Source organism: Lygodium microphyllum, chromosome 12 (assembly GCF_053477565.2).
Source record: "Lygodium microphyllum isolate KBCC chromosome 12, Lygodium_microphyllum_v1.1.10, whole genome shotgun sequence".
NCBI classification, from domain to species: Eukaryota; Viridiplantae; Streptophyta; class Polypodiopsida; order Schizaeales; family Lygodiaceae; genus Lygodium; species Lygodium microphyllum.
In genome coordinates, this window is record NC_141146.1 from 69,835,874 (window position 1) to 69,980,052 (window position 144,179).

At 43.1% G+C, this 144,179-nt stretch overlaps 1 protein-coding gene across 4 annotated transcripts; it reads right to left on the minus strand.

Annotated features, from left to right (window-relative positions):
• Positions 1 to 8,878: 8,878 nt before the first annotated feature.
• Positions 8,879 to 103,989, minus strand: PWD (chloroplastidic phosphoglucan, water dikinase (ATGWD3)). Of its 4 annotated transcripts, XM_087689599.1 has the most exons (21): positions 103,844 to 103,989; positions 103,555 to 103,761; positions 102,932 to 103,425; positions 101,947 to 102,580; positions 101,736 to 101,822; positions 101,508 to 101,639; positions 61,493 to 61,618; positions 61,180 to 61,358; positions 58,156 to 58,240; positions 57,752 to 57,922; positions 57,396 to 57,448; positions 56,475 to 56,683; positions 53,950 to 54,068; positions 53,377 to 53,447; positions 36,977 to 37,094; positions 36,795 to 36,881; positions 36,618 to 36,704; positions 11,010 to 11,086; positions 10,643 to 10,802; positions 10,403 to 10,520; positions 8,880 to 10,275 (listed from the first exon to the last, which is right to left on the minus strand). In XM_087689599.1, exons 3-21 carry the CDS (start codon positions 103,174 to 103,176, stop codon positions 9,380 to 9,382), a joined length of 3,654 nt encoding a protein of 1,217 aa, XP_087545725.1. In that variant the 5' UTR covers positions 103,177 to 103,425; positions 103,555 to 103,761; positions 103,844 to 103,989; the 3' UTR covers positions 8,880 to 9,379. The 4 variants fall into 4 exon arrangements, with proteins under 4 accessions (XP_087545726.1, XP_087545725.1, XP_087545724.1 ...); XM_087689600.1 differs by having other exon boundaries at positions 8,879 to 10,275; positions 53,950 to 54,059; positions 103,555 to 103,976; XM_087689598.1 differs by having other exon boundaries at positions 103,555 to 103,975.
• Between the last annotated feature and the right edge of the window lie 40,190 nt (positions 103,990 to 144,179).

Genomic DNA, 144,179 nt, shown 5'->3' on the forward strand with positions numbered 1-144,179 from the left:
TTGGCCATGTTGCAAATGTTGCACCATCTTTGGTTCAGGTGCCTCATTTCACTTGAATGTGCTTGGGATTGTTGCACTATGTGCACCATAGGTTTTTGACCTCATTCTTCTTGGTGTTTTCAACTGTCTTCTTTCCTTTGTCCTTCTTCTTACCCTATATGCCTTTTTTCCTTCCTCCTCTTCAAAATTAGATTTTGTACAGCTGGATTCTGCTTCCAAATCAAATTGGAAGTTGATTCACTACTATCATCATTTTGATGTTTGGCTGGATTTCTTCCCTTTTCTTGACTTCTCTTTTGATAGGAACTTCTTTGACCTAAGAGCTTTTTTATAAAAAGGATCAATGTTGTTACCCGATAAATCATTAAAAACAAATGATTCTTGATAGGTTTGTTGAAACCTTGAACATAAAAGGTATCCAACATTTCATCTTTTGGTTGGGGGCATTAGGATCAATTCAACTATTCAGGATTGTGAACTTGGCGGTGTATGCTTGGACTGATTTGTCACCTTGCTTTAGGTGCGGGAGACTTTCAAGTTTCTACACATTCATTCCATCAAGCTGAAATCGGATACAGAAGGCATTTAGTGCTTCATTCCATTATGGCCAGCCATGTTTTGCCACTAGCTAAGTTGTAGCCTTTTTTTTCTTCAAGGATTATAATATAACAACCTTGTGGGCTTCATTGACCTGATTAGGGTAATTATTTGTGTATGCCACATCAAACTCTTTGATAAAAGCACCCGGATCCTCATTGGAAGGTCCAGAGAACTTGGGAAGGGATATGCTAGGTTGGTGTGCCATTGGAATCAGAAGTACATGAGGAGTTGTGACTATTGATGGAACATGTACCAAGTTGAGTGAAGCTAGAAAATGACTTGTTAGGTTTAATGGCATAATGAGCGAAAAGACAAAAAGGTCAAGTTTTCTCCCAATCAAAGGAGTAGGATGCAAATTATGCTTTTGGAATTTTGGAGTAGTTTTTTGCACTTCAAATACAGCCTCATTGAGGAACGAAACAACCTCAAAAGGTGGTATCATTTGGTGCTATCTAGATCAGGACCACGGTGTGTAGCCTAACAATAGACTACCTCAGACAAACTATGCAAACACGTATGCATTCAACCTAGCAAAAGAGGAACAATAATCGTGGCCGCCATGTGAAATTAGTGTCCAAGCACAACCACCACAGGAATGATGATGAGTGTACTCAGAAGCAACATAAATGACATTGGCATCACTTTCGACATCCAATGCTCGGGTTATAGAGCTATAGATATTCACAACATAGAGATCAAACACCAAATATACTCAATACTTAATCCAAAATGTATTACTAAAGTAAGAATCAATACAACAGTTATAGGTGAAACAGTCGCAACACTGATCTTTGAGAACAAAAGGGTAATAAACAATTGCAGGAATACAAGACCAAGGCAATACTACTTTTGAATGCAATGACTGGGGATAGTACAATGTTAGCTCTAATGTTAGAGAGCACTCTAGATGCCATTCGAAGGAGACTAACAGAAAACACTTGGGAAGGATATGGCATGGAGCAAGAGGACCCTTTGTTGCTTGACCTCTAGGGCTATTGTATGCTCGAACAACAACAACAATGATTCACTCCCTTCCTTTATAGAGGCCACTACTTGCAGTGGGACATTCTCTCCGCCCATGTGCCATACTCGGTAGTCTTTACTGCTTCTGCACCCGTTGGCTATTTAATGCGCCGCTAGCAGGTCCTGGTTTTAAAAGCTGCTAAAACTATCGGGGCCTTTAACAAGGAACATAGTGAAGGTGAACCACTAACACTCTTAACAAAACAAGATGTCAAGAATATCAAGGAGCATAGTGAAGGTGAACCACTAACAAACTCAACAAAATAAGCTCTCAAGAATCTGAAACATAAGTGAGTGAAATGGGAGTAGCTTAAACCATGAAGACGGTGTTATGGAAGAGTGAGGAAAGACCTTTGTGGCTAGGTGAAGCAAGTTCTACAAAAACAAACAAAGACCCAAGAACTGTGAAAAGGTCAAATTCTATAACATAATGGTATTGAATAGGTAGGCTAATCAAGAGCCATCAACAAGTGCATGCACTTACATAGTAGATTGGAGATCCAAACTTCAAAGGGGTGTAGGAATCCTAGCCCCTATTTCACCTTAGAAGATCTAGAGATTGAAAACACTCCCATTCCTCTATTAATCAATAAGGTCGTCAGACTCCTAGACTAAGAGACCAATATATGTGTGAACCTCACATGATGGAAGGAGAAGATATATGGGAAAAATCCCTCAAGATCTACACAAACCCCTAGACAAATTCCATGCTACAATGGATTTTGACCGAAGTAGAATGACATAGAAGGCCTTAGGACAAAGACTCCAAATCTAAAAAGACCAAAGTAAACTCAACAAACTCATCGATGTAACCATATTCATGCAACAAGAGAGGCTTGAGATATAAAAAGAGATGTATAACATCAAGAGACTCATCTTGCATATAGGGCTAATAGGATCTTCCAATGATTCCATGTCAAACCTACTCTAGAAAAATTTTCTCGATAACTCAAGCATGTTGTAGGCAATATCACAAATAGCCAACATGTTGCTTAGAGGACTAGGTATTGTACTTGGAACCAAGGAGCAACCCAAGATCCCTCTAATCACCAAATAGTTAGAAAAATATAGAATAGGGGAGGAACCCTATAGATTCATAGAGAAAATTGAGCAAGTATGTGAGGGTAAAGAGCTCTCTTTGAACTCAAAAAAAGCATAAGCTTTTTGGATTTTGATAAGCCAAGAACAAAAGAATATGGTTCATGGGCATAGATGTCTCAAGAAATTTTTATTCTTCTTTCAAATAAGCTCAATATAGGGATAACCTCATTGTAAGGTGGATGAATATGGAACAACAAGATAAAAAGAATATGCAAGACTACATCTCTAAGGTGAGGAGTTTGTATAAGAGAACTCTGACACTAGAAAGACTAAATGCTAAGGTAGTAACCAAGGATTTCATCAAGAGCATGCACGATACGAGAATTTATGAGGCCACCAATATCGTGTTAGATGAAGCAATTAGTATTGATGATCTCCATAGGGAAAGGAGCAAAGACACTAAAGGTGGGAGGATTCAAGAACCCACACATAGCAAAAGTAGCATAGAGCTTGCTAACTCAAGATATCTTGGTTACCTTCATGAAAAAATGGCTTTAGCTCTTAAAACTCATGGAAACCATAAAGAAACAAAGTGCTCATTGACAAAATATACAATGTGTAGACCAAAGAGAGAATCACCTAGAATTGGAGTGTCCTAGACCTAGTGGTGTATGCAGATACCATGGACACTTTGGCTATGAAGCAACTTACTAGGCTTCCTTATCTTGCTCCATATGCAAGTGTTGGATTTAGTAAAACACAATCAAGGTCCTTTCTACAAATGCCCCAACAATTGGCCTTGATAGCCCCACTTAACCAAAGATTAATGCCTCAAAGAGCAAAAATCAACCCCTCTAAGATACCTAGACCTCCACATCCAATCATTACTCACAATGCTAGCAATGCTCTTTTTATTTCATTGAGGAAATACTTTAGAAGATGATTATATGGATCCTTACATCATATATTATGAAGAAGGTATAGTCCTCATGGACTACTACCCACCAATTTGAATCGTGATGTAGGATGTGGTAGAGGGAGAGGACATGATCAAAACCAATGAGAGAGTTTTGAGTTGGAATTGCAATCATCTAGTGCACATTGAATGCCCATAGAAATGCGGACAACAAAGTGGACCAATGATGTGCCAAATTTCACTTAACAAACTATCTTGAGTTATGTTTGACTTGTGTCACTTGTTTACGATGGATGTGGTCTTTCTAGTTCTATCACATTTTTCACCTCTTTGCCTAATTCCTAGTGCTTCACATAAGAGGGTGATGTTGTAGGTCATTCTTATGTTTGACGTATGTCACTTGTTTGTGATGGATGTGGTCTTTCTAGTTCTATCATATTTTTCTCCTCTTTGCCCAATTCCTAGTGCTTCAAGTAAGGGGGTGATGTGGCAGGTCATTTTTCGCTGTCGATTTGGATCTTGATGGTTTCAATCCTTTATCAAGTTGTATGTTTGGAAGAAATCTTGACATGGAATATTAAAAAATGGCCCACACATCACTTTTGCATAAAGCTTCACGCCACATTGCTCCACCAGTCTCTTTTTTGAGGCATTGCTCTCTATGAACCTATCAGTATTGCTCATATTTTTGAGCTTGAGATCTTTGTAGCACTAGAGTTGCATCTTGCTTGTTTTGTCTTACACGACATTTCCCTTGTTTGATTGATGAAATGTTCTCTTGTTTGATTGTCTTACATGACATTTCCCTTGTTTGATTGATGAAATGTTCTCTTATTTATGCAAATTATTACCATGAGTAGTTGCAGGAGCTTGGTCTTTTCCTTTTGATGTTCAATATATGGATAATGTGTTGTGAACTTGCAACATTCATCTTGTTAGCTACATCACTTGTGAGGTCTATAAATTTTCTTCGCATAGATGTGGTTGATGTAGTAGCATTCCTTCATGATGATGTCTCATGGGTAGTATGGTCACTCTGAATAGTTTTGAATGTTCCAAGACTCAAAGCTAATCTTTAGTCTATATCAACAATTGAATTCAATCATCATAGCATGAAACTTTTGAGGTCATTAATAGAGCCTTATAAGAAACTAAGTCTTGTTTTCTCTTTTAGGAGAAAATTCCAAAAGTCACCTTTTGTGAACGTGCACATAACCGAAAACCATCACAAGTTGCAAAAACTGGATTTATAGCCAACCTAGCAATAGACATGTACTACTGTGATTAGCCCTACATGCCACTTGAGGATAATTAGGCCTATGTGCCACTTGATAACAATGTATGAATGTAACATTTCATTGATCAAGCTATGGCTGAACATATGAGCAAAGTAAAATTTTAAATGATAAAAAAAACATTGTTCCTTCGCTTGTCACTTATCTATGCAACAAGATACAAGTTGGGTGTATAAACTCAAAATAGATGACTTGATCACTATAAAGGATGGCTTGAGGGTATAAGGATATGCTCAACAACATGGCGTTGGTTTTGAGGAAACATTTCCACCACCCTCACATATAGTAGCTGCTAGATGTGTACTTGCTATTATAGCCCACTGTAATTGGCAAAACATCATTTGGATGCATTCTTGGATAGAAGTTTGTATAGAGTTTATGTGCTATAGTCACCTAGCTCTCAAATGGCATGAGCACAAAGTTTATTGTTTATGAAAAGAAATTTGTCATTAAAAAAGTATATTGTGCTTGGTATAAGAAGATACATATAGATTCTATTTACATTGGTTTCACAAATTAGCCCAATTCAGAGTCCTCTCCATATGTGAAAGTGCAATATGATTTCTTACTCTTGATTACTTATGTGGAATGACATGCTTATTACTAAACCCTGTGAGTTGAAACTTGCAACATTTGAGTACAAATTATAAGAAGATTTTGACATCATACATATTGGTTATTTGCATGATTGCTTGACCATTTACTTTGTGCTTTTTTTTTTGGGGGGGGGGGGGGGGGGGGTTTGGGTTTCTTTTTCAAGAGGGGAGGGGATGGGATTTTTCACAACAATACAAGTACATTAGCTAACTTTTGCGAAGTTTTTAGATGTGTCATGTACCCACCTCTAATGTAGTAGCTCCAGGCTTTAAGTTTCTATTGGCAATGCAAGGAAACCATCTAGCGTTGATCTACATCAACAAGCTATGGGATCCAATATCTACTGCAGCAATTGAGCATATCAATGTGTAGCCCTAACCAAAACATTGGCAGGAAGTCAAATGTGTCTTCCACTATCTCAAAGGTACTAGAGGAGAGAATTTATAGAGAAGAGGGAAGGACGATTGAGAGAGAAACTAGAAAGGTTTTATTCTCATTTGTGTAATGCACAAAGAAATCCACACATTTCCAAAAACAAACAAAAAGCATAAAAGCTTGTATGTAATGCATTTTTGGACCATGCATCAAAAGATAGAAGATCATGTTTGAAATTAACAACACATTATGAAAATATTATCATTAGATACTAAAATTTTAGCACCATGAACTTATACTTTATAACTACCTTGACATAAGGTTTTCTTAAAAAGAGTGCTTTAATGAGGAGATATAAGAAGCTCCACCATGAATAATAGAAAACAAATTGTCTCTACTTTTTCTTGCTTTTAGGAATAGGGAATGGACCTCCATAAGACTTCATTTCCCCCCTAATGATTGAAGTCATGTTTGTATTTTGAAAATCTTCCTTCAGATATGTACACAGATACTACAATAACTTAGATGATAAGAAATTATGTGGTTTGTATTTGAGGACCTTCCCAAGGATTAGAGGAAGTCAACTACACATTAATTTTTCACCACATTAGAGCCACAAACTTGGAAGAGGCTTCAATGTTAGGCTTGCAACAACCATTATCCAAGCTTGGATATTGGTTTTCCCTTGTTTACAATTGTTTCAGCAATGAGATAGGTAGAATGTGATCTATTTTAGATAATCAGTGTGGATTAAAAAACAAGATATAAATTTAAGGTACAAAAAGATCACCACCTAAGGAGCAATCACACATGCGAAAATCCTTTCTAGCAAGAGGATAAGAAGTCCCCATGTGCTAGAGCACATTCACACTAATGATTTGCAAGAACTTAAGAAGACCAAGTTGATCTTACTAGCACAAATCCTTCCCTTGACATAAGGAGAATGAAATTTAAAGTGCTTTATGTGAATTTAAAAAAAATTAACTTCTCATAACTACCTTAATGTTGGCTCCAGTCGTACATTGTCTAATAGGTGCATGATTCATATACATTTTGAAGTAGTTGTAAATTTTCATGTATTCCACCTCACAACTAGAAGTGCCCATTAATGTTTTGCTTCTTGGCCCCAAAAAGCTTAAGCTACAACATATGTAGTCTCATAGCTAAAAGTGGCCATTGATGTTTTTGCTTCTTGTTAAGCTAAGAATTGCATGAATCCCCAAGCATGAATTTTTTTTTGTTGGTGACATCTAACTTGGTTAGTAACCACCTTTTGTGATTTAAAAATAGAGAATGCCATTCATTGTTGCTATTGAGCAACTTAATGATGATAAAGATGAAATATTCAAGAACTAAGAGTCCAAGGAGTGATAATATTAGATTAATATGGTTCTTTCATTCTTAAGAAGAAAGCGAGGAAAAATGCGTGAGAAACAACAAAGGCTCAAAACCATGATCCACATGAACAATAGCTTGAACTAGAAAGGATGCTTTATTGTGTGATGCTTAGGTTTCAAATATCTAGTTTAATGCTCTATTAGTAACTTAATCATTGAGTTTACAATTATAAAATACTATGAAATTGATAACCAAATTGGCATACCAAGTAGTCAAATTTTTATAAAGATTTTTGTGGCCTTCACTAGTAGGACTCTTGTTGGGCTTCAAGTTGTGTATATAATACTCCAATTAGTTTCATACATGTGACTAGCCATGAATGAATGGTATAATAAAAGTGACATAGAAAGTTGTTTGCCAAGTCCCTTTATAAACAAAACCATTTAAGAAACACAATGCATTATAAACAAATTCAAATCCATTGGTAATATCAACTACATCCATAACTAGTACAACAATTTCTTCCATTTGAGTAAAGGCACCTATATACGTTGGCTTTATAGAGATTTCAAATTTCATTACATGGAGGTAATAATGGCTCAACAATAAACTAAAAAATTGGTCCAAAACAAAAATGTGTTTGTACTTCATGATATTAATCCATAGAAGAAAGAATGCGTGTTGCAAAGGATCTACACATTCAAGCAAATGCTAAATGTGCATCCTCACTAAAGAGAACACTATTTGCCATGCTGAAAAATACAAGCACACTAGATTTGCAAGGATCCAAATGAATATTTTGGATACAATCGGTGTCAAAGTGACGAGGGTTTAACCTAGCTACCAAAATGCAATTAGAGTTTTGACAAGACCATTCTTACAAGATACCAATATTCAACAATTATCGAGTGATTTGTCACAACATTATATCAAAATGACGTTGATCCTCAATTTCAAAATATCTTTATCACTTCAATAGATTCAGTTTTATACATGATTCAGAACTTTTAGTCTAATTAGTGTAACATAGGGTGGCTTGTAGCATTTGAAGTTCCACAAGAAAGGTGTTAGGGGTTCAAACTACCTTCAGACATACAACCATGTCAAAACTTACCACCACTCAAGGAATGGAGAATGCATTCAATTGCACATGTTGTCCAAGAATGGATGTTGAACCATGGTAATGGACTGCATGGCCGTAATTGAAAGCATCCATTACTATCTTAGTAATGTAGGAAAATGATGGATGATGAAGCTCAACTATCTTAGTTAAGGGCAAATGATGATTGAAATGAATTGGTTGCCACAAAAACCCAATCATGTTGCACCTGAAAACGAGCATGATGCATCTAATGGTAAACAAACTCATGCAAGGTGATTGGGAGCAAGAGCTAGGGAATGAAGCAAATGCATTAAAAGGGAGCTCAGAGAAATCAACTAGTAAAGTGTGAGCGCACTTTAGGCCTTGACTTGCAAATAAACAAGCCTTAAATACAAATTCCTTCTGAGCATTTATCTTCAACTTAGTGCAATTGCATTACTTCTACTTTATATGGCACAACGGCTAGAACGAGAAAGGAGCAAGAATGATTTCAAGCAAGGCACCACATCATGTTCTTCTAAATGGAGTAGGTCAATGGCTATAGGGGCATTATACTAGGAACAACACAAGCATATGGATGCTAACTTCTTATGGATGGTGAAGGAAAGAGAACTCATTAACAAAGTTTTATATATCATGAAAGAGTTCCACCAAGGGGGAACACTTGCTTACATGGAAGTATCCTCTTCAAGAATTACGATGGTTTAATTTGCATGTTTTTGAAGGGTACAAAGGTGCCCCACACAAGAAGGGCATTTCACTATGGATAGTCCCTAGGCTCGAGGCTTGTCTGCCTTGATAGCAAACCCTACATAGCAAATAAAATTGAAAACTTTCCAAATGCAATAATATTTTGATAAGATGCCAAGGGGCCCCCCTTGCCTTGATAGCCAACCCTACATATGCTTGGTAAATAAAATTGAAAGAATTTTAAATGCAATAAGTGTTGATAAAGATGCAAAGGTCCCCCCATGCAAGTGAGGCAACTCTACGCTGGGTTGTCTATGGGAGAGAACCCAGCCCTTCACGCGCGCGCACAGCTATCGTACAAGCTCGCGCTAAACAAAAAATCGGACAAGGTTAGTTTAAACTTTAGGGCTGAGGACGTGCCTGGACAATGTAGATGTCCTGCCCTACAATGCAACCCTCCACATCCTGGGGGACCCCAAAGTTCTGCTCTAGGAAGAACCCAATGGTCGCCAGTCGCTGGCCCACCTTCTCACGGAAGCTGGGGTCTCGAGAGAGGGGCTTGGTGCTGTAATCCACCGTCCTGCGCTTCACAGCCCCATCGGCTCCTCCCGAGACCACCATCTCCTCACTGAAGTTTGCAAAGGCCTTCGTCTCAACGCTCCCATCAAACTTGTTGCTTGCTAACCGCCAGGGGCTCCCCCTCGTCCCAGAAGCAAGTGTCTCGCCCAACCCAGGCGCTATCTCTGCCTCCACCAGCTTCTCATCCCTGTCCACTGGGCTCACTGTGTGCAGCACAAACGACAGATCAGGGGCCAGCAGCTCCTGCACCAGTACTGCCATCGCTGCTTCTCCCTGACGCACGCCTGCGACTCTCCGGCTCAGAATCGCTCTCCTCGTGTATAGCGAAGCCCACACTTGAGCCACTGCCTTGCCGAAACTCTCCGGTGCGGATGCTCGTACGTTCGGTATTGATTCATACAGACCAGCCCCTGACATGCCTTGTAGATCTTCCACATTGGCACTTGACCTGACAATGAGCCGGGCATTCCTCGGCATGGCCTTTGAAATCTGGTCGATTACAGAATCTGGCAGCTTCTGTGCTGCCACCAGGTTGTGTAGCTCAAGGCACACAGCATCCAGCTCACCATGCTCAATCTGTGCAGTCTCTGCTTTATTGAGCAGCTCACAGAATTGCCCATGATTCCCACTATCATGCAGAGCAGCCTCCATTGCTCCAAACGGTATCACCATCCCAGCAGGAACATTGAAGGCAGCAGGCACGCCTTGATCATTATAAACTGTACTGTGCAACAAGGGAAGCAGTTTAAAAACCAAAATTTGAACTGTGCTCTCCAATTCCTTTACAATCTGAACGTGTACATAGAGGTTTAATGTGAATCAAGCTATAACGAACAAATAATGCACCGGTTTTAGCATGATGAGCGAGCTTTGCTAGCTGTCCACATGATGAAGCCTTCGCTCCAGCTGTCTGAACATCCACACTTGCTAGCTCCAAAACACTTCCAGGTGGACTTGAAAGAACCTGGAATGTGTCATACTTAAGGCATTAATACAGGAACTGATGTGATTTGAGAGAGACCAAGTCTTTTAGCTGAAGAGACTAGTAGAAATGATTGTTTTGGAACCCATGTGTTTAGAGAAAACCTTGCTTCCACGAGGAGCACTTGGAACATCCGAGTGGGTGGTAATGTCAGCATCCTTTTCAGGCAGGTGGCCACGATGTCCTGCAACTGCAAGCTCTTTCTGTTTCACCAGTGCTCCCTCATGCACTGAGATGTTGACAGCATTTGCACTTGCTTCTAACCTGTGCAAAGACCATGCTCTCATCAGCACAAAGACAGAAACTACCTTGCCTTGCTTCTTTAATCTGCAATTGGTAACTTCAGACAGTCTTCTGCAGTTTTCTTTAATTTGCAATTGGTAACTTCAGACAGTCTTCTGCAATTTTCTTCCTGCTGGTTGTGCTTCTCACATTATATAACACAATCTGGACTTAAGATGGAGATCTTACTTCACTCTGGAACCGACCAGACTCCGAATGCTTGCTTGTTTGTCAGGATCCTCACAAGTGACAAAGACAACTTTTTCCTGCATCCAACAGGAACTTATAAGCAGACTTTGTACAATTGTTTCTGTTACTGTGGAAAACATGTCCATATACTTGCCTGTGCAGGTGCATACTAGCCTGGAGAGTGTAATAGCAATGGTACTTTGTGGAAATCAATAATCACTCAAGGGAATAATAGCAGAAAAATTTCTAGACTTTGATCAACATCAAGTGACCAAACAACCAAATAACTGGTCCAGAAGATCTCCAAGAGTTTACAGAATCTCGAGGGTAGAGGTAGAGAGAATGCTTTCTTAGTATAAGAACAGCCTGACCATTATGATATGCTGATGGGTCTAGATTGTCAAATGAAACTTTGAAAATGTCGACCTTGCTTCCTTGGAGATTTCACATAGGCATGTGATGTGCTTTTCCTTGTCCTACTAGTTTACAGCTGACTGGAAACAGGTATTCTAGTATTTCATAATCTGAGACGGTCAATCTCTGATTCAGACCAAACTAGCAATGGCAGGAAAAAAATCTGATGTATGTCACCAAGATGGATTGCACTATTCTACACCTCACATGTGGTAGCCAAAATGATAACTCCAATATTCTAATTTGGCATGAATTTTAATAATTCCAGCCCAAATTATCCACAAATGATAAGTAACAATCTCATACAGCTTAGTACTAAGAGGACATCCTTGTCAAAGCCAATGACCATGAATCAAACCTATCGAAACACATCTGACTGAATGATCTTAATATAGCCAATATATCACAATTTGTATTCCTTGCTGTAAGTCCCTTTTTTACACAACAAAGATCCAGCCAGCCCGTAAGTCTGAATCCCTCCTCCATGGGAGGCTGTAGAAGGCCATCCCTTACTGCTCACTACCAACACAGGCCTACAAGAAACCAAGATAGATGAAGCTTATTGAGAAAAAGAGCAAGTGCAGACAGAAAAAGATAAGAGTACTGACATAGGCACGAAGATTGGAGAAGAAAAGATAAAGACTTAGAGAGAGACGCTAATGGAGGAGAGGACATAAAGATGGACTTAAGCAAGGAAGGCTGAGAGGAAAAGAGTAAGAAAGAGAGCATGGAGAGAGAGAGAAGACTAAGGCAAAAAAATGTTCCAGGAAACAGAGGCAAGAGCAAGAAATGTTTAAAGAAGAGACAGAGAATGCCTCCACGACCCAAGTTACAGTCATGGCTAAGATGAACCAAAAGAAGAGCTAAATCCAGGGCCACACCCAACTGAGTCCGTAAAAGGTGCACTTCAGCAATGAAGTCACGATCTACTCCTTTAAGCCCAAAGATGTCTCATGGAACAGAGTGTTGCTAGTTGATCGATGGATAACTCTTCAACCCACTCTTAAGGTGAAAGCCTTTGGACTTGGGATCCAAGGGAACTCAAGTTGCAAGTACGATCTCAACTCTAAGGCTGAAAGGGGTGCAAGGTAATATCATCTCAATCAAATGGATCCATGACACTCCAAGCACCCAAAATATGGGTGTCATGCCAAGTATCTAAATGACACCAGTATTTCCAATGCCAAAAATCCAGGCTAGCTGTGACAGCTTGCCAGCAAAGAGGCAAGCCTAGGCACTTGGCAATGAGAGCAAAAGACATGACAACCACACCCTGAAGAAGGTATAAGAGGGAATTGGAGCAGCCCGATGGACTACCTCCCCCAAGGCATGGCCCAAAGTGGTAAAGTCCCCACTGCACTTTCACAACTTGGGACTACACCTTCAAAGCTTAGCATGCAACCAACTTCAACCCAAGCAATATGGAAGGACATTGAAACCTCCACTCCTCACAAACAATAGAGTTGAGGGTGGACTGGACAAACGAATAATAAGAGTCTAGACAAGTAGACACTGACTAGCTTGATAGGATACGTTGTGTTTAGGATTCCAAGTCATAGCAAGCAGACATTCTTCAGCTTCATGGTGTAAGCTATGTTAAGACCCCTAAATGAGTCTACATCAAAAGCAACAAGCCTCAGAGGGGCATGGCTAAGTGTAAGCCTATTTTATGTCTCATGGACCCTGAGTCCAAGTTGGTGACTACCAAAGATACCCTTCCAAATGCTATTCAATACAGGTACTTTGTTGGCTCCTTGATCTTGCTTATTCATACTAGGCCAAACATTTCTTTTGTGGTGGCTTTACTGTCTTCTTTCATGAAGACTCCTACTCGAGCTCACTGGAGAGCCACCTTGCACGTGTTACACTATCTATAGGGGACTCAATCCCGCGGGATCATGTATGGAGAGGGGGCCACTCTTGCTAGATGAAGTGACTCAGATTGGGTAGGTGATGTGGAGTCTAGATGCTCCACTACATGTTTTGCTTTCTCCCTTGGATTGAGAGCTATCCCATGGAACAGTAAGAAACAACCTACCATGGCCTTGACTTCTGTGGAGGCAGAGTACTAAGCACTTTGTTCTACTGCTCAAAGGCAGTTTGGCTCCGTTGGTTGTTGGTGAAGATTGGCTTTCCATAGACAAGATCCAATCAGTAGTGTATGGATAATAGGAGTATCCTAGCTCTGGCAAAGAACCCAGTGTCTTATACTCACACGAAGCACATCAAGGTTCAATACCATTTTGTTCGCCAATAGATCATGAATTCTGACTTAGTGGTGGCGTACTATCTCAAAGAGAACAATACAGTGAACCTCTTTATGAAGCCATTTGTTGGGATGAAGGGCAATGCCTGTGTCTACCCGTAGGGGCCAGGTTGTACATAGTACATATACCTATCTAAAACATTATTGAGGTACACTCTTTAGTACCACGAATCGTGTGTCTTTATCTCTTCTCTCTCTCAACCTGCATCTCCACACAGAAGCTCCATTGTAGCCAACTCAACAAAGTGGTATTAGAGCTTGGTTCAGGCAATTAGGAGCTTGGCATTTCTTCAGGTGCAGGAGCTTGAAGTTGAAGAAGAGTTCACTGTGAAGAGTCTGCAGGCAGGGCAGCAAGGTTTGAAGCTTCTTCTTGAAGCTTGAAGCTTCCCTCTTCATTTGAGCTTATTGACAACCATCATTGGCCACTTGGGGACCCTCCCCATCATCTCCAACACTTGGACCAGCCTTCCAATCTCTTCAGGGTTGAAGGCGCCATCAATGTAGGTATGCAGATCTGGTTTTCAGCATGGTCAGGACCTACAACAGCTGCTCCTCTTCATTTTGCATCATGGTTGTGTTCCAGGCTTTGCATCTAATGCTTAGCATTGAGCATTGAAGTGTAGTATTACACTTGGGGCTGATATACATTCAGCTTCAGGTCTGAAATACACAGTATTCAAATCTATAATAAACAGGGCAGCACTTGCTCTCTTGAGATTGATGCTCATATGATAGCTATTTGGATGTATCTTGATGCTGGATGCTTTAGGAACCATGTGGCATTGTCTTGAGGCCATTTTGAGCTAACCTTGGCAAGGATTTGGCTCATTTTGCAAACATATTTGTGGCTGGAAACAGGGCAGCAACTATTTCTTAAGTGAATAATGCTTATGATTCACTTATATGATGACTATCTGATGCCCATTTGGTGTTACATGACTTGAAGATGTTAGGTCCATGATTAGAGATCATTTTGGTGTGATTAGAGTCATCATTTTGCTTGGTTTTGACAGAGATTTGGCTACTGGAATAACAGGGCTGAATGACATTTTGACTACATATGCATTATGTCTTGCTTCTAGACTTGGTCTCGGGCATTCTATACCATGTATTCATGCTTATGGTTGATGTTACATGCTTGGATTTGATTTTGCAATGCATTTGAGCAGTGATTAAAGCTCATTTTTGGATTAGCTTTACCTACAGGTCTATTGCTGTACATTCACGACAGTTTCCTGCATATTCAGGATAGCATACCTCACTATCAAACAATTTGATACGTTTCTATGCAAGAACATTATGGTGATGTTTTGGGCAGCTTTGCATGATCTTTAGAGCTCAATCTTAGTCAGTCTAATAGGTTATTTCAGTTCTGAATTTGCAGAACAGATTTTTCTTGAATGTCATGACTGCACTCTTGAATTGCAGGACAGCCACTTGTATTGTCAAGAATTTCAGGACTGCACTCCTGAATTGCAAGATAGCCACCTATATTGTCAGGAATTTCAGGACTGCACTCTGTTTTTGTCAAGAAATTGGTATGTTTACTGGCATTGAATGCTTTTGAGGCATTTTGGGCAATGAACTGATGTATGTTCTTGCTGCTACATACTTGGGGATATTCCTCACATACTACTGAGTGGATTTTGGAGCTTCTATTGCTTGGCATTAGCTGTCATTTACTGTCATACAGTTATTTGGATGTGAATCATGGCTAGTAATAGTGACAATCATCCTATGCATATCAAGAAGCTTGAAGGAGCACACAACTTTGTAGTCTGGCAAAAGTAGTGCTATAATATCTTGTTGCAGAAGAAGCAAGCAAAGCTGATTAAAGTAAAGGGAACAAAACCAGCTAATGTAGAGTAGGATGACTGGAATGAGCTGAATGAGCTTGCACGCTCGACCATTGAGCTATCGATTTCGGATGCCTTGCTGTTTAACATTGAAAGGTTGGATTCTGCTTATGACATTTGGAAGTGAGTGGAAGAATTGTATGCCTAGAAGAGTGCTGCAAGCAAAGTCTATTGGCTGAAGAAACTCATGGATTTGTGTATGAAGAGGGTACTACAATATCTACTCACCTTAGTAAGTTTAACTACATTTTCAGCTAGCTTGCCGCTTTGAAGTTCAATATTGATGATGAGTTCAAAGCTACGTTCTTGCTTTGTACTCTACCAAAGAGCTAGGATACCTTCACGATTGCTATGAGCAATTCTAATGCTATGCTTTTGTATGCTGATGTAGAGAGTGCTCTACTCATGGAAGAAATGAATCGGCAAATTAGTGCATCCAATAAGTCTTCCAATGCTTTGCATACTAGAGGGGAATTACCGCAGCTTAAGAAGAGCTTGATTAGTACTGGTCAGCTAGATGATGATGGTTTTCATACCACCTTTGGTGATGGAAAATGGAATATCTACAGAGGATCTAGGGTTATTGCCAGAGGCTCAAAGAGCGATACTTTGTATCCACTTCATGTATCTAGTGTGCATGACCATGTTATTGCCGTGATCGAGCAACCAAGTGTTTCCTTGTGGCATGGCCGGTTGGGACACATGAGTCAAACAGGAATGAAAGTATTTTCTCGTTTGGGTTACTTGCCTTGCCTTCGTTATGCTGATTTTGAGCACTATGATCATTGTGTTTATGGTAAGCATGCACAGACATCTCATAAAAAGTCTCTTTCACTGAAATCTTTGCCTCTAGAGTTAGTACATTCCTATGTATGTCAAATGCCAAGGTTATTGCTAGGAGGAAAAAAATACTTTGTCACATTTGTCGATGCTGCTACTCGGAAGGTATGGGTTTACCTTATTCATAGCAAGGACAAAGTGCTTGACACGTTTCAAAAATTCTTGGCATTGGTTGAGAACCAGACTGATAAGACACTTAAGTGTCTTCACTCTGAAAACGGTGGGAAGTATATGTTAAAAGTCTTTTAGGCATTTTGTGACAGCAAGGGGAGCTCATTGCCCCTCATAATCCACCCCAAAATGGAGTTTCAAAGCGCATGAATTGGACCATACAGGATAAGGTCCGTACGATGTTGTCTCATACTGCATTACCCCATGGCTTTTGGGCAGAGGCTATTATGATAGCCATTCATCTGATTAATAGGTCACCGAACATGTCTTTGGAGGGAGAGTCCCTCAAGAAGAGTGGTCGGGCAAGCCACCTTCTTATGCTCATTTGTGAGTGTTTGGCTGCGAGGCTTTTGTGCACATATAGAAAGAAGAACGTAGCAAACTGGAACCAAAGTCGTGTAAATGCATATTCCTAGGATACGGTGATGAGGGTGAGATGGGGTACAGACTATGGGATCCCAAGAAAAGAAAGATAGTACGCAACAATGACATCATCTTCCGTGAAGATTGCATGTATAAGTAACCTTAGAAGACTGAGGAAGTCAAGAAGGTTGTTTTCAAGGAGGATGTACGTTTTAGACAGCCATTTGTGACCAGTGGACAACAGCGTATACTTGATGTAAATGACCCTCAAAATGCGGGAAATGGTGCTGGAAATGACTAGCAAGGTATTGCCCATGATACACCACAATTTCAGCCTGAAAACATGCAGTTAGAACAGCCTAAACTGTCATGATAGCATGCTGGAATTTCAGGACAGCACCCTGTACATGCAAAATTACAGGCTCGTATTTCAGGATGAAAACCTGTACATGCAGAATTGCAAACCCGTATTTCAGGACAACAACCTGTAAATGCAGATTTGCAGGCCCAGCAGCCAGCAAACGCAGAACCTTTGTTGTGTAGGTCAACCCGACCTTCAAGGCAGCCAAATAGGTTTATTCCTGGTGTGCAGTATGCGGTAGATTATGTCACTGTTACTGACTGCGGTGAGCCATCATGCTTCAAGGAAGCAATGACTAGACTGGACAGCAAGAAGTGGTTCAAGGCTATGCTGTCGGAAATGGAATCACTTCATAAAAATGGTACTTGGGACTTTGTACAGTTGCCTAAAGGGCAGAAAACTCTTCCATGCAAGTGGGTTTACAAGATGGTCACTTCTGGCTTTTCGCCAAAGTACAAAGCACGGTTAGTTGCAAAGGGGTACAAGCAGGAATATGGAATTGACTTTGACGAGATCTTCTTTGCTGTAGTCAAGATGACTACTCTAAGAATCATTTTGGGCTTGGTTGCAGCTGAACATACGGAGCTCATACAAATGGATGTAAAGATTGCATTCTTACATGGCGATATGCATGAGGATATATATATGCAACAGCTTGAACATTTTGTTGCTAAAGGCAAAGAGACGATGGTCTGTAAACTGAAACGGAGTTTGTATGGGCTGAAACAAACACCGAGGGAATGGTATCATAAGTTCGATACTTTCATGCAGTCTCAGGGCTTCAAAGAAGTCAAGTTGATCACTGCTTGTACACCAAGAAGGCAACAGATGGCAGCCTGATTATCTTGGTTCTGTATGTTGATGACAGGTTGATTGCTGGCAGGGATACTCATGCCTTGGATTCATTGAAGCAAAGTCTTCATGGCAGCTTTGACATGAAGGATCTTGGTGATGCCAATCACATTCTTGGGATGTGGATACTCAAAGATAGATCGAAGGGGTTACTCTATCTATCTCAGCAGGAGTATGTATCCAAGATTTTGCAGCATTTCAATATACAAGGGGGGAAAGCAATCGGAGTTCCATTGCCTCCATATGTGAAACTCAATGCAAAGGACAACCCTACATTTGATGATGAGAAGGTTGAAATGGCCAAGATTCTGAATGCTTCAGCTATTGGCAGTTTGATGCATGCTATGGTTGCTACACGTCCTGACATTGCCTTTGTAGTGGGAGTGGTTAGCACATACATGGCAAACCCTGGCAAGAAGCATTAGGAAACAATGAAAGGTATTATGAGATACCTCAAGGGCACAAAGGATTTGTGCATCTGCTTTGGTAAGTAGAAGACATCTATCGTTGGCTTTACAGATGCAAACTATGCTAGACATGCGGATTGCAAAAAGTCCACTACAGGGTATGTGTTTAACTTCACAGGGGGATCTGTCTCTTGGATATCCAAGCTGCAAAAGTATGTTGCACTGTCTACTACGGAGGCAGAGTATGTGGCTGCTACTAAGGTATGCAAAGAGGCCTTATGGCTGTCACGTTTGGTCGCTGAGCTTGGGATTACTGAGGTTCTTGTCCTTCACTATGATAGTCAGAGCGCTATCATGTTAGCACGGAAACCTGTCTTTCATGCAAAGACAAAACACATACAGGTGAAGTATCATTTCATCAAAGAGGTACTTGACAGCAAGAGCATTGAGCTGGTCAAGGTGCACATTGATGATAACCCTGCAGACCTTCTCACGAAGGGTTTTCCAACAGAGAGGTTTGCCCATTGCCGGAAAATGATGGGTATTGGATAGGTATAGTCTCTTCAACTTTGTACATACTTAGGCTTAGCTGATTCTTTTCATCTACCTTTGGGCACATTGCCTTTAAGGCGGAGGTTGTTAGGATAAAGGGCAGTGCCCGTATCCGCCCGTAAGGGCCAGGTTGTACATAGTGCATATACCTATCTAAAACATTATTGAGGTACACTCTTCAGTACCACGAATTGTGTGTCTGTGTCTGTTCTCTCTCTCAACCTGCATCTCTACGCAGAAGCTCCATTGTAGCTAACTCAACACCATTGTCTCAGGCTTCTATGCTTTAGCTTTATCACATGGGGTCTTTGAGTATTTAGACACTCCCAAGATCTGAAAGGGGGTGTTAACTTGTATTCTCTTAATCAGTCATCTCCTGATTGTGAGCTTCATCAAAGTTTGATGGAGACATGGGAGTTTCAGCCCATATTTGTTGTGTGCATTTATTTTTTTACTGACTTTAGGGTGTGTTTGTTGGGTATCTCACACGCCTTACTTACGCCTACGCTCATATGGGAGTGTGCGGGTGATCACTAGGACACTGGGGCACTTTTTACTCTCGGTAGGAGAGGTTTTTTCCCCCAGATTATGTGTACTATTTTGTATGTACTTGTGGTGCACACTTACGGGCACTTACTGTGTTCGGGTGTGAACAGCCCTTATAACCCTAAGGTATAAGGGTTATCATTTGTACTTTCAGCTAACACTCTATTCAGTACTATTGCATTGGGTATCGTGCTCAACTCTGTCTCTCACTCTCACACTGTCTACTACACTTCAGCTGCACCTCGATCCTCTCCCATCTGACATTTGGTATCAGAGCTGGTCAGCAGCTCTGCACAACTCCCGAGGATTCTGCACAGCTCCCGAGGACTCAGCTGCCGTCGCTAGTCAGCTCAGGTTTGGGCCTGCATCTGTCTGCCCTGTGCAGACTCGTCAGTCAGCCCATCTCCTTCCTGTAGCAGCGCCGCCAGGAGCCCCGCCAGATTGGCGCCTCTGTGCCCTAGCGCCAGCTCGTCAGACAGCGCCACCAGCTGCCTGCGCCGCCTGGACCTGGAGCTGAAGCCGCCTTGTCTGTCACGAGCCCTGCTCCTGCGTGTGCCAGTTCGTGACCAGCGCCGCCCTGTCTGCGAGAAGCTCCACCTGACGCGCCTCCTGTACTTGCAGACGCCGTCGCCACCTAACGCGCCACCTGACACCGCCTCCTGACGCCGCCCTGTCACGTCCTTGCCAGCTGACGCCCTGTCCCGCCATCTGACGCCCTGTCCCGCCACTGGTACCCTGTCCCGCCACCTGTCTCCTAACACGCCACCAGTGCCCTGACGTGCCGCCTGTGTCCTGACGCACCATCCTGTACCCTGTACCTGTGCGTCAGTCCGACTATACCCAGCAGTCATTACCTCGGGAATCGTGCCCGTCGTCAACACGCAGAGGTAACATTCTGCACTTTTCTTTTACACAGGAGTTCGTGCAACAGGTTCAGGTTCAGCATTGGGAAACGTGCTGTGTCAGTCTGTGACACATTGAATGCACATTTTGGGGCTTTTGTAACAGACATTTGTGACAGAAATTTTGGGCATAAAATTTTGGGGCTTTTGATGTTTTAGTGCTGCTGAGCACTAATTGCACCTTGGGAAGCGTGTATCAGTGACAGTTTTTTTTTGACAGAGTACCCTTTGCACATTAATTGCAGACTTGTGTTTGCTGCAATTTCTGGAAATTTGCAGATTTCCAGCCCGTACTGCATTGACATTGCTCTATTGCCTTTTGGGAAATAATGGCAAATCAGGGAGGAGATGTATTCACCTATGTGTCCAAGGAAGACCGATTGGATGGGAACAATTATTCCCTTTGGTCTTTCATGATGAAGAATGTATTAGTGGCCAAAAATTTGTGGGATTATGTCAGTGGAGAGGAAGCACGACCGGGAGTTGTGGCTCCCGCTACTCCTCCTCCAGGAGGACGTGCAAGAGGGCAACCTCAGCCCCCTCCACCTCAGCCCGCTCAGCCACTTCCCCCAAGAACTGCAGCTCAGAAAACTTGGGATACACGGGATGCACAGGCTATGTTGCTGATTGCATTGGCAGTTCAGCGTTCTATCATTCCTCATATTCGTTCAGCAGCTTCTTCACAAGAAGCTTGGTTGACATTGGAGCAGATGTTTGCAGGAAAGAATGAGACTCGCATCTCTTTCTTGAAGAAAGAGCTAGAGACTCTAAAGATGAATGAGGGTGATTCTATGCAGGATCATCTCAACAAAATTCAGGACTTGCGGGAGCAACTCATGAATGTGGATGAGTACTACTCAGATGCGCAGCTGATTTCTACGACATTGAATTCACTGCCTCCCTCTTACTTGGCTTTTCATACTGCCTTGAACCTCACTATGAGGATTTCGAAAGAGCCCATCACTTTCATTCAGCTTGTCAGTTTGCTTCTAGAGGAGGAGCAAACTAGACGGAACAGTGGTGTGGATGGTATAGCCTCTGAGCAGGCTTTTATGTCAAGGCAGAAGGGTAAAAACAGCCAAGGGAAAAATGCTTCGCAGAGTTCTGGTAGTAGTAGCACTTCACAGACAAGTCAGAAACAGGGGGGCACGCAAGCCAAGAAAGGAAAATGCCATTACTGCAAGAAGCCTGGCCACTATATCACTGAGTGCAGGAAACGCATCGCCAAAGAGAAGAAGAAGGAGTCAGGGATGTCTGTTTCTGCAGCTCCTTCCACTGCTAGCGAGTCCGCGTCCTTTGTTGCAGCCAGGGACTATTGTTTTTACACTTGCAGTTATGATGTCTCTTGGGCTGATAGAGCATTTAGCTCTACAGAGGATGCTGACACTTGGTTCTTTGACAGTGGTGCTTCACGGCATATCACATCTCGTAGAGATTTGTTTGCTTCTCTTGGTGCACCTCCCGTTGGGAAGTCTGTTCAGTGTGCTAATAATGCATCATACCCTGTTCGTGGTATTGGGGAGATTCAGCTTACAGCCATTGATGGCTCTATTCTCCGCCTACAGGATGCTTTGTATGTGCCTGGCATTAAGAAGAATCTGCTTTCCATTTCTTCTATGGCACGTTGTGGTTTGCAGGTCACCTTTGATGATGACCGTTGCATGGTCCGTGACAAGGAACACATGACATTGGTCTTGACAGGTTCTCTGTGTCATGGTTTATATGAGTTGGATGCTCTTTCGGTAGATCAGTCTGCATATTTGACATCCAATCTTACTCCTGCTATGTTAGAGGCAGAGTTATGGCATGCTCGTTTGGGGCATGTAAACTATGGCAGCTTGATGCTATTACAGCGTACTCAGATGTTGGATGGATTACCTCTCTTGGAGAGACCTCCTGAGCATTTATGCGAGAGTTGCATTTTGGGGAAAATGCATCGTTTCTCTTTTCCCCGTGATGTTGTTTTTAGAGCAACAGCCAGATTGCAGCTTGTGCATTCGGATGTTTGTGGGCCCATGCAGACACAGTCATTGGGTGGTTGTTACTATTTTGTAACATTTATTGATGACTTTACACGTTTTTGCTGGGTCTACTGCTTGAAAAAGAAGTCAGAAGTGTACGATGCATTTTTGGCTTTCAGTGCACTTGTGGAAACTCAGTCTGGTTGCAAGATTAAGACTCTCCGTTCGGACCGAGGGGGGGAATACATGTCCTCTATGCTGAATTCTTATTTGCAGCAGAAGGGCATTATCCATCAGTACACTACTGCATATACTCCACAGCAGAATGGGGTAGCAGAGAGGAAAAATCGGTCACTCATGGAGATGGCCAGATGTATGCTGAAGGCAAAGAGTTTGCCTCATAGTTTTTGGATGGAAGCCGTCATGTGCGCTTGCCACATTTTGAACAGATGCCCTACCAAGGCCTTGAAAACCGTCACACCTTTTGAGGCTTGGCACAGCCGCAAACCTTCTGTTGGCCACTTCCGTACTTTTGGGTGTCTTGCATATGCCCATATTCCACAGGTACTTCGAAAGAAGTTGGACAACAAGGCTGTAAAATGCATCTTTATGGGATATAGCAGCGAAAGCAAAGGCTACAGACTCTATGATCCCGTGACCAAGAAGGTTTTTGTCAGCAGGGATGTTGTATTTGATGAAAAATCAGAATTATCCTTGGCTGGTTTTGATACATATCAGGCTGCCCGTGATGTCTTTGAAGGGCTGCTGCCCATCACATTTGGTGATTCAGCTGGTACTTCAGCAAATGAACCTAATGTTCAGCCAGCTGCTCCTATGGAACATGCAGTAAATCAGCACATTGCTGAAACTGAAATTCAGCAGGAACTTGTACACAGTCAGGAAGCAAGACAGGTGCCTAGATGGTACACGCAGACTATGAGAGATAGTCATTTGGAAACACCCTTGGCTGGTCGTACTCGAAGGCAAACTCGACTGCATGATTCAGCACATTCCATGGAGTTTGTTATGGCAGCATGTACTCATGATAATGAGGAGCCTGAATGTTTTGAGGATGCACGACATAGTGTGCATTGGATGGCAGCCATGCAAGCTGAATTGGATTCTATTCATAAGAATCATACTTGGGATTTGGTGTCTTTGCCAGTTGGCAAGCGTGCCATTGGTACGAAATGGGTCTACAAATTGAAAAGGAATGCAGATGGATCCATAGATAAGTACAAGGCACGGCTGGTAGCTAAAGGCTACGCACAGAAAAAGGGCATTGACTATGAGGAGACCTTTGCTCCTACCTCCCGTATGACGACCATTCGGTCTATGATTGCCTTGGCTGCACATTTTGGTTGGAAAGTGCATCAGCTGGATATAAAGACTGCATTCTTACATGGGGAACTTCAGGAAGAAGTGTATGTACAGCAGCCCATTGGTTTTGCAGTTGAAGGCTCAGAAAATTTAGTATGCAAGCTGAAAAAGCTCTATATGGTTTGAAACAAGCTCCACGAGCTTGGTACGCAAAGATAGATGCTTTCTTGCTTAGTCAGGGGTTTGTAAACAGCCCATCTGAGTCTACCCTTTATGTACATAAAGAGGGGGGATCCATGCTGATTTTGTGTCTATATGTAGATGACCTTTTGCTCACTGGAACACATGCTGATCAGATTTCAGCATTCAAAAATAATTTACAGCAAACTTTTGACATGTCTGACTTGGGTATTTTGCACTATTACTTGGGCATCCAGTTCGTACATGATGCTAGAGGCATTGGATTATGTCAGTCAAGGTACATTGGGCAACTTCTTGAGAAGTTTGGCTTACAGGATTGCAAGCCAGTTTGTACACCCATGGAACCTGGGCTCAAACTGTCATTACATGATGACAGTGATTTGTTTGATATCCATACTTATGCTCCAGCAGTGGGATGTCTCATCTATCTATGCCACACTCGGCCAGACATACAGTTTGCCGTTTCAGTTTTGAGCAGGTACATGCATCAGCCTCGTATGTCGCATTGGCAAGCTGTGAAGCGTGTGTTTCGTTACTTGCAGGGTACTAGAGCTCTTGGATTGCTTTATGCCAAGGGGGGACCACTGCAGTTACATGCTTACAGTGACTCTGATTGGGCTGGTGATTTTGATACTCGTCACTCCACTAGTGGCAATTGTTTCTTTCTTGGCTCGTCATGCATTTCTTGGCTTAGCAAGAAACAATCCACTGTTGCCACGTCGTCATGTGAAGCTGAGTACAAGGTAGCCTTCACTACTGCAGTTGAGTGCGCATGGCTTAGACGCTTACTTGCTGATTTGGATGTATCTGTTACGGAGCCTACTCCTTTATATACTGACAGTCAGAGTGCCATTGCAGTGGCACGGAACCCTGTGTTTCATGCTCGCACGAAACACATAGAGATTCACTACCACTTTGTCAGAGAGAGGCTACATGCAGGTGATATCAGCCTTGTCTACTGTCCTACCACCAGCAATTGGGCAGACATCTTCACCAAAGCTCTTCCACGAGACAAATTTGAAGCATTTCGCGATGCTTTGAATTTGACGCCCTTTGGTGGCGGATGATCCTTGTACACTTGATCACTCTTCACTCCAGGGGGGTTTGTTGGGTATCTCACACGCCTTACTTACGCCTACGCTCATATGGGAGTGTGCGGGTGATCACTAGGACACTGGGGCACTTTTTACTCTCGGTAGGAGAGGTTTTTTCCCCCAGATTATGTGTACTATTTTGTATGTGCTTGTGGTGCACACTTACGGGCACTTACTGTGTTCGGGTGTGAACAGCCCCTTATAACCCTAAGGTATAAGGGTTATCATTTGTACTTTCAGCTAACACTCTATTCAGTACTATTGCATTGGGTATCGTGCTCAACTCTGTCTCTCACTCTCACACTGTCTACTGCACTTCAGCTGCACCTCGATCCTCTCCCATCTGACAGTGTTCACACTAGTTCTAGGCCTTCTGCATTTCTCGGGCAGACAATAGTGGCCAGAGTGGAGGTGGCTTGTTTATTATCTGTGCCAGCTGTTTTCGAATTTATGACAGCTGCTGGCCAGTATTTGATTAGCCGACTAAAGATTTGGCCTGCCTGATCAGGTCGGCCAGTTTTGGGCCTAGTTGGCTATGTATAGCCCCTTCCCCACTTCTAGCAGATTATCTTTTTGCTTGTAGGTTTAGCGCACACTGTATTCAGCCCTCCTCCATCTTAGGTGCTGTAGTTGTCATCAGCCTGATCAGGTGCCCTCACTGACACCTTGGGCTGCGTGCAAGGACTGATCAGTCCACCATCGTACTCAGCATGCCATTTGGATTCAGTACAGATTACAAATCATTCTCTTCTTTTCTTTCTGCCTCTCTCTTCTCTTTCCTCTCCAAGTTCATGATCCTCTTCCGTTGCACCTTTGACCTGCCTACCACTTGCACCGCAGTGCCCTACCCAACCAAGGCCCCACTGCATAAACTCATGGTGAGGAGGGGTAAGCCACTCCTAGGGGATTGCTCATTAGTCTCCAACTATCTAGCCCCTACTTCCCTCTTGCTGCTCAATGCTTGCTCAAAAGCCTCCAAGTCTATGCCATTGTAAATCTCTCTCTAAACCCTGATAAAGTAGGTAAATCCGGGCTCCCAAACAGCCCACTAAATGTTCTATGCTCCCCAAGTTACTTCCTCTCTCAAACCCAAATTTACAGATTCCAAATGATTGGTTGTCTATCAATCTCCTCTTGACAACATGGAGGCCTTTGCTCTAATACCTTCCGTAGGCTTTGGAAAAGACTTCTAGCAAACTGCAAAGGAAAGATCAACTTGGGAGGGTGGTTGGCACCATAGAGAAGATCCACCTCAAATATGGTCTTCAATGTCCTCTAGAATGGGGGTGACACTCCTAGAAGCCCTCTTGAAGAAGAAGCTTCCAAGTCTACCCATAAAGTGTGAGCCCTCAGACCACTAGGAGTTTGGTCCACTAGGGAAAGACGACTTGTGCTCCAATAAGTCATTAGCTTCCACCAGATCAAGTCTAACATTGGCACATAATGTATTTGATTGTTTACTGCCCATATACCATCCAAAGCCCAAGTGAACTCCCCAATCACTACATGAGTTAGGATTTGTAAAAAAACTGACTGACTTATGCCAGTTGATTTTTGCACATGTCTCTCTCCAACATTGACTCAATCCAAGAGTCCCTCTCACGCAAGACAACCACCACCTCTATCCAAAATGCAGCCAACTATTTGACACATATTGATGTGTAGATGTTGGGGATTTGAATGCAAATACTTCTAATATTTATCCAAACCCACAAAACCTACTCTACAACAATGGCCTTGTGATCTCTCACACAAGATAGCGTAGTAAAGACAATTAAGGTGAAAACTCTGGATATTGATGAAGTAATCCTAGTAAGTGAATGAGCCTCGTGGAAGCACCTTGCTAACTCTACTAGCCTAAGAGCAAGAGAGCTTGTGCTCCTAAAGTCACAAAGTGGCCATGTGTCCAACAAGGGCTAGCTACACCTATTGCCAAACAATCAGCTTCCTTGAACTGCATGATCCATTAAATTGAAGGCTATTCACGTTTCAGGGCGCCAGATGTAAGCTCATGGGAAAACTCTAGAGTTTATTAATTAAAAATTTTGTTCAACATGGTAGAAGACAAGAAACATGGGAAACTCAATGCCATGCACTAATGCTTTGGCAACTACTTTAAAAGGCGAGCTCCGATCCCCCTACTAGCTTCTACATGTAGTAGAGGTGTCATGTTTCCTCCTCAAACCGCAGTGTTCCTCCATCAATTGAGGTGTTAGTCGAGCCTTTGTCAACATGTTCAATTTGGGCTAGTAGATCCTCAATCACGTCCAAGCGAGGAATCACCACTACTCTGGGGTGCATAAAAGAATGATGAGGTGAGAAAACTTTGTTCTAGACCTCTAGTTGCGATGGACCACTACTCCGAAAGCCATACAAGCATCAAGCACCTTCACCACTCACAAAAACACATACTCAGTTGTAAATGATGACCATCAACTTCGTCTCAAACTACTCATTAAAGTATGCAGTTCGTGAAAAGTAGTAGTTTGGCTCATCTAAAGGCGCCAACAGGTGCTGCAAATCATGCCAACTCCCACTTCAAGTGGAAGTAGGAACTCCCCATAACCCACGTCTCTATGTACAACTAATGCCCATAACAATAGAACTCTTCTGAAAGGACCTAGGCATGACAAAGTTATAATCAAGTTGCTAAGATGTAGTCTTCCGACAGACAAGAGGGGTCACTCTATTGATGACACGGGGAAATGTAAAGAAACACTCATCTACAAATAACAAACACATTGTACGACAAAGCACAAACTAATTAAAGAACTCGGTATGGTTAGGGCAACTCATAGACGATGAATGCTAAAGATGAATGAAGAAATCAATACAATCCTCAATGTAGCAAACACACTATGCAAGGTGAATATTGAACACTGAACCTCGAACTCCCATATCTCTAGGATCGAGGTAGAGAGAGTGAGCTGGAGAGTGTGTCGTCCTCTGTACGGATTCTAAAATGCAACAGACAACCTCTGAATGTGCATAGCAACAACAAATGTGCATCTAGAGTGTTTGAATCGGTGCCAAACAAGACTAGGACAGCTTAAACAGTAGGAAGCAGCTGAAAAGTGACTTAATGAGGTAGGTGATAGCTGGCAGCTACAAAACAAAACAGTATGTTGCCTTTGTGGATGATGACATCCATAGTTTTTTCATACGCAAATCAAAAGTCAAATGCAAATGCGTATGAAAGTATGATTCAAACCTTGGACCTAAATTGTACGTGACCCTAATTTTATTAACATATTTTAACATCATTAGTATTAGATGAAGACATTGGGCTGTAAAAGCTTGCTATCTTTTAATTACAACAAAACGCCAATTTCCAAATTCAAAATTTTAGCTTTCAAGCTTCAGCTTTTATATATATATATATATATATATATATATATATATATATATATATATATATATATATATATATATATATATATATATATATATATATATAGAGAGAGAGAGAGAGAGAGAGATATATATATATAGAGAGAGAGAGAGGTGTGTTCTCTTCTCTCGTAGCAAAATTTTTCATAGAAAAGACTGGCATCTCTCATGGTAGCACAATCATTCAAGTTTCTTGGTGGCATGTGCTTAACTCTACAAGGCCTATTAAGGTCTCCTTGTCTTTTCTCCTTTTTCATTTGATTGCATCATGGCAGGAGATGTTACGTTTTGCAGTTTGGCACTCTCCTGATCTTCGTAAGGAGGAGAATTCCCTGCAAGGAGAAGTGTTGGCTACTTCCCAGTTGTTGGATTGGCCTGATATAATATTCAAACTTTAGAGTTAAGACTTCAGCTTTCAGACTTTAGGCTGTGAACAATGAAAACGCAGGCTGAATATACTGCACTGCTCAAAGGCTGAGAGAGAGATCTTCCCCAGTGGTCAAAAAGTTTGGGGCAGCAGTGTTTCCAAGCAGGCAGCTGTGTTGCTCACAGTTTGCAGACTTTGCAAGGGATTTTGAGTTGCTTTCAGTCACAGAATGTGATTTCCAGGCTGTGGGCACTCAGGACCAGTAAGTAGGCAAAACCAACCTGAAATCAATGCTTTTTTTTTAAATTCCAAAATTTTTATCCAAAAAAAAAAATGTCAAATCTGAAATGTGTTTTTCAGATGACTACAATTGTCTGAAATTTTTTTCAGGTGTGCCTGAAAACAACTATGATGACATCAATACCAATGCAGCAAACGCAGGCAGTAAACCACTTAGTAATAGCGAATGCAAAGTGCAGCAGCTCCTCTGACACATGGTGATGGCTGGAAACAGCCACCAGCAGACTGTACACTGTTGCCAAGCAGCAAATGCAGGATTTAGAGGGCTGCGAGCTGATCATCAGTAGATGGAGAAGGCTGGATGCAGGCATCAGCTGATGTACAGTAACCTCAGACTAAGATATCGGCCAGGAAGGGGTGTGGACAATAGAGAACAAGCGACAATAATCTGCAAAACAAGGATAGGCTGAGTGATGGGCAGCCTGTCTATTAAAAGATGAGTGCATCCTCCCAAATCAGGGTTTGGCCTATGGGACACATATACTCTCTAGGACCGCACATTGTTTAATGGAACTTTGGTTAATAATAAAGAGCTGATCAGTTTATGATGCTTTTTTTAGCTCAATAGTGGGTCCTTGAAGTATGGAACTCATCACCTCTTGGAGGGAGGGAAAGAAGAAAAATGGGGATTGAGGGGGCCTTTTGTCCTCTTTTTTGAAAGGGAGGGAGCTATTTGGCCCTTACAACAGTGACATTGCACTTTAGTGAACTTGTCATCATCCACAACAAGATGGGATCTCCTGTTGGGAATAAAGGGTCACCGTGCCTTTTATTGTGTTCGGGTGTGAACGCACCCTTACACTTTGTACTTTATATATATTCAAAACCTAAAATGTGGTACATTGTCATTGTACCGAATACTCATTGTGTTGTGCTCACTCTCTCTCTCACTCTAATGCTCTCAACTCCCTTCTGCAAGTGCAAGAGAGGCAGTTGACAGGTGATAGGCCTCAGCACGACCTGCACACGACCTGTGCAAACGTAACTAGGTTGGCATGCAGACAGACTCCCCGACTAGACTGCAGACGATGTGTTGTAGGCTCAGCATGACGCGACCAAGCCTAAGCGACACGCAACCACGTCAGCGGGCAAACACGGCGACAGGGCTGCAATTGGACGAGACGGGCTTCACTGGGCGCTCCGACAGGACAAGTGGTGACCTATACGACAAGTCACCCATGAGAGTTGTGACCACGCGGGTCATCACAAACCATACTTGACGGTCAACGCTGTCTTTTTTTTAAAAATTCATTTCAATTTTATCCCTCTCCACAACTCAGTGTTCGCGCGTACAGGCACAAAATACAAATCTGTGCACATTTGCTCTTGGAAAATTGGGGCTTTTCCCCAATTTGGGCACTTTAATGCAAAAGTGGACAATCTAACTTAGAAATTGCGAAATTGGTGCACAATTGCCCGTGAAATTTTGGATTTTTTACATTTCGGTGAAATTTCTTCAATTTCAGTGAAATTTGTGCACACCGGACTTGAAAAATTCGGGGCTTTTGCAAAATTTCATCAATTTGTGCAATAATTGCTTGGTATATGCACTTGGGCACTTGAATTGATGCAATTTTGAATAGATTGTCCTCTTAAAATTTGAGGCATTTGACTCAAATTGTCAAATTTGTGCTCCGTAATGCTTTTGGAGTAGAAATTGCAGTGAAATTTTAGGGATTTCACATGTAACTTTTGGCTTGGTCTCTAATTGTGTCAGAAATTGCTTGAGTGCAGCAAACAACATTTTTTAATTCTGAAAATTCATTTGCAGATCTTTTTTTTTTTGGCAATCTTGGGATTTTCATTGCTGGTTGGTACTCTTGTGCATTGTGTTCACTTGTGTCATATTTGGGCTTGCCTTTGGTGACTGGTTAGTCAATTTGAGACTGCAAATCATGGCTGGAAACAGTGACAACAATAATCTTTTGCACATTAAGAAGCTTGAGGGTGTCCATAATTTTGCAATCTGGCAAAAACAATGCTATAATGTCTTGGTGTAGAAGAAACATGTAAAGCCCATCAAAACAAAGGAAATCAAACCAGCAGACATGGAACAAGACAAGTGGGATGACTTGGACGAGCTTGCTCGCTCTACCATTGAGCTCTTAGTGTCAGACAACTTGCTCTTCAACATTGAGAAGCTGAATTCAACATATGCAATGTGGTAAAGGCTTGAAGAATTGTATGCTCAAAAAAATGCAGCCAGCAAGATTTATTGGCTAAAAAAACTGATGGACTTTCGCATGAAAGAGGGCACAGCCATGTCTATACATTTGAATAAGTTTTTCAGTCAGCTAATTGCTTTGGATTTTCATATTGATCAAGAGTTCGAAGCTATCTTCTTGCTATGCACTCTACCTGAAAGTTGGGATACCTTCAGGACAACTTTGAGTAATTCGAATGCTCAACTGCTATACTCTGATGTGGAAAGTTCTTTGCTGATGGAATAACTCAATAGGCAATGGCCGTTCCACTTACGGTTGTTAGTAAAAGCTAATAACTTACTAAGAAATCATCATCGACCTGCCTCATATGGCAGAAATTCACTAAAAATTTGGGCTTGATCCTGGCCCAGAATGAACGCTAGCCATATGCTTAACACATGTAAGTTGGATGTCATTTCTGTTCTAGTTTTATGGAATAATTGAAAAGAACAACTCAGCAAACAAGTCTTCAAATGCATTATACACTAGAGGCAGATTTCAGCATAAGAGCAGTCTTGAAAACAAAGCACGTAGCAAATCTCGTGGAAAGAATATGGAGTGCCATCATTGTGGCAAAAAGGGGCACTACAAAAGGGATTGTTTCAGCTAAAGAAAGAGAAGGGAAAAAACAAAAACAATGGAGCCAATAAGGCTAAAAACAAGGACAGCCAACATGCTAAAAAGAGCAATGTGAAAATAGAAGAGGTTAATGTAGTTACTCATGATAATGACAGTGATAGTGATGTACTTCTAGCTTCTTCTTTGGATGCACATGCATTGATTGCAGGTTTTGAGGATGATATTCACACTTGGATACTTGATTCAGGTGTGTCCTTTCATATCACACCACATCATGAGTGGTTCTTTGACTACAATGGTGCAATACGTAGTGTTGTCCACTTGGGGGATAACTATGCATGTAAAATTGCAGGCATTGGCAGTGTGAAATTGGAATTTCAGCATGGCTCCGTGTTTGTTTTGCATAATGTGAGACATGTACCTCAGCTCAAGAAGAGCTTGATTAGCACAGGGCAGCTCGATGATGAAGGCTATCACACCATCTTTGGGGATAGCAAATGGAAAATATGTAAGGGCTACAAGGTGTCAAAAAGTGATACTCTTTATCCTTTGCATGTATCTAGTGTGCCTGACCATATTGTCGCCATAACTAAGCAGCCAAGTGTTTCTTTGTGGCATAGCCGGTTGGGACACATGAGTCAATCTGAAATGTAAGGGCTCTCTCGTTTGGGTTATTTACCATGTTTGAGATATGTTGATTTTGAACGTGTGATCATTGCATTTATGGTAAACATGCTCAAACGTCACACAAAAAATCTCTTTCTCTAAAGTCTTCACCCTTAGAGTTAGTACATTCAGATGTATGTCAAATGCCAGGGTTATCTTTAGGGGAGAAGAAGTATTTTATTACCTTTGTTGATGATGCCACACACAAAGTTTGGGTTTATCCAATCCGTCGCAAAGACGAGACCTTGGATAAATTTAAAAAATTCCTGACACTTGTTGAAAATCAGACTAGCAAGACATTAAAATGTCTTTGCTTTGACAATGGTGGGGAATATGTGTCCAAAGCCTTTCAAGACTTTTGTGACAGCAAAGGGATTAAGAGGGAGCTTACTGCTCCTCATAATCCGATCCAAAATGGTGTTGCAGAGCGTATAAATTGGACCATTCAAGACAAGGTCCATACAATCCTGTCACATGCTGCTTTACCCCATGGTTTTTGGACAGAGGCTGTTATGACAGTCGTACACTTCATTAATCAGTCACCAAACAGGTTTTTGGCCCGGGGGGGAGTGGAGTTCCCCAAGAAGTGTGGTCCAGCAAGCCACCTACGTATGCATACTTGAAAGTGTTTGGCTGTGAGGCATTTGTGCACATACGCAAGGAAGAACGCAGCAAACTTGAGCCAAAGTCCTGTAAATGTATTTTTACTAGGATATGGTGATGAAGGTGAAATGGGGTATAGATTATGGGATCTTGAGAAAATAAAAGTAGTATGCAGCAATGATGTCATCTTCCGAGAAGATCGCATGCACGAACAACCCGAAAGAAAAGAGGAGGTCCGAAGGTATGTATGCCGGGAGGATGTACAAATAGGACAGCAAAGAATGCCCGTTAGACAACAGCAAATACCTGCTGAAAATATTCCTAAAAATGCAGGGAATGATGCTGTGAATGATCAATAAGATCTTGCCCATGATGTCCCACAAATTGAGTAAGAACATGTGCACTGGAACAACCTAAACCAGTTATACAGCAAGTCGTACCTGCAGAACAGCAAGCTGTTAATGCAGATTTACAGGTTGAACAACCAGCAAATATTGACCACTGGGTTTGTAGGTCAACCAGAGTGCAAAAACAACCAAGTAGATTTGTTCCTGGAGTAAACTATGTGGCCGATTATGTCATGTTAGCATATTGTGGTGAACCGTCATGCTTCTAGGAAGTAATGGATAGATAGGATAGTAAAAAATGGCAAAAAGCAATTCTATTAGAGATGGAATCTCTCATGAAGAATGACACTTGGGATTTGGTACTTTTTCCAAAAGGAAAAAAGTGCTACCCTGCAAATGGATTTACAAAATGAATGTCACTTTTGGTTCTTTGCTCAAGTACAAGGTACGCTTGGTTACTAAAGGGTACAAGCAAGAACATGGAATTGATTTTGATGAAATCTTTTCTCCTGTAGTCAAAATGACTACTTTGCGAACCATCTTGGGCTTGGTTGCATCTCAAGATATGGAACTCATACAGACAGATGTAAAAACCGCCTTCTTACATGGTGATTTGCATGAGGAAATCCATATGCAGCAGCCTGACGGTTTTGTTGCAAAGGGAAAAGAACACATGGTATGTAAACTCACCAAAAGTTTGTATGGGCTGAAACAGGCACCACGTAAATGGTATCACAAATTTGATATATTCATGCAATCTCAGGGATTTCATTGTTCTCAAGTTGATCATTGCTTATATACCAAGAAGGCAGCAGATGGCAGCCTTATTCTCTTGGTACTGTATTTGGATGACATGCTAATTGCAGGCAAGGATGTTTATGCCTTGGACTCCTTGAAGCAAAGTCTACACAATAGCTTTGATATGAAAGATCTTGGTGAGGCAAATCACATTCTTGGCATGCGTATACTCAGAGACAGATCAAAGGGTCTTCTTTATCTGTCACAGCAGGAGTATATTACGAAAGTTTTGCAACGCTTCGATATGGAGGGGGGGAAAGCTATTAGTGTACCATTGCCTCCATATGTGAAACTTAGTGCAGACGACAGCCCTACATTTGATGGTAAGGTTGAAATGGCCAAGATATCTTATGCTTTAGCTGTTGGTAGCTTGATGCATACTATGGTTGCTACACGTCCTGACATTGCATTTGCGGTGGGAGTAGTTAGCAGATACATGGCATATCCTGGCAAACAGCATTGGGAAGCAGTGAAGGGTATCATGAGATATTAAGGGCACAAAGGATTTGTGTATCTGCTTTGGTAAGCAGAAGTCATCTGTTGTTGGTTTCACGGATGCAGACTATGCTAGCCATCCTGACTGCAAGAAATCTACTTCAGGATATGTGTTTATGTTCACAGGAGGAGCAATCTCTTGGATATCTAGGCTGCAAAAGTGTGTTGCATTGTCTACTACAAATGCGGAATATGTGGCTGCCGCATACAAAGAGGCTTATGGTTTTCACGTCTGGTGAGAGAGCTTGGGATTACATAGGTTCCTATCCTCCACTCTCACCGTCAAAGTGCTATCATGCTAGCACGGAATCCTATCTTTCATGCAAAGACAAACCACATACAGTTGAAGTATCACTTCATCAGGGATGTACTTGACAACAAAAGGCATTGAGCTTGTGAGAGTACATACAGATGATAATCCTACAGACCTTCTCACGAAAGGTCTCCCAGCTGAGCGGTTTGCTCATTGCTGCCGGATGATGAGGGTTGGATAGTATACGTTGCCTTTAGGTGGGAGGTTGTTGGGAATAAAGGGTCACTGTGCCTTTTATTGTGTTTGGGTGTGAACACACCCCTACACTTTGCCATCCAACAAGTGGACTCTTGCTAAGCAGGCAGAACTGGATGTGCTCTATGGCCTAATGTGTGAAAGCATGGCATCTAAGATACTGGTCAAGCTACATTGTAGTGATGATCTACTGATTAATCGAATTACCGGCCACAATCTCCAACTCTTTGGGTCTTCTCTTTACATCTACAACTGCTACCCATACCATCAGTGCCCCTAACCTATCATCACATCTATGAAAGATGCAAGAAATGCCTCCTCAAATCCTTTATCAGCTATACTACGGGCTGCAAAGAGGAGGGTAACCAGGTACCAAGCAAACTTATAATACAAACCAAAGCTGGAGACCATAAAGCCGCTATATTAAGGGACCATGTAAATGACTCCTTTCATGGACACCATAGGTGAATTATCAAATAGCTTTTGTGCTACATCCACAAAGGTAAGATGAACCATGAAGATATCCTACCCCAGCAGCATGCATGACATTTCCATGCCAAGGGTAGAGTGAAGCCAATCGAAGCTGTGTTTCGTAAGGTGACTAGCTCACAACCTGTCTGAAGACCGTAGGATCCTCCAACTCATTTGTGGTCCAAACCATGTGGAGTTGTTCCTCATAGATAACTCCAAGCAAGGTGTTTCGCCAGGGTGCAACATGAGGTTGCATCAGCATCAAACTGAATGTTTCCCTTGTGAATGCTTCTCTTGGACCTCCTGAGCGAGTTGTTGGCTGATCAAAAGATGGGTTGAGCAAGACGAGAAGGACAGTTGTAACCACAGGTCTTGTATGGGAGCAGACAGGTGGTGGCAATACGTTGAGGCAGGTGGAGCTAGGCAGAGGACAGAAGTATGTCAACTGTAGCTGCAATATAGTCTAATGATTTTACTTCCATTACAAACTAGGATATTCCGACTTGCTGCACATAAAACCAGCATGTTATGCAACAAAGATATTTTTTGCCTATTCTTCTTATTTTTTAGGCACGGAATTTGTTCATTTTGGGGGCTGGGATTTATAAAGGCATTGTTCTTTTGTACTATGCAAAACACATGGCTCTCGTACTAGACAGAATGGAAGGTCCGTATAGCGAGCTTTCAAGATGCAAGCAGACAAATCCTAATTCCATTTTATCATTATCATCTGCCAGGTGTCTGTGTTTTCATAAAACTAGCTTATGTAATTACCTGTCTGGCCCGTACACCTAAATGGGATAGATGAGGAAGTTCTTGGAGCAGGATTACACCATTTACATTCTCACCTGATGCTTTCACCTGTAATGAAAGTAAGCAATTTAGCTCTTGTTGATTCCGTGAAGTAAACAAATCAGTACCTGAATTGACAAGAGAAGGTATGAGGTCCACCTCTTCATCACCATCAGCCTCCTTCACAAGTAAAATAAGTGGTTGACCGGAAAAAGAGGCCATGGATCCAGGAAGAATCCTGTCTACCTGATATTATAAGAATGGGGTTGGAAGAATCAACTGACTGCAATGTCATATAATATTATGAACATTTAAGATGGAGACTAACAGCAACAACAAACCTCAACCAATGTCCCAATGGTTATCCCTGGTACTAAAGGATCCCAACCCTCTTCACCAGCAACTTCTCGCAATGCCTTAAGCAAAAGACTACACAGCTTCGAGAGTTGGAAAACCACACTACATATAAGAAACATCCTCATTAGCTGCAAATCAAGCAGCCCTAAGGCCCTTCGTTAAAAACATCAATAAATATGTAAATTTCTCCCTTTTATTTTTATGTTGAGTCAAAATTGCTTGCAAACTCCTACACAAGTGCTGCTACTTTTGTTACTTCAATCCTTGGTAAGAGGCCAGCTAAATATCCTTTTCCTGCCTGGCCTCAACAGGTCACAAACTTCTTTCAAGAAGCAACCATACACTTGAGGATCAGCCATCAGCCTAAACCTTGTAAAATGTGGAGGTTACACCTGAATGGCTGGATGGAACCTTCCAGAAGTTGAGAGCAATGGTATCAATGTTCCAAGACCCCATAGAATATATCTTATTGGCATTACTGTGGTTATCCATAAGGCAAGTGTTTAACCAATCCTTGTCTCCAACATAATACAAGGGTTTAATTTACCTTCATAATTAGCTACATGCTTCTTAAATGTACGCTTCATACATCCCTTCTGCTTGTGTTCAGTCTTCGCATATCTTACTGAGCTCTCATCCTCTATCTAGTTGTTGGTGCTCTGAAAGAGAGTATAATTTGGTAAGTATAAGAGGATGGCATGGGACTGGCAAATGCTAACATTCTTCTGGTAAGAGCCACATTTTTAACAGCTTAAATTTCAAATTGTTTGGATCCTTGGAACCTTCTAAGGTTGCTTGCAAGGACAATTTACTGTTTCCAACGGTTGGAATCAGAGTGTAGATGGATTGTAGGTAAATGATAGAATGTTAATTGGGCTGAAAGAACTAGTTTGCCAATTTCTCTCTTTCGAACAATACCAAGAGTGGCAAGAAGACCAGATTATGGTCAAGTGACTAGATAATTATGTTATCTTTGCACCCCTCAGTCTCATTGGACAGTGGAAGAGAGGTGACATCATGCTTTACAAAGCCTTAAACCTTTTTTTTTTGGGAAATACTAGTATGTATATTAATTATCAAAGAGATAATACAGCTCTGCAAAGGGACAACATAAGTGCTAGTAGACTGGTTACATTGCTTAGGCAAGCATCTTGGCAGCAGCTCTAAACGAAGAACAAGATTTCTGACTTTGCAAAATAGCTAAGGCCTCCCTCAGCAAGGGGTCAACCTCTGCATGACTAGATTTCAGGATTTTGTGGATCCAGTGATATCCTTCCCACCAGTTCTTCGTTTCCCCTGACTATGCCAAGGTTTCAGTCTGATCGGAAACAAAATCTTTATTTGAATTCCAGCCTGGGCATCTTCTAACAACTTCAGCGTCTATAAGACAGTCAGCCGTGGGCAGTGATTTTGCTCAACTGGCTTCAGCAGGCCCGTCAAAAATCTTCCATGAAGCAGTTGGAGTGGTGGGAGAAGCTGTTGGTGGTACCAGGTAAGATCAGGATCCTGGCCTCTTCTGTGGCTTTTGAGGGTGGTTGGCACCCACTCAAGGAGAATTCAGCCTTGTCAGAGGCCTTGTGAAGGTGAAGGATGAGTAGCAATCGACTGGTTGTTGGAATAGCAGACCCCTCCCAAAGCTCAATTTATTGGTATGGAGGATCCTAATGAACAAGACAAAGCCAATGCGTGTGTGTGTTTTGGTCTGAGGCAGGTGGTGCTGGGTGATAATGGCCACCTTAAACCTTTTGTTTCACTATCTCTCTTACACACCTTTCGTTTCACTCCCTCTCTTACACACCAGGCATCTCCATTAACAAAAATGAGTGTTTGAACAATGTGCAGCATCTTTGCAGTATGGATTGCTTGGTCCCTGCGGGTTCCCAAGCTTTCTTTTCCTCCAGCAGCGAGAGAGAGAGAGAGAGAGAGAGAGAGAGAGAGAGAGAGAGCTGCCTCAAAGTGGCTCAGACAATTATGCTACCAATGCTGACGTATTTCCTGCCATTACTGCCATGGACGCCCAGTACTTTGAAGGCTCTTACTCATCCCATTCGTTTCTTGCTATGGAAGAAAGATTCACTGCAGGCAGGCATTTCCTGGATTTCATGGTCACATGCATGTACCCCTAAGCGCATGGGTGGTGGAGCTATTTTGGATGCAGAAACTCATATGCTGGCTCTTCGTTGGTCTCTGTTTCGTGCCATGTGTGTGGATCATCACCCGTGGACCATCATAGCCCGTTATTTTCTTGAGGACAGCGGCCTCCGCCAGGGTAACACACGGCTTCGAGCCTCATGGTGGCATGTCCTTAATGCTGACGCTCGTTTCTCCAGTCCCTCTTCCTCTTTGTTAGTGCATTTGGTCGGCTCTTGGAAAGTGGTGCTCCAAAAGGCCCGTTGGCATCCTGTAGGGGACCGCGTGCAGACAAATTCTTTTCAGCTGGAATTGTTGGCGGTATCCACATTACTTTCATGGGAAGATAAACATCAGCTCAGACCAAGATTTAACCGCATGGCCCATTTGGGTGTGACTTCGATTGCGGATGCTACCCTTGCCACTCGCAATGTCCTTGCATCATTTCGGACTGCTAGGAGACTTTTCAGGATCCCGCGCGGATACCGTGATTTATGGGGGAAGCTTTCCTCGGAACTTCAGCGTAGGCAACCCTTTCCTGCCCTGGCTATAGATCGCCCTTGGCAGGACTGGGACCTTGCAGGCCGGTTGAGTCTGGAAAAGGCCTCTACTAATCAGGTGTATCATCTTCTCATTAAAGATCACCAATGGTTGGGCGTGAAAGTTAATGCTGTTTGGGGCCTGCGGAAATCACTGTCATGGTGGCAGGCAACGCTGATGGAGGGATGGCAGAACAAGACACCTTTCAAATGCAAGGTCTTTCTGTGGTGGGTAATGATTGGTGGTCTTCCTCTTGCCTCGGCCCTTTCCAAGCGTCGAATCTCGAATGGCACTTGCTTCTTCTGCACCACTTCGGCGGAATCGGCCCGACATCGTTTTCTTTCTTGCCCGCTCGCCAAGAATATCTGGTCACTCTTGTCACGAATCTGGCACGCGGTGGTGGGGTCTTCACTGACTCCCTTCGATTGGGTTTTTGTGCGCCCGAAGTATCCCACACCACCACCGTTACATATGAAGATCTTATTCCATTTTTTCAGATACTGGGGATGCTGGCACATTTGGACCACCCGAAATGCTTTTCTCTTTGATTCGGCTTCTAATGTACCGCGACATATTGCAAGGCTTAAAGGGCTCTTGCATTGGCAGCTAGATCTCATCAGGCACTCTGACTTGCTCCCTCGGGAGGATTTGTATTCCTGGCATTTGGCAATTGCCTCTGGGTCCTTGCCATGATTGGTGTAACTTTTTAGTACCCTAGTCCGGGGATTTCCCACACGTTGGCCTATGGCCCTCGTGCCTCTTGTACTCGTGTAATCATGTAATCTTGTACTTTCTTCGTAATTAATACAATTACCTTTTACGAAAAAAAAAAGAGAGAGAGCTATGATAACATCTCCAAAAGGCCAAAATGACCCATAGGCTATGGGAACTGAAGCATATATATCCATGAATGAAATACATTAGCATACATGTCCATGAATCATACATTCGTCAACTAATACTAGATGGAGATGGAGATGGAGATGGAAATGAAAATGAAAGTAATGCCTATCGCTGTCTAGGGAAGAAATGAAAAGAAAGGATGTTGCTCTAGTATATGCTGGACATCGTTCAATAATGTCTCTCTTAAAAGTTGTAGCATAGTGAATAAGGTGTCCAAATTAGACTAGTGTAGTGGCTAGCTCCTAGGTACGTAGAAATGGCTTTGATATTGCAAGGGATTCCCCATGCTCGAACTAGTATAGCCCCTCTTGGACATGCTCTCAAGTCAAGGCCCAAGGGCAAGGGAGTCTAATGAGGCTTGTATTGCTAGATGTCTGAAGACGTATGTAATAGCTCATTGCTCAGTACTCCCTACGAGTCATGCTAATGATCACGTCAACAAGGCAAAAGCCATCTTGTAATAGGCAATGAATATTGAAATCTCCCTTGTATCTGATAATCAGCTACACATAAGCAATATATTGTTCCTTTGTTTGAGCCTCTACATAGCATAGGTGGCATGTCCAATCTGTTGGGGCTGCCCCATATCTCCCTATCTCCACACCAAACTTGAAGCATCAGGTGCGGATGTAATCAATCATAAATCTCAAACCATGTGACAATTATATATATGGCCATGTAGTTTGACTATATGATAATCTTGTCGCTGCGCTCCAACCCCCCGCTATCGTGCCAACGCCCCTGCCTCTGTCCCGCTACTCCCCCGTCCGCCTCCGCCTCTGATCGACCCCTCTCCCCATGTCCGCATCCGCCCTGCACAACGCCCCCCGCCCCTGTTTCGACGCCCCGCCCCTGTTCGACGTCTCTCCCCTCGTCCGCCTCCGCCCTACACAGCGCAGCCCCACCCCTGTTCAACACCGCCCCTACACGACGCCTTGCACAGCACCGCCCCGCCCTTGTGCAACACCTTACACAGCGCTGCCCTGCCCCCCCCCCCCCCCCCCCCCCCCCCCCCGGCGCCTGATCCCGCCTGAGGAGTTGTCCTCCCGCCCTGACCCCTGCCCACCCGTCCCCCCCCCCCCCCCCCTTGGCCACCAGCCCCCCCCCCCCCCCCCCCCCCAGTTGCTCCCTCCCTCTGCAGCAACTCCCCCCTCCGGTAGCACAGCAGCGTGATAGGTAGGTTCCCAGCAGGGACGCACAATGGAAACCTATGGTCAGACACCAACGCACTCAACGAGTGCCTCCCAGCCAAACACCTTGCGCGTAGTCCTCTCTAAGGAGCAGCTCTTAGCCGTCCGAGCTAAGGAGCTCGAGCTAAAGGAAACAACGATTTATGGTCAAGTAGTAGGATATTCCCCAGCCGAGGCCCAGCTTCGGGACTGGCTTCACTCCACACTGCGCATCGGCACAATGCAGATCGTGGAGATGGTCCTATTGGGCCAAGGGATCTTCATGGTCCGGCTCAGCTTGGCATACGCAGCTCTCGAGTTACTCGCTAGTTCACCATATGCATCCACGAAGGGGGTCATATACATGGTCCCTTGGTACAATGGCTTTACTATGGAGGCATTTGCACTCCACAACAAATTTCTTCGGCACCCGATCACCCTTCTTTTCCCCGGCCTGGCAATTGAGTATCGCCAATTGGTGGAAGACTTTGGACGGCTCTTCCGCACTATCCTTCCCGCGTCTTTCATGGATGTAGTGACAGTAGCAGGAGTCCCAAAGGTACAGGTGGCAGTGAAAGAGATCAAGAATATCCCACAGTTCTTAGAGATTGAGGCAGGCGGGCACTCCTTTAGGGAGTAAGTCATTGTGACTAGGCAACCAGGGCACTGCCTGTGCTGCCATGACTTTGGGCATCAGGTAGCAGGTTGTGCGCATTTCGGAGCCAAGGCGACTCCGCCCACAGGTCCGCATGTGGACGCTGACAGCTTCACACGGGTCCAAAGACGTCAGAGAGGGAGATGGCAAGGGGAGGCGCAGCCAGCTCCTCAGACCCAACCTCATCGACAGGGTGTAGGCGGGCCAGTGACCCCCCCCGGCAAAGCACTCCACAGCCCCCCCTGTCCGTCCCACTCCACAACAAAACTGCCTCGCCTCTGTTCCCACAGTCCCCTCACCCACCCCCCCCCCCCCCCCCACCCAGGTCAGGTGAGTCCCCCCAGACCCACCCCCCCCCTCCCACAGGAGGTGATGAGCCACACACACCTACCTTCTCCGCGCACCAACAGTCTTCCCCCTGCCACACAGTCACTAGCTCATCCGCCCCTGCCACCCGCCACACCTTCCCGAGACAAGCATAGCTGTTGCCACAGGAGTTCTTCCACAGTGGCCCATGGTCCTACCTGCGAGTTGCAGAGCGCGGAGAGTTCCCACTACCTCTAAAGGTGGGGATCTTCGTGGTTCGTAAGTCAAGGAGGGGCAAGGTCCATCTACTAGCACCACCGGATGGACCAAACTACGCCTTTTTTCTTCAGTTCTCTTACTCACGACTACACAGATTGAGGAGGAGTTGAAGAGTCAGGTGGCGGATCACATCTCCCAGTGGATGGGAGATGAAGGATTAGCATTGTTTGCACAACAGTGGCCAGGTTGCATGATGGACATTAACTCGTGGGAAGGTGCCGAGGTCCCACATGTGAGCATTATCTTTCGAGCCCCTCCACAGTGGAGAGCTCCGAGGGACGTGATCGAGTGGCCCCTAGCACAAGCGGCTCACTTCTACTAGTGTACAAAGGTGCGATTCTCAGCATGGCTGATAGATGCATAGATAGTACCACCTGGAGAATCTATCACCCCTATGGTCCAGCCGAGGGTCACCATGGGGGACAGGAGTTCACCATCCAGACCGGCAGCAAAGCGCACTTGCATGCCTCACAGTTTCTCCTCCTCATCAGCAGCATCCACACTGAACAGATGCCTGTTCGGTCAGTCACAGGTTTCCCCATGAGCTTACACCTTGCATCCTGGAATGTGAATAGTCTCCACTACAGTGGGGCACGTGGTTCTAGGAAGTTGATTGTTCGGTAGGAGTTGCAGCCTGCCCTTGCCGGATGGATCGACATCTTGCTTCTGCAGGAGCGCAAGCTCACCCCCACCTAGGCCCAAGGGGTTGGGAAGGTACTTCCGGGCAGCTTGCACACTTACTGGGAGCACACCATAGGTGCCCACGGTAGGAGTGGATGCGTATGCACCTCTCTTGGCCCGAGTCTCACTGCCTGTGTACGAGACCACGGGACAATAGTGGCAAGAAGGGTTCTATGGATCAGATTGGATATTGGGGACTCGTGTATTGGAGTCCTCAATGGCTATGCCCCTACGGAGGTTAGGGCACGCAGCAGGTTCTGGGTGGAGATCATAGATGGACTCCCAGAGGTGGACTCCTAGATTGTTGGAGGAGATTTCAACAACCTGGAAGCCTTGAAGGACCAACAGGGCAAAGGCAGAAACTACCAGGGTATGGCTGGGGAGGAGCAAGAGGCATGGGAGGTCTTTTTGCTTGCAGTCGGAGCACGTGATGCCTAGAAAGATCTTGCCTTCCATAGGAGGGAGAAGTCGTTGGACTTCTCTTAGGGATATGGGCGGCTAGGTGGAGTCCTGCTGGAGCAGTTGGAAAGGTTTTATGTGGGAGAGTGGGGAGGCTCTCATGGAGGCTAAATTGAGCAATTGGCAGGCACCACGTTGTTCGATCATTGCCCAATGCTCCTGATACTTGACCCCCCAACATCCGCCCTAGACACACGATCCTGTCGGATCCCTAACTCGATCTATAGGAGGGAGGAGGTGACGAGACAGATAGAGCAGATTTGGACCAAAGAGTGGGACAGAAGGGACCGGATAGCAGAAGAGGTTGCAAAGGTCCTAGCTGAGTCCAGCAGAATCTGCCAAGAGGCAGCCATACAGGCCAGGCAGCAGTGTGGGGAGGAGGAGAGAGCACTCTGGCGGGACCTTGCAACCACGCAAAGATTATTACAGGAGGCACCAAGGGGATCCCACCCTCCACGCACAGGAGATGCGCACGCGTGCAGCCATTGCTCGCCTAGAGGATAGGTGCTCGGAGTTCTCTTTCCGCACCTCAGCAGCCTTCTGGGCACGGAAGGGGGACATGATGTGTAGGGAGTTCTTCTAGGTGCACCAGCCCCGCACCGCAGGAGAGCAAATATGCATCCTTCGGGATCAGTATGGGAGGACCCTTTTTAGCCTAGATGAGGTGATGGAGATTGCCACCGACTATTACATGTGCCTCTTCCAGCAGGAGACAACTTCAACTAGAGGACAGAGATGTAGACAGCAAATATGGGATCACATGCCGTCCCTCGTTACAAAGGAGATGGGACGCTCCCTCCTAGCCCCTTCACAGAGAAGAAACTAAAGGAGGCTTTCCATACACAGGATGGGCAGAAATGCCCGGGGGAGGATGGCCTCTCTAAGGCCTTCTTCACTACCTACTAGGAAGTGGTGAAGGATCCCCTACTAATGGCTTTCCAAGAGATTTTCACTTCAGGACAAATGCCAGGGAGTCTCTCGACAGGCCTTATCAGTCTTCTCCCCAAAGGGGGAGACCGGTTGGAGCTCTCCCAGTGGAGACAGATCACCTTATTGAGTGGCTTATAAGGCACTGGCAAAGATGATTGGTAGGCGACTACGCCTCGTGCTTCTAGATATTATCCATGACACACAGACAGGCTTTGTCCAGGATAGGAGCATCCTAGACAATGTATTTACCTTCTTTGAGGCGACAGAGTGGGCTCACACAGTGGGCAGAGACTGGTAGCACTACTCTTGGATTTCGAGAAAGCTTATGACAGGGTGGACTGGGATTTCCTAGAGGGCACCATGGTGAGGTTGGAATTCCCCCAAGCTTGGATTCGTGGGGTCTCCGACCTGTACAGATCGGCCATCAACACGGTTCTCATAGGCGGAAGGCGAGGGGAGGAGTTTCGGTTGGAGAGATCGGTTCGACAGGGCCGCCCCCTAGCCCCATACTTGTTCCTACTCTTCGCAGAGGCGATGTCTCACTTCCTCAGGTCACATGTGAGCAGATTACGTGGCCTCCGACTTCTAGTGAGAGAGGAGACTGAGTTGTTAGACTCAGAGTATGCAGATGATATAGCCCTCTACATAGAGGACAATGAGTTGATGATGGAGAGAGTGAGGCTGGCTCTTGACATGTTTTGCTTTGCATCGGAAGCGAAAGTCGGTTGGTTTCCTCACACACCTGGACTCCATCACGGAGTGGGGCATCCACCTAGGATTTAGATGGGTGAGCAGAGGGCAAACTGTCCGATACCTAGGGTTCCAAGTGGGACTCGACATCACTCCTGCCTAGTAGTTTCTTCCTATCCTTGATTCTATTTAGAGGAAACTAACCTACTGGAGCACAGTTTGCCTCTCACTGGCCGGACGAGCCCTGGTGGTTAACCAAGTCCTCCTAGCAACGGCCTAGTACATCGCCTTGTGTTGGTGCTTCTCCTCATCGTACATAGTGCAACTTCGCCGCCTAGTGCAGAATTTCCTTTGGTCAGGGTCTGATGGTTCTAGGGATTCCAGGGCCAAGGTGGCGTGGGTGACCATCATACGACATAGGTCAGAGGGAGGGCTTGGGATCATAGACCCAGAGTATCAGAGTATGGCCCTCTTGGGCAAGCTAGTTGTCCACGATCTCACACCAGGCGGCCAGACCTGGAAGGTCTTATTGCAGGAGGGCCTTCAGGATTGTAGCCCAAGACTCGGCGGTGAGTGGAGGCCGTCCCTAAGATGGATCTTCACGTCAGCCCAGATCACCCCCCCTAGATCACCTTTCCTTCACAGCTTACTCCGTGTGTGGCAAGGCCTTCGTAAGGCCCTAATCCAAAGCCCCCAAGGCTGCCAGGAGGAAATTAGACCGTCAACCGGTGATTTGGAACCCCCAGGTCAAAGATCGGGAAGGGGCACAGATAGGTGAGAGCGTCCACATCTAGTGGGCTGGGTGGGAGGCCGGCCTAGCTCGTACCATCAGGACATGGCAGGAGGTGTACAGGATGGCGGACGAGGAGGTGTTGCAGCGAGTATCATGCTGCCAGAGAGGAGTGGAGTTAAAGAGAAGAGAGATAGACACAGCAATACCTCTAGAGTGGCTTGCTCCCCCGATATGACAGCTGATAGAGCCCGGGGAGGTATGGGCAGCTAGGTTTTCACCAGTAGGCATCCCCCTTCAGGTGGCAAGTAGAGTGGGTGGCGCCCCGCAAGGGACTTTCTTCGCCGTTCAGGAGGGGGAACGTCTGGCCCTTGACAGAGGGCAACAAGATGAGGGGATTGCCACCCTTTCGTGGGGGAGGATTCGGGTGGTGGGCCTTTAGGGAAAGACATGGTGACTGGACCCCTATGTTTTCTGGAAGGAGCTCAGGGAGTGGCGCCTCTAGATCTAGGAGGGCAGACCACTTGATGAGTTGTGGAGTGGGATCCAGGAGCGTGGCTATGGCCGGCCTCTACAGTCGCCAAGAAGCCACCCAGGTTCCTAGAGTACACTGCCAGGATTGGCAGACATGTACTGATGTAGGAGGATATGGACTGGGTGCCATCACGCAGCAGGCATCGGGCTGAGCATACCATCACGGAGCCCTTCTAACAGACCTTCTGGCGCCGCCTATGGAATAGTTGGAGGCCGAGGAGGATGTTGTACTTTTTATGGCTAGTGGCACATGGAGGCTTGGAGGTGGGAAGTTGGCTTGCCTAGATGCAGTAGGAGGGAGATTGTAAGTGCTGCACACAGCAGCCTTTGGAAACCCCAAAGCACTGCATTTGGTCATGTGAGGAGGCACAGCTCGTGTGGAGAGGAGCATGCCGCATCCTTCGCCGTATAGCACCTAGCCTTAGGTGTATCTCATGGGGAGTTTTCTGCTGGCAGGCAGTCAGCCAGGGCCGTCACCTTTTGTATGAGGCCGAGATGCAGGACACGATATTCATGATTGAGGCAGGGTAATGCGCAGTGGTCGGTCTGGAGGCTCTACCCATCCGCCAGGTACTAGAGCCCATAGCAGACCACTCAAAGGTATGGGAGATCATAGGGAGTCTTACTGGATGGCATATATAGAAGGCGCGGTGTCAGGAGGCTTTCGGCGGAGAGAGACTTTCAGCACATGTGACCTTAGCAGAGCTCTGGACCTCCATCATCCACTCCCTCCGCGGCCGATGGGATCAGGTGCAGGTCGAGTCCAAGGCTCGTCAGGAACTCCGTGGTCACTTCATGCATACTTGGGGCGGCCAAGGTCTGTTCTTTGTGATGCAGGCAGGCAGCCCCAATTGGCGATATACCCCCCCCCCATGGCTTCTTGCCCCCATCCCCCCCAGACCGCCTTGAGAGGCTTGTATACATGATGTATTGGTGACTTTGCATCAGCTCCAGCTAGTCTGTTGAGCATGAGCATTCTATTGTAATCAGATTTTTGAGTAATATAATCAGCCACATTTTACTTGCAAAAAATAAAATAAAATATGATAATCTTGTCATCTATGCAATGGAGAAATGGTCTTGATAGAAGACCAACTTCATCCCTAGTGGCTAAATTGCTGTATTTCAGGTGTTATCTCCTTGGATATCTAGATGGGCGCTAGCAGCATTGGTCATAGTGGTCATTAAAGTGACCTAGTGCGAATGCACTGGGGACACATTAGGGTTGGGCATTCAAGTCCTATTTATCGGACTAAAGGCCCCATAGTGCATGCACATCATAGTGTGATCACCACTCTCAAACCTCGGGCCCGTTGCCAATGCATCCATTCACTAGGATAGTGTAGGCTAGTGGTATGGGGCACCAGCTCTTGGGACATGGTAGTGGCCCAAAACATTACAAGCTCCCAAGCTTGCAGGTAAGCCCATTCGGCTCTATGGCTAAGAGGTAAGTCTGATGTCCATTCCCTCTATGTTTTATGTCACGGATACAGCTTGTGTCATGTCTTATATGCAAAACCTATTATCTAGCACGTGAAACAATGAAATGCACAAAACCATTGTTTGCTCGCAAAATTGTCACAATCTATGCATGACAGGTACACTTTTGTCTCATATAGAGCACTATGGAATACTACTAGCAAGAGGGGTGTACATGGGAGCATATGTTGCAGGTGGGGGGTATGACAAGATACATTCCTTGTTCAGTTATTGTACTCAGGATAGCATAGAGCAATGCTTTTGCATAAGTCTTTCAATGTTGTCAACAGCTAGGGCCTATGGAGCTACCACTCCAAGGGCATGGCAAACTATTGTCTAGAACCAGAAGACTCAAACATGTTGGTAAGCATTAAAGAAAATTTTTAATATCAATATTAATATTAATGTCAGTAACATTATTAGATTATGTTATTGTTAACATCGGTACTAGTATTGATGTTATGGTTAAATGTTAATGTGGATTAGTGGTGCTGGGGTGAGAGAATGTGTGGAAGTTGTGAGGGAGAGAGAAAGTGGAACGAAAGTCAAGAAGAAGGCCGTGAAGAAAGAAGAAAAGGTCAAAGAGAGAGAACTTGAATGTTTAAGACAGAGATGAATGTTTGATTGTGACCATGGTGCTGCACTTATTGATGGGCAGATCATAGGGCGGGTGGTCAATCAGATGGTGGTCAATGCTATGCAAGGGCAGTCCCAATTAGAAAGATCACAAAGATACGAACTTTGCTGGCAAGCTTCCCCATGTGGTACACTCCATAATGACCACTTCCTTCAATCACATGAGGGCCACAAGGTGGTTTACAAGGAGGCAAGTCATTTATGCCTCGCTGAGGCATTAAGGTTCTGAGCAGCTCCTAACTAACACCATCCAACTTTTTCAAAAAGAAGAAGCCACCTAGATCTCCATTTAATACAGCCTAGCCCAGCCACACTTTGCCATAATTGCAACCTACAAATTTGTTGTTTTCTCTCATCTACTCTCTCTTGGATTTCTCTCATTAGGAACTCTTCCTCTCTCGCTCTCTCTATTTTGCCCATTCTTTCACTCTCTCTCTACGTTTTTCGTTGAGAGGGGCATCAGAGGCACGTCTGGCACGTGGATACGCAGCACTAGGGGCACTCAAGAGTCAATGTGCTCACATACAGTTCCAAGAGCCCCGCACCAAACTCTGGTTGTTTGACACCCTAGTCACACCTACATTACTATATGGAGCAAAGGTATGGGGTTGCAGCTTGTACCACAGGCGTCTTAGCCCACTCACTGATCAGATTGGAGTAGAGAGGGATAATTATGATGGTTGGGATAGCATGGAAAGGCCATTGATCATGATGATAGCATGCATGATTAGGAGTAAGCCCTCCACCCCACATCCCATTGTCTGAGCAAAGCTAGGGGCAACATCTATAGTTACGGAGGCACTCTTCAAGGCAGTGACCTTTTGGCACAGACTGGGAACTTCCATGCCACAGATACTCTAGATTAGCACTAACCTCATCTAGACAACTAGCAGCAGGAGGCGAGAAGAACTATTGGTTTTCACGGATGGCTATTTGGATGAGCCTACATGGTTTGGATATTGACCATCTTCCACCTTTGGATTATAGCCTTGACTGCCCTACACTTTCTCTTAGCCGATCAGGGTTGAACCAAGTGATCAGAGCTGATATCTTGAGGATTGAGACAGCAAGGACATGGATCCATCCACCACTCCCTCTAGGATCGAGGATGGAGTTCTCCAGGATTCATTTCTTGTGTCTCTCTGATGATGGTTTCACTATTCGGCTAGCATATATGGACACGCATCTCTCCCATAGTGTACGGGTTGCTATCGGACAGATTCGCACCTCCTCACATAGGCTTCAGATGGAGACAGGCAGATGGACAAATACCCTAGCAGAGGATAGGACTTGCTAGCTTTGTGGTCAAGAGCCTGAGACAAAGGAGCACTACATATGCAGATGCACAATATACTCTGACATACGAGGACGGTACCACTACCTCTTCCGTGATGGATTTGGACCCCTTCATCACATCATGGAGTACGAGGACCAGAGATGCCTAGGTCTTTTCCTCCTTGAGCTCAAGAGGCACCGAACTGCACTACTGTGAGACAAGAGGCCAGCTCACCCAGAGGGACACACACAGAGAGTAGTGACATACTTGTTCTACAAAGCCAACCCTACTGACACTACCAACCTAGCAAAGACAGAGCCACCCCGCTAGACACCTTACAGGCCACACCGTGGAGTCACATTGGATCGAGCCATTTCCCTTCGTCGAGCACGAGACCTTGTCTACCAGGACCATGTCTGAGGAGGCCACACCACTGTTGGATTAGAGCCATTATCACGAGACACCGAAGACTCACCACCAAGCATATTAGTGAAGCAGCTAGGGACCGCATCATAGCTGAGTTCATGTGTAGATCTTGAGATCAGCTACAGCCCATAGTTTCCACCACACCTTTGTACATGGTTCTATCAGATCTGGTTCTCCTTTCCTTTCCTTTTCTTTTCTATCGATGGAACAACACTACACATGGTTCAACCCTAGTATAGTCCCATTGTATAGTTATTTTCAGTATTGTTTCATAGGCCGCCCACTTATTTGTAATGTTATCTTTACCTTGCTGATGAGATGACATTAGACATGGATGTACTCTAGATTTTGTCTCATAGGCCACATTGGCCTTATGTAGACGTTAATATATCTTTCTTTCTTTCTACCTCCTCAATACCACTAGTGTCTCTAACCATCATGGCTTCACATGACATGCCTTCCCTTGAGGCTCCGTTCATGAGTGAACCCCAGCACATGGAGGATGTCCATCCTCCGTAAACCAGATGTATGAGCATCAAAAGGCCTGATTCTAGAAGATAAGGGCAGGGTGAATTCCAAAAGGTTGAAGGTATCCTATGGTTGGTTATTTGTCCAGAAGGGGGACAAGCTATACAAGCTGCACAATGTTGTTTTCGAATAGCTATGTTTGAAAGGATTGTTTTTCTATAGTTTTTTTAAGGCTCTTAATTAGAAACCTAAAGATGACTGGTGCCTTGGCTGGAAAGCAAGTGGATGGACATAGGGTCATCCTTTTGCATGGCATTAGAATGGCCACTTCAATTAAAACAAGGATGATCCATAGAACAATAAGGCAAAGATGAACTCCAAGGCATCAATAGATACTTTGGAAGCTTCAAGTATGCTTTTTGGATTTTCAACAAAGGATTATTTTGTTCCACAAATAGATGCCATGGCCCAAAAATAAGGGTTCCCTACATGGCTAGATTGGATTTTGTGTCCTAAAGATTTTTTTAAGTGCCTTGCTCATGAGTGGAAGACAAGAAATGTGTTACAAAACAAGCAAATAAGGTCTATCCATGGAGAGTAGTCATGCTAAGTGACGGGACAGATTGCTTTGACAGTGGAAATCAAACATTCCCTACCACAGTCTTTGTTGGCCTTGATAGGTGGCCTTTTTAGCAGAAACATGTTGTGATATTGTGAAATTGCACATTATAGATGTGTTGTTTGTACAACTTGGGATCGTCATTTTGTCTTTCATGTCTATTGGCTTGAATCTCCTCCAAAGCATGGACATCTGTCACACATGATGTACCAGCAGCCACGTGTGGGTTTGGCTAAGACACCATCAAGTGCCAATTTGCAGGCAGAACACCCCTATCTGTTTCATTTAGTGAACTGGACTAAGGTACATCTGGAGAACAGGAAATGCTCCTATATTGAATGCAGCTATAGCCATTTATGGTCATATTGGTCAAGTTCCTTGTGTCGAAAGGGTTCCATTGCATCTGCATGCATCTGTCCTCTGAGAGCTGGCTGCAGCTGTATATCCTTCAGGAGGTGGCCTCCATTCATGAAGATCAACTGTTCCATTTGTGCAAATAATCACAAGAAAATACAAGTATTCTGAAAGATAATAGAAACTGCCATCTAATCCTTTTTGTGATTACAATGGTGTTAAATGGTAACTTTACAGTTTTAGCCTTCATCCTTTTGTTGAAAAGTATGTCAGGCTCTAACTTACAGACTACAAAATAACACCAGATGCCATGACCTATTAGAAAATAGCAACGAAGTGGATGTATGATAGGCAGCTTCAAAGAAGTCACAGCATATACACATATAGGAAGTACACTGGAATTCTGGCCCGCTGGGGGGGGTGGGGGGCGCCTTGGCATGTGGTGGAAAGGAGAGAGAGCACTTTGCAGCCAGATCATCCTGGTCTCTTCCCTTTAATCAGATGGACTCCTCTCTGACACATTTGGTGCACATGTAATGCCTTTTTCGGCCTCAGGTATTCGTGGTCACATGGCACATGTTTAAGGATTGCTGTTATGGCAGATTCCTTCCATAGTTTCGGCGGACCTGGTGTTCCCTAAAGTGGCTGCTCCATGTGTCCCCCACATGATATTGGTGCACTGTGTTTCGGTGGCCTTTGCCTTCACTTGTGATTGCTGGGATTTTCTTTGGCTGGCCAGAAAGCCTGATGTAAATACTCTTACTTAATTTAAGCTTCTTCACAGAGAGAGAGAGATGGAAGGTAAGACTATGGTTTCAAAACTGTCTATACATAGTATCTAAATACAGTTTTTAGAAGTAAAGAAGCCTGTGTACTTTCCCCAAAGGAGAAATCATAGCTGCTTATTATAAGAGATTTCATGTCCATCATAAAAAATTCATAAGGTAAACAACCACATTAAATTAGGCCAACCCCAAACACAAATAAACAAACTAATAATGATATGCTGAAGCTATTATGCGATAGAAGTATCAAATTATTCCTCTTGGAATCTATGAGCTATATCATGATCTTTCAAAATCTTCTCAAAGAAAGGGCATCACAAGAAACAAAAGTTTACCTTGCACGTATTTCTGCTTCAGTATAGGTTCTAATGGTGTTTTCTGGAATACCAAAAGCTTTTCCTAGCTTCTGAAAAGACACAAACCCCCTCCCCATAAGGAAACAAAAACATACATCCCCATAAGGACATAAAAACATACATCATAATGCCACAAAAATTTCTCCCTCTCCTCTACTATGCAATACAAATAGGCCATCAATACTTGTCTTCTTACAGGTAAAGAAGGTCAAAATTGGATTTTGATTCAAGTCAACTAATGCATAGAACGCTGATGCTAGCTTTTTAGCTTTGCTTTATATAAAAGTAGAAATTCATAATGAGCATGTCATCTAGCTCTATCAGGTTCAGAAATGGACTCAGCCTCATTTAAGCAGGACAATCATCCACTGGATTAATAAACAATACCTTTTTCTTTACTCATATTCAAGATTCAGAAGTGATGACATATATATGTTTCATGGTAAAGATCTGAAGATTGCATTGATTTATTAAGAACCATAGAACCAGCAGTCATGTTTCTATCTTTCAAAATAACTTTTAACATGACTACAGAAAGAGAGAGAGGGGTACCTCCACAGTTTTTGGGTACATTTGCAAGAGCAAATCAGAGAATACTTCGCATAGCCTTCTAGCTCTCTCAAGAGTTGCTTTCAGCCTGAGTGCCCAAATTCGTGTGCCATCTTCATTTCCTACCAACATGCAAGTCACATAATCTGTTTTTGCGAAAAAGCTTTCCATCTATTAATTTATGCATTATACACAGACATTCTAAGAGAAACCAAAGAAAGTAGTTTAGCATTGCAACTCCATCTCCAACAAAGTAAATCAAGGATAGCTGGCATCACGAGGCATAAGGACAGAAAGGGATGTGTTGTGACCAACGAAAAAATAACCTACTCCACCTAATGCTACTGTAGTGAATTTGCAATTGTGATGTACAAACTATTTTGAAAGGGATGCTGCTTAGTTATTCAAATACATTAATTTCAAAATAAATGAAATGTCCAAAGTGTTGCTCTCTTATTGAACTTAGCCTAGAATTTGGCATATACTCATAATAAAGCAAAATGGGATCCCAGATCATAGGGCTATGAAATTTGATAGTGAACACAATAATAAAGTCTTTATTAAATGATATCTGAAGTCTGAGATGACCTTGCTACTTAATTCTTTCTGAACAGAAGGCATCGTTATTCACAGAACATTTCACCTCCAAAAGATTTATGGTTTCCTTAAAACTTGCATAATTATAAGCATCTACTTTTGCTTGGCTCTTCCTTTTAACAGTGGCCAAATAACTCTGGCAAGCAAGAGGCCTCTTTTTCTTTGCCCAATTTGCAGAAGAATGGTACACAGAAATCAGAAGCATTGTAACAAGCCTACAACTTGGAAGCACGAGATATTTTATTGGTGCCCTTTAGAAATAGTGCCACAGTGAAATTACCTCAGCTTATCATTCATCTTAATACCCATTTCAGTAATTAGCCAAAATTCTAAATGATCAAGAGAAAGATCAACCAAGTGGCTCATTCACATCAATCTTGAACCACAATGATTGCAAATATCCAGCTTGAAAACATTTAAATTTCAGCACAAAGCAATGATTGCTTTCATCAGTTTTGCCCTTCAAACATAAAACAGCAAGAAACCAGGCAAACCGAATACAGCATTGAGGTAGTAACTGTGCAATTTTACTATTTCCTGGTTACATGAAATGTCATCCAAGCCCACGTACCAATGTTGAGAGGCCAAGACTAAGCAAGATAAAACTCTGAGTTGTGACAATGATATTATTTTCCCATGCTAAAAATGGGTCAACCAACCCCCTAAAGTGATTTGGAAGTTCAAAATCAGCATCATGTTTTTGTAGTAGAGGCTGATCACAATGACCTCCTAGTGTTGGTAAGGAGCTAGATGATGCTTAACAATATGGGCCTGCCCAATGCCAGCCCATTGGCCCCTCTGATCAGAAGATTTCCTACTGCTGATCAGATAGAGCAAAAGGCTCATGGACAATGGATCCTTCTGGATTCAGGTCACTTACAAGGTTTGAGAGTATATATTCCAAGTCTCAAAGGCATTACTCCCATCAATACAATAATTGGATCTTTGGTAGGGTTTGTGGCATTTGGAAGATAGATACCCAACAATTTACATTTCCTTCATTGGTTTGGGTGTTTGGCATATCTGAATGACACAATACACCTTCAGGCATCAGGCTCGTGCTCGCAGAATTTAAACATAGATTATGTGGCAACTTTCAATTATGGGGGCAGGTTTATAAAAAATTAGATACTAGTCAGATGGACAAAGGTGGTCAAAGGTATCTGAACATCTAGTTGCCTACACTTTAGATCTCTATGAATTTCTAAACAAAGTCTACATGCTAGCCAATTTAGGGCTGATTGAACATCTGACTCTTTTTCCCTGGTGATAATTATCATGTTGAAAGGGCCGCCTGGGGCATGGGTGGGATTTTGCAAAGAACTACTAATTGAACATGGCTATTGCGAATATATTGCCTCAAGTAACACATTCTACCACACGATACTCTTCACATGAGACATATGTGAGTCAACAATGTGGGCCTCACATGAGAACCTCTTAGTATGACACTTCAAATTGTGATGCATGACAATTCATACTTCACACCACCCACTATATCTCTACATAGTTAGGATATGGGTTTTTAATTCATAACAATGACGTGTACAACAAACCCGAATCTGTACAGAGAAACCCTAATGCTTTCAAGTTTTTGCAAATTATCCTGTAACTGCACTGTAAGCGTAGAACGCTGATCCAGCTTCATAGAGGACATCATGCTTTACAATGATCCTCTTCTACTTAGCCTAACGAATGAGCAAGAAAACTGCTCTCTAGATCAGCATGAGGACACAAAAGATATTTGCACATTTCCTTATAGGATAGGATAGAAAGACATAGACCACTGAGAACTGTAGTTCGTCCCTTTCACCTATCTACATCGAATGTCTTATAGAAGCCTGAAATAGAAAGAACGAGTTGGACTTTACTGAGTTTCCATAAACATAATTGACAAACTTAGGGACCAAAATGAGAAGAAAAGAACAGACCTTCTTTCTCAGCCATTCCATGTGACTCCCAGGCCAAAATCTCATTTTCGATTGCCATGCATTCTGCTTGCTTCCAACCAGAGATTCCTAATTGGCGAATTCCAAGGACTAGTGCACCTAAAGGATGGCTCCACTTCCTAACATTTTTTGACCTTGCTTCATTTGCCAGCATCATGGGTCCTCCCAGTGAATTAACTATGTTGATAAACCTACAATAAAGGAAGTAAAAAATCACCAAAGAGAACTTGCACTTTGCAGGAATAACTCTACTGCCATTTCACAATATTGTAGTTCCACACACCAGGCCATGATTTAAAACCTAAACAGGTGTAAATGGATGTGGTGATTGTGCATGCAGGCTTTTTCTAAAATCAGCCCATACAAGTTGCTGTAAACTTGTAGTACAGTTAATTAAATAAGCCACAAACATTTAACGAGAGGCAGGTCAGTAGATAAATTGATTGTATGGAAATAGTGAAAGTTCTGGATCCTCTTTGTTGCCGAAGCCAGGACTAAAATAAATCAGCTTACCTACAGGATTATTGGTCGATTCTGAAGCCAAAATTGTTTGTTAGCAGAAAAGCAGGACTCTTCAACATTCAGAATCAATGCATTTAGGGTGAAGACAGTCAATGTTAATGAATCCCAGGATTGTTTCCAAAAATAGCTATGTGTACAGATGATCACAGTGCAAGATATTTTACTCACCCAGGACTTTGGTACTGGCTTTACACAATCTTTTAAAAGAGACAGCCTACATTAAGGCAACTTCTATGATACAAGTAAAGCCTATCTAGCAAGCTATATCAGAAAGATGAGATTCAAGGAGAAGCATCATAATATCCTGTCTGTGAAATAGAAGTCATCATGATAGGCTTTCCAATATGCTCATTACAGAAAGCACAGAGATAGGAAAAAAACCTGCTTAAGAGCACAAAGGAGTAATCCTCCAGACCAATCTCGCACAGTCGCCACTATTAAAAAAAACCCATCAACATATAACATGTAAGATGGCAACAACAAACAAACAGTCAAAAGCTATTGCATGCATGATCTATATTTCTACAAGTAGAAGTTAACCAGAAGTTAGGAAGACAACAAGCTGTAAATAGTGCCAAAGCACACAGAGATCAGAAAAAGCAATGAGCATGCCACTGAACAATACCAATAGTGAAGGAGGTCTCAACACCTTTATACCAACAACATGGTAGTCATGATGTAAATGGCAAAACAAGTTCCAATTTCAAACTGCTAAACAAGCCAACAAAAAGGCTTACTTTTTGCCGCATTGCAATTGCATCATCAGGGGCATCATTTCGAAGGCCACTTTCAAGGCCTTTCATCAGGATAGCACGCAAGCTCGTTAAAGAATGCAGCATGCTAACAATAGAATCAGTTCCTTTACCACTGTCACCATTGGTTGAAGCTTCTCCTAACTCATCTAAACTCTGTCACAGCAAAAAAAAACATATCAGAAGTAAGAACCCCCCTCAGAACTAAGAACACCCCTCCTTCCTCATGCTCTACTAGCACTTTTCCATCTCAAGAAAGATTCACCAGTCACTGTTAGCCTAGCTATAAAACTTAATATTCTATTCACACCTTTTCAAAAGAAAACTCATCTTAGTCTGTCTAGTTCACTCCCAGCATGCAGAAATGCATTCAAAAGTCTGAAAATCACCTTTTTTTGACTCAGGAAATCCTCCAGAACCAACATGTTGTGTTCCTCCAAAGAAGGTTGAATGGATTCCAACTGCTCTGTCAAGCTGTAGAAACCCTTCATTTTAGGTGGCTGATCAATCTAAACCAAAAGCATGAAGGAAGAAACATGGATTTAAGCAGCTCAAAGTAGATTAGTAACTTCGACATGATTTGATTGACCAGCAAGATGATTTATAAGAAAAAAGGCAAGATTAAAATATGTGATTGCAACGCTGTCCGTCAAAATAAAGAGAGAAAACCTTCAGTCCTATCTAGATAGCATACTAAAGAAAGGGAATTTTATGGTCCTCAGCAGGGGCAATGCAAATCCTCCAAAATGAAAGGGCATTCCATGGTGATCAAAAGGGTATGATGAATCTTTTTAAACCCTTTTCCAAGATCCCCACTAACAGTGGCATAAGGTCAATTTTCAGGAACCAAAATATGCTAAAGAAGCATCCAAAAGCTACCAAGGGTGCCCTAGACATTAATATGCCTGTGGGAGCTTTCACTCAACCGCCAAGACCCACGGACCACTTATTGTTTCAAGCATTCCAAGCTGAGTACTAATGGCTACCTCTCACATAGCCGACGCGCCATTCATATCTACGGATGTAGTGAGCTTACCTCCATGCCGATCAAGTTACCTCCTCTCCCGCGCACTCCCGTAGCTCCACGATCCAAGTGCAACCTTCAAGCAAGCTCCATCCTCAAGCTCCATGCTCCAAGCTCCATCACCGCGAGCAAGACAAGAGAAGAGAAGAAAAGAGAAGAAGAGAAGAGAAGAAGAGAGGAGAAGATGGAGAGCTTTTCCTCCTCGGTCCCTCACCCTCACACTCTCACACTCCCTCTCTCAAGCACAAGCTCAAGCAAGCAAGAAGAAGAAGAAGAAGAAGAAGAAGAGGAGACCCACTTTTGGCCACACACAAGAATGAGCTTCTCATTCACTTTTCAACTTTATATACAAAACCCTAAATCCCTTTTGGACGGTCATCCCCTTATCCCCTTTTTTACGTGGCCAGTCGTGGCCTAGGCCCTTTTTCCCATTATCCTTCTGTCTTCCTAACTTCATTTCCACCGCCCATCTACATTTACAAATTGCACAGGTGAGAGCCCGGCACTCTTAAAATAAATCATGGTGCCCTTGCGCTTTTTAACAAAAGTATTGACTTGTGCTTTTCCTTGTGCGCCTTTTTCCCTTATTTAGGACTTTTCTGCGCTTCTTGTGTTTCTAGATTTTTCTTGGCACGCGTTCGTCTTCCATTTTACTTTGCCTTGGCCTTTGTCTTCTGCTTTAGCTTTCCAGATTTTCCACCTTGTTCGTCTGATAGTTAACAATGCCACTACTGTTATGATGGAAGGAAATCATCACAGTGAAATATGATGTGCCCAAAACTCCAAGAAGAACCTCCATATGAGGGAAACATTGCACTAAATTAAAGCGCTTGGCAGCAAATCTACAGGTCAAGTTCCAAAAATTGCAACCTAAATATTCAAGATGAGCATCTTTTAGGAGGCCATGAAGGAAAAGAAGAGAGCTAAGCCATATCTCCCAAGCAAACCTTGAAAATCCAACCCATGCAGCCATTTTGGAAGTGGGTCCAGGTGCATACAGACCTGAGCACACTTTGGGCAAGAGGCAACCATATGGCTAGATCACTAGTGTAACGAGGTCTGCCACTTCATTTCTTCCGCCATTGTTGACATTCAAACAACCAAAGGTGCTGTCATGAATGAAACCAACTGAAATAAACTTGGAATCAAACTTATCCTGCAAGTATGAGAAAAGTCCATGGGCTCAGAAAAGTCCATGGACTCAAAGGAAAGTGAAAAACCATAAGAGAAGGCTCCCACCAATCCATTGTCCAAGCATTTTTTTTCAATAAATGCTCCATGTCAAGAAGTATGGTAAATGCATGATTGGTGCCACTCGTCGGCAATATTCACATCCTCCTCTTCCCCCAGCACCCCCTGCCTCCCCCCCCCCCCTTCCCGGGGCCAAGAAAAATAAGGAAAGTAAAAAAGGTGAAGTCAATCTCCTCTTATAGATACACACTTTCTTCATAAAGTACAAACATCTGGCTTTTCAATCTTATGTGTAACGAAAAGCTATGTTCTTGAGGAAGAAATGATATCAGGATAGAAAGGCCTTTCGAAGGTCAGGCAGGCTGAAAACCATGACAAAATGAGCATAGCTAAAGACAAATTCCCTGAGCTGCAGCAAAGCAGTGACAAATGCTGTGAAGCAAAGGAACCAGTTGTTGCTCTAGCATAACAATGCTCAGCAGCCAAGAATACTGAGAGGTGCCTTAAGGGATCCATAGAAACCATCAGCTAATGACCAATCTGGAGGCCAGTAATCCATGACACAAAAGCTAGACGATTTAAGTCAAATAATCTGGGCACCTATAGCCAAAGGCAAATCTCGAGGGCAGACTATAATATCTGCACATTACAGGGATCACCTGAAAGATTAAAGCAGGAGGCCAGAGGGCTGACCACACGAGCTGAAAAAGATCTGCTCACGGCAAAAACTGTGTTCTGGAGACATGGGGGCGGCGACCCCTGATCTGTGACAGTAGCAAAATCAAATTCTCAAATTTATTATAAATTGAGGTGATGAGGCAATGTTCATAACAAATCCAACCAAACAAGGTGAGTTTTTAAAAAATTTGGATCCGTCAAAATCTCTCAAAATGTTGAGCAAAGGTTTCAAAAGCAGGACACCAAAATTTCACTTGCAAAGGTTTTTACATAAAACAGTGGCTCTTTTCACTAAGAAAGCACCCACGATACAATTAAACTTAATCAAGAGAAATTTTAGATGGAGCCCATATTTTGCATCTACATGCCAATTAAAAAAGTTTTAACCAATGCATTAAAATAATGTTTCCTTATGGCCTCTCCTAAATATCTCCATGAAGCAGCTTAAACCAAAAATTCAATGCGACAATGGAGGTGAAGGTAAATTTTGTTTTAGAAAAGTACATCAATTCTAGCATACCTGCCAGCATTGAAAAAATCTTTCAATTCACTATAAAAAATTTTAAGCTGTTCCACAAAGGCTGAACTATATTCCCCCGGTACTTTTGTAACTCGTGCAAGGAGAAGCTCGGTGGCAACAAGATCCTCAGGCCCAGCATTTCGATGGAGCTTATTTTGTATGGTATGCTTGATTTCTTGCTAAGATAGAAAAATTAACAACATTACTCACAAAACGTGCATTTGTACATATATTTGTTTCACCAAAATGAGTATTGCAAGCATCTTAAAAAAGCATCAAATTTTAGGCTCTCAACTCCATTCATAACACACACCTTCAAATCATGGGGGATGTCATTGCGATGTGCGATATCCCTTATTCGTGTTAATGGTACGGATGCTGTAAATTCAGCTTTGAATGATGGCAAAGATGGATGAATTTTTCGAATCACCACCAATTCCTGAAAAGAATCAATTCACACTCTCTCTCTCTCTCTCTCTCTCTCTCTCTCTCTCTCTCATAATAGGTAATTGTAATAATCACAAAAAGTGCAAGATACAGGATGGCTCTAGGCCATTGTGCATAGACCAAGATCTCTCTCTAGGACACCCTTCGCAGGAGTACAGTAGTTACAGGACATCGAGGCCCTACTCAAGAGTCAAAGGCAGCTCACAGATTTCTTCAGGTGGGCGATCCAGGAGACTTCAGCACAGTCACAGCCCCAGCCATCTATACATACACAAGGGATACTGATTTATCAAGCTGTCCAGCTGAGCCAATCCAGATGTCCTCGACCCAGGCACAGACATCAGCGACACTTAGGCAGATATAGGAGATCATCACTCAGGTAGGCCCTCCACACCTGTCAGCTAGAGCTCTTTATTGTCTGTTTGCTTAGAGCTACTGCCCATCCCTCTCACACTCCTGCTGCCTTTTCCAGGTCTGCGTAACAGGGCAGAGGCCAGACACAGTACCTGGAGCAGGTGGGTGAAACAGGCCTTTACAGCCTGTGCAGATTGACTCTCTCTCTCTCTCTCTCTCTCTCTCTCTCTCTCTCTCTCTCTCTTTTTTTTAAATCTCTCTCTCTCTCCCCGCCATGTGCTTAGAGGCACGTGGAATACTACACTTACAAAACAAACTTAGACAGACGCCATTTCTGGCAGCTGATGTGTGTGTGTGTGTGTGTGTGTGTGTGTCACAAACATTCAAATGATCTACAACAAACCATCAGCACCACATGAAATTTCAAGCAGCTAGCATAGGCTCATGAGAGCTCATGGTATGCATAAGTGGGGCAGTGGCTTATACGATAGAATATTGTGTTATATCCTTGGACATCCAAATGGGCACTAGCAACATCAGCCACTGCGGTTAGTAAAATAACCTAGTATCCCTTAAAATTCCCAACAAAAAGTGGAGTAAAATCTCCATGGATTTCTGTAGTAAGATTGCCCCATATGAATCAAGGTCATGACACACTTTGGGTCCTAATCAACCAATTCACGAAGATGCCTTGATGCATTCCAATGAAGGCAACCATAAAAAGCCACGACTTGGCTAGTCTCTTTATCAAGCATCTCTATAGACTTTATGGTTTGCCCGAGGGGAGAGACAATGGTCGAGATCCTAAGTTCACTCTCCGACTCAAAACTCAAAACAAAAAAACACAAACACAAATTGAGAGAGAAGAAGAACTCTTAAGTGAATGAACCAATGCAGTAAATGAATGTTACAGAATGCTCTAGGGTAGAGCGGTGAGTGTCGAAGAGAGATGTGCACCAGAGACAAATCTTGAGTACAGTAGCCACCAATCAGAGATGAGAGAGTGCTGAATAATGAAGGGCAGTAGGCTAGTCACCAAAACACAACAATTGAAGGCTGAAATCTGGTCAAACTCAGCAATGTACCACCAAAGAAGACTGAAAACTGATCAGCCGAGGTAGAAAACTGTCAGGCATAGTTAAACTCATATGTCATATGATATTGTCCGTACCCTGCGATTCGTACCATACGATACGTACATATCCGTAGAATTTCATATGAAAAAACGGGCCTTTCCTAGCCACCATGCATCCCCCCGCATTCCTGCACTTTCTACCTGCACATATTCTGCTTGCACATGACTTCTTGCATGGCACTTTTGGGGGAGTGGAAAGCCTTGGATACTTCAGCCCACCCCCTTTTCCAGCTATGCACTCCTCCCCTAGTCCCCCTTGGATTCCATCCAGCTAGTAGCCATGTTTCTGTTGACCCCTCTTTAACTCTTTGACCCTTCTCTCATGTACAAAAGGTACTCCTCTCCTCCATGCTTCCACACCAATTCAGCAAGCATTTGTCATTCTCATCTACCTCTCTTGGATCTTGAATTGATTTGTGAATTGTGCAGCTCTAGCCTGTCACTCTCTCCTCTTTCCCGCACCCTATCAAGGCTCAAGGCTCAAGCCTCTCCCATCCCCTCTCTCTCACTTTTGCTCTTTCAACTTTACTCCCACCCTCTCTCTCTCTCTCAAGTTTCAACTTTCAAGTTGCAAGAGTCAAGACTCAAGCATCTCACTCTCCCTCTCTCTCTCTCTCTCACTCTCCCCTGAGCCTCTCCATCCATCATCGGCACCATGGCTTGTGAGAAGCACGAGGCCTTCAATTTGCATGTGATCCATGTGGAAAGGGACACAAAGAAGTCCAACTCCCACCATTGGTTATACAAGGATTGCGGAAAGCACTATACAAGTGGTGCAACCCGGCTTCTCCATCATCTTTCCAAGATGGGGTTTGGGGGGGGTGGGGGGGGGGCAAGTTGCTCCATGCAAGGAAATCCTTCAAAACATTGCAAATGAGATTCTTGCCAAGATGAGAGGGGCATCCACAAGAGGAGAGGAAGTGGCCTATCGGCACCAACTCCTATGCCTACTAATGAGGAAGCATATAATGTGAGCGTATCTTCAACCAATATGGCAAAGCCCTCTACCATTGGTGGTGGGGGCTCCATATCTGCATCTGACTTTGGCAAAAGACAAAGAGTGGAGGCTCATGCGGCACCAGAGAGACAATCCTCTCTCTCTCTCAAGCTCCCGGTCATGTACGTGGATTAGTTGCCTTTCTTAGAGAAAGGCAACAACTTGCAGACATTGAAATTGCACGCACGATGATTGAGTGCAATCTTGCATTCAATGTCCTAAAGCAAGAGCAATAGAAGAAGATGGTATAAGGCCTTGCCAATGTGGATCCATGTGAAAGATGGACCAATGTCAAATACAACAACATGAGGACAAAAAAACTTGATGAAGAGGAGAGGATTGATAGAGCCCTTGATGCTACTCATGCCACATGGATAATATATGGTTGCTCCATTCTCACAAATGGATGGAATGATCGTAAGAAACGGGGCATTGTCAACATACTCATCTCATGTCCACTCAGCTCTTACTTTGTGTGGACCGTAGATACCAGCAAGAGAGAGAGGAAAACGACGGGCGCATTCATCTACCACCACATTCAACAAGCTATCATTGAGACATACATTGCCTTTTAAATTTGTTTCACTTTTTTTCATTATAATTTATGTATAACTATCTATCTCCCTATTCTCGCTAATATCTATCTTGATTCTCTCTTTCCCCCAGACCCCCATCTCTCATTTAAATTTGTTTCACTTTCTTTCATTATAATTTATGCATAACTATCTATCTCCGTATTCTCGCTAATATCTATCTTGATTCTCTCTTTCCCGCAGACCCCTATCTCTCTTCATTCTTGAATCTTGAAAGTTGAAACTTGAAAGACTCAACTCTCTCTTTCTCTCTCTAACCTCATCTAGACAACTAGCAGAGCAGGAGGCGAGAAGAACTATTGGTTTTCACATATGGCTATTTGGATGAGCCTACATGGTTTGGATATTGACCATCTTTCACCTTTGGATTATAGCCTTGACTGCCCTACACTTTCTCTTAGCCAATCAGAGCTAAACCAGGTTATCAGAGCTGATATCTTGAGGATTGAGACAACAAGGACATGGATCCATCCACCACTCCCTCTAGGATTGAGGATGGAGTTCTACATGAGTCATTTCTTGTCTCTCTCTAATGATGGTTTCACTATTCGGCCAGCATATATGGACACCCTCCCATAGCATACGGGTTGCTATCGGACAGATTTGCACCTCCTCACATAGGCTTCAGATGGAAACAAGCAAATGGACAAATACCCTAGCAGAGAATAGGACTTGCCAGCTTTGTGGTCCAGAGCCTGAGACGGAGGAGCACTACATATGCAGATGTACAAGGATGTGAGCTTAGTCCATAATCATGAGTTACTTCCTAACAAGGTGACCATAGAGGCCCACTCTACCCAACCAAGCACATCTTCACCTGTTTGGATTATGAATAGTAAAGCCACCCGTCACATGACCCTCATAGAGAATATTTTTGTCTCCCAAGCCCCTACAATCAGGAATGTCCAATATGGAAACAACTCCTCAGTCAAGATCCATCATCTAGGTTGCATCAAGTTTGATACTAATAAGGGCCAAGATCTCACTTCATTGGATGATATATACTATGTGCCCTAGCTTGGGATGAACCTTTTATCAGTTATGTTTTAGGATCCGTTAGGAGTATGACACACTCTCCCACTCAGCACCTCTGCCTCGGTCCTCCAGACACGAGAGTTGAGGTAGAGTTTTCATTCCTGCATGGTTTGTTTGTTGCATGAGCATTGTATATTCAATATTCAATCACTCATTTAGATTCTTTGTGTTCATCATCTTTAAGTTACCCTAACCCTACCTGTGTTTTTTTGAGTTTATGCTTTGTCATACACTTTTGTTTATGTTTCTATGTTAGGGTATTTCTTCACATGGTATTAGAGCAAGGTTCTCCTCCACAAAACCTCGGCCTTTGATCTGAAAGCCTTTCACAAGAAGCAAGAACAAGTGGAGGGCAAGATGACTTCAAACACATCTTCACCACATCATCATGATGCTCCTAAGCCTAGCACATCGAGACACGCGACGGAGTGGGCTTCACAACTTAATTCTCCACCTGACATACCTAGAGAGACTTCGGACTACCATGGAGTCCACAAACCATACGAGATTTCACGAGCCGAATATAACCTCATTCTCGTGTATCGAACTCAACAGCAGATTGAAGGTAAATTTGAGTTTTTCCCTTTAGATTCAATGCACCGATCTAATGATTTTGTAGGAAGGTTGGAAGATCCACAAAGGACTGATCACCCTTACATGAAAACTAGCATGGAGTATAAGCCATTTTCTGCTCCATCTTCATTCACTCCCATGCTAGGTACACATGGTACTACTTCTCAATCCACAATCCGTGGTGGCTAGGTGGCATTCCCAAGCTATGAAATTTTTGAAAGTGTGAGAATGGAAGGATAAATCTCCATCATGGAGACACCACCCAACTGGGGAAAAGATGAGGTCCTAAAAGGTGTGCCTGTGGGTGAAGGACCCCCTAGTGTGATGTGAGAAGACATGTGTAGTGCACTTAATGGAGGCTGAAAGAAAGGTGCAACGGAACTAATGGATGGGAGATTAAATGGATTTGTCGTTTGAGTTGATGTGGGAAATGTATTAGATTTCTTTTGTCCATTAAATGCAAATGATTAATCATACTGACCATTAGATGTAAAAGCTAAAGGAAAAGATAAAGAAGCACTCACCATAGATTCTTGCAATTTTTGTTTACCTTTTCTTTAGTGCAACTGGAAATATCTATCCTTTTTAGGGCTAATGAACCAATACTTGGTACCATTGTTTGCCTCCATGGCACGTAATCTAGTGCGCCTTCTGGTCATTTTGTTGTATCCTAGCCATTTATTAAATAGGGCTTACATGTCCCATTGCCTCCACCTCTACATGTTCTAGTACCTCCATATCAACCGACACCCATTGAACATTATCAGCCTATTTCTGCCTACCCACCTCCCCCTCCTACTTATCTTCCTTCACCACCTCCTTCTATTCCACTTATCCGACACCTCATGTTTCTTCATCCTCATCAGCCAAACATGCCTTTAATGATAAAACTCATTTTAACCAATCGAAATTCACTACTTGGTCAAACCTGATGAGACATATCCTTGACTCCCAAAACCTATGGGATTTTGTACAGGGTTGAAACCCCAACCTTATCCCACACTTCTTTCATATGAGATTGCCAGCTCATGTAAGGCTAAAAATTCCTCCGCTTTTGTCATCAAGCTGATGCAAGGTCTATTCCCTGAATTTCATTCACAGATTCAACATTTTGACTTAGTATCCGAGCATTGAGCACACTTGATTGACCACTATGCAGATCAAGATAGGAACCATCGCATCAATTTGAATCATGAGCTCCAAAACTTTAAAATCACTAACCAGGATGACTTGAAAACTAAATTGGTTGAGTATCAGCACCTTCTCGCCGAGTTCTCTACCATGGGGACTCCTAAGTCCTCAGACAATCAAGTCACATTGTTTCTAAACAAGTTGCCAAGAAAATACATCCATTTTAAATAGCAGGGGATCTCATAGCCCACCATGCCCACATTCTATAAATTTGAGTGTCAGCTACTGCATTACACTTAGCTATTCAATCAATTTTATAGTTTGACCTCTATACAGGGGGCTCTCGTTGCTTCTTCTCAGAAGGGATAGCAAGGGTAAACAGAAGCAAAATTCCAATCAAAATCAAAAACAAACTCAAAATCAAAACCAAAACCAAACTAACGAGACCCAAGGAAACTCCCAGCTATCTCTAAAACCCGCGTGGCAAAATGTACTGAAGAAAACTCAGTCAAAAGGCTAGTCACTTTGACAATGAGTGTCAATCAAAGGCATGAGGCATAGCATCAAAAGCTAAGAATCAAACCCGCGCCCCTCAGGTGAGTAACCCCCAACAAGAGAGGTAGGGTGGTGGCAACCCTCAATAGGGGTAGTGGCAAGACTAAATCCATACTGCCACTGGTCAACCATCACAATCGACAACATTCTCAACACCAAAGGGCTTGTCTGACTAGTTTGCAAAGGCCCACATTGTCTCCCTAGAGATATTTGAATATATGAGTCTCGTCCACTATCTGTGAGTTATCTCCTGACAAGGTGACTACAGAGGCCCACTTGTCACAACTGAGTACTTCATCTACTCCTTGGATCATGGATAGTGAAGCTACTCATCATATGATCCCCATCACAGACATTATCCTTGTTTGAGCCCTTGTAGTCCGACACGTTCGAGTTGGGAACAATTCCTTTGTCACGATTCAGGCTCACGGTCGCATCCGTTTTCTCACTGACCAAGGTCCGGACCACGCTACGCTGAGAATGATGTATACTATGTCCCCTAGCTAGGGGTAAACTTATTATCTATTTAGCAACTTTGACGATTGGGTCAAGCAGTCTTCTTCACAACGATCACAATCAAGGTCCTTGACTCTAAGACTCATCTAGTGATTGCTCCGGCGATGAGGCACAGCCTAGTGGCCTGTATCACATGACACAATTTCTTTCCAAGCCAACACCTAAGGGCTCTGAGTTCCATAGCTTCCAAGCTTCAACCGCTATATGAAAGTCTACGAGCACTAAGCATTTTTTGCAATTTCACTTAGGATATCTTCAATACAACTTTATTTATGAGTTGTCACGTCAACAAATGGTTGATGGCCTTTCCAGCTGAAGCTTTCATGGACTGTATGTAAAGCTTGTCAACTCGGAAAACACCACCATACCTCATTCCCTCAGAAACCTACACATAGAGTTGAGGCGCCTCTTAGATTGATTCGTGTTGATCTTTGTAGGCTAACATCCACCATCGCCTTAAATGGTGCATTGTACTTCTTTTTTATTGTGAATGATCATTCTCGTTATATATGGGTGTACTTTCCCAAGCATAAGTCAAATGCTTTCACATATTTTTCTACTTGGGTACTGCTGGTGCATAATCAAACTAGTCGTTGTGTAGGATGCATGAGGAGTGACAATAGGCGCAAGTTCACCTCCCATGAATTTTCTGAGTTTCTACAAGAGCATGGTATTTCATGCCAACTTACATCTACCAACTCCCCTTCACAAAATGGAGTCATAGAGCATAGGAACTGGACCATCATAAACATAGCATACTCTATGTTGTATGCAACATAGCTCCCTGAGCACCTTTGGGTCAAGGTTATCAACACTTCGGTATACATCCTCCGACTGCAATTGTTCCTCAGAGAACTCCATACGAGACATTCTTTGGCTCTTGGCCTATAGTTGTCCACTTTAGAGTCTTTGGGAGTCGTGCTTACAAGCACACTCCTAATGACAAAATAGGCAAGCCCACTCCCCGAGCTGATCTCTTGATTTTTGTAGGATACTCCTTTGAAGCAAAAGCTTATCATCTATTCGATCCTTAAGACAAATAAGGAGATTGTTAGGAGAGAGAGATGGTGTTTAATGAAAGGGACATTGTGCAGTATTCTATACCAGATTCTGTTGCCTTTTCTCACATTGTTCCTATCGAGATAGTGCCTTCTAAGCCTAGTTTACTACCTGCTCTTAACCCACCATTAGATTCTTCACCTCCCAGGCCCCCTCCGCAAGACCCATTACCTCGCAACTTGCACCTCAAGCTTCATTTGCATTGTTGTTTACACCCTGCCACAGCAAAGATAAAGGCCTAGTTTTGCTTTACTTTTGAGATGACAGACCTTGGTTTATTGTCTTATTTTTTGGGGATAGAGGTAGTTCGATATGAGGATAGTATTTTTGTGTCACGGTAGAAGTACGCTCTTCGGTTACCAATATTGCACAAATCAAATACTGCTTATAGCCACGCCTCTTGATCCCACTGTCCATCTTACAATCCAATGTCCCTATAGATCTATAGTAGGGAAGCTTCTTTTCCACATAATCCAATGTCCCTTCGTGTGTATATAGCTAGAGATGTGTGAAATTGGCCTAAGATGTCTCGTAGTTTCTTATGCATCATCTTATAATTTATTAATCATGAAGAACATATTCAAAAACTCACAAAAAGAAAAATACCCAAGTCACATAATTCATTGTTTACTAATACAAATACCTTCGACAAGCATACCTATAGGTCTATAGTAGGAAAGCTTCTTTGCTTGATTCACATTAGGTCAAATTTAGCTTACTCAATCAGTTTGCTTAGTCAGTATTTCATTGCACCTAGGATATCACATTAGATTATATGTTGCGTGTTTTGAGATGTTTTCAATATACCTATTCTTATGGCCTAACTTATGGATCTGGTTTATGTTTACAGTGGTACATTGACTCTCCTGACACCTAGCGTTCCCATGGAGGCTACCTCTTACCTTGGGCATGGCACCCATCTCTTGGGCCAGCCATAAGCAGGAGACAATGGCGGCTTCCACGACGAAGGCTGAGTATCGAGCTCTTTGGATGGTACCACGAAGGTTATCTACTTGAGGAGCATACTGGTGGCGCTATACTTTCCATAAGACTCTTCCATCATTGTCTACTACGACAACCAAAGTATCATTGCCGTTGCAGGCAATCCGATCATTACACCATGGACGCGGCATGCAGGGATCCACTTCCACTCACCAAAGAGCAGTATGAGCTATGCACCATACACCTAGAGTCTATGCCTTCCTCCAACAACTATACAAACATATTGACCAAGGTGGTCAATCGGCCGGTGTTCCATTACATTCTACCCAGGATCAACTTACATACACCCTTCTCTACTTCTTCAAACTGACAAGGAGAGGGTGATTCCCTCTAGCTTTCCCTTCCAGTTTGAGAGGAGGCAACTTTCTTCTCTTGATAGTGACAATGATTATGCTTACCGATTTTGATTCAAACATTGTATTTATTGAATATTTTGAACATTGTAACTTCATCTACACTATCAAGATGACTTGATTGTAAAAGGACACTTGGGCAAGTGAACAATTCCTCTATAAGGGCTCTGTCTAAGTGGCACTGTTGCATACCATTTTGCATGAGTATGATCACACCTACATTGCCTTTTGCATACCTCCAGTGCATTGGCATTCTATTCTGTAAACATGAATCGAATGGTCAACTCTGGATCCACCATATTCGCAACATTGCACATGGGAGTCTCCCTTGCTTGCTTAGCCTTACTAGCTTGCTTTCCACACCTCTTTTTTGTCTCTCCGCATACCCCCCCATATTTGTTTCATATTCCATCAGCAGATTCCGTCGTCATTCACATCTAATAGCGATAGGAATAGCCTGTTTATTTTGTGAAAGCCTTTGGGACTAGCTACTTGACTCCTGTCCATTGCTTACTTGACCGCCACCTTTCTTTTTGAAACAATCATTATCAAACCAAAAAAAAAGGCTACTATCATTCCATCTATCTTTCCAAGACTTGGTAGGCCACTAGGCAGCCGATGTGTACCATTTGTTCAATGCCTTGGCCTCTCTAGGGTGACCACTTGGACTCCCTTGGTAAGATAACCATCACCTTTATAGTCTTGATAGGCCATTGGACAACCACTGTGCACCCTTTGTCTGATACCCTGGCTGCTTTTGGGATGGGATGCCGTGGGGGTAACAACACATAAACCACCCAAAACAAAAACCCTCAAAACTTTGGATTTGCCTTCTTTTCTAGCTCGATTTTTGGGGTTGACAGGGATGTTGAGCTAACATAAGCATTACATATTGCATTAGCCACTTAAACAGCCCCAAGTTTTCTTAAATAATCAAAACCCTAAATTGGTAGGTGGTTCATGAGAGTTTTTAAACAGTATGTGATATGAGGTCTCGAAACTTTCTATAGATAGGCAGGTTGCCCTCCATTCAGCCCCAATCTCGTTTTCGTAAGTTTCTGGCTCTTTGGCTTTGCTGCCCACGCCCCATTCGCAAAGGACATCTTAGTCGGAGCTGCCCATCGCTGTCTACATCCATCAAATGTCTATTTTTAGCCTCATCTTCATGGTAATTACTCCCAAGAGCTATCGCCAACTATCGCACACCTCCCAAAAGGCCGTCTTTGCTGTCCCGTGGCTGCATACCTTGCGTTTGCCGCATTTGCATCATCACCGGCTGTAGGCAACGTTCCAAAAGGCTGCGTTTTATTGCAACAATCTATGTTTGCCCTTGATTTTTCTCACCGTAGTGCTCTCCTGTTGTCGCCCTACTCTCCTGGAAGCTTGCATTTGCAGTTTTCTCTCTCCTCTATTGCCTATCTACATCAAATCTAGCCTCGTAGGCTGCATTTTCTGGTGTTCGACTCTCGGAGGCTGCCTTTGCTATGTTTCGGGATTCGTTAAAAGTATGACACACTCTTCTGCTTAGCACCTCTACCTCAGTCCTCAAGACACGAGAGGTCGGGGTACAATTTTAATTCTTGCACGTTTGGTTTGCTAGATGAGCATTGTATATTTAGTATTCAGTCATTCATTCACATTCTATGTGTTCATTGTCTCTGAGTTACCCTAACCCTGATTGTGTTTATTTGGGTTTATGCTTTGTCATATGCTTTCATCTATGTATTTGCATTAGGGTATTTCTTCACAAAGCAACCTCCCGGATTTTCTCCTATGGATTGTAAAGATAAGATCTTCCGTTTGCTGAAATCTCTTTACGGACTAAAGCAAGCATCACAATCATGGTTCCATAGAATGGACGAGTTCCTTCGAACTCATGGTTTCCATTCTGCCCCTTATCACATGAACTTGTATGTTACACTCACTTCAGAGGGCATCAGCTATATCTTTGTTGTACATAGATAATTTACTTGTTAATTACAAGCTCCAATAAGCTAACATATGGGCATCCATGTCAAGCCCCCAGAGCATCAAATAGGTAGAGATAAGCTCAATACTTGCTGCCCACAGGCAGTACACAGCAGACCACTGTGATGAATACACAGCCAAGAACTGAAATAGAAAGGCTCAAATCCAATTCCAGGAGCTAGTAACCAATCCCAAGGTGCCAAAGGGTGAATGCCCAAGAGTAAGCCAAGGAGTAGAGCCAAAATGGGAGGTGGGAAAAGTGCCAAAAGAGGTTGGAAGAGGGGCAAGGACAACAGGCGCAAACATGCTGCCTACAGCCCCTCTTGCTGTAGCTACTACTGCCCACAATGGAGCCCAAGGCAATGATAAATGGGGCTAGTGGAAGGCTTGGAGCAAGTCTCAAGAAGTCTTCTATCACCGGGAAGAAGAAGAGCACTAAATCATACCTCTCCAAGCTGAGCCATGGCTGCCATTAAAAAACTATGAATTGAAGCTTTTCTCCACAAGCTGAGGCGATGTCAGGTTGAGCTCCTCAATGCCGGTGCAACAGCTTTGATACCAATTGAAGGGAGTGAGCCCTGAAGTGAAAGCACGGAGTGGAAGTAAGAGCTATGATAGGAATAAAGTGACAGTGATGGGTGCCTGCCACCTATAGTGTACAGGTGTTTGGGTAACTAATACACGATGCGGTTACTATCGGTATAACTAATATACGGGCGGCTACGCATAGGTGCCTTTACCCCCAACAGCTTCTGTTGTGAAATAAAAATGGAATCCCCACGTCAAACTAACTGCATTCCTAAAAAATAAGACATTTGACCAAGGTCAGTTATATCTCAAATGTAGAGCTAACTTGGACCTTAATATCTACAATACTCACTTCTTGGGCTTCTATTGAGCTCATTTGGATCAGTTTATAGAGGTTGTTTCATTGCTGGAATAGCAAGGCAGCATGTTTTATCGAAGATATTGTATGCCTATTGCTCTTGGATGCTACCCGAGCATTTTGGATGCTAGACTGGGGTATACCATTGAACTTGCATGCTTGGTTATGCTTCCAGATTGCTTTTTGAGCTCAGATTCCAGCTTTGAATCTTGACATTGGCTGTCATTTACAGTTACGTATGGTTATTTGATGTTTCAGTAAGAGCTTTGTATTGAGCTAAAATATGCATTACTTGCTGATTAGTCTCTTAAACATCCCCAAAACACACTAAAAATGCTATTTTAGAGTAAAACCCTAAAACGGGGAGCGGTTCGAGAGAGTTTAGTGGAAACCCTAATTTTTGGGGCGCCCTTCCACATCTATAAATAGACAAGCTGCCCCCATTCAGCCATTATCCTTGTTTGCAGGTTACACCAGCCCACACACCCTCTGCTGCTGTTGGCGCCCAGTTTCCAGCCTGCAGCCCGCCTCCATCTACTGTCCGGCCATCATTGACTGCAACCACATTATCTTCAGCCTGTCCGTTGCTATAGGTGACAGCTCTCAGCTGCTAGCGACTGCTCCAGACTATCCCAGACTGTTGTTCAGCTTGCTGTCCATCATCTCCAGGGTCAGCCAGCCTGCGTTTTCAGCATTGCAAGCCCTGACACTCTCAGGCACTGTTTCAACCTACTGTTTCCAGCAGACTGTGCACAATTTCCAGTCTCCAATCGGTGGTACACTGCTGCGTTTACTAGTTTCCAGCCTCCAAACTGCTGCTTTTGGGTGACCAGCCTGCTGCCATTCACTATTCAGCACTCCTACACTCCGACTGGTGGTCACAGACTTGGGATCCGTCTTCAGTGGATGTCACACTCTGACATTGCTCTGCCCTTGAGCACACTGTACACTCTTACATTCATTTACAGCATCCATTCACTTCAGAGTTGTGTTCTCTCTCTCCCTTCTTCTGTTTGTGTTTGAGTTTTTGTGTTTGAGTTTTGAGTTTTGCATTTAGGGTTTGAGTTTTGCCCTCTGTGTTTGTTTCTGTCTCTTTGTGTTTCTGTCGTGGTCGTACACTCTGTGTGTCCTCAATGCAAACCCTAGCAATTTCCTTCACATGGTATCAGAGCTGGTGCTCTTGTAAAGAGTACCCTGCGGATATTGTGGAGAGCTAGTCTTTGTGCGAGGCACACAATATGACTCCTAACCGAATCACAATGTCCGAGACACCATCTTCTCTAGTTCCTATGATATATTATCAGGCTTCTCCATCATTGGCGGCCCTGAGACGGCATTATGGACTCGGTGAGGAGGATGACACTCCACCTTCAAAAGATTTTACTAACATGACAGAGGAGGACTTTGAGGAGTACTATCGCAACAAGTATGGTGATGTTTACACCCCTCCTACCAGTTTTGCTACCACATCTAGACCGGTTGGTAAGGCTAGCCACCTCTCCGATCATGGAGGACATTCGGCATTCGGAATGTCTTGCGATCCATCTTCATCATCTCATCCAGGTCCAATGTTAGATTTGTACAATTCTTTTGTGTTGCATGAATCAAAACCCTCGCCTATTTCTTCTTTTGAGGTACAGGATCCAGATGGCTTTGCATATGTGAACTTCAATAGAGGGGATCATGAAGCAGACAAAATTTAGATACATCTACAGCTTCTGTTTCATTTGAGCATATCACACACACTTCTCACTTCCCTCCCATCCCACCCTCTTCTATATCACACCTCTCATCATCTTTCCAAAACCTTGGATTACACTCCACATCTGCATCACACACCCTACGGGTTGGATCTTCCATCTCCGCTCCTGCCACCTTTTCCTTCTCCATCCCATTCTCTACCTCTTTGCATCATGGTACTTCATTAGGGAGAATGACACCCTTTAACACCTGTGCCTCTCACCTTTCAGCACATGAGCACACCCATAACTCCTAGGACGACTCTAATGGGCATCCCCCTCACTATCCCCCGCTTCACATCTCCCATGACCACTCATACGCAGGGGTTTCCATCCTCAGCTTATGGTATGTCTTCACACTCTCCTTGGGTTACACCTACGCCACATGATGTTTGAGCTTGCTTGTCTGGCATTCAACTTTTGTTCTAGTGGAAGCCACTACTTGACACTTGGATATTACATTGAGCATTTGGTTATGTAGTTGAGCTCGAGACCATGGGACTTGGTGACATGTACATGCCCTTGTCATGCTTTATGTACATAATTGATGCTTAGTGGGCTAATCTGGCATTACTCTTGGGCCAGCACCTATCTCTGTCACGATGTTGTTAGTGATATAGGCATCTTAGTTGGTTATGTATTGAGCTTTCGTTACATTGCTCAGTCCATTGTGCCTTCAATTGGTCTCCTCTATTACCCATGAGAACCAGTCTATACATGATGGTTATGCCTATGGGATATATCTCAGTCTAACGATACACTGATTCTTTGACAGTTATTGGTGCCCATCACATATTCACTCACTACTAGTTGGGGCTATTCCTTGGCAATTGCAGTTTGTCTTATATCAGTGATGACTGCCCCACTTTGGCATTGATTTCTTATTGATGTACTTCATTTTCAGCATGCTGTAATTGCAGTTTACAGGTGATTGCTGTTTATGCCAGCAATCACCTCCATTTGATAGTTCTTTGCATTGAGTTTGTGGACAGTTCATTACTTGGTCAGCATCCCTTGTTTTCAGCTTGATCTAGCAATGGTTTTGGGACTGATTTGCAGGTTATTACAGCAACCTGTTTTGCCCTTCTGTGCATTTACTTGGTATATGGCTGGTGGTTCCAATGATAGTGCTATCTTTAATATCAACAAGTTGGATGGCACCAACTACAGCTATTGGAAGGTCCAAATCTAGTAAAATCTGGTAAGTTTTAGTGCAAAAAATGTAAGTTAAGCCTTTGAAACATGAGGCCGTCAAGCCCAAACATATTGATGTAGATGATTGGGCTAAATTAGATGAGCTATGTAAGTCCACCATCATATTGTCCCTCTCTAAGCAGATGTTCTTTAATGTTGTCTCTAATGGGTAGTTTGCATGGACTTATGGGAAAAGATTCGCCCTACTTCTCAAATGTATTGGCTAAAGCAACTCATGGACCTTTGTATGAAGGAGAGCACTTCTATGTCAGCCCAGCTAAATGAGTTTCATTCTATTCTCAACCATTTCTCTTCACAGGGTATTGAACCCAAGAGCAATCTCCCCCCTTTGTTCCTCTTGGTTACAATGCCTGAATCATGGGATACATTTCATATTGCTATGTGTGTCAACATGCCTACTCATAGGCTAGACTTACAAGGTGTAGAGGGTACACTCTTGAATGAAGAAGTTAGCAGAAAGAAAATCGATGCTTCCCGTATCTCTCATGCCTCGACAGTTAGAGGCAATAATAGTAGAAGCAGTAATAAACACCGTGGGAGACTCTCAGCAGTCTCATTCTCAATCACGTGGAAAGTCCTGCAATAAGTCCCGTGGCCGTAAGTCCTCATTGACTTGTCATTACTGTAAGAAAGCAGAGCATATTCGGACACAGTGCCATAAAATGTGCGAGAACAAGTGTAAGGACAAGGGCAAAGGTAAAGTACAAGACAAATATAATGATCGCAACATTGTTCCTAGCAAGTCAAGCGTTAAGATTGAAGAGATTAATGCCGTGCAGACTGATTCTGATGATGATTTTATACTTGCAACTTCTTCTCTTGATGCTTCACAGCTAACTCATGCTTTGTCACGGTATACTTAGTGCTGACTGATAGACTCAGGGGCTTCCTTTCATATGGCCCCTCATAGAGAGTGGTTTCACTTCTATTGTAGTTTGACTAGATCTGTCTGTTTGGATAATGACTTGGCACTAGAGATAGTTGGTATTGGTGATGTTCAACTGCAGTTTGATTCAGGTTTGCATGTTTACTCTTCATGATGTACGTCATGTACCAGCTCTCACAAAGAGCCTTATCTTTGCTGGCATTTTGGATTATACAAGTTATGTAGTTTCTTTTTATGATTCCTCATTGAAGATTACCAGTGGGAATCTTGTCATTGCACGTGGTGCTAAGTCCAATCCTCTCTACCCCTTGCTTGTATTTGGGTCAGTTGACCATGTTTTGCAAATGGATGTAGTTCCATATGTATCTCTTTGGCATCGTCGCCTTGGGTATATGTCTTTGAAAGGAATGAAAATGCCTACCCGTTTACAGTGTCTTCCACCCCTCAACTATAAGTGCTTTGAGTCTTGTGATCATTGTTTATATGGCAGGCAAACACATAATGCGCATAAAAAGTCTAGTATGATGCGCATGGGTGAGCCATTGGCTCTCGTTCATTTGGATATATGTGATCGCATGTCCTACAAGTCATTAGGTAGTGTGAAGTATTTTGTTACCTGCATTGATGACTATACGCATGAAGTCTGGGCATATCCTATTAAGCAAAAATCAGAAGTCTTAGCTATATTTCAGCGTTGGCTTGCCTTGGTTAAAAACCAATCTAGGTATAGGCTGAAATGCCTAAGGTCAGATAATGGGGGTGAGTATGTCTCTAAATCCTTTGATCATTTTTGTGACGAAAAGAGTATTAAGAGTTAGTTGACCGCCCCATACATCCCACCCCAAAATGGTATAGCACATAAATAGGACAATTCAGGAGCGATTTCACAATATGCTTAGTCAGGTAGACTTACCACAACATTTTTAGGCTGAGGCAGTTACTATTGCCGTACACTTGATTAATCGGTCCCCATGTACTACTTTTGACTGTCAAGTTGCAGAGGAGGTCTGGTCAGGGAAACCTCCTTCATATGCTCATTTGTGTGTCTTTGGTTGTGAGGTTTTCTACCATGTACCCAAGGACAAGCACAATAAGCTAGATCCTAAGTCTAGGAAATGTATCTTTCTTGGTTATGGAGATGCAAGTGAGATGGATTGTCGCCTATCGGATCCGGAGGCTCGGAAGGTTATTTATAGCCATGATGTTGTTTTCCATGAGAAGAAAATACATAAGAAGCCTATGCATATCGTTGAGGTACATAGGGTGATATTTCAAGCGGAGCCTCCTGCTACTATACAGCCAGCTAGATAGCCTCCGCTAATGCTCCAGTGGCCCACGTCCCTAATGCTCCACAGGATGTCTAGGGTCCCCAGTCTGTTTTGAGGCCATCTACCAGAGATAGACAACAGTCCGTGTGGTTTGAGCCATATGGATTATGTTATGGTGACAAATGCTAGTGAGCCTCTTACATATGATGAGACCATGCGCAGAGGTAATAGTCACTCTTGGGAGAGGGCCATGTAGTTAGAGTATGACTCGCTGCAGAAAAATCATACGTGGAATTTGGTTCCTTTGCTTAACGAAAAGCGTGTGCTGCCATGCAAGTGGATGTACAAGCCGAAAAGTACCCCTGGGCATCCCAAGCCGGTATACAAGGCCAAATTGGTTGCTAAAGGTTTCAACTTATCACAGAAGAAGTACATCCAAAAGGTCCTTGAGTGGTTTCATCTACAGGATGTTAAGCCTATTGGCTATCCTTTACCTTCTCACATGAAGATTAGTCAGACTGATTGTCCACAGTTTGTTGAAGAGCAGAAAGCCGAGATGGCCAAGATCCCTTATGCATCCGCAGTGGGCAGTCTCTAATGTATGCCATAATCACCACTCGTCCTACAATAGCATTTGCAGTGGGAGTTGTGGCACACTATATGGCTACACCTGGCCAATGGCATTGGAATACTATCAAAGGTATCATGTGGTACCTAAAGGGCATAGCAACTATGTGCATCTATTATGGTGGCCAAGATACAAAAGTCGTAGGATACATTGACTCTAATTATGCAAGACATACAGATAGTAGGAAGTCCACCTCTCGCTATATCTTCACCTTTGCTAGAGGGGTTGTTTCTTGGATGTCCAGGGTGCAACAATGCACGGCCCTCTTTACTACAGAGGCAGAGTATATTGCAGCCCACTGAGACTTGCAAGGAGGCTATCTAGTTAGGTCATCTGGTGGTAGACCTTGGCATTACTGATGTGGTCCCTACACTGCATTCAGATTCTATGAGCGCTATTCAATTGGCCAAGAATCTGGTCTTTCCTACGAAGACAAAGCACATTGAGATACATTACCACTTTACCCAAGAGGTTGTTAAGGACAAGTCCATTGAGCTTGTCAAAATCTCAACTAACCAAAATCCTGCAAATCTGCTCACTAAAAGTTTCTCAACGAGCAGTTTGCCTTCCTTAGAAAGTTGATGTGGATGGATGAGATGACATCTTTTCTTATCCTGTGGTACTTATCTGCATTTGTACTTTGTCACTTTTTTCTTGTTTTCTTCTCACTAGAGCCATATTCCCTTTAAGTGGTTTTTTTTTTTTTTTTTTTTTTGCGGGGGAGGAGGGGGGGAGGGGTGTTGAGAAACCCTTCACCTGCAATTTGCATTTCTACTTTTTGCATTTAGAGTTTGCAGCCCCAAAAAGGGACGCCATCCTAGACTGACTGTGCCTATTTATAGCCCACTCTCTCATTCATTCCTTACGGCTGATTCATTCAATCCGTCACCTCTTCTCTCCAGCCTCTCCACTACCCGCACACCCCTTCAGGAGGACATTGCGGTTCGTGGTTCATGGCTGTCTTCATCATCTTCCTTGTGCTACGGCACCTTTGTTCCCTTGTATCACATTCACTCCATGATTTAGAACTTCATCCTTCCATTCATCAAAGTTTCTTTTCTCTTCTCTTCTCTTCTCCATGTTTGCCGAGTTCACTCCGGGGGGGGGGGGGGGGGGTGGTGAGAAACCCTTCACCTGCAGTTTGCGTTTCTGCGTTTTGCATTTAGAGTTTGCAGCCCCAAAAAGGGGCGCCATCCTAGACTGACTGTGCCTATTTATAGCCCACTCTCTCATTCATTCCTCACGGCTGATTCATTCAATCCGTCACCTCTTCTCTCCATCCTCTCCACTACCCTCACACCCCTTTAGAAGGACATTGTGGTTCGTGATTCATGGCTGTCTTCATCATCTTCCTTGTGCTACGGCACCCTTGTTCCCTTGTATCACATTCACTCCATGATTCAGAACATCATCCTTCCATTCATCAGAGTTTCTTTTCTCTTCTCTTCTCTTCTCCATGTTTGCCGAGTTCACTCCGTGTTCCTCCCCGCCAACCCTACGTCATCTTTTGACATGGTATCAGAGCTGGATCTGCTCACCTAGCAGTGAAGATCCTCCACTCCAGTGAAGGCAAAGACCGGTGGCAGGTTCGGCATCCACTTCTCTTCTTCTTCCGCTGCATCAAAATCTCGTTTTTGCAGATTTTACGTGTTTTAGCTTACTGCCCACACCCCGTTCGCAGAGGACATCTCAGTAGAAGCTGTCCATTGCTATCTCCATCAGTTGGCACCTAATTTCCAACTCTCTACACGCAGTTTGGAGCTGATTCCAGCCTGTTCCTGTGCAAACCTGCTGCCATACAGCCTGCCATGTCATCACAGTCCTGCTGCCTGCGTTTTTAGTCTCTTTGTCTCCTACAAGCTGTCCTGCCTGCGTTTTTAGTCTTTCTCTCTCTTGTAGGCTGTCCTGCCTGCGTTTTTAGTCTTTCTCTCTCCTACAAGCTGTCATGCCTGCGTTTTTAGTCTTTCTCTCTACTGCTGCCTGCGTTTTTAGTCTTTCTCTCTTACAAGCTGTCCTACTTGCATTTTTGGTATTTCTCTCTCCTCACCTGCGTTTTCTACTGGTTACAATCTCTTACTGCTAGTCACATCCTCCTCCCACAGGCAGCTCACTTCCAATCCTTCCACTACCCTCCCACCCCTTGAGGCGGACATTGTGGTTCGTGGTCCATGGTGGCTGTCCTCTTCCTTCTTCAGCAAGGCACACTGGTATCCATGGCTTCTTTACCAATAGATGACCAGACTACTAGGTGCTCCTACTGTGGCGTCACCGGACACACCACCGATGCTTACCGACTTCAACCTTTGCTCCCCATCCCTCCCGAGTACATGCGTCTTCCACCAGGCACTCCTTGTGCCACCTCTTCTTTCTGGGCCACGGAGATCATTCTACATCGGCTATCAAAGTACTATGCTCAAGGCAATAAGACACATCCGATGCGCACTAAGTCCTTTCGAGCATATGAAGGATCGATTGGCGCTACGACCTCTTGGAGATTGTCGCAATGCCAGCGGCAGTCTTCTCCCACCTATTTTCAGGTACAGTGGCTACCACGGCCTACGGTTCTACAATCCGCTCCATCGAGAGACAGTGATTGTTTAATACCGTCTCCTCGTCAGTTTGCTCCTTCAAGAGACAGTAGTTGCTCGACTCCTTCCTCTTCTTCAGCTACCCAGTCTACTCCACTGACAGACAGCGACTATTGCCCACCTCTTGTTCATTCTGAGCCCCACCCTTCCCCACCCTCGACTACTCAGGTTCGAGAGGCTACCTCTGGGAGCTCTTCAGCATCCCATATACCTTCTTCAACACGATCGGCGGCACTTCCTTCGTCATCAAACATTTCGGAGTCCGTGATCCATGAGTTTTTGGATTCCCTATCTACTTCAGAGGGGGATTCAGAGGGGGATGTTATTTCTTTGCCCTCAGAGGGGGCATCTACTTCTTCTTCGACTTCAGCGGAGGGGCCTCCACCTCCCACCTCAGAGGGGAAACCTACTCCACATGAAGTTCTTCACCCATCCTCTATTTTCTTAGGGTGGCTGTCTTCGACTAGTCATCTCTTCTATTGATATCTAGGATCTTCATGTACCACCTAGATCGGAACCTCGGAGGTTCAGCCACAACTTCGTGACGAGACCTTCATATTCCTTCCACCATGGATGCACGGAGCTTCTCTCCCAAGGTTGAGTTTGGGTTCTCCAGTTCACTCTGTCTACTGTCCTTTACTACAGGTTACCTTTCCGGTGGAAATCTTGGATCTTAGGGATCCTCTACATCTTTTTCCTCCTCTTCTTCTTACTTTCGTCTCTTGGTCCCCATGAAGCCACCTCCCGAGATCGAGTACGAGCATATCCTTATGGTTCTCGGCACCATGCAAAGTCCAACATTCCTCCTATGCATTGCATGTTTTCATCATCTTTGTACTAGGGTGCTTGGGCAAGTGAACAATTTTCCCACGAGGGGCACTGTCCAAGTGGCACCTGCTGCATAAGCATTGCATCTCCACCTCCCTCTTCTCTTGTTCCCCTTTTTGGGCCTGAGAGGGGGTGTTGAGAAACCCTTCACCTGCAGTTTGCGTTTTTGCGTTTCTGCGTTTTGTGTTTAGAGTTTGTAGCCCCAAAAAGAGGCGCCATCCTAGACTGACTGTGCCTATTTATAGGCCACTCTCTCATTCATTCCTCACTGCTGATTCATTCAGTCCCTCACCTCTTCTCTCCAGCCTCTCCACTACCCTCACACCCCTTCAAGAGGACATTGCGGTTCGTGGTTCATGGCTGTCTTCATCATCTTCCTTGTGCTATGGCACCCTTGTTCCCTTGTATCACAGTCACTCCATGATTCAGAACTTCATCCTTCCATTCATCAGAGTTTCTTCTCTCTTCTCTTCTCTTCTCCATGTTTGCCGAGTTCACTCCGTGTTCCTCCCCGCCAACCCTACTGTCTTGCTGGTACGTCATCTTTTGACGGGGAGCCGCCCATGTATTAGTTACACTAACAATAATCGCACACCTGTACACTACAATTAGCATTTAATTATTTATTCTTCCAATGACATTTGAATAAAAAGAAGGCCAATCACACATTGTGACTATTGGAGTTCCCACATCTTGTGTCTGTCTCTCTTGCTCTTGCTCCATCCACCATAGCTCTTGCTTCTGCTCCGTGCTTCCACTTTAGGGCTCACTCCCTTTAGAAGTATATACTTCAATTAGTTGAGCACTTTTGTACTAATGAAACACAGCTTGTGACCACACTTCTTGATCCTATTGCCAAACTAGCTAAGGATTTCCATGGTCAACCCTTCGATGAACACATATATACGTCTATTGTAGGAAAATTACTCTAGTTGATTCATACTAGGCCAAATTTAGCTTAGAATCTTTGCTTAGTCTATTATTTAGCTTGTTTGTGTGCATTGAGATATGTTCGATATACCTATTCATATGAACTAACTTATAGTCATGACTTGGATTTACAAGGTTACCAATTCTAATTGGACAATAGATTTTGATGTCTGGTATTCCAATGGTGGTTATATCTACTCTTTGGATACGGCTCTCATTTCATGGTCCAACAATAAGCAAGAGATGGTGGCGGCTTCCACACCAAGGCAAAGTATTGGGCCTATGAAGATATGCTAGGGTTTGCACTGAGAAAACACAAAATGTACGAACACAACTAAAACACAATAACTCAAACAAAACCGCAAAACACAAAATGCAAAATAGAGAAGAAAGAGAACTCTGAAGAGAATGAATCAATGTTGTACATGAAGGAGAAACTATACAAGATGCTCAAAGGCAAAGCAATGAGAGTAGTCAGAGTGTAACGTCTACCCGGAGATAGATCCCAAGTGTTGTAACCACCAATCAGAGCTAAGAGAATCCTAAATGTGAAAAGGCAACAGGCTAGTAACCAAAATACAAGAGTCTGGAGGCTAAAATCTGGTGAATGCAGCAATGTACCACCCAAACGAAGCTAGAAACTGATCAATGAGACTGCAGACACCAGGGCACCAGCTAGAAGAGGGTGGGTTGATGCAGGGCGGCCTACATAGCCAGTAAACCTGCAAACACAGCTATAGAATGACTCCAAACAGCAGGGCAAAGGCAACAAATAGTAAATTAGGGGCTAGAGTGAAGGCAGTTGCAGTCAGCAAGGGCTGAACAGCTGAAGGAGATTGCCTGAAGGCTGAAAACTGGGCACCAACAACAGGAGAGAGAGTGCGGACTGATGTGACCTACAAAACAAGGATAGGCTAAATGGTGGGCAGCCTATCTATTATACCTATCTATTTATAGATACATACAGATCCTCCCAAATTAGGGTTTTAATTATGGGACATAGAAAATCTCTAGGAACACATTTCTTTTTAATGAAAGTTTGATAGCATTTGGGTTTTGGCGCTATTTAAAAGAGCTAATCAATTTGTAATTCAATATCCCCACTCAGGCCCAAAACTTGAACCAAAAAGGGACTATAATGAAAAATCAATCCCATTTTTACCCCAAGGTGTCCCACCCCAAGTAGCCAAGGCATCAAACAAAGGGTGCATGTCAACAGCCCGGTGGCCTACCAGGACTACAAAGGCAATAATTACCTTACTAAGGGAGCACAAGGATCACCCCAAAGAGGCCAAGGCATTGGACAAAGGGTGCTTGTTGACTACCTAGTGGCCTACCAGGACTTGCAAAGGTCGATAGAACCCATTGAACTTTTTCTTGTCTTTTTTTTTAAAGGTTTTAAATAAAGTTTTCATCCTATCAAGTAATTGTGCCCCAATGGAAGAATGAAAAGCAATAGCTAGATCCAATACATCACAAAACAAACAAGCTATCCTAACCACTCATGGGTGTTGATGACAAGGAAAAAGGGTGAAGAAGTATAGAGGTGTGGTGGTAACGTGGTAATGTGGTCACGTGGTAAAGAAACCACAGGTGGAAACGGTTTAGGATCCACTGAAGGATGCTTGCACAATGAGATGCATAGAGTAATGTTACATAATGAGAATGCACGTGCACTGCAAGGTGCCGCTTGGACATTGTCCCTCGTAGAAAAATTATTCACTTTCCCAAGCACCCTTTATGAAGAAAATAATGATCATGCAATGCAAAGAGAAGGTACAACAAGGAAGGGAGGCCAATGTAAAGGACAAATGCGGAAGCCTGTAGAATACTAAGAAAGAATAGAAACCATCTCTGAAGCATGGATGTCGATGCTAAAGGAGGAAGAAAAACCTGATGTCAATCTTCGTGTGATCGTGAGAACCATGAGGGAGGATGTGGATGAAGCATCCCAATTGGAGGAGCTAGGGAGAAGCAACCACTTTAATAGCACCAAGAGATGTCGTAAGATCCGTCTCAAGAGGGAAAGCAGGTCTCCAAGGAAGATGAGACCATTAAAGAACGATGAACTTTCCATGTCTCCAACCCAAGAAGCACCAGTGTAAACAGACAGGTTTGCCCTAGACTAAAATACAAAACCCTACAAAAGAAATTAGAATCAGCAAAACAGAGGTCAATAGTGAGATGCTTCAAAGCAAAGCAAAAGTAATGCTAAAAGAAAGTGGATGAATGTGTGAATGAGTGAATGTCATGGAAGACAAAGAAAAGAAAGCCTAAGACAAAGTTACCTATGGGCCTCTCTCTCTCTCTCTCTCTTTTTTTTTTTTTCGTAAAAGGTAATTGTATTAATTACGAAAAAAATACAAGATTACTGGATTACAAGATACATGATGACACAAAGCCATCATGTGAAGAGGTTTTCTCTCTCTCTCTCTCTCTTTTTTCTGATTACAAGATACACGAGGGCCCTAGGCCAACGTGTGGGGACGCCCCGTAGTAATGCACTGAAAAGGTTACACCAATCATGGCAACGACCCAGAGGCAATTGCCATATGCCACGGATGCAAATCCTCCCGAGGGAGCAAGTCGGAGTGTCGGATGATATCTAGCTGCCAATGCAAGAGCCCTTTAAGCCTAGCAATATGTCGGGGTACATTAGAGGCCGAATCAAAGAGAAAAGCATTGCGCGTGGTCCAAATGTGCCAGCATCCCCAATATCTGAAAAAGTGAAATAAGATCTTCTCATGCAACTGTGGCGGTGCGGGATACTTCGGGCGCACAAAAACCCAGTCGAAAGGAGTTAGCGAGGATCCCACCACCGCGCGCCAAATGTGCGACAAGAGTGACCAGATATTCTTGGCGAGCGGGCAAGAGAGAAAACGATGTCAGGCCGATTCCGCCGGTGTGGTACAGAAGAAACAATTGCCATTCGAGATGCGACGCTTGGCAAGGGCCGAGGCCAGAGGAAGACCACCAATCATTACCCCCCAAAGAAAAACCTTGCATTTGAAAGGTGTCTTATTTAGCCAGCCCTCCATTAGCGTTTTGTGCCACCATGACAGCAATTTCCGCAGTCCCCAAACAGTGTTAGCTTTCTCTCCCAGCCATTGGTGATCTTGAACAAGAAGATGATACACCTGATTTGTAGAGGCCTTTTCCAGACTCAGGCGGCCTGCAAGGTCCCAGTCCTGCCAAGGGCGATCCACAGTCAAGGCAGGAAAGGGTTGCCGACGTTGAAGCTTCGACGAAAGCTGCTCCCACAAATCACGGTATCCACGCGGGATCTTAAAGAGTCGCCGAGCAGTCCGAAATGATACGAGGACATTGCGAGTGGCAAGGGTAGCATCCGCAACCGACGTCACACCTAAACGGGCCATGCGATTAAATCTTGGTCTGAGTTGATGTTTATCTTCCCATGAAAGGAGTCTCGATACTGCCAACACTTCCAGCTGAAAGGAGTTAGTCTGCAAGCGGTCCCCTACTGGGTGCCAACGGGCCTTTTGGAGCACCACTTTCCAAGAGCCGACCAAGTGCAGTAACAAAGAGGAAGAGGGACTCGAAACACGAGAGTCAGCATTAAGGACATGCCACCAGGAGGCCCGAAGCCGTGTGTTGCCATGGCGGAGCCCGCTGTCCTCAAGAAAATAACGGGCTATGATGGTCCAGGGGTGATGATCCACACACATGGCACGAAAAAGGGACCAACGGAGAGCTAACATATGAGTGTGTGCATCCAAAATAGCTCCTCCACCCATGCGCTTAGGGGTACATGCATGTGACCATGAAATCCAGGAAATACCGGCGTGCAGTGAATCCTTCTTTCATAGCATGAAACGGATGGGATGAGTGAGGGCCTTCAAAGTAGTAGGCGTCCATGGCAACAAAGGCAGGAAATACGTTAGCATTGGAAGCATGATTGTCTGGGCCACTTTGAGGCGGACGTGGAATGGCCACGCTTGCGACTTCCAGTACATAAACTTCGCCGCCAATTTTTGTGAAATCCACTCCAGCAAGACTTTTGGCCGTACATCCACCCCCAATGGGTATCCAAGATGCCTGACAATGGAGCCACGGGAAACCACCTGGCCTTGCCAGCCTAAGGACTGCAAATCAGGCTCCGTACAACTGAGAATGGCTGACTTAAGGGCATTGATGCGAAGCCCAGAGGCCTGACCAAAGAGTGTCCAAACATCTAATGCCCTTCGAATGTTGTCCCTGTCCGCCTGCAAAATCATAAAGGTGTCATCAGCCAAAGATTGACTAACGAAGTGCTGACCCAACGGGAGAGACAGCCCCGCCAGCTGAGCAGAGGCTGCCATGGAGGATAACATTGAAAGGACCGGGTGAGTCGCCAAGGCAAAGAAGAGAGGGCTCAAAGGACAACCCTGTCTGACCGAGCGTGCAAGGACAAATGGCTCTGTAACTCCACCATTAAGCATAACTCTGGAGGAAGCCTCAGCACTAATGGTGTAGATCAATCTGGACATTCGGGTACCAAAGCCCATAGCCGACATGAGGTCTGCAATGAAAGACCAGTCCACATAATCAAACGCCTTTTCCAAGTCCAATTGGATCAATACCACTTCCTGACCGGAGTGCCGCGCATAGTCAATAGCCATTTGCACATTTAAGATATTATGCAGAATGTTGCGGCCCTTAATGAAACCATATTGGAGAGGATGCACAATAGCTGGAAGGTGCTTGTGGAGCCGATTCGCCAGCACTTTGGAGTAGATTTTATACATGGAGCCCATCAAAGAGATTGGTCTCCAGTGTTGCAACTTTGACGGCGAAGGGACCTTTGGAATTAGTTTGATAAGGCCTTCTTTCCATGAGGAGGGCATGACCCCCGTTTCCCACACCTGCTGAAACATGGCCACCAATGGCTTTACCAACTGCATGGCCGAGGTCTGAAAGAATTCATTAGTGAGACCATCCCAGCCAGGACTTTTATCATTCGGCAAGTGCAACAAAACGTCCATAACCTCTTCCTCGCAAATATCCGTCTCCAAAGCGGTTTGCATATCAACTGGAACCTGCTGGCGGACCAGATGATAGAAGACCGAGCGGGCATGCGTAACCTGGCTAGAAGGCGAGGAAGAGGAACCAAGAAGTTCCATAAAATAGTTTCTGCACATAGTGACAATGGTCTGCGGATCCGTGACCATGCGACCTTCCGAATCCTGGAGTCTGGTCATATTTTCGCGAGCCGGAGACACATGCAAGGCGCGAAAGAACTTATGAGACTGGCAGGCGCTATCTTGCATTGTGTCCATCAAGTTGTGCAGCTTGGCCTGTTGATAAGATTTCAACTGAAACACTTGAATAAGATGGGCCAACCGCCTCTCCAGAGACAGCAGAAAATCATCATCAGGGGAATCCAGGAGCAAGGAACGGACCAAAGCCAGTAAGTCTTCTGCTGCATGTCGACGTCGGCGGCAAAGCGAGGCATGATGGATCCCATACTGGTGAGCAACCCGCTGCACATTAGAGAGCAGCCATGCAAATGAAGGCCAGCCCTCAGAGGCGAAGTCCAATAAGAACCTCTCAATCAGCTGCTGCATATAGCCCTGGAAAATTGAATGCTTCAAATAAGAGGAGTTGAAACGTAAAGGGAGCCTATCCAGGAATTGCACAAAAGGTGCAATAGAGTGTGCCCGCATCTCAAGCTGGAGGGGGAAATGGTCCGACAATGCATATTGCCGCAAGACCTTCATTTCCAGCATTTCGGGAAGAAAATCATCGCCCTGCATGACATACATTCTGTCCAGTCGCGACCAGGTAGTTGCATATTGTGCGGAATGAAAAGTAAACCCTGAAAAAGAAGGGTGAAGCCACGACCAAAGATCTTGCTTGAGCACGTGCAAAGCAAAGGAACTCCACACCCGGCTTTCCGGCGTATCCATTACCGAATGCCCTGAAGTGGACTGAGAAGAGTCAACACACATATTGAAATCTCCCATCAAGAACCCCCTTCGGCCGAGTGACATGGAGCCCTGCAAAGTGGACCAAAGATCCCGTCGGGATGCGGGATCATTCGGAGCATAGAGGCCCAACAGCCATAAAATCTCTCCTTCAAATAAGACTTCGATCACCAGAAAGCGGCCCTGCACATCATTTTTAACAAGGACAGGCTGATATTTCTCATGGACAATCATCAGCATACCCGAATAGTGCGTAGCATGGGTCCCTGCATAAAACAGACGGAATCCATGACAATCCATCACTTTTCCTGCTTCACCGTGACTTTTGTGCTCAACTGCACACAATACATCCCACTGGTTCTCGTGCAAGACGGTCCACATGGCATGTTGCTTATAGCGAGAGTAAATGCCTCGCACATTCCACGTGGCTATCTTCATGTATCCTCAAAGAAGGAAATCAGGAACGAGGCACCTGCTGCCTCGATTTCACCTTTTCCGCGAGAGCATCCAGGACACCCTCATCCAGAAAATCAGCCAATACTGCAAAAGAATTCTGGCGACCTGCTTTGGAGGTAGAAGGGAAATCCACTGCCTTGGGAGAGGGGCGGGGATAACGCCGATCCCAGGGTGTAATAACATTTCCTTTGGCATCGAACGCCAGCTTGGCAGGTGGGCCTCTGGGGCTGTCGGTATAGGCTCTCCTTGGAGACTGATTGCGGGGGCCCGACGGGGCCATAGGACGCGCAGCCTGCTGTGAAGTGGCCATTTCTTTCCGGCGCGTATACGTGCGCACAGAATCCTGGGAAGCGGGAGGCCCAGGATCCGCCAGGCCTGCATCCAACTTTTTACCTTTTTTAGGACGTGCCTCAATCCAGTCAGTGCGACGGGAATCCACACTCAGGACCTGTTGTTTGCCTTTATCCATGACATGAGGAGACTGAAGGGCTTCCTGGGGCGTGGCATCAAGCACCATGTCGTCCTTGGGCAGCACAACCTGCGCATCCTCCGAAGACGATTGCTTTTCAGGGCATTCGGCCATGAAATGCCCCAATTTACCACATGAAAAGCAGTGGCCCGCAAAGTTGCCCCATTTTAAGCGAAAATACAAAGGATGCATGCCCGAACAATTGAGGCGAAGCCACGCGGGCCTTTTCCTGGCCGTGTCCCATAGCATGCATAAACGGTTGCGGTTCATCGCCCTGAGGCTTGGGGGAACCAGCACTGTTCCCACAACTGCCATCGCATCCTTCAACATGGGCCAATAGACCGCCGGACAGTTTTCCACCTCTACCCACACCGGGCATTCGCGTTGAAGCAATCTCTCTCTCTCTCTCTCTCTCTCTCTCTCTCTCTCTCTCTCTCTCGTAATGGATAATTGAATTAATGAAAAATTATGTAAAGTACAAGTTTCACACAACTACTAGATGTCAAGTAGGGTAACTCAAGAGAGGGGCAGCATGCTGGGAAGCCAAATCATCCCTGATAAGAAGACTGCATACTCAATGGTGCTAAATTACCATGAAGGGAACCTCTCAAACAGCCAATATGACTATGCACTCTGGAATGGGAATCAATTGAGCCCCAACAAATACAGAAAATGGAAGGCTACCAGCGTATGTTGCTATACAGATCTTGCCAGTTTGATATTATCAAAAGCCCAGTCTCTTGGATGCTGGTGTCCTGGCAACAGAACTCCAAACTCCAGACAATAGAGACCATATACAATGTGCAACTGGGCAAGTGAGAAACCTACAACAAGAGGTCTCCTCAGCTGTAGTACAAAAGAATCAGAAGCCATTGGAAATGTTGCATCTGGGCTCTCTCTCTCTCTCTCTCTCTCTCTCTCTCTCTCTCTCTCTCTCTCTCTCTCCGTAAAAGGTAATTGTATTAATTACGAAAAAAAAGGTACAAATTTACATGATTACAAGATACACGATGGCTCTAAGCCATCGTATGTAGAATCTCAATACTAAATAACAAAAGAGTTACAAAAGTCATGCCAAAGACGCAGAGGAAATTGCCATATGCCAGGGAAGTAAGTCCTCCCGAGGGAGTAAGTCAGAGTGCCGAATGAGATCTATCTGCCAATGCAAGAAACCTTTAAGCCTCACAATATGTCCCGGAACATTAGAGGCCGAATCAAAAAGAAAGGCATTCCGAGTGGCCCAATTGTGCCAGCAGCCCCAGTATCTAAGAAAGTGAAACAAGATCTTCATATGCGACTGTGCCGGTGTGGGGTATTTGGGCCGTACAAAAACCCAATCAAAAGGGCTTAGCGAGAAACCAACCACTACTCACCAAACCGCTGACAAGAGTGACCAAATATTCTTAGCAACAGGGTAAGAAATAAATCGATGACGGGCCGATTCCACACTGGTGGTTCAAAAGAAATAATTGCCGTTAGAGATTCGACGCTTGAAAAGGGTTGAAGCAAGAGAAAGACCACCAATCATCACCCTCCAAAGAAAGACCTTGCATTTGAAAGGTGTCTTGTTCAACCAGCCCTCAATCAAAGTTGCCTTCCACCATGACTGAGATTTACGTAATCCCCATACAATATTAGCTTTAGTAACCAGCCATTGATAATCTTTAATCAGAAGATGATACACCTGGTTAGCTGAGGCCTTTTCCAAATTCAACCGACCTGCAAGGTCCCAGTCCTGCCAAGGACGATCCAAAGCAAGGGCAGGAAAGGGTTGCCTGCTCTGGAGCACTAGCAAAAGCTGATCCCATAAATCACGGTATCCATGAGGGATTCTGAAAAGCCTCCTGGCTGTACGAAACGATATCAACACATTGCGACTGGCAAGGATGGCATCTGCAAAACTGAAGTCAAGCCCAAACGTGCCATACAGTTAAATTTTGGTCTGAGCTCATGTTTGCCTTCCCAAGAAAGTAATCGCGAGACTCCCAACAATTCCAGTTGAAAAGAGTTAGTATGTAAGCGGTATAGTCTGAGGATCAATGACCATTTGACCTTCTGGATCCTTGAGTCTAGTCATATTTTCTTGAGCAGGAGATGTATATAGAGCTCGAAAGAACTTATGAGTCTGACAAGCACTATCTTGCAAATTCTCAGTCAAATTTTGCAATTTGGCCTGCTGATAAGATTTCAACTGAAACTCTTTAATAAGATCAGCCAAACGCATCGCCAGTGGTAGCAGAAATACATCATCTGGAGTGTCCACCAGCAGAGAACGAACCAAAGCCGGTAAGTCCTCCGCTGCTTGTCGACGCCGCCGACAAAGAGAGGCATGATGGATCCCGTACTGCCGAACAACCTGCTGCACATTAGAGAGCAATCGTTCAAAAGAAGCATTGCCCTTAGAGGCGAAGTCCAATAAAAATCTATCAATCAATTGCTGCATATAGCCCTGAAAGATTGAATGCTTCAAATAAGACGAGTTGAAACGCAAAGGGAGTCTATCCAGAAATTGCTTAAAAGGTGCAATGGGTTGTGCAAGTATCTCAAGCTGTAGAGGGAAATGGTCCGACAAGGCATATTGCTGCAACACTTTCATTTCCAACATCTCAAGAAGAAAATCATCCTGCATGATGTACATGCAGTCCAACCGTGACCATGTAGTTGCATACTGCGCAGAATGAAAAGTAAACCCTGTAGAAGAAGGGCGTAGCCAAGACCAGAGATCTTGCTTAAGTACGGCAAGAGAAAACGCATTCCACACACGACTTTCCAGAGCGTCCATCATCGAATGCTCTGATGTGGACTGTGAAGAATCAACACACATATTAAAATCCCCCATCAAAAAACTTCGCCTGCCAAGTGACAAGGAGGTCTACAAAGTATTCCAAAGATCCCGGCGGGATAAAGGGTCATTCGGAGCATAGAGGCTAAGTAACCATAAGATCTCTCCTTCAAATAAAACTTCAATCACCACAAAACGGCCATGTACATCATTTTTAATAAGAACAGGCTGATATTTCTCATGTACAATCATAAGCACACAAGAATAATGCATGGCATGTGTCCCTGCATAAAACAAGCGAAACCCATGGCATTCCACAACTTTTCCTGCTTCACCGTGACTCTTGTGCTCAACAACACACAAAAAATCCCACTGATTCTAATGCAATACAGTCCACATGGCATGTTGCTTATGGCGAGAACAAATGCCTCGCACATTCCACGTGGCTATCTTCATGTGTATTCAAAAAAGAAAATCAGGAACGAGGCATAGCTTGCCTCGATTTCTACTAGAATGTCAAGGACTCCCTCATCCAAAAAATCAGCTAACACGGCAAAAGAGTTATGACGGCCAGATTTAGAGGCAGACGGTATATCCACTGTCTTGGGGATGGAACAGGGATAACGACGATCCCATGGGGTAATCATGTTACCTCTAGTATCAAAAGCCAACTTAGCAAGTGGGCCCTTTGGACCGTCCGTATATACTTTCCTAGTAGACTGATTACAGGGAGCAGAAGAAACCATAGCATGAGCAGTGTTCTCTGAAGACAACATTTCTTTCCTGCGCATATAAGTTCGCATGGAATCTTATGAAGCATTAGGCCCAGTATACGCCATGCTAGCATCAAACCTTTTACCTTTTTTGGCACGTACATCTACCCAATCATTGCCACGGGAATCCAAACCCGAAACATATTGTTTACCTTTATCCAAAACTTTAGGTGGCTGGGTTGCATCTTGCGGCAAAGCATCAAGCACCATATCCTCCATGGGCAGCACAACATGCTCAGCATCTGAAGTCGGTTGCTTCTCTGGGCATTCGGCCATAAAATGCCCCAATTTTCCACATGAAAAGCAATGCCCTGCAAAGTTACCCCATTTCAAACGAAAGTGCAAAGGATGCATGCCAGAGCAATTAAGATGTAACCAAGCAGGCCTTTTCCTAGCAATGTCTCATAACATACACAAACGGTTACGATTCATGGCCCTTAGGCTCGGGGGGACCAAAACAGTGCCCACAACGGCCATGGCATCCTTTAACAGTGGCTAATAGACAGCCGGAAAATTTTCCACTTCAACCCACACCGGGCATTCACGTTGAAGCAGGCGCTGAAAATCTGCCATTGGGCGCCATGGCACAACATGGACCAAACGGCGATCAAAGAACGATGGCAGTTTAGACAGGAGATCAGCACGATGCTTCTCAAATTTCAACAGCACCTCATAAAAGCCTCAGGGCCCTTGTGCAGGTCAGATGCAGAGCCAGGAGCTCACGGGAGGCAGAAACGGCGCAGGCCTCTCTCTCTCTCTCTCTCTCTCTCTCTCTCTCTCTCTCTCTCTCCTGTACAGAGGCAGATCTGCTTTCTTGGTCTGTGCGCAGGTGCAGCTTGTATGTGCAACAGCAGAATGTACTGTCTACAGCCTCTCTTCGTCAGTAAGCTGCTGCCTCCTGGGCACAGATCTATCCTTGTAGAATGTCAATCTGGCTGTCTCTGTTACTGTTGTTGCCCGGTCTGTGCAGGGACGTATCCTTCAAGCACACCCGATTGAACCTGGCAATTCTGCGATATGCTGATCAGGGCGTCCACGCTGCAGCACAGCACGATTAGAGGTAGGCAGTATGCAGGTCACAAAAAACAGGGCGGGCCAGGTCAGCAGAGTGCAGGTCACGATGGCAGGCGCCAGGTGACAGCGTCCACGACTCCCTCTATCGCTCTCGCTCTGTCTCTCTGTCGCAATCTGTGCAGGCCTGTGGACGTGAAGCTGCGCATGCGTGTAGATGTGAAGCTGCGCGAGAAGGCAGGGGCCCGAGACTGGGGTCAAATCGCCGTGCAGGAAGGGTCCCGCAGGGGTGCCATCGCCACGCTCTTCTCTCTCTCTCTTTTTTTTTTCGTAAAAGGTAATTGTATTAATTACGAAAAAAATACAAGATTACTTGATTACAAGATACATGACGACAATCCAAGCCATCATGTGAAGAGGTTCTAAGTACTACAAGTTACAATGTCATGGCAAGGGTGCGGAGGAAAGTGCCATATGCCAGGGACGGAAGTCCTCCGTAGAGAGCAAATCAGAATGATGGAGAAGAGCTAACTGCCAATACAAGAGGCCCTTAAGCCTCACAATATGCCGCTGAACATTATAGGCGGAGTCAAACAGAAAAGCATTCCGAATGGTCCAGTTATGCCAACAGCCCCAGTATCGAAGAAAGTGATACATGAGCTTCATATGGGGGTGTGCGGGAGTAGGGTATTTGGGCTGGCCAAAAACCCAATCAAAGGGGCGCAGGGTTATACCAACCACCCCTCGCCAAACAGCCGACAAAAATAACCAGACTTTCTTAGCGACGGGGCAAGAAATAAATCGGTGGCGGGCGGATTCCATAGTAGTGGTGCAAAAGAAACAGGTGCCATTGGAGATTCGTCGCTTGGAAAGAGCCGAAGCAAGCGGAAGACCCCCAATCATCACTCTCCAAAGAAAGACTTTATATTTAAAGGGTGTCTTGTTCAACCAGCCCTCCATCACAGTTGCCCTCCACCATGACCGGGATTTACGCAATCCCCATAAAGCATTCGCTTTAGTAACTAGCCATTGATGATCTTTAATCAGAAGATGATACACTTGGTTAGCAGAAGCTTTGCTCAACTTCAGCCGGCCTTGTAGGTCCCAATCTTGCTAGGGATGATCCGAAGCAAGAGCAGGAAAGGGTTGTCTGCTCTGGAGCACCGTCAAAAGCTGTTCCCATAAAGGCCTATATCCACGAGGGATCCTGAAAAGCCTCCTAGCTGTACGAAACGATATAAGCACATTGCGACTGGCAAGGGTGGCATCCGCAACCGAAGACAAGCCCAAACGTGCCATCCGGTTGAATTGTGGTCTAAGCTCATGTTTACCTTCCCACGAAAGTAAACGCGAGACTGCCAGTAATTCCATTTGAAAAGAGTTAGTAGCCAAGCGATCCTCCGTTGGATGCCACTGAGCCTTTTGAAGGACGTGTTTCCAGGAACATACCAAATGAGTAAGCAGCGATGAAGATGAACTGGAGAACCGCGAATCAGCATTAAGAACATGCCACCAAGAACTCCGGATTTGGGTATTGCCATGCAGAAGCCCATGGCCCTCAAGGAAATAACGGGCTATAGCGACCCACGGATGATGATCCGAGCACATGGAAAGAGACCAACGAAGTGCCTGCATGTGAGTTTGGGCATCTAAAATAGCTCCGCCACCCATGCGTTTGGGGGTGCACACATGCGACCACGAGATCCAGGAAATACCTGCATGCAATGAGTCCTTCTTCCATAGCATGAAGCGAATAGACTGAGTAATAGCATTCAGAGTCGTAGTAGTCCAGGGCAACAATGGCAAGAAATATGTGAGCACTGGCAACATAATTATCTGGGCTACTTTAAGGCGAACATGGAAGGGCCAGGCCTGAGACTTCCAATACATAAACTTAGCCACCATTTTTTGAGAAATCCACTGCAGAAGCTGCTTTGGGGGAACATCAACACCCAAAGGGTATCCAAGATGCCGGACAATGGAGCCACGAGGAACAACCAGACCCTGCCAGTCCAAGGACTGCAAATCCGACTCCGTGCAGCTTAGAATGGCTGATTTGAGTGCATTGATACGAAGGCCTGATGCCTGACCAAAGAGACCCCAAACATCCAATGCTTTTCGAAGGTTATCCTTGTCCGCACGCAAAATCATAAAGGTATCATCCGCCAGGGATTGGCTAATGAAGTGCTGTCCGGTAGGAAGCGACAGTCCGGCCAACTGAGAAGAGGCGGCCATATGTGATAACATGGAAAGAACTGGATGTGTCGCAAGGGCAAAGAATAAAGGGCTCAAAGGGCACCCCTGTCTGACAGAACGGGCAAGGACAAATGGCTCAGTAACGCCTCCGTTCAGCATGACTCGCGAAGACGCCGCAGCACTAATGGTGTAGATTAGACGAGACATCCGAGCACCAAAGCCCATAGCAGACATAAGTTCAGCAACGAAAGACCAGTCCAGATAGTCAAAAGCCTTTTCCAGGTCCAGTTGAATCAGTACTACCTCCTGATTAGAATGCCTGGCATAATCAATGGCCAATTGGGCATTCAAAACATTGTGTAGAATATTGCGGCCCTTAATGAAACCATACTGGAGAGGGTGCACAAGGGCAGGGAGATGCTTATGGAGCCGATTCGCCATTACTTTGGAAAAGATTTTGTACATTGAACCCATCAAAGAAATTGGGCGCCACTGTGTCAACTTAGATGGCGAAGGAACTTTTGGAAGCAGTTTAATAAGTCCTTGTTTCCATGAGGGAGGCATGATCCCCGTTTCCCACACCTGCTGAAACAAAGCCTGCAATGGTTTCGCCAGTTGGGTAGCGAAAGCTTCAAAGAACTCATTGGTGAGACCATCCCAACCCGGACTTTTATCTTTGGGCAAGTATAACAAGACGTCCATAACCTCGGCCTCACCAATATCTGACTCCATAGTAGCTTGCATGTCCTGCGGAAGCTGATTGCGGACCAGGTCATAAAAAACCGAACGGGCCTGAGTAATTTGGGCTGAAGGTGGAGAAGCGGAACCGAGAAGGTCACGGAAATAATTCCTGCACATATGCACAATAGTCTGTGGATCCAAGATAAGGTGACCTTCCGCATCCTCGAGTCTGGTCATATTCTCTCGAGCAAGAGAGGCATGGAGAGCTCGAAAGAACTTATGGGTCTGACATGCACTATCTTGCAAAGTCTCTATCAGATGTTGCAATTTGGCCTGCTGATACGATTTTAACTGAAATTCTTTAATAAGATCGGCCACCCGCATGGCCAGTGCAAGCAGAAATGCATCATCCGGAGTGTCCATCAGCAGGGAGCGAACCAAAACCAGCAGGTCCTCCGCTGCCTGTCAACGGCGCCGACAAAGAGAGGCATGATAGATCCCATACTGCCGAGCAACCCGCTGCACATTAGAGAGCAATCTTTCAAATGATGCAGTGTCCTGAGAGGAAAAGTCCAAGAAGAATCTGTCAAGCAATTGCTGCATATAGCCCTGAAAAATTGCATGCTTCAAGTAGGACGAGTTGAAACGCAAAGGGAGTCTCTCCAGAAATTGCTTGAAAGGTGCAATGGGTTGTGCAAGCAACTCGAACTGCAGAGGGAAATGGTCCGACAAGGCATATTGCTGCAACACTTTTATTTCAAGCATCTCAGGCAGAAAATCTTCATTCTGCATGATATATATACAGTCAAACCGCGACCATGTTGTTGCATACTGGGCCGAATGGAAAGTAAACCCTGTAGAAGACGGGTGTAGCCAGGACCAGAGATCTTGCTTAAGAACAGCAAGAGCCAACTCATGCCACATACGACTTTCCAGCGCATCCATTACCGAGTGCTCCGATGTGGACTGGGAAGAATCAACACACATATTGAAATCCCCCATGAAGAAGCCCCGTCTGCCAAGTGACAAGGAAGTCTGCAAAGTCTGCCAAAGCTCCCAGCGAGATAACGAATCATTCGGAGCATAGAGGCCAAGTAACCATAAGATTTCCCCTTCGAATAAAATTTCAACCACCAAAAAGCGGCCATGAACATCATTTTTAATAAGAACAGGCTGATATTTGGCATGTACAATCATGAGCACACCCGAATAATGCATGGCTTGTGTTCCTGCATAGAACAAACAAAAGCCATGGCAATCCACAACTTTTCCGGCGTCACCGTGACTCTTGTGCTCAATAGCGCACAGGACATCCCACTGATTCTCATACAAGGCAGTCCACATGGCATGTTGCTTGTGTCGAGAACAAATGCCTCGCACATTTCACGTGGCTATTTTCATGTGTATGCAAAACACAATCAGGTACGAGGCACAGCTTGCCTCGATTTGACTTTGTCGGCGAGAATGTCCAGGACTCCCTCATCCAAGAAATCCGCCAACACCGCAAAAGAGTTCTGAGGACTAGATTTGGAAGTAGACGGCATATCTGCTTGCTTGGGGTTGGAACGTGGATAACGACGGTCCCACGGGGTAATGACGTTGCCTCTGGTATCAAAAGCCAGCTTTGTAGGTGGACCCTTTAGACGATCCGAATACATTTTCCTGGCGGGCTGAGGAAATCATAGCAGGAGCAGAGCGCTCGGAAGACAACATTTCCTTCCTGCGCATATATGTACGCATGGAATCTTGTGAGGTAGTAGGCACAGTACTCTCCATGCCAGCAACAATCCTGTTGCCTTTTTTTGCACGTACTTCAACCCAATCAGTGGCACGGGAATCCAGACCCGAAACCTGTTGTTTACCTTTGGCCAGGACTTGGGGCGGATGGATAGTATCCAGCGACGGAGCATCACACACCATATCTTCCATGGGCGGAGCAACATGGCCCGCATCTGAAATGTGTTGCTGCTCTGGGCATTCGGCCATAAAGTGGCCCAACTATCCACAGGAAAAGCAATGGCCTGCAAAATTGCCCCATTTCAAACGAAAGTGTAACGGATGCATGCCAGAGCAATTGAGGCGTAACCAAGCAGGCCTTTTCCTTGCAGTATCCCATAACATGCACAAGCGGTTGCGATTCACAGCCCTGAGACTGGGAGGTACCAGAACCATGCCCACAGCGGCCATAGCATCCTTCAATAGCGGCCAATAAATAGCCGGACAATTTTCCACTTCTACCCACACAGGGCATTCACGTTGCAGGAGGCGCTAAAAATCTGCCATCGGGCGCCATGGAACCACATGAACCAACCGACGATCAAAAAACAAAGGCAGTTTAGGCAGGAGAGCAGCAGGGTGCGTCTCAGTTTTCAAGAGGACCTCAAAAAAACCTCGGGACCCAACAAAAATCTCTTCGACACAGTCCCCTTGTAGCAGACTCTGCAGCCATTGGCGAATACCGGAAAGCAACGGGATTCGACCAGTGAAGAAGAGTATCACAGCGCAATCATAAAACACGGAAAAGGAGCGTAGGACAGTTTTGGGGTCGACGGTAGCTTCCAGAACATTGTCAGGTGCAGAGTCAGAAAAGGCTTCCTGATTATGTTGAACATATTCGACAAGCAGAGTGTTGGCAAATTCCAGCAGATGCTCCCAGTCCACTTCCTGAGAGTCCACAGAATCCGAAGCAACCTGCGCATAGGAACGATCCTGAATAACACCTATCTCTTCCGAGGTATGCTTGGTACGTTTACCCGTAGGCTGGATGTCAGGACCCGGGGGCATCTCTTCAGTGCATGGAACCATATCCTCCGGTTCCTCAGCATCAGAATCCGGGCCAAGTGCTGCCACCATTTGGTCTATGAAATCCAGATCCAAACCAGCCATCTTGGATGACGAGCTGATCTCGAGAGAGAGACTGACGCACAGTGCAGATCACTTCTTCTCTCTCTCTCTCTCTCTCTCTCTCTCTCTCTCTCTCTCTCTCTCTCTCTCCACCACACAAACACAACACATCTGTGCCTGTAATAGTTCAAAGTACTACTTAAAGCAATGGAAAAGTGGGCTTTAACTCAAAGAAAAGAAGGTGTGGTAGACATTAAAATGTGCCTGTGCATTTCTGTGCACAGGTATTGACAGGTGGATAAGGGTCAGCAAATCAACCTGAGGTGACAATGTCTTCTCTGCACCACACAAACACAACACATCTGTGCCTGTAATAGTTCAAAGTACTACTTAAAGCAATGGAAAAGTGGGCTTTAACTCAAAGAAAAGGTGTGGTAGACATTAAAATGTGCCTGTGCATTTCTGTGCACAGGTATTGACAGGTGGATAAGGGTCAGCAAATCAACCTGAGGTGACAATGTCTTCTCTGAAGTTATCCTCTCAAGCTCTCGAAATATCAAACGAGCTATTTCAGCATGCTTGTTGGGCCTGTGATGGCCTCCATCTTCAAAACATTGGATTTGTCCTGTATTGATCCACTGTTCACATGAAAAACATGTCACAATAGACTTTCTGTCTTTTCAGCATTGCACTCTGATGCTTCTAAGAATAGTGGACCATCAACAACTTTATACCTTCAAATAAATGGAGAGATTAATGAGAGTCTCTAACCGGTTCGATTTTCCTATTTCATCTGTTAGAAGATTCCTTACTACCTCAAGCTGCAGAAATCATGAAACAAAACATTGACTTAATTTCCAAGCATCAAGTTATTCAAGGCCTGGGATGGCATTAGAATAGGCAGTCAATCATGAAAGACAATATATATGGAACCAGTCACTTCACCTTCCTCCACCAATTATTGGCTTTCTTATCTCCCTCAACAAGCTGCAAAGCTGATCCCTGTAAACCAGTTGTGTCCCGCTGTTCATCTAGTGCCTTGCTATGTTCATTAGATCGCATAAATGTAATGTTTCTTCCTTGCCATTCCTGTGCAAAGTTGGTAGATGCTTTAAAAGACTCCTCATAAGTGTCTATAGCAGTTCCATTTTGTGGATCTTCCTCACTTTCCGAAGAAAATTTCAGCTCTTTTGTAGACTGAGAAATTATTTCCTCCTCCCCAAACTGACCAACACTTTCCTCTAGTGTTATGACATTTCCCGTATCATCCCAAAAAGAAACCACTTCATAGCTGCCACTTTTTGAAGCCTCAATGACCCTATTAGAGCCATTCTCCCAAACAATGTCACCATTTTGGAGAATAATTATATATTTGAACTCTATACGCTCACCAGTATTCACTTCCAGTTGTGTCACCCACCCTGCATCCGTCCAGGTCATTGGTATTATTTTCTGCCAGGATCCCATAGATTGAGCTGATCCCATCAGAGCATGCTGCTCACCAAACTGTACCTGGTGATCCAGTCTCAACTGTAAGTTCACTTTAGCTGCCTCACATCGAGTAGTCATAATCCAGTGCCTGCAAAATTGAGTACATGAGTACAATAACTCTGTCAACAGAAAAAGCCCTCTCTAGCTAGTTCACAACTTTGCACCTATTACACTTCAGTATAATCGTATGGTCCTCCTGTATAAAGCAATTTCTTATACAGCCAGCCAAAATTCTCCATGTATACAAGTCTGCTGCATAATGTCAAAACGTGCATTCAAGCACCCTTGGCAAACACAGAATTGACTGCCCTTGGTGCTTGGTACATTGTAAACAACCAAATGCAAAGAGCAACGCAAAACTTAAACTCATGCAAAATCATGACGTGTAAACAGAACATCAAACTTAGCAAGAAAGGACAGCAATGCTAGTGACACTTGCCTCCCAGATGTTCTTGAATTGAAGAGAAGGCACTTCCTCTGCGCAGTATTGTTGGGATATAGGCCTGGCGAGAGAAGCCTTAGGCCTTCTGCAGTTGTGTATGTTCTACTCCTGGGACCTCTATGCTCCAATCTTGCAGGTGGGGGGCAAGAGAGTTTAGTATGACTACTTTGGCGTAATCCAGTGCACTCATGAACTGGAGCCTGAGCACTGGAACAACAAAGCATTGAGGTATCTGTAGGCATGACTCTCCCGCAGTGTCCAAATTCTGTAAGCGGTGGGGTGGGAATCACGTCCTTCAGCTGGTTCTACAGGCCCTCATTATGCTTTTTAGCACCATACTGTTATGTGGGACCTCTGTTCAAAACCGCAGTTGGTGCAGTCACTTTGCTAGTGCTCTTGATGTGAGATTGCAGGGAGCATTGAAGGCGCAAGGATCGTCCGGAGGTCTCACAGGCAATCAACTGTCGTACAAGTCATATATGGTATTCTCCCTGAACAATTAAGCCAGAATTATATTTGCAAAAGATGTTCAAGCCAAATATGCGACCATACAGTCGATAACAATTATACATAATAGGCAACCTATCTCTTTGGAAGGCATTAAAGAAAAAGAATTTTACCCCTGGATCAGCCACACACAAGCTAAGCGATTCCCTCGAGTCTTCTGACGAATTGAGCACCTCGAAATGGACGCAACCAAGCCAAAGGAGCCAAATTTGTGTCAGAGGCACAAACCTTTGTCCGGCTAGATGAAGAAGAAGAAGGAATCAATCAAAGCATGCTGCTCGAAGGTCCCTGCAGACGGACGGGCTTAAGTCCTTCGTCGTCTGATACAAGAAATACAGCATTGTGAGGAAAGGGGCAGAATGCGAGAGAAAGAGCTTCAGAACGGCATCGAGAGCATCGAACCTAGTGTTCTCAAAAGCTTCTTCAGTCTGATGTTTTATTTCCAGTGCGGGAGACAGAACACACGCGCGCGGGGAGAGAGAGAGAGAGAGAGAGAGAGAGAGAGAGAGAGAAGGGCTTCCTTCTTGGCTGGCTTTCGAATGGGCCTGCGTGACTGCTGTGAACTTTGTAGCGAGTGCAGCCGATTGAGCATTCTTGAAACGCCACGTGTTAACACTACTAGAAATCAGAATTACTTAATTTCTGGAATATCTGGCTTGCTCTTTTTTTAATACCGTGTCACGGGAACCACCCACTCCCCAAGTTCCAACTAACTCTCTTTTGTGTTCATAGTGTCTTACGCCACACACTCGCTTGTCATCCTAGGCTCTAGCTCCATAGTCCCCAATAAGTCAACTTGTGGCTCCGTAAAGAAACATGCTTTACGCAATGTGAAATATTTGAAGTTTGAGCAAGGAACTCCAAGCCGAAGTTATTATCTTGGTGGGAGCTTGTGAGCTTTCGTGGTGGACAACCTGTCCTAAGAGGGAAATGTGCCTATTGCATAGAATTGATCACCTATGAAGGCTACCCTCCAACTGTAGGAGATGATCAAGAAGTACCTCAAGGGGGGGCTTCCAAGGCTTTGAAGACCAACGAAAGCTCTCATATGGACCTAGACAACAATGTATCACATGCAAAGGGGAAGGTCATTGATGTGCAGAAGGTACTCAAGGCCAAGGTGGTGCTGTCCATCGAAGCCTTCTATGCCAACTACTAGGATTTGGCAACATCTAGTGTTCTATTTTATTTCATGGGGCGAGTGCCCTCAAATGAAGAATTTAGTAGGTGGTTTTTGCATATCTTTTCATGCTCATTGATGTTTGGTTTCTCATAAGTTCATGGGGAAAGGTTTTACCAAGTCTTACTCGGATCTCAAGCAAAGAGGGAGGTGAGGGCGTTTTCCTTGTCTAGTAAGGTCTCCTTTCCTTTATCTTTTGGCACCTTTTCTTGGTCTTTATCTTTTTTACCAATGCATGCTTATCTTGAAACTTCAATCCTGGGCTTAATTTGTTGAGGCTTTTCCACAAGCTTGGACTCCTCTCCCACCTTGATCTAAATATCAATTTTATAACTAAAAGGCAATACATGTAAGGGGCTGCTAATTTGTGGAAAGCTACCTTGAAGGTCAAGGTTGCACTATGTGTCAATTGGAAGAGGTGCATGAATGGCATAACTACTTATTCGAAGCAATATGAGCAAGATAGAGTGATGGCTAAAAGAAAGCACATCAATTCGACAATGTGTTATGCAAAAATAGCCTTCTTAATTGTCTTTTTCTCTATCCTAGCAATAGTATTCTTCTTCATTTACTATAGGCTATTGAAGGTTATTTACAGGTTTGGGAGACTCATAGAATTTCTATTGCTCAGATACCACTGAGAGCATTAGGCACTCTTTATGATGAGTCATCTCATAGATCTTTCTTTTAGGTATTGAAAAGCAAACAAAGGAGGGATACTATCATGGCAATCGAAGACTAGATGGGCAATTGGATCAAATATGATGAAGGAATCTCACAAGTCTTTCTGTTAGGTATTGAAAAGCAAACAAAGGAGGGATATTATCATGATGATGTATTAGCTCTTATGGGTTGTATAGAAAGGAAGATGCTAATATAGGTTAACCCCTTTTGTAGGGCATTTCCACTCTTTTTTTAATATAAATACCACACATGACTTTGCATTTAAAGAAAAACTTGTGGATTTGCAAAGGATCTAATAGCCATAACATGCACATATTAGATTGACAATAAGCTTGAACTTACATTGCTCTATCCATTGGACTTGGAGAAGTCCATGGAGCCCCCTCAAAAAGGGGGGTACTTGGTTTATCCTAGCAAGTCTTGATAACTTATTGACTTTGTTGGGGGTAAAGGCGCCTCCGCCTAGCCGCCCGTGTATTACTACACTAACAGTACCCGCCACTACACACTGCAGGTGGTGGGCGTCCATCATCGTCACTTTATTATTTATTCTTTCAGTGATAGTTTGAATAAAGGAAGGCCCGGTTACACATTGTGACTGTTGGAGTTCCCATTTGATCTCTCTCTCTTTCTTGCTCTTGCTCTCCCGCCATAGCTCTTTCAAGCAAGCTTCGATCCTTCTCACCTTTCATACTTTGGAATTGGGCAGTTTTGGAGATCATATCTCCTCATGTGGTGCTAACTCCATCTTCTCTCCCATCGCATTCAACATTTGGAGGTGGGGTCAATCAACTTGCTGAACTTGCGTGCAACTGGTAATTGTTGCTAATCAATGGACATATGCACAGTCATGCTCTTCTCGGAGCAATGTTCTCCCATGATTATAGTTTCAAAGAGCTTTAGATTTCCACTTATCTTAATGAAAATCAGCTAAAAATTTATCATCTCAAATATAAAAGCAATAAGTGGAACAACATTCTTTGTGAGCCGCGTCCATGGTGCAAGATGATTCAACATATTGAGACATGAAGGATGCATGTGAAGGAGGGGGGATTAAATGATTGATAAAAAATTCAAAGTCTTTAAAGTGTTTCTCTCTTATCTTTAATCGAGATGGTTGTAGCCTTGTCAGTTGCCATGTTCTCGGATCGAACTGAATTCCTCGCCATGCACACCGCTTTGAGGATAACGGAGGGAGAAGAAGCAATCACACTGATGGAAAAGATGGGGGAGAGGGGAGGGTACCCCCTATTAAGGCTATTAAATGCATTAGGCTTTAGGGATTGCCTTTCTAGCCTAACTAAGACGTTGTGCTAAATTTTGTGTGTGTGTGTTGTGAGAAATCAGAGTTGCAGCATTGGAATGTGTGCACAAGAGGAAGGAGAGAGCTCAAAGTACAAAACAACATCTTGTTTACTAAGTTGTTTACAAGTATAACTTGGGTACACTCTTCCCTTTTTGATACTGACCCATAGGCTGTTTATATAGCATCTGCCAAGCTAGGGTTAGGGTTCCCCTTGCCCCTAAGGCTGTTCACACCCATTTGTCCTTATGCACCCTTGCTTATAGTGGGTTCCTATGCCTATCTTCTAACACCCCCCCTCAATTCCAGGGTGGCATTGGATTACAAGGCATATAAGATGCCCCCCCTCCCCCTTTTAAACAACCAGGATGCCTTTATAACTCAGACTACAAGAGTGTTTTTAGGTAAATGGTTTAAAGACTCAAAAAAGTCGATCTTCAGATGAATTGGAGGCATAATTGGCCACCAGTCTTTTGTGTACATCAAGAGTGTTGGGGCATTTACTAGTGATATGTCATGTCTTCTTGCATTTGTTACATTTCATTTTCTCGGGATACTTCTTCCAACAGTTGTTTACAAGATGTCCTTTTTTCTTACAAAAAGAACATCTAGTGAGAGCTGTATGTACCAATACTTGATCACGGGAAGATGCCTGACTATTGCTGCTTTCTTTGTGGTTCCTCTTTTCTTCATCCAAACAGGATTGGATGGTACTTGCCAATGTAGGATCTGGAATGTTGGTAAGAGTGGTTACAAGAGTAGGAAGCACCTGTTTTACAGCTTTTAGGAGAATAGCTATAGCATCTTCTTCATGTTGGGGGTAAAGGCGCCTCCGCCGTGCCGCCCCGTGTATTACTACACTGACAGTACCCGCCACTGCACACTGCAGGTGGCGGGCGCCCGTCACGTCACTTTATTCTTTATTCTTTTAGTGACAGTTTGAATAAAGGAAGGCCCGGTCACACATTGTGACTGTTGGAGTTCCCATTTCTTGTCTCTCTCTTTCTTGCTCTTGCTCTCCCGCCATAGCTCGCGTGCAAGCTTCGATCCTTCTCACCTTTCAACTGGTATCAGAGCTTGGCATTCTCTTGCTCGAGCTCGACTCGGTGCTTCCCGACCTTCGCATCGACTCGCTTCACGCATTGGGTCTCCATCCCGGCAGCCATAGCCGACCTCTTGAGCTCCCGACTCTCCCCGGCTTCCCAAGCTCCATCCTGGCCTTCTTGAGCTTCATCAGGGCCTTGCCCTTGAGGTATTGCTTCAGCATTTGCAGGCATTTGAGTGTATTCTCAGATTGAAATAGGGCAGGAACAAAGGGCAGCCACTCTTCTTGAGCTCCATAGCTCATATCTTCCCTCCCCTTTGCATTGGGCCTTCATGGCTTGGTATGTGCCTACCTTGGGCCATCATTGAGCCCCCCATTACCCCCTTTTCAGCCCATGTGGAGCAGCAGCAAGTTCAGCACTAACAGGGCAGATTGCATCATTTTTTTCCAGGCTGTGAGCACTCATCTACTTCAGCTCCACACTTGGCCATTGCTTCTTGCTCTCTACCTTGATCAAGAGGGCTATAGACTTCATGTTTGATGTCATTCAAGCTTTGGGCATTGGTCTTGATCATTCGGGGCTGATTTCTTCAGATTTGGGACTGTTATAAACTGTCATAACAGGCTGAAAACAGGGCAGCACCATTGGTATTAGCATTTGTTGCTTATACTCCATTCCGGTTGTGCTATTTGATGCCCATATGCGGTCTACATGATGCCTAGTGCCTTGGGAATGTATGCACATGATTATGCCATGATTTTGGCTTGAAATATTGGCTGATTTGGGACTGTTATTTACTGTTATATAGTGCTGGAAACAGGGCAGCCACACTTGGCATTGGCATTTAATGCTTATACTCTACTCCGGTTACCTTGTTTGATGCCCGTATGCGGTCTACTTCCTACCCGGATGTATTGGGGATGTATGCATTTGGTTTGACCATGATTTTGGCTTGAATTTGGGGCTGAAATCTACTGTTTAGAACAGTAAATACATGCTGGAATAACAGTGGGCTGAAGGTACTTTACATGCTTTGGCACTTACCTACTGATACCGGATGTATGCTTTGAGCTTTGGCATGATATCTCTGACATTTGGGGACGACTTGGAGCATATGTATGAGATTATGGGATGCTTTTGAGCTTCGCATTAGCTCCGTCTTCACTGGCATTTGGACCGACTCGGCATGCTCGTGGACCGCCTATGCCTCATGTCTCTGCTTGACAGTTAGGCTTTTGCATTACATGCTTTGGTTCGTGACATATGCTATTTGGTTCGTGTATGCCATACCGACATTTGGAGCTTGGATTTGGATGTATTTGAGCATTCCCGGCTTACTTGATCACTGATCTTGGTTGCTATTTGGATGTCATTGAGTTGACCGAGAGCTTATTTGGGCTTATGTATTGCTTCATGGTTAATACGACCGGTGCTTCATGTATGTCATGCTCTCTCGGATGCGCTTGATGCATTGACAGGGTCACTTATCACTGGTGCTTTCTCTTGGGTTGTTTGAGCTTTTGAGCTCGCTTTGTACGCCTTTTGTGCCAGTGGGAGCATTTTACATGCTTTCTTGACCTTTGACAGTTGCATGCTATTGGAGCACTTACATGTATTTGGAGCAGTTTATGTCTTGAGCAGCTACATACACATTGAGACTTTGGGATCATACTCCGATCTTTATGGATATGCATTGATGTACTCTTGGTTCACAGGATGCTTATGAGCTGAGTCTCATATTTGGATCTTTCTCTTTGAGCAGATACCTATTTGTGTCAGGTTTTGGCAGTTACAGGAACACTTTGCCTAGAGTGTCTGGGGGTGTGCCTTTCACTGGCAGATGTTATTTTGACATGCTTGGTGTTGAGCTCATGTTCTTTTCACTGTCATTGGCCTTGCTTATGTCCATTTCATGCCGGCTTTGGACCTAGCATTGTTTGCTTGACATTGGATCCTATTTTGGGACAGTTTGCTCTCTAGACTGCATACCTGCAATTTATTACAGCAAGCAGTTATTGGTGGACTGAGGTGTACTTTTCATGCTGAAATATCCTGATTTGGTGTACCGCACCTAGTACTAAGTGGGCAGCCACTTTTGGCACACTTTGCTCGCCCTTTGGACCCCGTTTTGGTCATTTTTGGGTAGTTTCTGCAGTAAAACAGCAACCAGTTTTGGACTGTTTGGGCATTTCCAGCCTGCATAATGGCGTCATCTTCGCATGATAGTGCCATCTTTAACATTACAAAGTTGGATGGTACCAACTACTCTTACTGGAAGAGTCAAATATGGCAGGTTTTGGTGCAGAAATCTCAGATTAAGCCACTTCGGTTGAGTGGGGAGCAGCCTGAAACTATGGACAATGACGACTGGCTTGAACTTGATGAGCTATGCAAGTCCACGATTGTATTGTCTCTCACTGAACAGGTACATTATAATGTATTTGAGGAAGCACAGAGTGCATGGGATCTATGGAATAAGATCAAGAATCTTTATGATAAGAAAAGTCCGGCGAGTCAGATGTACTGGTTGAAGCAGCTTATGGATCTGCGCATGAAGGATAATGCGACTATGTCTGCTCACTTGAGCCAGTTCCATGCTATACTGAAGAACCTGACTTCGCAGGATATCACCTTTGGAGAGGAAGTAACTCCTCTTTTCTTGCTTGGAACTCTGAATGAGTCATGGGATGTATTCCGCACTGCTCTTTGTGCCTCTAGTGCTACTCTAAAATTGGCAGATGTTGAGAGTGCTCTTCTTCAGGAAGAGGTGAATCGCAAAAACTTGGATGCCTCTCGTGGTAGTCATGCTTTGACAGTTAGAGGCAGGAATGACAGGTATGACCGTGGTAATGGCCGAGGCCGTGACTCGCAGAAGGGTCGGTCTAAATCTCGTGGTGGCAAGTCGCGTAGTAAGTCGCGTGGACGCAATGCAAATGTCACTTGTCATCATTGTGGGAAAAAGGGCCATATTAGACCACAGTGTCATGAGTTGCGCAATGAGAAGCGCAAGGATAAGGGGAAAGATAAAGTGCAGGAGAAGTCCTCTGATCGCAGCATAGTACCTGCGAAGTCCAACGTCAAGATTGAGGAAATTAATGTCACGCAGACTGAAGAGTCCGATGGTGGTGATGAGTTTATACTTGCAGCTAGTTCTTCTGATGCTTCACACTTGACTGAGACACCTAGTATGTATGCACAGTGCTGGTTATTGGATTCAGGTGCGTCCTTCCATGTGACGCCTTACCGTGAGTGGTTTCACTCTTACCGTACTGTATCTGGATCAGTCAGACTTGGAGATGACAGGTCTCTTGATATTGTGGGCTGTGGAGATATTCAGTTGCAGTTTTCCACTGGCAGTTCCTTTTTGCTCAGGGATGTACGTCATGTACCTGCGCTTACGCGTAGTCTTATGTCTGCAGGACAGTTGGATGATGCAGGATTTCATGTCTGTTTTAGGGATTCTGCCTGGAAGATTACCAAAGGCAGACTTGTGCTTGCTAGAGGCGCCAAGGCTGGCAGCCTCTATCCTCTTGTTGTATCTGGGTCTTCTGTAGACCATGTTTTGGCAGTGGGCTCTATCCCACATGTATCACTTTGGCATGCCCGTTTGGGGCATATGTCTTTGAAAGGAATGAAAATGTTATCTGGTTTGCAGTATCTTCCGCCTTTGGATTATGCATGTTTTGACTCGTGTGATCATTGTCTTTATGGTAAGCAGAATAGGTCTACGCATAAGAAATCGGGTAGGCCACGCATGAGTGAGCCCTTGGCATTGGTGCATTCCGATGTTTGTGGGCCTATGCCTTGCATGTCTATGGGTGGCGCGAAGTACTTCGTTACCTTCATTGATGATTTTTCTAGGAAAGTGTGGGCTTATCCCATAAAGCAGAAGTCCGATGTCTTGGCAGTTTTTCAGAGATGGCTTGCTCTTGTTGAGAACCAGACTGGGTATAGGCTGAAATGCCTTAGGACAGATAATGGGGGAGAATATGTCTCGCATGCTTTTGAGCAGTTTTGTGATGACAGGGGTATTAAGCGTCAGTTGACCGCCCCTTACACCCCACCCCAGAATGGTTTGGCTGAGCGCATGAACAGGACTATTCAGGAACGTGTGCGCTCTATGCTTAGCCATGCAGGCCTACCCCACAGTTTTTGGGCTGAGGCAGTTAGTACGGCAGTGCATGTCATAAACCGATCGCCTTCTAGTGGATTGGATTTCCAGGTTGCAGAGGAAGTTTGGGCTGGTAAGCCACCCTCTTATGCGCATCTCCGTGTCTTTGGATGTGAGGCATTCTGCCATGTGCCCAAGGACAAGAGGAGTAAATTGGATCCAAAGAGCATTAAATGCATATTCCTTGGCTATGGTGAGTCAGGAGAGATGGGCTATCGCCTATGGGATCCGCAGGCGCAGAAAATAGTACGCAGCCATGATGTCGTCTTCCATGAAGACAAGATGCACAGGCAGCCTGAGAAGGTGGTTGAGATCCGCAGAGTGATCTTTCAGGAGGAGCCTAAAGCTCCAGCACAGCCAGTAGTACAGCCTGCAACAGTTCCTCCACAGGGCCAGGATGTTGGACAGGCAGTTAGACAGGCAGCAGAGCCTGCGGTGAGACGGTCTGCTAGAGATAGACGTCCACCTGACAGATTTCAGCCCTCTATGCATTATGTTTTGGTTACAGATGCAGGAGAGCCTTTCACTTATGATGAGGCTATGCGCAGGGGTGACAGTCACTTCTGGGAGAGGGCTATGCAGTCTGAGATAGACTCCCTGCATAAGAATGAGACTTGGGATTTGGTTGCCTTGCCTAAGGGCAAGAAGGCTTTGCCATGCAAGTGGGTGTACAAGCTGAAAAGTACCCCTGGACACCCCAAGCCGGCATACAAGGCTAGATTGGTAGCAAAGGGTTTTAAGCAGGAACATGGTGTGGACTTTGATGAGGTCTTCTCTCCTGTGGTTAAGATGACCACCCTGCGCTTAGTCTTGGCTTTGGTTGCACAGCTTGACTTAGATCTATATCAAATGGATGTCAAGACGGCTTTTCTACATGGGGACTTGCATGATGAGATCTATATGGATCAGCCTAAGGGCTTTGCAGAACCTGGCAGGGAGCACCTAGTGTGCAAGTTGAAGAAGAGCTTGTATGGCTTGAAGCAGGCACCTAGGGAATGGTATCATAAGTTTGATGCCTTTATGCAGTCACAGGGCTACAGCAGGAGTGCTATGGATCTGTGTCTTTACACGAAGAAAGCCCGTGATGGCAGTTTGCTTATCTTGGTACTCTATGTTGATGATATGCTGATAGTAGGGAAAGCTCACGATGAGCTAGATGCTCTTAAATCTCAGCTGAAGAAGAGCTTTGAGATGAAGGATTTGGGACAGGCCTCACATATACTTGGGATGCGCATTAAGCGCGATAGGCATCAGGGACTTTTGTATCTCTCACAGCGGGAGTACATTCATAAAGTCCTTGAGCGCTTCCGCATGCAGGACGTAAAGCCTATTGGCTGTCCATTACCTTCTTATGTGAAGGTATCACAGGCCGATTGTCCGCAGACAGATGAGCAGAGGGCCGAGATGGCCAAGATCCCTTATGCATCAGCCGTGGGCAGTTTGATGTATGCCATGATAGCCACTCGTCCAGATATTGCACATGCAGTTGGTGTTGTGGCACGCTATATGGCTACACCTGGCAGCAGACATTGGGATGCCGTGAAGGGTATCATGAGGTACCTGAAGGGCACAGCAGATATGTGTATTTGCTATGGCAGCCAGGATACAGGGGTCGTGGGGTACACTGACTCCGATTATGCAGGACATGCAGATAGTAGGAAGTCCACTTCTGGCTATGTATTCACCTATGCTGGAGGGGCTATCTCTTGGATGTCCAGGGTTCAGAAGTGTACGGCTTTGTCTACCACTGAGGCCGAGTATGTTGCAGCCACTGAGGCTTGCAAGGAGGCCATATGGTTAGGCCGTCTAGTTGCTGACCCTGGGATTGATGCTACACCTACACTGCATTCGGATTCTATGAGTGCCATTCAGTTGGCTAAGAATCCGGTCTTCCATGCGAAGACGAAACACATTGAGGTGAGGTATCACTTCATACGTGGTGTCATGGAGGACAGGTCTGTTGACCTTGTCAAGATCTCCACTGACGAGAATCCTGCAGATTTGCTCACGAAGAGCCTCACTACTGAGCGCTTTGCCTTCCTCAGGAGGTTGATGGGCGTTGGATGAGATGTCACCTTTCCTCATCCCTTGTACCTATGTACATTTGTACTGTCTTTTCTTTTTCTTTTCTCTCTCACTAGGGCAGATTCGCCTTTAAGTGGGAGGTTGTTGGGGGTAAAGGCGCCTCCGCCGTGCCGCCCCGTGTATTACTACACTGACAGTACCCGCCACTGCACACTGCAGGTGGCGGGCGCCCGTCACGTCACTTTATTCTTTATTCTTTTAGTGACAGTTTGAATAAAGGAAGGCCCGGTCACACATTGTGACTGTTGGAGTTCCCATTTCTTGTCTCTCTCTTTCTTGCTCTTGCTCTCCCGCCATAGCTCGCGTGCAAGCTTCGATCCTTCTCACCTTTCACTTCATGTATTGGAGCTTGTACTGAGGCAAGTTGTACCATAAGTCCCTTCATGTGAGAGATGAATTTTCCCAAGTCTTCTCCTAATCGATATTCCAAGCTAAAGAATTCAATTTTAAGGAAGATTTTAGTATTTTTACTAGTGGCTCCATAGAGCTTTTCAAGCTCATCCCATTTTTCTTTAGCAGTATTTAGTCGATCAACATGATGAATCAATGACTCATCTAAGTGTAACATAATGATTGCCTGGGCATGTTGGTCATCCTCTATATCAACTAGATTTGCAGAGTTAACAGCTCTACTGCCTTGAATGAGAGGCCAATACCCTCTCTCCATCATTTTATACTTGATAAGGACCTGCCATGGGTGGAAATCTTTGCCATCAAATTTTCGAATTTGAGGACAGACACCAGCATATGTTGTGGCCATTGGGAAGGTCTTACCACTTGTTAGAACAAGGGCAGTGTCTAGTCCCTTACAAGTTTGCCACTAAATGCGGAAGCAATTCAAAGTTGTAATGAGGAGAAGGGCTGAAAATCGTATATATGTAATATTTCAAAATATGACTTTGATGGTCCTTTCTTAGGGGCAAGCTTCTTCCGAGGTTTAATGGTCTTTTTAGGCTTTAATGAGTTGAACCTAGACTGGACTTCATGCTCCTCTTTGTGGTATGGTTCAGTGGATGATCCTTGTGTAGGACAATGACGGTCTATGATTTCAATGCTTGTTGCTGATGATTCTAAGGAGAGTACAATGACACTCATCCCTCTAATTTCATTGACCAAGATACTGAAGAAGAAATCGCTCAAGATATGCAATACACTTCTAGTGTATGATGGTCTATGTGTTTATATTTGTACATAGCCTTATAACTTGATGCAAGGTACTTAGTTGTTTTATTTTCCTAATGAAAAACATTCAGATTATATAAGTATTAACAGCAATGATGATTAGGCATTGTGCCTTAGTGCTTATAAGCACTCATCTGTAGCTCATGTTGCTAGAGATGATAAATGTCAGTCTTGATGATGACCTTCGAGTAGAGAAACCACTAAAATGAAGTTCCCATGTTCATAAGTCACTCTGGAAGAGTTAACTCAGTGATTTAAATCACTATTGATGACCAAACATTGAAAATTTTTGAAAATGGATGAAGCTTGAAGCTCCTGGCTATGGTTGCCAGAGACCCACAGTTAGGGGTTTGATCATTGCAAGCTGTAGGAAATGAATCAGTACAAACCCTCTTAGGTGAGTATAGTCCTCTATAGGGGCTACAATAGCCCTAAGGTAGCCGCCATTATTGCGCCCTATACCAAATCGAATCAGGTCGAACTGCGTCAGATTTGCGATTTTTGCAATGTCGTCCACCATGTCGACTAATCTCAGCCTTTGTTGTGCCAGGCTAAGTCACCCTGAATTGCTGAAGAGTTTCTCAGAAGGAACCATGAGTTGAAACCTCTTCCTTCATTCTCCCCGAGTCCTCCTTTAGAGGTGGGTCTGGTTTGGCTATGGAGGCAAGAGGTAAAAGATGAAGATGATAGACAATCTTGTGCACTTAGTGAGGCTGAGGGTATAGGAAGCTGAAGGGATTAGAGGAGGCTCTGATACCATGTGAGAAATCAGAGTTCCAGAATTGGAATGTGTGCACAAGAGGAAGGAGAGAGCTCAAAGTACAAGAACAACATCTTGTTTACTAAGTTTCTTACAAGTACAACTTGGGCACACTCTCCTCTTTTTGATAGTGACCCATAGGCTGTTTATATAGCCTCTGCCAAGCTAGGGTTAGGGTTTCCCCTGCCCCTAAGGCTGTTCACACCCATCTACCCTTATGCACCCTTGCTTACAGTGGGTTCCTATGCTTATCTTCTAACGTGTGTGTGTGTGTGTGTAGAGAGAGAGAGAGGAATATAGGCTGATAAATAGGGAGAGAGGGATAGGTAGAAAAGGATAGGGATATGTATATATACATATATATAGAGGGAGGGAGAGAGAGAGAGAGGGGGGAGGGAGTAGGTTCATAGAGAGAGAGAGAGAGAGAGAGAGAGAGAGAGAGAGAGAGAGAGAGAGAGAGATATATATATATATATATATATATATATATATATATATAAGAAAGATAGACAAAGAGAGAGGGGGAGAGAGAGGGAGGGAGAGAGATAGGAGAGTGAGTGAGATAGAGGAGAGCGAAAGGCAAAAATTTGTCATCATGGGGGAAATGCTAGTTTCAAGGCTAGATCTTTCTCCCTACCATCACAAAGGGGAGAGAAGCTCGGACCCAAAGAGCACCTAAAATTGGAAACATGCAACTGCTACCATTCCAATCGCACCATCCATGACTCATGTCTACCAAGTTCCTCCCAATGTATATGGATATCTCTTGTATTGAGAGGGTTGTTTAATGTACAAGGCATATAATGTTATAGATTGTAAAGGAAAATAGCTTAATCTATTTGGGATAAAAGGATTGTTTAGATTCTTAAACAATATAAATCTTTTTACGAAGGTAGCAAGCAAAAGTCAAGCCATGTGACTTGTAGTACCTTCCACAAGTACTTAGGGATCCCTTTTCAAGAAGCTAGGGTAGGATTATGGATCCGACCCATTGGAATGTTCATCTTGAGCTAATAATAAGAGATATATGTCTTCTAAAAAAGTAATTGCACTTTGGCATTTAGCTCTTCCTTAAGCCTTAAAAGAGTTATTATGCTCAAATATACGCATGCTAAAGTAGAGATTTGCTCTTGAGACTATCCTAAGGATTAAAGAGAGTCTATGACTGAAGGGCATCCTTCCTTGCAAATATACGCATGCTAAAGTAGAGATTTTCTCTTGAGACTATCCTAAGGATTAAAGAGAGTCTATAACTAAAGGGCATCCTTCCTTGCAACTAGTATTATAATATATTTATGACTTGAACTCGATAACTGAAAAATGAATTTCCTAAGAGACCTTGTGGCCATGAACATAAGGGACAATCTAGAAGTTCTATAGAAAAGAACCTTGACTACCTAGACTACTAATCACTTAACGTATTACAAGGACTAGTTTCTTGAAATGATGTAAGATAAATAAAGTACAATTGCATATTTGGGAAGGACTAGTTAATCCTTAGTACTAGTTTTTATTGTACTTGACATAACAAGAATAAATTGTCATGGATTGCATCTTCTTTTGCAAAGTATTTGAAGGACATTGTTTTGAGTTGTTGAAATTGTCTTTTTAAGAAAATGCTAATTGTTTTAGAAACTTCCTAACCAAGATAAGTTGGCTAGTCTTTATGGAATACTCAAAATGATTGTTTGGATCGATGTTATGAAAAAGGAATATTTTATTGGCTAATGATATTAGATTGATTTCTTAGTTGTGTATTTGTACAAAAATTCTCTATCCTCGTGGGCAGATTTATGGTTATGCACTAAACATGGAACACCACAGCCCACAACTCACACCTCTCTCTCTCTCCCTCCCTCCCTCTCTCTTTCTCTCCCCCTCTCTCTCTCTCTCACACACACACACGCAAATTGCTCCATGTCTTTACTCTTTCTCAGTTTAGGGTCCTACATGCAATTTCTCCCTCACACACACACACACACACACACACACCCCTTAGTCACTCACTCTCTATGTTTATCTCGCTCTCTCTCTCTCTCTCTCTCACTGTTTCTCTCTCATGCATGTGATTAGTTCACATTGTATAATAATGCCTCACATCAGATTATGGCATGTGTTGTAACAAAAACTTCTCTTAAATCCTAAATACCTCTCTCTCTCTCTCTCTCTCTCTCTCTCTCTCTCTCTCTCTCATAAAGCGAATTCTTGTGTGGCCACTTGGTGTTTTTAGAACTTTAATTGCAATGGATTGATAGCTCCCCCCCTCTCCCTTCCTCCCCACTTCCCAACAAATATGATACAAGACAATTCATACAAGCAATCCAAATGTACATTATATTGTGTTAACTCGGAAAAAAGTGCTTTTGCTTGACAAATTAAGAGAGACAAGATCACCAAAGGCTTGTCAAAAATTTGACACAAGCGATCCAACTGGATTGTATAATAGTACTTTCTCGGCAAAATAAAATGCAGTTGTGCTAAGTGGTAGTGTTGGCGTTGCATTGCTGGTCACAGTATAGGTGGTGTTGGAAAAGCTCTTTTGCTTCTAAATACAATGTGCAAGTTTTCTTCAGTGAGTGTGGGTTGGTTTATAAACATGTTGGCATTTGCATCCATTCCAAATACTCAGAGATACACATAGTATAGGTGCTTGCATGTCAATTACGCTTTTCCTTCTACGACACAGTCCATGAAATCCTGGCAATTACATGTTGGATTCTTTGCAATGTGCACATCGTAACACTCTTGTATGACACTTAAGTTAGGTGTCTCTAGTTTGAAAACCTCATGCTTCAAGGGCTTCACCACTATGTGGCCCTTCACAGTTGCATCTAGAGAAAATGTTAAGTAGCAGCTTGTGAAACACCTCTTTGATATCTACACGAGCCCTTGTTAGCATCCACCTCTTACAAAACCACATGAACTGGTGCTGCATTCCATGTTGATTGCTAGCTTCTCCTCTTGAGCTGGACCACTCCATGATGCCCCAAAACGAAGGTGCAGGTATCCCATGTGTCGTATTTTTTATAGGTTTTTTGCATTTCCCCTCTCTAGCTCCCAACCATCCTTTGACATTATAATACGACTGCGAACTAGAATCCTTGTCATAGCCCAAACAGTGTCATGAAGGACTGTCTCCACCACCATTTCCTTCGAATAATTTGGTGATATTGCTCTTGATTGGTCAAAAGACAAAGTGTCCTCAAAGTTTAGTTTTCTTGTACACTGACCTATGAGAGGCGTTGGCTTCCTCGGACCCCACTTTCCCATCAACTTGTGTTTTCTTGCTACAATCACATTGTCCCATCGAAAATCAAGACCTTGATGCAATTTAGTTCCTCTTGCCACCTCCTCAACCATCCTTGCCATTGCTCAAGGTGTGGGCCTAATTCCTTGTTGTAGTTGACTGAAAAGCTTATCTACGTTGGGTCATGTGCCACGGAACTTTCCATCAATGAATGCATGTTGTTTTGTGCTCTGGTAGAGCATTGGCCAAATCACTAACACACGCATCATACAAGCTAATAGATCCCTTGAATCCCTCCCCTGCCAACCAACTTGCATGCATTGGCTCTACTAGGTTTGTGGTTGGCATATGAGCAATGTCCTCCACCACGTGGATAAAAATACAACACGAGAAAGTATGGAGCGTGAGAAAACAAATGCACCACACATCACATCCTACTATTACGAACTAGTCTTACCCCGACAAAGTGTCACCTCCAACGTGAATATATGATATGCCACCAACTCACCCATATAATCCATTGCTGGTATATTGCAATCCGCAACTTTCCCTAAGGCCCACCAAGCCCGAATGAATCGATATTGCATTGTTGCATCATCTTCCATGGCTGCACACCTCCACATGTGGCACAAGCGCTTATGCTCATCTTGGAAACTCTTGTGCACATACTGTGATGTGTGTATTTGGAGACTTTGTTCCCAATGAAATAAGCAATATCTCTCCCTTTCTTGCATTACATTGTTTGGACCACCATTGAACATTGTGTGCGGATGGTCCAATTGGCGGCTGCCTTGTTGGTCTGCCACGAATCCTCGAAAATTAGCACTTAGGTTTCCACACTTCTCCATCACTTTATTTGTCTTTGTCCAAAAAAGAGCTTGTGCATTTATATCCTATTCCTTCATCTTACATATTGTATGTACACTATAGAAACACAAGATATGAATGGAAGAGTAAGGAGAACTATGTTAGTTAAGTTTGTGTTGTGATGGTAGAATCGTGTAAGAGAAACTACCTTGGGTCTTACACATGTGCTGCCATGGTGGTCCAACCATTAATGAAATGCACGTGGTCGAAGCATATCCAGCTATTGCGTAGGTCCCTAGTGTCATTCCTTAGCATATGATTCACTAAGTCAACCCCTAAGGCCGGCCTAGTCATTGACATTTTGAATATAAAGCACCTACTATCATTGTCAATGGATTGCCTAAGAAATAGGCTACCATGGAAAAATCTGTATGCACAACATTGCTTTAACTTTAGAAGACGATATTCCATTCCTTGATCGCTCTTAGCACGTGCTGCATGGACCATATGTTTGAACCTACATGCATAGAATATTGATCTTCATATGCATAGCTTTTTAATGATATTTTGGAATGTGTTCTTAATGGAATAATAATATGTTACATGTTCCTCTGAATGAGTGGTTGGAGTTCCTCGAGCATCATCGAGAGTTTAGTGTTAGACATGGGGACACCTTGCTCACAAACCAAGGCATTCATCACTAGCCTTCTAGCCACAGTCATTTGCACGTGTCGAGGTCCAATTGCACTAAAGCCTCTTACCATTTCCTCTACAGTCTTTCACACCTCTTTGACATTAGCTCGGCACATGCCTCTTTTTTTGCACCTCATGGTTATGTGTGCCTTGATAGATGAATAGTCTTGACATTGGCCTTACTAACATCACATAATACACTACACACTTGCACTTGGAGAGCAGGATGGGGGGGTTCTTAAAATAGAAGCATCCAAGGCTTTTGAGACCATCAACTGACATTTCGACAGTCGGTCTACTGGTATTGAGTTTACCTGCATGACATGTATTGGGACTTGATTAATATGATTTACTTGCAATAGGTTACTAGAACCATGTCATGTGACCACAATCATTTTAATGATAGTGGAGCAAATGAAGAATCTTGTACCCTATCCATGCCACCTTGTTTAGGGAGCCAAAAATTAACCTGCAAGCACAATTTCTATTGGGACACTCCAGTTCTTCGACACATTTGCTTTGGCAAATAGTACCAAGGAATGCCATCGATGTGGACGCGGGCTTTGTCCAGCAATGGCCATCGTACTTTTGCTCCATACCCTCCATTGGCGCATATTGTTTGCTACTGGTGGAAGCTCGTACACCACATTGCCATTATACAAAATTGGGATCTCCTCCACTCTCTCTATAGTGCTTGTATTGTGAAGAAAATGACATAACACTCGATGTCGGCCCCTCGAAGACATTAGGTACTCAACCGCACTTATAACATAAGAGGATTGTCGCATCCCATCCTCTTCCACATCAAGCATGATAGGGATGGTTTTGTTTTTCTCAAAGTCCAAGGGGTGGTGAGACTTCCATGGTGATTGTTGTTTTCTCAATGCTGTAAGGGCTTTGGGTGAGGTCTATGGTGGGGGAAGGCTGCAATGTAGGCCCATTTCCTTGTTCGACAAGACAGTCTTGCGAGACCAAGGTATCCATAACATATACCTGGCTAGCCTCATGGTCATTGTTACAATGGATCGGTGTGCTTTATATTCAGCCACTTGCATGGGTGATAGCAAGAACACAGTAGCCACTTGCATGGGTGATAGCAAAAACACAGTAGCCATTGCCATTGCAAATGTCTTCCTTCTTCAACATCAAGAATCGACTACTTGGAATCCTATGGTTTCAGGTGGGTGCAAGGTTGTAGTGCATAATAGGTTTGGCAGAGAGGGAGGACACATATATATGGACCTCGGTGTTTGGTGTAGCACTTGATGTTGGATCCATTTCCAAAGCTATCTACGCATATACGAATACGCATGTTAGATATGCGTGTCATTGAAAGACTTAGTGTGGGGGTATATGCCATATATAAGAGAGAAAGAGAGAGAGGCGAATATATAAAGCATGTGCATGAGAGAGAGAGAGAGAGAGAGAGAGAGAGAGAGAGAGAGAGAGAGAGAGAGAGAGAGAGAGAGAGAGAGAGAGAGTGCATGTATGTATGTGTGAGTGCTATATATATAAAATATTTGGTGAGAGGGAGAGAGAGAGAGAGAGAGAGAGAGAGGTGTACGTACCTGCGAGATTAAGAAAATATTCCACAACTTGAGGGAGGGGGATGCATTGTGTCATAGGGGGTGTGTGGCCTTATATAATCACTTTGAGATAGTGGCGCATTAAATGCATATCACAAAGAGAGAGAGAGAGAGAGAGAGAGAGAGAGAGAGAGAGAGAGAGAGAGAGAGAGAGAGAGAGAGATTGGGAGACATGTGTTGGCACGAAGAGAGAGATGCGAGAGGGGGGTGCTTGTCATATTTTTCTACACCAAATATTGGGGCGCCGATGACCCCTTCTTTAGCGATAGAATGATCCCAATCCACATGCACTCTCTCTCTTCAACCATCCTGGTCCGCACGCACTCTCTCTCGCATACCCTGGACCCTAAACCCAAATAACTAAGATAGATGCGGGCACTGACAACCCCTTTGTCAGCGTGGGCAGAATGATTCTAATCCGCATGCACTTGCACTCTCTCTTCATTCCCTTTAAAAAAAAATCGCATACAACTAACATATTAAAGTATTATCATATTAATTGATTAATTGCTATTACTATACTAACACATTGATTTATATGAAATGAATAATACTAACATATAAATTAATAAATAAGTTAAGTAATATTAATATACCAATGGTTCACTTCATACAAATTGATCACTATAATAACTAATTAATTAATAAACTAGTTGATATGCATGAACTAATAAACTAACTAACTAACATCAATTAATAATTTAATTAATAATCTAATTGATATAATTTGATAAATACACTAATTAACTAATCAATGAACTAATTGACACCATCTTAGTAAATATTATCTGATTTATATATGTGTTAATTCATTTTCATACTTGTGAAAGAAATCACTAATAATTTATTTAATAGATTAATATTAATCAATTGAGTAATAAATAGTACTAATTATTAAATAGCTATGTGAAAAAATTATTTAATAATAAGTTAATAAAGTAAATATATATAATTAAAATTAGCAATTACCACTTGAATAATTAATGATATTTATTAGTTGTTAATAGTTATTTCAGTTAATTTTAATTTAACTAAATTATAACTAATAAATAAATAATTTATTATTAGTTATTATTTATCAAATTTAATTAATTTGTTATTAATTTTAAGTAACTAGTTATTGGTTATTACTAGTTAGTAATTAGTTATTAGTTATTAATTTTAACTAATCGATTAATATATAATTTTTTAAGCTAATCAACTGACTTCATAGTTATTTAACCAGTTGGCTATTAACTTATTATTAATTTTAAGTAATTAGTTATTTAACTAATTAGTAATTACTTTTAAGGAATTAGTTATGAATTTTAACTAATTAACTAATAAATAAGTTTATTAGTTACTTAATTAGTTAATTGGTTATTAATTTATTAGTTAAATAATTACCTACTTAATTGATTAATTAGTTGCTTGATTAGTTAATTAATGAATTAGTTATAAAATAATTAATTTTAAAAAGTTATTAATTAACTAGTTAATTTAAATAAGTTATTACTTAATTTTTATTACTTATTTATTTAATTAATATATTGATTAGAAAGTTAATTAATTAGTTAGGTAATTAATGAATTAATTCGAAAAAAGCAAAGGTGTTTTTTGCTTTTTATATATAGATGTATATATGTGAGAGAGAGAGAGAGAGAGAGAGAGAGAGAGAGAGAGGGAGGGAGGGAGGGAGGGAGGGAGGGAGGGAGGGAGGGAGAGAGAGAGAGAGAGAGCGAGAGAGAGAGAGAGAGAGAGAGAGAGAAGACAATGGCATATGCGGTAGGCGATGGTGCGAATGGGTGCGGGCGAGTGAGTGGTGCCGGACGATCGCACTCAAGCATGGTCAGGGAAGCCCCAACAAGGGGGCACCAGTGCCCCCTTCTGGGATTGAAATATTGCCTCCCCTCGCCCCCTGCCCCCCCCCCCCCCCAAAAAAAAAAAACCCACAAAGAAAAACAACCAATGAAAAGACCAAACCAAAAAAAAAACAACCAGTACACCTTTTGGCCCCTGTCCTCCATCGTCCTGAAAAAATTTGGGCCCCTACCCCCTAAAAAGAAAAATTCCTTTTAGTTAATTAGTAATTAAAAAGTTAATTAGTTTATTAATAATTTAATTAGTTAATTAATTTTTGTGAGTTGAGAAAATTCAATGAGCTAGTTAATGGATTTAATTAATCGATTAATAGTTAGTTATAATTTTTGTTAATAATTTGTTTAAAATAATTAATAATTAGTTTAAATATAGTTAATAATGAGCAATTTTTGATTAATTTATTAGTTCATAGTTAGTTAAAAAGTAGTTAATAATTAATAGTGACTAGCACTTAGTTCATAATTAGTAGTTAATAATTAATAATTAGTCAATCATTATTTCATAATTAACATTAGTAATCGATAATTAGTAATTAAACTGTAACTAGTACTAATAATTAATAATTAATAACTATTAAATAGTAATTAAAATTTAATTAGTAACTCATATCTATTTAAGTAGTTAATTATTTGATTTTTTAATTAGTTTATTATTGAAAAATATCTTCCTCTGTCTGTCTGTCTCTCTCTCTCTCGTAAAGTTAATCAAGTAATTATTAATTAATTAGTTGAGAAAATGGGGGGAAAGAGAGAAAGGGTGATAAGAGAGAGGGAGGGAAGAGAGAGAACATGCGATATGTGTAATTTTTTCTCGTGAGAAAGGGATCGTAGGCAACCCCTTATCAGACGAATTTTTTTTCTAGCAACCCATTCCTGGTGAGAGTACCTTTTCACCCAACTAGATTTATGGGTTTTTTTCACCCAATAAGGGGGCTATTGCGGCGACCCCTTTTCGATGTTGTCGGTAGTCCCTTTCTAGATAAAAAAATATTGCATACTCTCCCTCTCTCATCCCCTCTCTCATCACTCTATTACTCTCTCTTTCCCCCATGATCTCTATTCTCAGACCTGTGGATTCTTTTTTTTCAACGAGAAGGGGTCACCCCGACAGCCCCTTCTTGGGCCAAAAAAAACCCAACATTCTGTTGCTCTCTCTTCTCCCCATGTTGTCTATTCTCGAAACTGTGGTTTTTTTTAATGTTGAGAAGGGGTTATCGACATCCCCTTATTAGGTGAAAAAAAACCATAAATCTAATTGGGCCAAAATTTACTCTCGCCAAGAATGGGTCGTCGAAAAAAAATTTTGTATGATAAGGGGTTGCTAATGACACATTTTTGGTGAGAAACAATTACACATATCGCATGCTCTCTCTCTTCTCCTCTCTCTCATCACTCTTTCTCTCTCCCCACAAATATCGCATGCTCTCTCTCTTCTCCTCTCTCTCATCACTCTTTCTCTCTCTCCCCCCATTTTCTCTCTCCTTCACCTATAAAAGGACCCATCCCCCCTTTTCACATTGTAAATCGTCCCCACGACTCTCGATATGTGACACTCTCTCTCTATCTTTCCCTCGCTCTTTCTCCTTTGTCTTTAAAAGGACCCCCTCCCCTTGCAATTCAAGTTTGTGTTTTCTATCCCCTATCCTCGACACAGTTCTCTCTCTCTCCACATCTCTCTCCACACCTCTCTCTCACACAGTTACACATATTCTATATCACATTTTTATCCCAGGCTTTTCCCCTTTCTCTCTCCACCTCTCACGCACTCTCTCTCCCTCACTCACTCGCTCACTCACTCAATCACACACTCTCTCTTTTAATCTATCCCCACCTTCCTCTTCTCTCTCCCCCTTCCTCCCCCTCCCCCTCCCCCTCCCTCCTTCTCTCTCTCTCTATCACAATTGGTATTTGATTGGCAAGAAATCGAGGAAGCAATATATCTGCAAAGAAGTAACCCTAAGCACCTCTATCATGGCCAATAGATCAGACTTCAAAAGACAAGATTGTGTCATCCTTATTGAGGGTGATGAAAGGATTGCAGAAGGTTTAATCCGGACAAATGTTCCCCTCATCAAGCTTGCTCCCTGGATGAGTGGGTTTTGTTATACCATCGTGCATCAAAGAGGTGTAAAGGCCTGTGGCAAAGGCATTGATATTGACATTGAGGAAAACACAATTGTGCAATGGCCAATGGAACAGACACTAAGCAGCCCCTCTCTTGATTTTTATTATGGCCGCTCTATCTCCCCCTCTCTTACCCTATTTCAAATCGTTGTTTGCAAGAAAGAGAGCGACAACCATACAAGTCTCCCGAGGACTTTGACTTGCCTCCATGATTTAGAGTAGGACATGCTATTATCACCAACAACATGCAATCACAAGGGGAGAGTCGCCCTCCAAGAGTGAGGGGGAGAGCAACACAAACATGATCATTGACTTCTATCGAGCTAAAGCAATCGTTGCAATTGCATGTGGGGAAGGAGTGACATCAGGAGAAGGTGGGAATGCTTTCATGACACAAACGAGGAAGGGAAAGAGAAAGCTTGTAGTATCAAAAAGTGATACTGATGAGGAAAGCGACGACCGTCAAAGCATCAAGTCCTTTAGTGCACAGTAGGGGTGTGGCCGTAGGCCCGCAGGCAAAGCAAGAAGAAGCGAATGCAAAGAACTGAAAAGGAGCGCTTGACAGAGGCTAGTGAAATGATTGGTGAGACCACTCTCATAGTCACTTGCGATAAACATATTGTGCAAGCATGCATAGAAGACTAATTGGAAACATTGACGGTGAGTGCTTGTAAGAGATGGTAGCATGATTTAGATTATGGTTTTTATTTATTTACATTGATTGGACATTAATCACTTCATCGTCTCATTCAGATGCGGACATCCATCCCTTTGCCACCCATCCCATTATGTCATTTGGTTTCCATGCCTACAATTAGACAAGTCACATCGAGGTACAAGCAACTCTCAAATACCTTTTTTAGCAATAGGTATGTTAGAGGGATGGGTATATTCACAATATCATTAGAGACTCCAAGGCACTAGTGCAAGGAGGTTGATGATATGATTAGAAATGAGGGGGACCCCCATTGGCTAAAGAAGCATGAGGACTTTGAGGTAGAAATTAGTGGCATCAATTGGGCCTTTTTGTCAAATTGCATGTCTTATGTTTGGGATGGTAACCATCGGCTCATAGCATGGATGAATGAGATACACACATGTGAGTGGCCCTAAACCATAGGATCTTAACATTTTGCAATGTGTTTGTTGCTTACGTCATCATTAACATAACTTATTGTTTGCAACAGCCTTTCCAGGTAATGCAAGGCAACATGTGCGCATTGATTGTCGCCTTGTGAAAGTGACAAGTGTGGCAGAGGGGGAGATTTTGTCAGCTATTTCTCATACAAACAGGTATGCAAATGGACCATATTCTCATATGGTTAGATTACCTTTCTGCACTAAAGGTCACGTGGATGATGAAATACGCATGAGATCCTAATATAGAATGTACATAGGCTAGCACAAAAGGGGGTTGTCCATAGCTCGTATCCAAACCTTGTTTGTGAAGCAAGGATGCTAGGGCAGGCTAATTGTGCAACTATTTTTGACAAGTTAACTGATGAGGCAAAGGCATGGGTGCAAGCACACAGAAAGCCGATGTCCAAGAACATGGACTAGTTGTGTTAGGGGACATGGCAGCTACTATTGGTAAACAAGCATGACTTGTGGTTTTTTTTTTCCCACAATACAATGTCAATAAGAATAGTTTGTATTTTTGTAGAGGGGGATACAAATTTTGAGTATCAACCTATAATGTTGGAGGATGTGCCAACCACATAGATTGGTGAACTAACATGCCTCAAGAATACTATCTACAATAACGTTTTGAATGAAGAATATGTTGCTAATTGTGAATTCATCGTGCAGAGGGCCATACTAAAAGTCACATGGAAGTCCCCTTGCACATCGTCTCCCATGAAGCTACAATGGTGCAAATGTGCTAGCCACACACATAGGTAAACAAACATGTATCAAGAATATTATCTATAGTAACATTCAGTAAGAAGAATATGTTACTAATTGAGGAGTCAATGTGGTCCACACTGAAAGCCCCATGGAAGACCCCTTGGAAGTCATTGTCTCCCATGCCACTATGATGGTGAAGGTGGAGTGGTGTACTATTCTGTGTGACCCATTCGAGACAGGAGATGAATTGCAAAATGATTAGCCAAGTGAGGCATTCTCTCGATTAGTAGAGGCATTGGAGAAGGTCAATCAACACAACATGGTCGAGGTTGATAAAGAAACCACAAACACAGCATGTGATATCATGGTGGTTCATCTCCCTGTGAAGAGAGTGCCGTGCATGGATTGGGGGATGGAATTCCATAATGAAATTCCCATACTAAGGCAAAGGCAAAGTTAGTTGATGCCATGTATTTGATTGATTGTGTTCTCAAGGACACACGGATGTTACTTTTCTTTGCCACAACACAATCCATGGTAGAGGTTGTCGAGCAGGTTGTGGAGGATGGACACAGACGGATGGAGTCAGGGCAGAACTATTGGGCCTTATGCATGGCACAAGTTGTTCATTTCGAGACGCCTGTCTGTGTCATTAGAGGTAGAGAATTGAGAGTTTTAAAGTTATTAAATGGTCATGCTAGATACTGTTTATGTATCACACTTTTTGGCTCCATTAAATGATTACAATTACTAAGATTAGTATTTCAAGCTTTAAATGCAGGTACATGTGATATATATTCTAGCATACATGCATTCATATATCGCTTACAATGGAATCATCCCTCCAGAGTTCACAAAAGACGTCATTATTGTTGTGAATGAGTGGGTGCGAGATATATCAGGATCCCCACTGAGAGGTCAATATGAGATCCAATATTGTTAAACTACTGTAGAGATTTTTTGTGAACATTTAGTAGATTCCTAATTTGTTATAAGGTGGCATGCAACATGGCAGGGATTTTTGGAGCTCGTTCTTGCAAACATACACAAAAGAAGGGGACACCATTTTAGATTGCAATGCGGGATGTGGTGACTTTGCATCGGTAGCGCTAAATTCCAATAGATAGATTGCATATTTGTAGTATTACTTTGCTGAAGATGAAGATATCTAAGAGCAAAGGTAACATGTTTACATAAAGTTGTACAATATTTGATTGTAATCTAGTGTTTTTTTTTGTCATACCAATACATGGGTGCTCACCCTTCCACGTGCGCATGTACAACTACCTCCCATAACCTGAAAATTAATTGTGTTCGATATGATGCTTCTACATAGGCAGCCAAAGTAGAAGGGATCATTATACTGGTGAAGCCCCTGAAAGTAGGCAGGTATTAGGTGATTTTGCGACCAGGGCTCACAAGGTTTTTGAAGGAAATATCTACATTTTTTGACATTGCCATTTAGAGCTCCATGAAGGAAGAAAACTTAAGTGAGCTACTCCAATTGGTTAAAAGTCGATGTGTGAAGTCATCAAAGCAAGCACCAACCTTTGTATTTCAATATGGACAAGTTAAGTGGAGAGCAACTCCCACAATAACTTTCACCGGAAAGAGTTACACAAAGCCCCTTTTCATCAAATGTTTTGATGACATTGATTGGCCACATTTCAGCCCAACAACGACATTGTTTGTGGATGATAGCATGGAGAAGATGTAGATGAACCCACCCAATGCCTTTATATGCCCAACCCTGTTGGAGGGAAACCCCATGGACATTGTCCTTCTGGAGCACATGCTTCCCTACTTGACTAAGCTAGCATGCTTCCATGGTTAAGTCCTAGACTTTGTCAGGGATCACCAATTCCACCCCCCAGCAATGGACTCGATTGATATTTGATGTGCATGATGAATATGTACTTTCAGAATTATTAGATTGTGTTTATTTACAAGTGCAATGAAATGAGGATGAGAGGGAAGAGGAGAAAGAGACAGGAGTGTGCAAGTGAATGAGATTGTGTATAGGCATTCACTCAATTGCAATACTACAAGATGTGTAAATAAAGCATGTGCAAAATATCTAGGGAAGGATGGAGTGTAGAAACATGCATGCATGTGAATCTATATGTGCACAATGGATTGAGTAACAATGAGTTAATATTGTTGTCCTGATATTAACTATTCAAACAAAGTGAAAAACAATAGATATCACATGTTATTGCAACGAGTATAACAAACTGTTTGATACCCTATAAGTCCACACAATAATGCTCAATTGAAAGTAGCAAAAACATGTGTGATGTAGTTTTGCTTATGTGTGCACAATGGAAGTGATATATAAGGATATAATATCAAATCATGCGCATAAAAGAGATGTACGCCAATGTATATATACATGTGGGAGTAACAATGTGATATTCTTTTCGTCATCCTGATATTAACAACTAAAATTGTCTAAGACAATGGACCTCATGCAAACCCTTGACCCTTGCAAAAATAAGAGGGTTGTGAAAAACAGATGGATGATCCTTGCAAAATTAAGAGGGGGAGAGAGAGAAGTTGCTAATTTAGAGAGAGAGTGTGTGCCTGAGAGAGAGAGAGAGAGAGAGAGAGAGAGAGAGAGAGAGAGAGAGAGAGAGAGAGAGAGAGAGAGAGAGGAGACAGGGAGGCAGAGAGAAAGAGAGAAAGAGAAGGAGAGGAGAGAGGGAGAAGGAGAGAGAGTGTGTGTATGTGTATGTATTTGTGAGCAACACAAGGAGAGAGAGAGCAAGCGAGAGAGAGTGAGTGTAAGAGAGGGAGAAAGCGAGAAGTTGCCTATATATATATATATATATATATATATATATATATATAGAGAGAGAGAGAGAGAGAGAGAGAGAGAGAGAGAGAGAGAGAGAGATGGGGAGGAGAGAAAATAGAGAGAGAATAATTGATGGAAGATGGGGGATAGAGAGGGAGAGAGAGATAGAGAGAGAGAGAGAGAGACTTGTACTTGAGTTAATTAACATGGAGGGAGAAATATGGGAGGGGACGATAGTGGTGGAAGTGGTGGAGGTGGTAGTGATAGTGGCGGTGGAGGCAACGGTAGAGGTGGTGGTGGTAGGGGGCAGTAGTGGTGCTTGATATGTACACAAGAGAAGAGGAGGAATAAGTGGACTATGTGAAATAAGAAATGGAGGTTGCCCAAAAAAGCTTGTTGAAATGCTTGCTCAAAAAGCTTGCTTCTCGCACAAACTCCCCTGGTCATCATTGATGCTTCCTTTTCAATAAGCTAGGACATATCCACGCCAATTACCCTAAATTGGATCAAGAAGAGGAGGAATTGACAACAAAGTGAAGTCACACAAGTTAGCATTTAGCTTCCCTCAAGAATCGGATCATGATGAAGACCTAGAGCTCATTGAAATTGTAGAGGATGATTATAAACCCTAAATGGATCTCTTTGAGAACAATGTAGGGAGAAGAAGTAGTTGTTGTTGGTGAAAATGATAGGGGAGAGGGGAAGATAACCCCTATTAAGGCTATATGAAGCCTTAAAATGCGTTCCCCTTTTAGCCTAACTGAGACGCTACAAACACACACACACACACACACACAGGGAGGGAAAGTAGAGTGAGTGAGATAGAGGAGAGCGAAATGTAGAAATTTGTCATCATGGGGGAAATGCTAGTTCCAAGGCTAGATCTTTCTCCCTACCATCAGAAAAAGGGGAGAGAAGCTCGGACCCAAAGAGCACCTAAAATTGGAAACATGCAACTGCTACCATTCCAATTGCACTATCCATGACTCAGTCTACCAAGTTCCTCCCAATGTATATGGATATCTCTTGTATTGAGAGGGTTGTTTGATGTACGAGGCATATAATGTTATAGATTGTAAAGGAAAATAGCTTGATCTATTTGGGATAAAAGGATTGTTTAGATTCTTAAGCGAGAGAAATCTTCTTACGAAGATAGCAAGAAAAAGTCAAGCCATGTGACTTGTACTAGCTCCCACAAGTACTTAAGGATCCCTTTTCAAGAAGCTAGGGTAGGATTATGGATCCAACCCATTGGAATGTTCATCTTAAGCTAATAATAAGAGATATATGTCTTCTAAAAAAGTAATTGCACTTTGGCATTTAGCTCCTCCTTAAGCCTTAAAAGAGTTATTATGCTCGAATATATGCATGCTAAAGTAGAGATTTGTTCCTAAGACTATCTTAAGGATTAAAGAGAGTTTATGACTAAAGGGCATCCTTCCTTGCCAAGTAGTATTATAATATATTTATGAATTGATATTGATAACTAAAAAATGTATTTCCTAAGAGACCTTGTGGCCATGAACATAAGGGACAATCTAGAAGTTCTATAGAAAATAACCTTGACTACCTAGACTACTCATCACCTAATGTATTACAAGGACTAGTATCTTGAAATGATGTAAGATAAATAAAGTACAACTGCATATTTGGGAAGGACTTGTTTATCCTTAGTACTAGTTTTTATTGTACTTGACATAACAAGAATAAATTATCGTGGATTACATCTTCTTTTGCAAAGTATCTGAAGGACATTGTTTTGGGTTGTTGAAATTGTCTTTTGAAGAAAAGACTGATTGTTTTAGAAATTGATTATCTTCCTAACCAAGATAAGTTGGTTGATCTTGATGGAATATTCAAAATGATTGTTTGGATCGATGTTATGAAACATGAATATTTTCATGGCTAATGATGTTAGGTTGATTGCTTGTTGGTTGTGTATTTGTACAAAAATTCTCTATCCTCATGGACAGATTTATGGTTACGCACTACCCTTGTCCTAGTTGGTGGTGGGGGTCCTTCATTAAGGGGCTGGGTTTTAAGTACACTAGAGGCTAGGACCGGCAGCTAACAGGTGCAAGAGGTCTCTTTGTAGGGAGGACTTTAGGCTAGGAAGCAACAAGGGTGCTAGAGGAGCTCTAGCCATAAATCTCTTGAGTTTGTCTAGCCCCTATGAGCCCAAGATAGATTTCGTAGAAGGCCTTGATGTTAGATAAGGGTGGATTGGTGGATCATGTGCAATGAGATTTGGACATAAGTCTTAGATTAAAGGACGGAATGCCGGGTTGGCATTGCACAATGGAGAAGGTGTGGATAAATATTCTTGTTTTGTAATTATTTTGAAAAGAATATTTGATATTGGCTTTGTGTTGTGGATTAATTTTTGTGAAGGAACCCAATGCTCTAAAAGGTTAAGGAAGCTACCTTTATATGTTGAAACTTAAACGCATTAGGTAATTACATAACTGAAGCTGATCCAAAGAGGGAAGTGGGAGGACGAGATCCATGACAAGTGCATCCTAACGCATAGGGTGATCTCGATTAGCTAAGAGCTTTTTTCCAAGGTTGCATTAGTTTAGCAATTCATTCATTGACCAATTAGGCAAGCATATAGAACCCTAACTTGTGTCATTTTAGGGGACCAGTATGAGACTATATCCTACAAACAAAAGGGCTAATGTGTACACTCCGCTTCGTTTCTCATTCTCTTTGAACCAAGCGTGACACATCTCCTTTCTACAAATAGAAGGATTGATGTGTTATACTCCCCTTCATTTCTCATTCTCTTTGAACCAAATGTGACATAGGTGGACTTCGGCTTGAGTGATCTAGTGCAAGTAAATACCCAAAGACTGATGCTAGATGAATCGACAAGTGACCTGTCTACTCTAGAAACTTGGCAATCCTTATGGGTTCAGATCAGAACCTTCTATTTGCAAAGTGGACTCAAGCAAACCTAGGTGACAAACCCTGTGTTATTCTAAGATGTATTGATGGTGTCAATTAGGATTTGACGGGCCACTAAAATCGTGCCATTGAGGGGTCCTCATTTAGTCAGGCATGTTACACATACCATTCAATTACTAGACCACTCGTATTACTATTCAGCCGCATGTTTGTCTATTATAAGATCTTGTGGATCTAAGTAAGAGAGAGATTAATCAAACCAAAGAAGGCATGGACAAATCATAGAAAATGGGAGCTTCAAATGGTTTGGACTTCAACATGTGGGCATTGCAATCTCTTCCCTTATCAAGGATCTACATGCACACACATAATTCCCATGTAGATCAATGGCAATGGGTTAATCAATTGATGGAAATGAGTTGATAATACAATCATGTTTGCTCACTATGCTATCTGTGTGTGCATGTGTGCATGTTTTTCTTTGGGAGGCGGAGAGGAGCAAGCAAGTGAGCAAAGGACAGTGATGGTGGGGGTGAATTTGTGTGGGTGTGTGTGCACTCACACACATGCATGTGCACATACACACATGCACCTATGTGTGCATGTGTGTTTGGGTGCACATACATACACATGTGAGCATGTGTGTGTGTGTGTGTGAAAGAGAGGAAAGTTATTAAATGTATACTAGAGACGTGTGGTCAAGTACCATGGTGGTTGTAGTGCACACGCGCACGCGCGCGCATGCACACACACACACACACACACAAGCAAAATTGGTTAGCTATATGGGGCCCACCTGCAAATAAATATACCAAATCGTAGATATATCATTTTGAATTTAAACCATTTCCCTTCACAAGTAAATGACCCATGTGTGGCTAGAACCTAAGTACCATTGTTGATGTGGGTGCAACCTATTCCTGTTCTCATAGTTCATCACAATTCCTTGACTACCATGCAAAATGGTCATGTTAACAAAATTTATGGTAGTAACATGATAGTTATGGCCACATGCATCCATGTAAAAAGGTAGTGTTTAAAAATTTTGTGGTGATAATACAATAGCTAGGGCCACATGCATCTTTAATAATGGTGGAAAGAGAAATTATTTTATGGGTATCAATGATTATAGGGAAAAGTAGAATTCATGCCCAAGCATAGCATCTCCTAAACTTTAATAGTTTTCAACCTCCTTACGGAATCTATTGCATACTATGACATCACAATCATAACATGTTTGATCATGAAGCTTATATAGTTCAAACAAATAACTTTTGTAACACTGGCTTATATTTTAGTCCCCAAACATTGAATTAGAAACCATTTTTCACATGCAAAACTTGAAGAGTTCCTAGCCATCCTTTAGATGTGTAAAACTAAAACAAGGGTGCATGAGGGTGTAATATAGCATTGCATTATGGTAGCCTTTTTTGGGTTTGTTAGGGTTGGATATTGTGTTAATTTGCTTGGAATATATATGACAAGTAATCATGATCTCTATGGCTCTAAGATCATTTTCTAGGAGGGACTTCATTTGATCAAAGCTTATGTCAAAATCAAGGATGAGTTGTAGAACTTTCAAGATTTGTTTTGCTGGTTAACTAGTAATCATTAGTAATCATCAAGCAAAGAAAGTAAAAAGATTTATCTTGTTTTGCTCCTTAAATAAAGTGGAGATTACCATTACAACCATTGTACTTATATTTCTAAAAGTATGGGTGTGATGTTACTTGTTTGTGATGTGCTATGGATTGATATCCATGGGTTGCTTCTAAGACATCTAACTAATTTATCCCATGAAATATCAAAAATTAATTAATGGGCCACAAAGTTTCTTCTTCAATGTAAGCCAAACCTCATCTTACAACTCTTCAAACTTATATCATTGTAAACAAAGCATGAGTACACCCATTAAGTCGTACTCTTGGATGTGGGTGAGGGCGAACTAAAATTTAGATAACCATGATATATTGACATTTATGCACTCCCATTGTGGATGGTATCTTAGTCAGTGTTTGCCACTACTAATGGATTTCATTTGGCTCTTCCCTGTCAATTGAGTGTACAAGGGTCAAATGCAACAATTAGCTCATTAGAACTTTTTCTTCATAAGATCACATACATACACATGCACATGCATGCACGTGTGCATGCATGAATATCCTCAACAGATGCACCCCTCCAAATGTTGCTTGAGATAGTGGGCAAGAGCCATAATGACATTGTTTTTATCTTAATAGGATAGCTTACAAGCCAAATGAACAATAAAGCTAGATTTGCACTTCTCAATGACCCTATGGCCAAAAAGGAGAAGAACCAATCAAGTATTCAAGTGGGCATGATCCTGGACTTGCACAAATAGGATCAAAGCTAGCCATGCATAATTACAACTATAAGCCCAAGTTTTAACCATCATTGTTGGGAGAACTTGCTTACTCTTCTATCTCCAAAAATATGGGAGAAATATTTAGATGGATATATTATGTTGTGTGCAACATATTTCAAAGAGGAGAAAAGATTAAGTTAATGCTCACAAGTATCAAATTTTGATGTTACACAATTGCAAAATTTGAAAATGACCTTCAAATATATTGATATAGAACTTCACTATTATTTTGGATTAATTTTATTAGTATTACATTTAAGATTATGCTACTCTAATGGTTGAGGTGCCCTTGTGGTTCTTGGTTAAATTACTTCATGTTAATGGACGTTTTGGATAAAGTAGATTCGTTAACTTTTTTTGTATGGTTTTGGTTTGTATTGAGATTTTGGGATTTCCAATTTTATTTTGGGCATTTTGGTCTTCTCTACTCTTGTAGTGCTTTGGAAGGCCTCGATTGAAACTCAACTAGGTGGTTTCAAGAAGACTTTTCCCTTAAGATGAGCACTACCTTTGAGATGCTCTCCTTCATGACCAATTAATTAAATAAACAACCAAAAAAAGACTTTTGATTATCTCCAAAATTTGCAAGAGTTCTCTTTATAATTTCCTTATGGGCACTGTTGAGCTTAAGTGTGATGCTTCTTTGTTATCACACCATGTTATATTAAAGTATTCCTTGTAGTTTAGATTATGGAGGTGCATAAGTGTCACATGCACTCAAGTGGATATGAATTCAAGGTCTCTATGTATAACTCCAAGAATTTCCATTTTTGAATGGTCCACATCTAAATCTCTACTATAAGGGTCTTCACTTTCCAAAACATCAAAAGTTTCTGTGCACTCTACAAAAATCTAGGACTTCTTTTGAGAATTTCAAATCCACATTTCTCAAATTCATGGTAATGAGAATGGATTGGTAAAGAATGTAATAAATGATTACTAAATGCAAGCTTTGATTAGAGAAACTATACCATTTTGCTCAAGTGCCACTACCTTGCACTTAGTTATTTGTCAATATTCATACTTGTAAAAGGGAAAGTTACAAAGTAAGTTTTAGCAAAAATGTTTGCAAATAAATTATGTATTGGCTCATTTCCCTAACATAGTTCAACTAAGTCAACTACTCCTTTAATGTCTGCACACACATGCATGCATGCATGCACACACACCCACATGCACATGCACACACACACGCGCGCGCGTGCGTGCACACACCCACATGCACATGCACACACACACGCGTGCGCGCGCACGCACGCGCACACACACACACACACACACACACACACACACACACACACACACACACACACACACACACACACACACACACACACACACACACACACACACACACACACACACACACACACACACACACACACACACACACACACACACACACACACACACACACACACACACACACACACACACACACACACACACACTTCCCCTCTCCTCCTAACTTATTGAGATGGAGGCCATCACAAGGATGTGAAACAAGATGACTAACATTAGATTGAAGTGCATCCATAATGTTGTTGATAGTCTAGTCTATCAAGAAGATGATCCAATGGCCTCACAATCCTCCCATGTGCTCCATGAGTACTCCAAATCATTGCCTCTATCTTCAGTTGCCATAAGCAAAAGAAAGGAGAAAGAAGAAAGGAATAGAGAAGTTGATCCTAAGTTGTCTCTCACAATTTCTCTCTCTCTCTCTCTCTCTCTCTCTCTCTCTCTCTCTCTCTCTCTCTCTCTCAAGTGCACCTCTCTCTCGTTCATTATGTGGCAGAAGGAGGAGGAGAAGACAACAAGAAGCTTGAACTCTGATATGCTACACACAAAGAATGAGATCTATTTATTTTTAAAGTTTATATGCATAGGGTTTCTTTTGTGTGGGCATCCTAAGTCCCTTTATCCCTTCTCTTGTCTGCTTACAATGCTTGACTTCTATTTATTTTTAAAGTTTATATGCATAGGGTTTCTTTTGTGTGGGCATCCTAAGTCCCTTTATCCCTTCTCTTGTCTGCTTACAATGCTTGACTTTTGGACCATGCATTTGTGGCTTGCCTACAACACATTCAAAAGCATGCATGGGATGCTCTATTTTTCTTGTGGATTGAGGTAATTCATATAGAGTTTTTAGCGACACAATTAATTTTACCCAAATATTCATACAAATTGAATAAGTTTGAGGTCAATGCTTGAATTCTACATTAAATAGACTTCACATGGTATGGATTTTTCAAAACTTATTACAAAATGCTGTGGGACCATTATGAGACTCAGAATATGAATAGAGATACAAGTAGAGCTTTAAGGATTTTCAAATAAAAATATTTATCTAGCTCTCAAAAATCTCTCTTGGTCCCCTCTTGCTATTTATAACCAATGGGCCTTCACTTGCCATCTTTGATAGTTTTTAGTTTTAGCATGATTGTTATTTTCAATAAATGTTATTTTAGTAACTTCTATTATTAGTTAACATTTCCCTCCTCCTAGATCGATGACAATCCCTTGGCACTCTTTGTCAAAGAGAGCATGTAGTAGCATGCATTATAGGTGTGAACATTGGGACTTAAATGGGAAGGTTGGATGAAAGAGTTAACAAGTGTTGTGAATGGGAGTATGGGCTATTGATGCCAAGATTGTATGGGCACTAGTGTGGATGTTGTTAAAGATGAATTACATTTGTTGATGTTGGTATACTTTTGACTTGGCGAGTCCTTTCATAATGGATTGTGATTTGAGCTGCAAATGCTCAATCCACCCTCAGACTCAAGTCACCATCACAAGAGAAGTGCAAAGAAAGGAGAAGAGTAAAACTCATCAAGTGCTTCACATCTTGTCCCTCCTATTCTCACTATTGTACTCTCCTCCTCACTCCCTATCCCACTCTCTCCCTCAATAGCAAGCAAGAACCACAAACAATGAACACATAATAGAGAAAGAGAGTTTGTTCTAAAGTTGGCACACACTAGAACGAGCTTTTCATTCATTTTTGCACTTATATACAATGGCGATCTTTGTAGGGTTTCCCTTTTTTGGTTGGGTGCCCTATTATCATTTTGACTCTTGGATTGGTCCTTTTGCATATGGCTATTACAAGTTAAATTCTCGTCACCTATCCAAACATTGAGACACCTCTTTTTCAATAGGGAAATCATTACAATTTGCATGGGAGTGAGTCTAGCTCTCGATAAAATTAATTACAATGTGTATGAATTTGTTGTGGTAGGGCCTCTTAAGACACTAATTCTTATTTGGTCTCTCTTGAATTCTCCTTTGTTTCATTGTTGTTGTAATCAATTAGCATTTACCCCCTCCTAGACGAGTGCTAGTCCCATGGCACTTTGCAGCTTCGGTAGTAGCATTGTGCTTGGGCTAGTAATAGTAGAGGATTGAGAGGAGTAGCAATGGTAATTGATATCAAAGCTTGAGTTATCCTTCGTGGAACAATTTGCAAATGAGGGGAATAAGTATGGAGAAACGAAAGGGCCCATTGATGTCATTGGGGACCCATGACACAAACCTGCAAATAGAGAAATGCGCACTCCTTAGGGGAGTATCTGCCTTATTGTGCCATGAGATTTTGTGCAAGTGAGAGTGCAATTGGGAGATGAGTCAAACTCCAAGCAAGCTTGGAGTGTTATCCCACACTTAAGGACCTAGTAGATGTGAAGGGAGGTGTAGTCTAATGCTTAAGAAGGCTCTCTTATTTCCCTCATTTTTTCTTTTTCTTTTTTCTCTTTTTTTGGGCTTTTCACATTTTATTTTTTTTCTTCCCCCTCCCTTGTGTTGTCAAAGGGAGTGGTTGCAATGACCACTTGATGTAAACTATGCCCATCATGTAGCTATCCCAATATATTTGCACTAGTTCGCACATGGCCTTGACCTAAGTAGCAAGTCCACAATACAAGATGAGTTCCTTGGCCATGCTACTATTCTCTATTATCTTGTCCAAGTTGCCTAGGAGATAGAACTTTAGATCCTCAACCTTCCATAGCTATGGATGAAGGTCAAATTATTGTTGTTGCTCGAGGGTGAAGACCTTGTTCTTATCTTCATTCTTGGTGTCCTTGATGACCTTGACTCCTTGAGGGTGTGCTTTGGGCTGTCCAATAATGAGAAGGCTGAAAGCCAATGTTAAAGCCAAGCCTATTGAAACAAAAAATGAATGCAAAGACTAGTCATCACAAGTAAAATTAGCAGGATGAATGGGTCAACTAGCAAACGAGCATTACACAAACCATCCACATGTGCAAAAAATAAATGTAGGTTGCAATGTCCATAGAACAAATATGTCAACTAGGAGTAGGCGAGTGTTTCACAGGGTATATGCTTGAATAGTAGAGTCAATATTAAGGAACAAGTACACAGTCAAAAGGCATCAACCAATACCACATTATTATAATGAAAAACCAAACAACGTCAATAATGTAGCTAACAAGAGGTAAAAAATCAACCCATGCATGAATAAATGGAGTGAAAACCAAAAAATTATTGCACATAATTTGAGTATATTAGTGTTTAAAGCAACCTTACACCTGATATCATATTAGAAGAGAAAAACATATTGCAAAATAATGAAAGAGACAATGCACAAAATATAACCAAGAATAGGAATCCACTATGATAAAAGCACAATGGTTGAGCACACACAAGGAAAACAATTGAGAGTGAAGGCTTTTGATTAGGTGGAAAGTTAAAACTTGATCTTAGGCACACAAAATGATGTAATCAATACTCATGAGGCATGGTTAGTTTTAGCAATTTTATATTCAACTTTTTAAATTCCCTTGAGAATGAATTTTGTAATGCTCATTTGAATTCCTTCCCTTTTCAATGATAGTAGACAACATCTTAACTATGAATGGGTACATGGCTCTTATGTATGTGCAAAATTTTAATTAATCAAATTAGAGCTTAATTAAGATAGTTGACACAAAGCAAAAAGGAAGGGAGTGGGTCCTTATTTATTACATTAGAATGGGAGTTTATTTATTTATAGATTTCAAACCTTGCATCAACTATTTGAAGGCTTGAGGATTATACTGAAGTGATGTACAATGATCCATGTTATACAATTGCATGCCAATATGCGTGACGTAGGTCAGAATATCGATTTTTATAAGCATATTTTGTTGCTATGTGTAGCTCTTCCTCACTTAAAATTTGGTCCAAATAGAGCATTGTATTGTCTTATGTGATTTTGAGTCATAGCAAAGTACTTGAAATGATATAGGAGTGACAAAGACTGAGTCATATTTGTTTGACTTGATGGTGCAATAGTGTTCAACATTGGTTGTTATCTAACAAATGAACCCTTTCGATTGTGTTTGTAGAGTGAAGCATTTTTGCAAGAAGATGGACTTGGATTTTACCCTATGATCCAAATCCTCTAGATCCTCTGGTGTTGTTTCTATACATTAGCATTTGAAGGATGTGATTGATTGGACCATGAGAGCTTTTTCTTGTGATATTTGAGTTGCAATTAGTTCTTTAGTAATTGTGGGATGCTTGTTGAATATGATTTTGAACTTTTCCCATGAGTAGGGCAAATATTTAAATGCCTTAGACATCCTCTCATCTAGGAGACCTAGATTTAGTCTCTAAGAGTTGCGAGCAAATAAGATGAAGGTGTTTTCAAGAAATTTTAATGCATTTGATTATATCATCACTTATATTGGTGGCCATGTTAGTAGCTAATTCCAAGATGAACGCTTGCTTATAAGATGGTCTTAGGCTTAGAGGTAGATCCAACTTTATATAAGTTGTCTATTTGATGCAATTAGCTAATTGGGGTGGGGTTTTTGGTTGAGCTTCAACTTATGCATCCCTGGAATTAGATAAGGTTGTCATTTGTGGTGGGTATTGTGGGTAGTGGGCCTTTAGTGGTTGTAGTGGATGAAACATAGTCATTTGTTGATTGTGCCTTTCAAACCAATCTCATTCTGAGATGGTGAGGTATTCGATAATTGGGGGGTTGTGAGGCAATTGGGAGCCATTGATGGCTCCTTATGTTTTTTTGCACTACTTATAGCCCAAGAAGTTCTTTCATGCTGAATCTTTGAGGTTTCCCATGTGGTTAACATGTGTTCCTTCTAGAGGTTCACTATAGTAGTAGTAGATGTGTCATTGCATGTGTTTTCTTCCTATATACCAAGACATGTTTAGCATTTTGGGTCTTATGTTGTGTGCTTGATTCCATTATCATTTATATGTTTTGGGTGATGTTTGTGGTTGTGGTCAAGAAGAGTTAGCTTAAGTGACGATAGTATTGTAACTTTAGTGGGGCTTTAGTGGGGATAAATGTTTATGAAGTTCTTGGTAGCCAAATCCATGGAATTCCTACACAATAGCATTGAGCTTGTAGCAAAGCTTTATGAACCCATCTTATGCTAATATTAAGATGGCATTGGCCCAAGGTTTCTTTTTTAACTCCTTTTGCATTAGACATAAGTATGTAGAAAATGGTAGGAAGGCTTTTAGTCTTCATGGCCATCATAACTTTACCCTAGGAGGGTGTAAGATGTGCTTTTGTACAAGTTGACTTTTGTAGTGATTGGTGTTAAGTCTTCATGTGTCATGACATTGCATATCGATTCCCTCATCTATTAGAGCATCGATATTATGCTGTCTCTAGCAATGAGCTTGAAGATAAGCTGTTGATATAGGTTCATGATCTTCGAGGTCAATCTCTATGACTTTCACATCACATATAATGATTGGTGGTAGCATTATTAGTGGTTTGTGTAGAGGATGTACTAATGGATACTATTTTTTTATACTCTTTTTGTTGAAAAAGCTAATGTCTTTGCCTCCTAGAGTCTCAAGCTCCACATTGCTTATTTTACTAATTTGGCACACAGAGAAGGGACCGACACCTTTAAACTTTATTTTTTGTTTATGGCCTTTAATGGAGTAGCGCAACACTAAGTTGGCCTTCTTAACATAGCTTTGTTTGATATGTTTGTCAAATCATGCCTTCTATCTGGCTTTTTCACATATTAGGGTATGTGTCACTAGGAGCCTCAATTTTTGCTAGGTGTTTGAGTTTCACTAAGTGATTGGTCCAAGCTTCTCTGTCATCCCATTGTTCTTGTATAGCTTCTCTCAAGCTTAGAACAAGAAATTACATTACCATAATGACATGCGCCACATGTGTGGCCAAAAGTCATAGGGACTTAGGTAAGAAGAGGCTCAAGATAGGGAGAAACAATTCCAAACCTATAATAGCGAAGATAAGAAATTATAGTTATGAGATAGGGGTTCAAGATATAGGGCTCAAACTAGCATATGTATGAGTTATGGGGTCCATATTTCATCGTGGACATGATCAATGACAATTCGAAGCCACATTATTTATGGTTATGAGTAGACAACATACAATGCTTTCTTGCTTCATACATATAAAAAATCCCTACATAAGAGCAAGATCAGCCCATCAAATCTTCCCAAATCCTTTGTTCCTTTAGGATATATATATATACAAGAAAACTTCAAAATAGTCCACTTGACCTTCTCAAAACAAGGCATTCAAAAGCATGCAACTATAAAGGAATATGTACAACAATAGTGCTACCATATTTTCCTATGTATATAGGATTTTATTTTAGCATACAAGAGACTACAAAGCAACCCCTATTTAGACTTAAAGGAAAGCACAATGTTCAACTTCAATCATCTCTCATATGTGCCATGTAGAATGATTCTTCCTTTCCTTTTGACCATGAATAACCTTTTTCCCTACAAACCCTTCAAAAATCCACACCTATAGCTCCCCAAAAACAAGTGCAAATTGTCCAAGAAAGCAACAGTCTATGTTTTTTCTCTCTCCCACATACTTTTCCACACAAAAAGCATGCCCTTTCTCAAGTATAGTCCCCCTTTTTTTTTTCCCTTTTTAAACTACTTAGAGGCTCATGTCTTATTTCCACCAATTGAGGTTTGAGACATGTAAAAGACTTCACGTTTTCTTGGAATGCTGGACACTTGGCAAAGACTCTCTAACAAGTTATCTAATTGGCTTAACACTTTATGTAGACAAGAAACTAGTGCCCTGTATAT

Excerpts from the sequence above, each read along its gene's own strand:
- PWD (XM_087689599.1), bottom strand. The coding sequence starts at position 103,176 with ATGCCTACAGATACCTCAATGCTTTGTTGTTCCAGTGCTCAGGCTCCA. Across the intron at positions 61,359-61,492 it reads ACATCCCCCATGATTTGAAG|CAAGAAATCAAGCATACCAT; the intron begins GTGTGTGTTATG and ends TTTCTATCTTAG. Across the intron at positions 57,923-58,155 it reads ATTTCCTGAGTCAAAAAAAG|AGTTTAGATGAGTTAGGAGA; the intron begins GTGATTTTCAGA and ends TTGCTGTGACAG.